The following is a 144,179-nucleotide window of genomic DNA, read 5'->3' as shown; positions in this document are numbered from 1 at the left end:
TCACTTCTCCCTTAGTAACTCAGATCATAATCTTGTGCAAGTTTTCTCTCCTACAGCACATTCTTCCTTCAGTTAGACTTATGCATGTCCTTTGGCACTATAACAACACCAAGTGGGATGACCTCTGCAACTTTACTCTTTTCTCTGGTTAGACTACTATTTCCATCTTCCAATCCAAACATATGCTCTGAGTTTATATACATATGTATATATATTTTTTTTTGACGTAGTTCCCACTCATGAAAATGTACTATAGGTTATTAGTAAACCTATAGTACATTTGTACCGTGAGTGAGCTAACGATTTAATTTTTTATCAATTTCATATATTTTTGATAATTTTTTAAAATTTATTTTTACAGTCTGGAAACCCTGCTCTAGAGAATAAACATGGAACTTTTTTCAAGCCACTTCAGGCTCCAATAAGCAAGGTGGTGGTCTCACACCAGGCGATGAAATTCATTTCCCACCTACACACAATCACCCATGCCTATTACTTGTTGGTTGGAAAGCAGGTACACTAAGCACTCTACCAACCAGGCTGGTGAATTACAAAAGTGAGAATGACTGGAATGAAAGTTTTCATTCTTCATCCTGTTTCAAATTTCTACCTATTGTCCAAGCCATAGTTTAACAGCAGGTGTATCAAGACAGTTCACAAGAGAGAGAAATTAGAATATCACAATGACTTGAAACAAGAATTCCTTCAATTCCTGCATGTATGACTAAGATGTATCATCTCCATATTAGATACAGTGCACTACATACCACTAAAGTCTTTTGCCACAGACATCAGAAAAATCTTAACCTAGATACCAAAAAGATATCAGGTGGATTAGCCTAAATTTTCAATGCCTGTGAATCATGCATGAGAGTTGTCTTCCAGTCAGTGGATCATTCAAGGACTAGATGCTGAGGGTTTAGTTATTTGAAGATCAGTTAACTGAAAGATCGTTGCATTTAATTTTCTAATATAATACACAGGTAGGCTAAAAAAGTAATGCTTGGTGAATTCGAATTTTGTAAATTCAGTATCCACTAGCCTCAATTTTTCTACTGTAAAATTTTTAATCATTTCATTTTTCAGCTAGTTTTTGCTTTTAGAGACAGCCTTCCAGCATTAAAATCTAATATTTATGCTAAAATCAAAGAGTGCAATTTATGGTGATGGCACATGAATGAATAAATGTATTTCAGGATGCTCAGAAGTGCAGCAGATAAACTGAGGAAAAAACACTTCAGACTTTTGTGTTTCAAAGGATTATTACTTCTTTTGCATCCATTGCTTAACTAGTCAGGGAAGTCCTTCAATTTCTAAAATTATTGTTGCAATAACAATTAAAAAATTAATAAGAAAATGTTATATGAATATGAACAAAATTTTTTTTAAATGCATTTATTATATTACATGTATTTCATTTTCAAATTCTTTCTCAACTATGCAGATTTTCTAAATATACCATATGACTTTTTAGCCTTCCAGGTCTAAAGAAACATTCTAAATCATACTTTATTTTTCTTAAGCAAACTTAACCTGTTTTTAAATGTGTTATAGTTTTCTGATTTATGTTTAAATATAATAGTAAATTTTACTCTGATTTCTCAGAAAAGTGGTCATACAATTAAAAGTCGAAAGAACTCTTTTATGTAGTCTAGGGAAAAAAATGCAACAAATTAAAAATACTTTATTTGAGCACATATAAGATTATTTACACAAAAATATATAAAAATTTTAAGATTCATTAATCAAATACAGATTTTCCTAAAAATTTCCAAAGTTATGATCTCTCAGTAGAATCTTTAGCTGTACTCTTCAATGATTTCATTTTTTCCATATGTTTTGCATTGGCTTCCTAAACACAGAAAAAGTGGAGAATGTTTATTCTGCAATGCAATACAGACAAATTTTCTTTGGCATGAAGATGATATAGGATTTTGGCTAGGACTTTCTAATAGTCTGCTATATTCAATAATTAATTATGAGATTTTTGCTATAGTAAGATTTGACTGCATATCAATCTAAATAATTTAAAGTAATACTGAAGGTTAAAGATTGATTTAAACTGCACTATAAACTTATAGTGCAGTTTAAATCAAACAGAACATACCAATCTTGGTTGGTATGTTCTGTTTGGGGAGAAGAAATTATCAAATTCTTATGTGGAGTACTCAGATTCAGGTTTTGCTGGTCAGATTACTTAGAGATTTTTTACTTCATTATATTTGTGTGTGTGTGTGTGTGTGTGTGTGTGTGTGTGTGTGTGTGTGTGTGTGTGTGTGTGTGTGTGTGTGTGTGTGTGTGTTTACTGTGTACTCAAAGGCCAGTTTGGGATGAAAAACAGAGCCACATTCATATAAGACTGGTTAACTAATTTTTTTCAATTAAATAAATCTTTTTATCTCAGAGAAATATTCCATTTGAACTTCAATGATCAAAATTAAATCCCAGTCTTTAACAATCAAAGTTCAAAAGAGTTACTTAAGATTATTTTAAAATAATTTTTATCACAATAATTTGGACTAAGTTTCTTAGTAAGTAAAACTTTTTGAAGTTGAAAACAATGCTAGAAAAGATGTTTTTTATGTGAATTTCACCCAAAAAATATTATTATTATTAAATAAGATCTCTATGGATACCAGGACTCATCTCAGGAGACTCCAAACTCCACGATCTGCTGTCTATGCTACATAGTTTCCACATCAGCACTACACCATCCACTACCTAATATAGATTCTTCTTCTCTTAACTGTATATTCTCTTATCAATTTGCATGTTGTGCAAGATGGAAAATCCAATTTTCTGAGAGAAAAATCCTACTAATTCAATATGAGACCAGCTAACTTACCTTCACTTGAAATAGCCCATATAAAGATTCTCTCATCATGACAAGAAGCAAACATAGGTGTGTTCAACTGAAGGGCACAAGTGCCATCCCTTTTTCAACTATGACAGAGAAGGACAAAAGATTGGAAACCCATAGTACATTAGTACTGTAGATTAGTCTAAGGATTAGATAATTCAGGAATGCTGTTATTACAGACGAGGCAAGGAACTTTTTACAAGTTGCTTAAGGCCTCTAATAAGAAAGGCAGTGGCTATCAGGTTATAAAATTCATTATCGCCTAAAGAAATTAAAAAACATCCACTTGCCAATGAAATCAAACCCATGGACTGTGTTGGAGACAGACATGCTATCCACTCAGCCACACTAAACATTTCATCACCTGTATCAATGATATCAGTATTTATAAACAATATAAACAACAATTAACTGGGAATGCTTTATACAGAGGTAAGCAAACTAATAAATGTTCCTAACTACACAGAGATTATGCTACACTGACACAGTATCCCCTAGTGTTCATGGAGAAGATATGTTAATTAACAATTATATAAGGGATCACCCATAAATCACATGATGTTCTTGTGAGAAGAGATAAAATCTAAGAATGTTATTAAACTGAAAGTTCTAATATTTCCAAAATATTTCTTATGTTTTTCCTAATACAACCTATGAATAATATGAATCAGCAAGAGCAATAACCAGTCTAGTTCACAAATGGATATACAAGTATATAAGTATTAAGAACCACTAGATGGCGGCAGTTGTCTGCAATACTCTCTTACTTCGATGCCATTTAAAATCACTGATAGTCATAAGTCAGCTATTTATGATTGGCTAAGGGTAGCAAATGGTTGCACCCCTTTCCCAAAAGCCAAACAGCCGTGCCTGCTGCCTTTGGAGAATAAAAGGCATTTAAATTTACATTTAACAAGAAATAACATTTTTGTTTCCATCCTTTACCTGAACATGAGTAAGCAAAAGTGCATGGCATGCAAAGCATCTTCACAAATACTGGTATACAGGAGCAGTTGACTTCACATCAAATTGCTCCAATATATCCATTATGAACAGCATACTTCCTTTTTGGACATTTTTTGTTTTGTATGTAGAAGGGGAAAATATCAAGGGGGGGATACATTGAAAATGAGTAAGAATGTGATCTTTGAAAAGTACATTTTAATTCAGTCTTTATTTAGCAAGGATTTACTTTTTTTTTTTTTTTTTGCTTGGTTTAGAGCACATAGTTTGTCTGAAGATGCACTGTCTATCACATCTCTCCTTATAGAGGATGTGTTAATAAGGAGAGGTGATAAGCGGTATGTGTTAGTGGGGGGGATGGAGGGGAGAAGCTCCCACGATGTGTCTTGGAATTCCATGGAAGTACAATGATTAATCGCATTAATCAAGGGATTAATGCGATTAATTAATCCTCAATGTTACTGCATATATCAAAATCACATTAATCAACAGAAAAAATTACAATTCATCCAAGATCGATTACTGTATTAATAATATTGAAAGTTTATTTTTCACTTGGTTAGAGTAGGGGAAGGGCCACTACCCAGAGGTCGAAACTAGTCTGGGTAGTGGCCCTTCCCTTAATGCATAACATTAGACATATCCGCAAGGAGATGTGTTTTGCATTATAGGAGATACTGAGATAGGAGTGTTGGTATCTTGCTCCACCTTTGCAACGAGTTGCCCTGGTGTGTACCACCTTAACCCAGTCCTGAAGATACTTTCAGGTGCAAACTTTGTTTGCTCACACTTGGATAAAGGATTAAATTAAATTTATAAATTTATTATGTATTAATAATAACTTTGCATTCATTTTTTATCTTTCCTAAGAGTACCATATAAAATGAATTATAAATATGTTTTATATGGTACTCTTTTAGGAAAGGTAAAAAATGAATGCAAAGTAAATGTTTAATAAATGTTTGTATCTACATTAGTTACTGCAATTTTTTATCAAAAAAAGTTATCAAGAGTCGTTTCAACAGATTTAGTTTTTTCTTATCAGCATAAATTCTAATAAAGCATTCTTCAATTAATATCTGGATCCATATCCATTACTTGCTGCTTTAGCAATTCTAAACTGAGAAATATTCCATCCAGTTCTTTGAATGTTATTTCCTTTGGAATCTCATCTTCACATTCCATTTGTTCGTTGTCTTCATATGCATACTGTTGTTCAATTTCAAGAAGATCATTGTCACTGAAGTCTTTTGAATTTGAATCCAATAATTCTTTAACATCTTCTGCATCAACACCATCTAAACCAAGGTCTTCACCAATTGCAACAACAATTTCTTCGACCATGTTGTTCACAGGATTTTGAAAACCACCTAAGTCATTAGTTCATTCTGGCAAAAGGTTTTTCCAAACAGCTCTCATGCAGCTAGAAGACACTTGCTCCCACAAGTCATGAATGTTTTCAATTGTGCGATTAGTGTTAAAAGTTTTCCAAAATTCTTGGAGAGTAATCGCATTTTCTCCCGTTGTTGTTTCTACTGCCTTTGAAAATGTCTTTTTAAGAAAATAGGCTTTGAAAGTTGCAATGATGCCCATGTCCACGGGTTGTAGCAATGATGTCATATTTGGTGGGAAAAATAAAACTTTCGCATTCTCACACAGATCATTAAGAGAATATGAATGACCAGATGCATTTAGGTGCGTTATCTAAAAGCAAAAGAGCTTTGAAAGATAAGTTATTTCTCTTGCAATAAGCTTCAACTGCCAGACAAAAATAAGACCTAAACCAATATTCGAATAGGCTTTGGGTAACCCAAGTTCTGATTCATCCACCAAATTACAGGTAAAGAGTTCTTGTTACATTCTTTTAAAGCCCTTGGGTTCTGAGTTCGATAGACAAGCAGCAGCTTCAATTTAAAATCTCCATTAGCATTCCCTCCAAGCATAACAGTTAAGCGATCTTTTGATACTTTATAGCCAGTCTGCGCTGCTTCTTTTTTTGATATAAGAGTTCTAGATGGCATTTTTTTTTCCCAATAGAGGCCAGTTTTATCTACACTGAAAATTTGGCAGTAATCATAATAATTTTCTTCGATGATTTTCTGCAGCTCAGCAGGAAATGTAGATATAGCATCTTCATTGGCAGTTGTAGCTTCACCTGTTATTTTCATATTCTTTAGTCCAGTCCTAGATTTAAAATTTTTAAGCCAACCTTTGCTGGCTGCGAATTTTGAATTGCCTTCTTTATATTTAGTCTCTTTAAGTCTTGAAAAGAGGCTTTAGCCATGATATTATAGGTGCCTATAATATCATGGCCAAAGCTCTTTAAAAAGAGCTTTGGCCATGATATTATAGGCACTAATTGGAATTCTCTTTTGATTGTAGTCTTCCAGCCAAATAATCAACAGATCTTCCATTTCATCCATTATAGCATTTCGGTAACATGTGCATTGCATACTTGCAGATGTAACTTTACCTTGCTCACAATACCTTTCGATAAAATAGTCGGTATTGTAGACTTGTTAAAACCAAATTCACTTGCAATCTTACTTTTACTTTCACCATGTTTAAATCTTTTAATTATATCAAGTTTTGTATCTAAGATAATTACTTTCCTCCTCTTTTTTTTCACTTAATGATCCAGTTGTGGGATTGCTTTTATTCTTTGACATGATTAATGGGCTGTAAAATTTATGAAGATGTAATTTGTAAATACAGCAGAACAATTGCAGCTTGTAATACACCCACTATTAATGCTTAATGGGTTGAAGGGCATCATCATGCTCATGACTTTCTTTCTCTCAGCCAGGAAACATTCCTTGAGGCTAGCATGTTTTTGCATGGTAAATTTAAAGGTACGTTAATTAAAACTCTTGATACATATATAAAGGGATTTTCGCAATTAATTTTGCTATGTTAATCAAAGCCTGCGTTAAGCAAAGGATACCTGTCCCTGAATAATAATGAACATAAAGTGTTTCCAAACAATGCCTGGTGCAATACTGCTATATAGGCATGCCCTGGTCATATGACACATTAGGTTCCAAGTCACCATTATATAGCAAATTGCTGCCTTTTCTCCTCCCACCACTTGTACATACATGTAATGGTTTAATAAACTGTTTTAAGCTGTCACATATATATATATATATATATATGTGACAGCTTAAAACAGTAGCTCCCACTGATGAGACATTTATTAAGGTCTCATCAGTGTGTAGTGGCCTTTCCCATAATACATAACATTATACATGTCTATATGTGCATTGCATTATATATATTACACACACATATATATATATATATATATGTGTGTGTGCGAAAAATAAAACTTTTTCGCAAATGAAAGTTATTCTGAATAGCTTGGATTGAGGAAGCATGCCAAACCTTAAGCACTGAAAATCATGAAAAGTTTTTTCATTTTAGCAATAAGATTATATTGTCGAGTTCACGGATAACTGTAGTATAACTATACTTCAGTTAGTGTTGTCACAATAAATTTAGCTGTGGCCTATCACAATGATCAATACATCATTGTCACTAAATTTAATAATTTTAACCTTTGCATGTAATGGAATAGTTTAATGCATCTTCTTTTCATTGGAAACAACAGCACCTTTACTTTGAATTTTACCTACATTATTAAGAATACAATAAAATAGTTATAAACCGCTTATAATTCACAGCAAAAACACAGAGATAAATTAAAGGTACCAAGAAGTTATATTCTTGGTTTCATCCTTTATCCAAGTGTAAGCAAACAAAGTTTGCACGTGAGTCACTTCATGAATGGGCTACTTGTATATAGAGGCTAATGACTTCACATCAATTGCCTTAGTATCCCATAATCAGTGCACATATCCTTACAGACATGTATAATGCTATGCATTATGTGAAGGGCCACCACCCAGACCAGTTTTGACCTTTATTGAAGTCTCATCCATCAGCAGGAGTCAGATCCAGAAGTGATACCAAGGTTGAAGTAATGCAGCAATTCTTGGCATCTTTATAGTATAACCAAGTGGGAAAACTTCAATATCTATCTCTAATTCAGAGTATTTTAGCAATAAGGTGTGACACCTTTTGACTACTTGTATATGGAAATATGACTTCTGCATTACTTCAACCTTGGTATCACTTCTGGGTCTAGCTCCCACTGATGAGACATTTATTAAGGTCTCATCAGTGTGTAGTGGCCTTTCCCATAATACATAACATTATACATGTCTATATGTGCATTGCATTGTGGGATACTAAAGCAAATGATGTGGAGTCACTAGTCTCTATATACAAGTAGCCCAGTCACGAAGTGATTTAACATGCAAATTTTTTTGCTTACACTTGGATAAAGGATGAAACCAAGAATATAACTTCTTTGCAGCTTTAATTTATAGTAACCAAATGAAAAAATTTTCATCAAAACACAGAGCAACGATTTTATAAACAACTTTTTAGCATGAAAACTGAACCGGTTGATTCATGGGAACATTATGTGGCTAAAAGCATCACATGAGTGAATGCAGCGTCATATGAATGGGCACTAGTCATAACTAAAGAGCATTGTGTGAGAGATTGTGATAAACTGAAGTGTCATAATGAGAAGTATTACTGTTTATTCAAATCAAACTCTTGAAACATGGTGCAAAGCATGTATAATCTCCATGAAACAAAACAATGGAAAATTGTTTCATAAGAATCTAGTTAAATTGATCATTCAGAACTGCATTTTGGCTCATTATCGAAATGTGTTTACAACACTGATAACAGATTTTACCACACAGAAATATTTTATTTCTAACATAGCCTGTCAGAAACACATGACAAATAATCTACCTTTTTTTTCAAATGGATAAAAAGTCAGTAAAACAGCACATAAATAGAGCAAATTAGTGAAATAAAAGAAAGAAAATCCAATTTTCTTTCTTTCTTTGATTTTGTGTTACCAATGATGATTTTACCAGTAGTTACACAAAGTTTCATCAGTTAGAAAAACAAAAAGTGTGCATATGCTTATATACTTACTTTATGAAGGATGTATGAAAGGAAGACATCATATATTAAAGTTAAAGTGCACACATAGAGAACCCTGTAATTTGGTGGAAGAAAGTAAAAATTCAGATATTGAAGAGGTATGTAGATAAACCAATCAACCTAAAATGAACAAAGATAATATTTTAGAAGTTATCAGAAAGTGTATTTCTACATGACAATCACAAATACCAAGTCATTCTTTATTTTATGAAAAGTAACATGAATTGCACTGTTTAAAAAATTAAAATTAATAAATAAAATTAAAACCAGAAGAAAAGAAATACACCAGTACAACTGCAGTGGCGAGAGCACTATACCAAACTGTAGTGGTGTATGTCAATGATTATTCTATGATTATTTTTAAATATAAACTTTTAGATATACTATAATGTATCTGGAGAAAAAAAAAAGTTTACTTAACAGAAAAAGAATATTTTATTGCTATATAAAAATCACTCAAACTACAAGTGTTCTCTAAAGTGTTAAACAACACTTTAAGCTACAAGTGTTCTTTACTGTTTGACTGAGATAAACAACAGTATTCCAACCTATTTGCATAATGTCTTACAAAACAGACTGTCATTAAAATAGAAACATTTTAATGACCAAAAACAGACGTGTGTTCATAGTTTTAAAATATCAGACTTGTGTTTTAAGCTACTTTTATGCAAGTATATTTACATTTGCCAGCCTAACTGCTAGCTGACTGAATGAATGAATGACATATTCAATCTTGTGGATCTTAATTTGTATCCTGCTATGGCAGGCATGAATGTCTGAAGTCTTTACACAATGGCAATTTTCATCACCTGGTGTGCAACTACCACTCTGTTCAGACTGTAAGGATATGTGAACACAAGCATTTAAGATGTGTTGAACTAAGATGATCCTCCAATACTAGACTGCATACCATATCAGTTCAAATGCAAGACAAAGAACTAAATGATGTCTTTCCATTATCCAACATGCATTTCAGACTTAGTGCCATCTAATTAATAGCATTCATTTCAAATGATTACTAACTTCTCTAGACACCACATTCCATGGTGAGGAAGCTAAGACTAGATATCGAAAGTTATTTACCTCCAAGAAGCATACCATGTTATCAGATAATAACCTTACAAAAAAAAAGATGAATCAGTTTTTGCAACGCATCCACTGCAAAAAATCCAAGGCAAAACCAGACTTTCGTACAGAAACCTTCCGTGCCATTGATGTACGTTTCTTTATGGACACCATCTTTAGAAGCTGAAGTAGTGGAACAAACAAGTAGCAAAACACAATATAAACAACAAAAAAATTTCAACAACATCTGAAGGACAATTGTATCCAAACTGAAAAGAATGCAGCACAATTTGCAATGAAAATCCCCATTATACACTAATTAAAATCACTACTTAAATTAGTTTTTTTTTATCACAGCTCAGAATTACTGCTACGCTCACTTGCACCACACAATTATGATACATTATTGTTTGAACACATTTTAAATGTTTATATACACTCATCCAGACACAGATGATATTGCTAGGGTCACCCAAAAGTTTTTGGCATTTCGGAATTTTGGCAGTTGAAAAATATTATTGAATAAAATAACATATTTTATTCAATAATATTAAATATTCAATATTAAATTCAATAATAAATTGAATAAAATTTTATTCAATAATATTTTTCAACTGTCAAAATTCCAAAAAGCCAAAAACTTTTGGGTAACCCCTAGCAATATCATGTGTGTCTGGATGTGTGTATATAAGCATTTAAAATGTGTTCAAACAATAATGCATCATAATTGTGTGGTGCTAGTGTCACAAGTGAGCGTAGCAGTAATTCTGAGCTGTGATAAAAAACGTGAATGTGAAAAAAATGTGAAAGATCTGTGGACTGTTTGGATAAATGAGAAGAAGGAAAGCATTAACGTATGTGAAAAGTGTCTGGATAGATTAGAGCGATTAGAAATGGGAGCAAACGTTGGGACTGTAGTAGAAGAGCTTCAGCAGGAGTTCTAGAAGAGGATATTAGACAGCTAAAGGAGAGATTGCTGATGATAAGGAGAAGGAGGAAGTTAACGTTATAAAGAAAGAATCAAAGGATAGTCATATATCAGTGTATGGGGACTCGATCATTAGAGGTGTGATTAGTAATAAAGTGCACAAAATATGCTTTCCTGGTGGAACAATAAAACAAATAACTGACATTGCAGAAAAGGAAATACTGGGCATCAGAATTAATGGTAGTTGTGGGCACAAATGACTTAGTTCGGGAGAAGAATGTTGATAGAAACTTGAGGAGGAAGTTGTTGCAGGAGGTAAAGAAGAATAGTGCTGTTGGGAAAGTCATAAGCATGTTGCCCAGATATGATAACAAAAAAATGATATTATAAATTGACAAGGAGAGCAGAGATAATGAATAGTAAGATGGCTAAATTGTGTGTAAAAGGGATTCAATTTGTAAATCTGTGGAGTGAATTTGAAGGGAAGGGAAGTTCAAATGGTATAAATCTGATGGATTACATTTGAATGGATTTGGTCTTGGGCATTTAGAAAGGCTATTGTTTTCTGAGAAGGCACAGAGTCAAGAAGTTAATGTAGCAAATGATCAGAGTCTACCTGTGAAAGAGGATAGCACAAATCGACAGATTGTACAGCAGGAGGAAGATGGATATGAGGTTGAAGATGTGGTTGCAGCAGCACAAGGTGATGGAATGCATAAAGGTGAGGATGAGACAGGTAAGAATGGAAATCACAGTCAGGATCAGGGAAACGGGAGTGGTCAAACAAAAGAGAGGTGTAGTATAGCAGCTAGAATAGAGAATGTTGGTGCTGGTAGGATGGCCTCAAACACACAGAGATTGTTATGTTTATACACATGTGTAAGGAGTATTCGAAACAAGAGAGCTGAGTTTGTGGCATTAATTGAGATGGTATGCCCAAAAGTAATTGGAATAAATGAAACTTGGTTGTCTGAGGAGGATGTGATATCAGGAATAGAATTAGAAGGATATATAATTTTCCGGAAGGATGGAGATGTGAAAAGAGGAGGGGGAGTGCTGTTAATGATTGCAGAGAAATTGTGTCTGCAAAGTGTGGAAGTTGATGGTGCATGCACAGATTTTGAATCTGTGTGGTGCGAAGTTGAAATAAACAGGTTAATATATCTGATAGGATGCTGTTATAGGCAAGGGAATGCAGAGAATATTGATTGTGAAATGTTTAGGCAAATTAGTTGGGCATGTAAAAAGAAGATGATCCTGATGGGAGACTTTAATTACAGGAATATAGACTGGAAGGAGGGGATAACGTATGGGAACAAAGAGAGTGAGTTTGTGGAATTTCTGTGAGATAAGTATCTTAAGCAGCATGTGATAAACAACTAGAGGCTTTAATATTTTGGATCTGGTGATAACTTCACAAGATGTAGTTGTTAATGAGGTGTTGACACTGCCACCAGTTGGTGACAGTGATCATGAGGTACTTGTTTGGGAAGCGATGAAACAAGAAAAGGTCACTGCCAAAAATGGATATGTGTTGAAGTATAAAGCAGGTGATTATAGAAAGCTCTGTAGTCAGCATCAGTACGTTAGGGTAGATGAGCTGAACAGAAACGATGTTGAAAATGCATGGAAACTCATAAGGCAGTATCTGACAAACCAATGTATGACTTCATACCAAGGGTTAAGAGCGAGTAAATAGAATGGGAGTGAAATGGATGAACGGCGAAATCAAGCAAGCTGTGCTGGAAAAGAAAATGTTATGGAGGAGGTACAAGATAGCTGTCTTGTACCTCCACCAGCTGTCTTATGGAGGAGGTACAAGACAGCTGGTGGTGATCAGATCAGTGAAGAGTATAAGTTGCAGGCTAGGAAGGTGATGAGCATGACAAAGAAAGAAAAGGTGCAGTATGAGAGGAGACTGGCTGGTCAGGCCAAGGTTAACTTGAGGGAATTTTTCAGCTACATAGCAAGCAAGAAGAATAATAATTATGGCAGACTAACAGTGAGTGGAGCAAGGGGAAGATAATTCCATTATACAATGGTGAAGCTAGGCCAGAAGCAACTGATTATAGACCGGTCAGTATTTCTAGAATGAAAATATCCATATTGAAAAGACTAATTAGGATCTGCATCCAGAAGTGAGTGGACACCATCTTAATTCTCTATAGAAAACAGAATGGCTTTATTAAAAGTATGTCTTGCTTTAACAATTTTCTCAAATTTAGTGACTGCATATTTTATAACAGAATGGATACACTGCAATAGTTTTAGATTTTACCAAGGCATTTGACAAAATTCCAGTGGGAGGTAGTTATATAAAATGAGTAAACAAATTATGCTTGTGGCATGGATAGGAGATTAAGCAATTGACAGTTTATTTTTCACTTGGTTAGAGTATAATAAATTTAGTTTAATCCTTTATCCAAGTGTGAGCAAACAAAGTTTGCGCCTGAAAGTATCTTCAGGACTGAGGTAAGGTGGTACATACCAGGGCAACTCGTTGCAAAGGTGGAGCAAGCTACCAATACTCCTGTCTCAGTATCTCCTATAATGCAAAACACATCTCCTTACGGATATGTCTAATGTTCTGCATTAAGGGAAGGGCCACTACCCAGACTAGTTTCGACCTTTATTGAGGTCTCTTCAGTGGGAGCCAGGCCCAAGCTGAGATACCAGGCAGAAGCATTCGCAGGTCTGCCTGGTATCTCAGCTTGGGCCTGGCTCCCACTGAAGAGACCTCAATAAAGGTCGAAACTAGTCTGGGTAGTGGCCCTTCCCTTAATGCAGAACATTAGACATATCCGTAAGGAGATGTGTTTTGCATTATAGGAGATACTGAGACAGGAGTATTGGTAGCTTGCTCCACCTTTGTAACGAGTTGCCCTGGTATGTACCACCTTACCTCAGTCCTGAAGATACTTTCAGGCGCAAACTTTGTTTGCTCACACTTGGATAAAGGATTAAACTAAATTTATTATAAGCAATTGACATGGTATCAGTGAGCAAGGTAAAGAGTTGCCATAATGGGGGGGGGGAGCAGTGGAGTACCACAGGGTTCTGTGCTTGAACCAATGTTGTTCAACATGTACATTACACGACACTGAGGTTGGTCTAGATATTAACATACAATTACTTGCTGATAATGCTAAGTAAGGAAGAGTGATAAGGGAACATTTCTGATACAGAATCTCACATGCTGATCTGAACAAACTGGTTCTATGGGAAAATGAAAATGAATATCAGTTTCAGTATCACCAAGCATGCAAAATTATACATTTGGGACTGAAGACATTACTATTATGTTAATGATAGTTTGCTACAAGTAGTCAATGGCAACTTGGAAGAAGAGATCTAGAGATGCAGAGGATATTGACAGAAGGTTAAAAGTCTAGGGGCTACATTGCTATAAGATTGCATTACAGTGGATAATTGCATTGTTGACAAGAACGCTAACACCACAGGAATAAGGGAGTTATTTTTCCCCTACACAAAGGTTTAATAACACCACATATTGACTACTACTATACTTATATACCATCACCTGGGTTCAGAGGAGATAAGAAGACAGACCGAAGGAAAAAGTTCATCAAAGTTTGAATAATCGATAGAAGACAGGAAATGTGACAGAAATATATAAGTTGGTGTGTGTGTGCGGGGGGGAATCTTATGCACACAAGCAAGATTTTATGGCTTGTGGTAGGTTAAAGAGAGATCTCAAGGTCATTTCTACAAACTAAGTCAAAATGTGGAAAGGAAGCATATGACCTACCAGTGGATGTTATGAGCATCCATCCTCATTAAATATATTTCAAGAAGGATATGAGAGGTATTTGGGTACTGTGCAACTTGAAAGAAGCCTCACTCACTAATAAAGCTAATAACAGAATGTAGCAGAACACCAAGGATTTATGGCAATCTATAAATTCTTGGAGATCTAATGTGAAAGTTATGGTGCTAAGCTACAAATTCCTTATCCCAAGAAATTATGCTATTTAATCTTTCTAAAAAATTACCTCTCTGTTTTTTTAAAATTAGAAACAGATGTCATTTGTAATGTTTTTGTTTTTTTATCTGTCATAAATTATAATTTAATAATTAATATGTCTGCACTTGTTAATTCATAACAGAACTAAAAATCAGTTCTGTTTTTGAACCATATGAACAGTTATACAACTAAAAAATTAATTATTTTAGAATTATTAATAAATTTAGAATTATTTAATAAATTATTAAAGTGTTGATACTTATTAGCTACATGTTTTCATATTTTATGAAAAAGAAATATAACAATGATAAAAGAAAAATTACATTTTTTTAAAGTATGCAGACATTATACTAATACAGTTCCATTTCTTATCAGATTATTAAGCTTAATTCTGAATAAGGATGTGAAATGGAAATATAAGAATATAATTAATGTTGGTACCTGGAATGTCCAAGGCACAGGCCATACAGATAAACAGGTAGAGGATGACTAAAAAAATTCTTAAAAAAACTTATTAATGAAGTCACTGGCCTCTACATACAAGTAACCAAGTCATGAGGATACTGCATGCACAAACTTTGTTTTCTTACACTTGGAAAAAGGATTAAACAAGAATATAATTTATTGGCACCTTTAATTTAATTTATAATCAAGTGAAAAAGCTTTCAACAACTTGTTATCCAATTGTATTTATGACATTCTGTGTGGAAAGAATGTGTTTGTAATGGACAGGTGATGCACAACATACAGCCTCTTTATATCAAGTCAATCCTATCTTCCAATGGTGTGACCTGTTTCCATAAAAGAGGCTTGAATTCAGTCAGAATTCCTACTGCAAAAGTATACCCCTCCTAGTTGGAGGAAATGCTGACTAGACCTACTTAGATGGTATAAAGCATCCATCACTTGGTGAAATACTACTATCACCACTACCTGGTTTATTGGAGACTTGAAGTGGCAAATGCATGTTTGGTTTCCAGATTAATGATTCTGGTTTCTCTACCCCCCCCTTCCATCCCTCTTCAAGGGCATGCCAAACATACTTAGGCTACATCAGTAAAAATGATGGTGCTGCAAGTCAGCTGTGAGATAGTGTACAGACCCAAATCAGTAATAAGGCTTCCCAGTCAACTGGTACATAAATCTGCTGACATATACTCTGCCAGGCAGTGCCTAGAGAAGCAATCTAAGTAGTGGGATGTGGAAGGCACTGTCAAGGCTGCATGCCCCAACTCTATCCTTTGTCTAACCATAAATGAACCTATAATGAAAACATACAAACATTAACAATGACACTGCAACAAAATGAAAAGTCATCCAGACCACTTACTCTGGACAGAAACCCAAATTACGTAGGCTGTTCAATAAGTAATAAGACTATATATATATATATATATATATATATATATATACAGAAAACAGATTACCTTTAATCGTCATCATTTACATGGTCTTTTTTGAAGTAACTACTGTGAGATGTGATGCATTTGTCCCAATTGCGACCATTTCTTAAACACATGTGAGAGTCTGTGTTTTTAAAGTTCTTTCAAAACCGCCTCCATAGCTTTTACACATGCTTTTGTGCTTTCGAAATGGCATGCTCTTAGTGTTTTTTTGAGCTGAGGAAACAGCCAGAAATTGCACGGTGCGAGATCATGATTGTATGGAGAATGTGGTAGGATATCTGTGTTGTTCTTCTGCAAAACGTCCACTACACACCAGCAATACGTGGCCTTGCATTATCGTGGTGCAATAAGAAGTGTGCATTTGATGTGCTTGATGATAATCACTGCTGTGTTGATCATTGTCTCTGTGATGGACGTTGAAGGTCTTCCCTCGCATTCAAGATATTCCACATTTTGCCTTCCTTCCTTAAAAGTTTTATGCCAGCGAAAAACACTTGCCCTCGACATTGCTTCATCGTGGAAAGCTTCGCATATCATGTTAAAAGTGTCCAATGCCGATTTTTGCAAATGCACACAAAATTTAATCGCATAACGCTGTTCCAAGGACGCTTTCATTTCGAAGACTGGTCGCACCTTGTAGGCACGCTGATGAGCACTTGCATTTAGTCACGTGACACTCTGGCACATCAGCCCATATACGCTGTCTATCAACCTCTTTTGTTAATACATACAGCAACATTTCTTTATTCCACAGAAATTAATATTGTGATGAGTGGTTTCGCCACAGTAAAATTAGTCTTATTACTTATTGAACAGCCCACGTACATCTACATCCTGGGGACAAAATTACATCCTTCACAATTCCTTTTGCCATGAGGATGACCTGTACCTATGTGAGATATGACACTTCTTATCAGAGAGTGGCTAATTTAGAATCTCCTGCTTTGGCCTCCACTGGCTCAAGGTTTCCTTGCTCTGTTTAGTAACATTCACCAGTCTCCAAAAAACCAAGCTGACCTTTTTGAATTCCTTTTCATGAAGCTTGACCATCTGCAATCCAGCTATCCAAATAGTGAGGTCATCTTCTTAGGTAACATCCACAATTCCAAATAGCTGCTGTTTTCTAACACCAATGACCAAGCTAGATGAGAAGCCAATGTCTTTGCAATAAGCAATGACCTACCACAAATTGTATATCTACCTACCCAAAATTCCTGATAACCCTTTTCGCCCTCCCAATACTCGATCTCTTTTTAACCTGTTCTTCATCCAGATACACTATAAAGGTCATCTTGCTTCTTGGTAACTCAGATCACAAAATGGTTCAAGTCTCCTCTCTCAGAACACTTTTCCTCCAGACACTACCAACTGCATGTCCTTTGGCAGTACAAAACACTATTTTGGGATGACCTCTGGAATTTCTGTTCATCCTTTCCATGGTCCAACTATTACTTTGCCTCTCTAATTCAAATGTCTGCTTTGAGGGAGTGACTGAAGTCATCCTTACTGGCATGAAGGCCTTCAATCCCCATCCTACCCAATATTCTCATCCACTTTTCAAGCCTTAATTCAATAGAAAGTGTACCAAGGCAATTCAAGGGACAAAAAACTCAGCTTACATCAAGAATCCCATCTTCACAATCAGCCTATAATGAAGCACACAATAAACGCAAAATAGTCAAGATCGAAATCCACTTCATAAAGATCAACAGCAGAAAACTTGCCTCCTGTCCAAATGAAAGCCACACCTTCTGGTGCCATGCAAAGGATATTGGGTGCAACTTCTGCTGGGCTACACTTCCACCTCTCTCTCTCTCTCTCTCTCATCCAGATGGCAGCCTGTTACACTCTTCCTCCAGCCCTTGTATTAGATGAAGGCAAATCTTCTTCTTCCATGCCAGTAACTGAGAACCATGTCTCCTGTGGTTATTTGGAAAAGACATAAGAAGAATACTAAATAACTCGGACACTAAAAAATCTAGTCTCATGGCATCTCTCCAGTTGAACTCAAACACTACACTCCAGGTTAATATATCCTCTATTATTTCTAAAATACTCAGCTTGCACTTATCCCAACACATGGAAGTAAGCATATATCCAACCTATTCCAAAAGAAAAAGGGAGACAGAAGCTTGCCATCCAACTACTGACCAATCACCATTTCCCTAAATCCACTCCAAAATAACAGGGAACATATCAACAGTAAACTCCTCCACTACTCAGAGAACCATCAGTTAATCAGTGACCACCAGTATGGATTCAGCCACTCCATGGCTGATCTCTTGGCCTATATCACCCACCACTAGACATGAGTCATGGAAAGAAACACATGCTGTTGCCTTAGCCTTCTCCAGGGCTTGGCACTGTATTTGGAATCATGGCCTGCTTAGCAAACTGCCTTCCTTTTGTCTACCTTCCACCCTCTGTAACTGGATAGCTAGTTTTCTATCTGATTGTTCACTGCATGTCATGAATGCCTATCACCTACCTTCTTTCATTCACGACCAATCCTATATCCATAGGTTTGCCAACAACAGCATACTCCACATTACTTTTTCAACAAATCATGTGGGTCTCAGACATCCCAAACATCAAGATCACTACAACCAGTGGCTTAAACACTGATTTCCATATCATCCTTTAGTGAGATAATGACAATCTGGTCACCTTCAATGCTACCAAAATGCAGACTTGCCTTTTTCTTGCAAGAAGGACCTTAGCACACCTACCCTTATCCTCAGCATCACTGGACAAGATCAAATGGCTCTTTCCTCGTACTGACATTAACCTCCAACCTCTCCTGACATAAACATATCGCATCAATAGCTTCCTAGACCTCTAAAATAAAAATAAAAAAGGCATTATTTTCAGATCATGATGCTATTTTACACCCACTCAGCTACTAACCCTATATAAATTCCAAATCCGGCCATCCTGGGGTGTTGCACCCAAAACTTCCTTAAAAATTCTTAATGCAGTCCAGTGAAGAATCAATTCAGTCATCCTTCCCTTACAATCATTTCAACCTCTATCTCACAAGTGCACTGTTTCAGCTCTGTGTCTTCTACAGGTACTTCCACAATGAATGCTCCAGTGAACTGGCAAACATTCTTATGTTTTCTGTTGGACCTTTAAAAGAGCACAGCATCTGCAGCCTAGGATCATTTATCAGGACAACTGCAAATACATCAAACTTGCTTCTATTCCTTATTTATCCCATCTACCTAAGTCTTTTGGAACAGCATTAAAATGCATTTCTCAACGACAACTGCTAACTCTTCAAGAAAAACATCAATGGATTTTTTCACCCCAATTCTAACCTGCACTCTCTGCACCACACACACACACACACACACACACATGGTCCTGATGTGCTATAGGTTCTTATACTGCTTGTGTGTTGATAAAAAAAAAAAATACAAATTAGAACTTGTTCTTGACACAACAGTTTTCAGAAGTTCTGGAATGGAAACTGACTGTTTCCTATTAGTCTCACCAATTCAATTCCCTTCACAATGGCTGAGAATGAAAGCAAAAAAACTAAAGAAAAGGATTTCTTTAAAGTCAGTCTCTTGAAAGACCTCAGTATAAAATGGCTTTCTCAGTAGAGAGCTAAAAAATAAAAATTGCAGACTGTTAAAACAGGCAGCATTTGAAGGCTTAGGCAAAAAAAGAAGATCTGCATTAAAGAAGGAAAAAAAACACTTTCAATAAGTATTTTATGACCAGATAAACTGAAGATAAGACTAAATAGAACAAAGTTTTAGCTAAAAGTGAAGTGAGAAAAAGAAAGAAAGCTGAATAATTACATATCTAATTTAGGAAAAGTAAAGTTAACAAAATCAATGTAATACTTTATAAAACTTTAAATAAATTAAGAATCAAGAAGCCCTAAAGAAAACACTGATTGATTCAGCAAGAGAGGCATGTGGTGAGGTTGTCTGTAAGGATAGAAAAATCAGAACTCCATGGTGGACACAGGAAGTTAAAGAGGCAGCGAAAGAAAAGAAGGAAGCATATCAAAAGTTCCTGGCAAATAAGTTAGCTTCTGCTCTTAGAGAATACACAGACAAATGTAAGAAAGCTAAACACTGTATAAAACTAGCTAAACAAAGGTCATAGGAAGACTTTGGCAAGAACATAGAAAATAAATATCAAGAAGGTGGCAAGATATTCTGAAGGTTACTGAAGAAGTTCTGAAATGGAGGAAAGAGTGCTGTAAAAGGAATTAGAGATGATAAAGGTGACATGAAAATGAGAGAAATAGATATTCTTGGAGTATGGAGTAATTACTTCGAGAAATTGCTAAATGAAACAAGCAGCAATGACAGCTCAGTGGTAAAAAACACTCAACAGGCATGCAGTCAGGAATACATATCCATACTTGAAGTAAAAGAAAAAGCCATCAAAAGCTTGAAATGTGGAAAGGCAGTAGGAGTAGATGATATTCGACCAGAAATGCTCAAGTATAGAGTTATAAAAGTCTTACAATGGTTGCACTGCATAGTTCAGAAGGCCTGGACAGAGGGACAAATTCTGGATGATTGGAGCAGAGCTCTCATAGTACCCATATATAAAAAGGGAAATAAAACTGAATGTGAGAATTACAGAGGTATTTCTCTACTGAGTGTTCCTGGTAAGATATAACTGCATGTATACTCAAGAAACGGTTGAGAAGGATTGTGGAAGAGAAGCTTGGTGAACAACAAGCTGGATTCAGACCAAATTGAGGCTGTCCGGATCAGATCTTCACTTTACGACAAATAGTGGAGAAATCATGGGAATATAACAAAGATCTGTATTTAAGTTTTGTAGATCATCTGGAAAAGCATATGACATGATGCCAAGAGAGAAGCTATTTAAAATGCTAAAGTTATATAGCATCAATGGGGCATTATATCAAGCAGTACTTAGTCTTTATTTGAGTTGTAAGTCAGCAGTTAGAATTGAAGGAAGTACAGGAAGATGGTTTAACCACGCTACATGCCAAGACATCTATAGACGTCAAGGTTATCATGGATGCGAAGTGCATATTAAAATTGTAATACCATTGATATTACATTGAAATATATGATGGATATGAAGCTTATGAGGAAGCGTATTTGATCCATAATGGCCGGTAAGGTGGTTAAAGTTAAATCTGGTGTCAGACAAGGATGTACATTGTTCCCTCTGTTATTCATTATCTATATGGATCACATTATGAAGGAAAGTGGTATTAAACTTGATATCAAAATTGGCGATATTATTCTCAGTTCTTTGCTTTATGCAGATGATGTTATACTTCTAAATAAATCCACTACAAGTCTGCAAGATTCCCTGACTAAATTGAATAACTGTTGTAATAGATATGGTATGAAGGTCAGCAGTAACAAGACAAAGACAATGAAAATAGGTAGAAGCATTGAAAATATCAACTGTATTGTGAATGGAGAACCTATAGAACAAGTAAAACATTTCAGCTACTTCGGCACGATTTTTAGTGAAGATGGTAAATTAAATATAGAAATAGACAACAGAATCAATAAAGCTGGCATGGTAGGAAGTCAACTGAATAAATTTATATGAAATAAGAGAGAAATTAGCCAAAGCACTAAATTAGCTGTATATAAGACAGTATTCAAACCCATTTTAACTTATTCATTTGAGAGCTGGGTTAGAAATAAAACACTTGATCAGAGACTGCAGATATGAGAGTCCTGAGAAAGATTAGAGGTGTGAACAGATGCCATCAATGGCAATATCATATCAAAAATGAGGATATTAGGAAAGAGCTTTGCATTGTCAGCATCCAGGAATGCATTAGCAGAGCTAATCTAAGGTGGCATGGTCACTGAAACAGAATGGAAGAGGAAAGATTAGCAGAGCAAATGTTCTCTGCCCAGTTGGCAGGAAAAAGACCCAGAGCTAGACCAAGATATAGGTGGATTGATACAGCAAAAAGTGCCTTAAAAGATAGAAATATAAGATCTGATAATGTTGGAGTTCATGTTGGAGGCTTAATGGATTGCATACAGCACTCAGAAAAGATTAAAACAGAATTTAATACTTCCTATATTCGTCTCAGTCGCTGAGACATCTTCAGGGGATTACAAAAAAACTAATGTAACATATACACAAATAACACACAATACTAAACCCGACCACATGGGTGACACTCAACTAGGGTTCATATATTTTTGAAAAAAAAATATGGACACTTTCGATTTGAATAAACCAACAAAAATTTTTTTTTTTTTTGCTTTTCTTACTTACGAACATCAGTAAAGGGAAAAGAATTTAATTAATTATAGCAATCTTAAAATTGAACTTTAAACAATACTAAATCATTAATCATTGACCAACTGCCATGTTGTATGCTGAGTATTGCATTACATCGTGTACATTTCACTTTCTCGTCGACTTTGCCATCACAATTACATGGTATAATAAAAAAGGTATTCAGTCCTTAGCTTTTCTGTGAGAACACACTTTTTCTTCGGCATTTTAAAGGCATATAAAATAATAAAACTAATTACGTTTCATAACAGATCTGTGTCATATCAAATAAGCCGTGCTTGGTTATTACAACGTCTGCTAGTTGCACTATTCTCGCAACATGTCAGTATTGTCAATTGATAAAACAATTTTATGATCAATAACTAATATTGATTTCTTCGCAATTACATGTTTTATGTTTAAGAATGGGAATGTTAAACACAAATCACGGGACAATTCTGCATCCCGAAGAGTTTCAACAGGACACCAAGACACAAACTCGTGATAAGGGACAATCCCGTAAAATACGGGATGTATACGAACCCTACACTAAACGGGTGTCACCCACGTGGTTGGGCTTAGTATTGTGTGTTATTTGTGTATATGTTACATTAGTTTTGTTGTAATCCCTGAAGATGTCTCAGTGACTGAGACGAATATAAGAAGTATTAAATTCTGTTTTAATCCTTTCTGAGTGCTGTATACAATCCATTAAGCCTCCAACATGATGTCCTCACAGCACTTAAGCCTCTACACATGGATAATGTTGGAGTCTTGACAGGTAACAGACTGATTTGGAGAAAAATGTAGATAGGAAGTTAGTAATGATGTAAATTTTTCATGTAATACTATCATATCAAGAATTTGATGATGATGAAGAATCAGTGTGTGATACATGGCAGCAGTATTTTCAGGATTTATGATCACATAGTATGAAAGAATTAGAAATACTACAATCCAAAAATAATCTAGTAGAACTCATTTTTATATAGGAATTGAATGATATATTGAATAACTTGCAAAACAGTAAATCACCCAAAGAATATGCTTATTAACATGAAGGTGTTCAAATATGCTGATTAAACTTCTTAAATCAAGACTAACATTTCCTGAATAGAATGCAGGGTGGGAAAAACCTGTGAGAATCCTGGCAGAAGGCCACAGTTATTCCAGTTTATAAAAAAGGCAACCATAAAAACTGCAAAAATTATCTAGTAAGTTCCTTAATAGTAGTTACAAAATATGTGAAAATTATAAAAAACAAACCAGCCATTACATTGTAAGATAAGTGAGGAAATCTTCAAAGGAAAATACTGTGAACATGGTTACTTTTCTTGGAAATTACTGAGAAGAATAAAGAATTCAATAAACCACAGTAAACAATATTCTGACACCCTTTAAAGTCTTTGATGTGCAAGCAAAAATTAACTTTTAAAAATATTCACTGACAATGAAACCCGAAACCAAATAATAGTAGCAATCTATAATCTTTATAGATATAACGTTATAGCAGTCATATTGGGAATTGATGTTTCAAATTAGAAATCAATAAATTGTAGCATATGACAAGGCTGCCCTTTATCACTACTATTCTTTAATGTATTAATGCATTTAATAATGTATTTTATATATCAATGTCATTGTCAGACAATCGAGGCACACAGTTCTTGGAAATATGCCATTACAAAGCGGACCACTGTAACATATTGTTACTTGCAGACAATCAAGTACTCCATGACAATAAAAATGAAATATTCTGACACCCTTTAAACCTCACCGCTGAAAAATTAACATGGCAATATCAACCATAAAAAACCAAAATTATGGCCTTTCGAGGAAAGGAATCAATATGAAATAAAATATGTTATGGAAATAAAATCACGAAGCAAGTAAATTGCTTTTACTATCTTGGTTCTAGTTTGACTTACAATGAAGAAAATGCATTTTATTATTAATGGCAATTAATTTTAGAACAATTAAGCTTTTAATCCAAAAGTACAGAGGCATAACTAGAATTAAAGCTTAAAAGAAACTGGCAACGCTATGGGAATGAAGCCTGGAACATTGGTCACATCAGTCGAAATGAAATTTATGAGAACTGCAGGATATACGTTACTGGATCAGATGCAAAACAAAAACATAACGAATAAACTAAATATGATACTTGTAATACACTACGTCTACCAATATAGACTAAGATGATTATAACACGTAAACAGAATGGGCTGAACCAGAATATCTTGAACAGTTCTTTGATACATCCCTAGAAGATGAACACTGACAGGAAGACCAACCAAGAGATGGCCTAAGACAGTAAGAGGCCACTATGCCTGCTAGTGAATAGGATGATGAAGCAGTGGCTGTTAGCAATGAATGTGTATTTAATGAAATTAATGTTTAGCAACTTTTAGCCTTGGCACTGTATTCCTGTATTTAATTGCGATGAAGGAAGTTTTTTTAAAATAGTTACGAACTCCCGAATATCATTAGGGTCACAGACTCCAAAATCTTACAGATGGCACAGATTAATGTATTAAACAAAACAAAAAAAAGGTGAGTTTAACATATGTATACCTGAAACTATGTAAATAAATCTCTTTGGATAAACATAGTCAAAGAGATTTTTTTTTTGTGAATAAACATCATTTTAATGTACTGCACAATATAATTAACTATAAACTACTGAAGCAAATATTATTAAATATACTTTACCATACATATAGTTAAAATATTTTCCTTGAAATCATTAAAATTCTCTTTTAGTGATCGACCTTGCATGCTTCCAACACCAAGAAACATTGCAAGTGCAAAAACAGGACCTGCAGCAGCTTCTGCCATTAGTTTCTTCCCAATAGTCAGATGTTTTCTCCCTGGAAACTTTGTATCCAGAAATTTATACCAATAATGAAAGGCAGGTCCAAATGTTAAACCTGCTGCTGCCATGCTTCCTATAGAAACAAATTTATTAAGACTATATAGAAACAGAAAAAATATTTTGACTGATTATTTCAGTACCTCCATAAAGTCATAGGACTCATCATGGAAGGCTATACAATGTTCATAACTATTTTTTCTTAATATCATTTACAGTAAAATACACTTACCACTTCAGACAAACCATTCCACTTGGTAGTCACTTTACAAGTGAAAAATCTAATCCTCATACCTTGCTAACCACAGTTTTATTCTATTTCCAGGGATAATCCCTTGAATCAGTTTAAAATCCCTTCATATCTCCCATTTTCTGCCTATTTCTTAATCTTGTAATTCCCTTTTTCTAAACAATTAATCTATCCTCATAATGAACAGTTTGCATGTTTGATATAAACTTTTCACTATAATGCTTGATCTCGGGGTTATTTACCTGCTTCTACCTCTCTACTACTTCCTCATCCCTAATGAAACACTTAGAAAGAGGGATAATAATTTTCTTATCCCTACTCAACAGTATCGTTCAATATCACAGTAATCCTATTTGACAATTCACATTACCACTTTGCCCGCATAGTTGGTCGAGTAGTTAGTCACTTTACAAGTGAATCCACTCTCCAACCAACAGGCTGCAGGTTCGAATCCTCTGTAGGCATGGATGTTCACAAATGTCTGTAGGTGGGTGATGAATTTCAATGACTAGTGTGAAACCACCACAAGTTTCATGTTTGATTTCTAGAGTAGATTTTCTGGACTATGTCAAAAATAAATAAAAACCACACTAATATGTTTAAAACATTTAATGACTTGAAGTTGTGAAAGATAACAATTGAAAAAAATACTATTTATTATTTGAGCACACAACTAGTTTCATCTTCTTAGAAGACTTCATTGAATGCATAACATGAAAAGAGAAATACAAAAATATACAAGAATAAAAGCTATAAATTAACTTGCAAATATATTGCTAACATTTGAAGAATTCTGGATGCTATGGTAATGTTGGGCACATTCGCGCAGGCATGACCGCCTACATGTAAAAGCTAGTAAGGGAAAATGATAAACAGCAATTTGTTGACTGCAGCACTTTTATTATTATTATTATTATTATTAACTAACTTTTTAATGTTCATGCAGCATAATGATAATTTCGATCTTAATATGAAGATCGAAATGTTGGGAAATTAAAATAGTTATTTATAACACGGTTGTAAAGTCCATAATTTCTAAAATGAATGCTGATCACCGTGCAACACTAAAAGAAAGGATACTGATAATGCTTCTTATATTAATGTGGTGGGGATTATTAATGAAAGATTTTTAATTTTCATGCTTAGTTCTGCTGATAAATATCAGTTCCAATATCAAAAACCAATATCAGTCATCATAAAGAAAAAGCAATAAATCAGCAGCCATTTTCATTAAATTAGAGATAATTTAAACACAGATAATTTTAAGTACTGCTTCATAACCCCCCCACCCACACACACACACACACATCCACCTATAGATGCACACTCCTGATCTTCTTAAGCAAACTAAACATTGGGAGGGGTCTATTCACAGAAAAAACTCAGATGCACAAAAACAAAAAAACTTATAAAATGACAGCTGAGTTGGAATGGATGCACAGTGATCCTGTTGAATTTTGCTAAGGCATTTGACTGGATACCTCTCATGGAATACTGTTACACAAATTGGAACAAATGGGGATGGATGTTAAATTGGTTATGTGTATACGAGAGTGGCTCATGGAGATACCAAAAAGTAGTGTATGGAAGAGCAGAGTCTAGGATGAAACAGGTGACTAGTGGTGTGTGCCGCAAGGCTCGTTGCTGGCCCATTATTGTTTAAATTTGTATATAAATGATATATGCAATTATTTGAAGGGAGATATTCAGTTGTTTGCTGATGATGCCAAGTTGGGTAGCATAACAATTAATCAAGCTGATGTACAGGACTTGCAGGATTACTTAAATAAGCTGGCAGTATGGGCAACGGATAATGAATATCTGTTTAATATTAATGTATGTTATGCATTTTGGGATTAAAAGATTACAAGCTGTGTACCACATTGATGGACTTGTACTCCAGGAAAATGATGATGCTAGGAACTTGAGGGTGTTGGTGGATAGAGAGCTGAAGTTCAGAGGACATATTGCTAAGGTGTTCAAGGATGTGCAGAGATAAAGAAGTCATTATTCCTCTTTATAATGTGTTGATTTTCTACATATGGATTACTGCGCTCAGAACTGGTCACATGGATTTCTTGAAGATAAGAAAGTGGAAGTAAAGATTAAAGTTACCAAAAGGGTTTTATAGGATTGATGCAGGGGAAATATTTCAGCAGTTGGCTAGTGGTGGAAGAACAAGAGGTCTTCCCTGGAAATCAAGTAAGAGTGTAATTACCTAGGGTGTGCAGACTAGATATTTCGGTTGCAGAGTGGCGAATGAATGGAATGCGGTGCCTGAGCGCTTCATCTGTCAATGAGCTCAAGGAGAAGTATGATAGATATTGTGTGGCTAGTTTGAGTCCTGTGATAAGTCTTCAGATTCATGGAGTTGCCTATATCATGATGATAATAATAATAGTAATAATAATGCACTAGTTCATGGGAATAAACGCCCCCCCCCAAGACTTTTGGTACTAGTCTATAACATTTGCAAACAGGCACCATTAACAGAGTTAGAAATCATGCAAATTTACATCATACTTCTGTCTACTAATGTTTTAGACTAGATCTGTCTGGGATATATCTAGGCTCCAAAAAAGGACATATGATGTAAATGCGAATAGCACTTAAAAACAGCTAATAAATGACATTAGAATTAAAAGAACAGAATTAAGAAAAAAGAAAGAAAGCAAATAACTTTGATCATTCTCGATTCAATTCTTTCGTTTGTGCATTACATATTGCACTATTGTACCATATTTACCTGTATAGAACTGAATTATCATTACCGCTTTACTTTAGGAGGAAAAATAAATTACTACGTACTGAATCTTTATAGATACACAAATTAGCTCACACTATTAACAAACAACATGTGGAAGACTTGACTGATTTCAGAATTTATTTTGCAGGAAGATATATTTTTATTCTAATTTTTGCCTATGTCTTGCCACTACCGATTTCTTGGTTGCCTAAACTAACTTAAATATTAATTTTTATGGCTATTTTGCCTATTTTTCTTGCCTATCTTTCTAACTTAAATATATCTGAGGAGCTTTGCATCAAGAGCAATCGATTAGTTCCAAGCGTAGAAAAATAACGAAAGTTACAGTTTCTTACCTGTTCTCGTCCAGCTGAAGGGTTTCTCGTATACCAGTACTTTTTCTACATTTTGCTGAATGGTATCGCCAAAGGCTGAAAACGAAAGGGCTATAAAAGTATTTGTAATCAATAAATGGCGTGAAAATGCCTTCTGAGCTAGTTTACTAACAACAGACATGAAGAGGGGAAGAAAATAAGTTACATCAAATTAAAATAAGTCTGATATTATTTCTCACATGGTCATTTAGTTATGGCGCTGTTTCAAACGTGTGGTGAACACAATTATGATGCAATGTTGATGTACTGTTATCCTTGTCATAGCATATTTATTTATTCATGGTAAATAGATAAATGTGCAGTTATTCTTTTAAGGAAATCATTACGCTTAGAAACTTAACAGCGAATTTCTTGGAAATCCCTGGATAAACCAAACCGACTTACAATCCGCGAATTGTTTTGATTCACCACTGATTTAGCAACCTGACGCAAGTATTATCAGGTCGCCAAATCTGCAAATATACAACTTTTCCCGATGCAAAGTAGTACAAGTTAACCAGTTTTAAAAAAGAAAGACAGTAAGAGACGAAAAAAAAAAAAAGTGTAAATGCTATATTGTAAAACAGGGCAACTACGATTTTCTCCTTAACAAATTTTCAGCGGGTCCCTTACATTTTTCTATCCTCATCTCCCAGCTTATTGCCCAAAAGAAATATTTCCTGTGTGTTTATTAAGTTTTGCTCATTAGCTCCCTAATCCTACATTACAATGTTTCACCACACGTGAGTTAATCTGGTTAGCTTTCGGGAAATGCATCTACGTTTATCATATGCGTTAGTTTATATTTCACGTTCTGTGATGACAGAGCAAATAATTAGCACATTTCACAATGAATCTTTTTTTTTTTTTTTTTTTGGATGTCTGCAAAATGCATTATACTGGATAAATAAGCTTAGGAGAAATTTGGTTGAGGCAACTAAGGCCATTTGATTAGCATATCGTCTGTTAAGTACATAAGTTCTCTGTCGGTCGGCTGAAGTAAAATCCAAGTTTGCAGAAGAAATGCTGTCTCTGTCTTATGAGAGCAAGAAACTTTCGATTCATAAAGTCATTATAAAGGTTTACTCCATCCTGGACAGGATTCAAACCTGGATTTTCCACCCGAAAAGCATATCCCGTCGCGTTCTCCTGACTTCGCTAACAATTGTTTTCATTTTTTTTTTTCTCCAGCCAAAAGGCTACGGGTTCGAATCCCGCCGTGTGCATGGATGTTTGTGATTGTCTGTGAATATAGTAGTAGTGGTGGTGGTGGTGGGAAGTAGATGGCGTTACTGTAGATGACGCGGTTCGCTGTAGTTGGTGGATTGAGTGGTAGAGACAGAGAGTTGTGGAGTAAGTGTCCTCCCTTGTGAGTCCTTAGACTTCTTGGCGGTGTCACATAATAATAATAATGATCAGCAGAATATATCACTTTCGGGTGGCGTTTCCGGTCATGCTTTCCTATGTTAATATGGTTGATTTTGATGTTCTCTACCTCCCCTCAGAGTTTGTACGTGGAATTTTGAACCACCCTGTATATATGCTCAATGATAGGGTGAGTCTGTCACTGAAAAGAACCACCGCTGAGAATCTTTGAGTGATCGAAAGTTATTGGTTCAAATGATCCTTCGGGTTACTGACTGAGGTTTGAGTGATCTGAGGAATCACCTAGTTTTTGAAGAAGACTTTACTTATACAGTGATCTTTCGAAACAGCTGTCGGACCATGGAAAGCTTTATCAAAAGCACAATAAAAAGCAAATATATGAACGCCTGGGCAGCGATTGCATATTTTATGTAATGCAAAGTAAGGCAACTCCTATGCTGAGGATTGTATTCTCACAAGCTCTGTGGTCAAAATTTCGAAGCTTTCAAAGTTTCTACATATATTCAGCTTTGAAATAAGGTTGGATCTTTAAGATCTACTGTATATTTATTGTAAATCCCTTTCCGTTCATCTAATTGCTTACTGATCAATATAATTTACATAGAAAGTTTTTTCCCAGTAATCTAACAGTTTATTTATGTATTTTTATTTTTATTTATTTATTTTTATTTTTATTTATTTATTTATTTTTTTGTTTGCTTACTTGCTATCAAGAACAAAAAAAGATGAAGACAATGAATGAACAGGAAGGGGGAAATGACGGCGAATTGTTCTGGGAGCCTTTAAAGCGCCCAACTTGTGTTGTGCTGCCATCTGTGATCATGTGTGAATGACTTTTATAGATCGATAGCAAATGTGATTATGTTTGTAATTTTTACGGAAAAATAAGAAGTTGCATTTTCTGAGATTGTGTTTCAATTACTAGTACATCTTGAATTCTCTATGAATAAGAGTTATATACAATACTCTCTGTTCCTCAATCACTGATTTCTAAAAAAATTTAATAAAATTTGCTGCGTTGTTTATACAATATAATGCAGTGGTTTGGTTTGAGTTTCGGCATCTGCGCGCTGCAGTTAATGCAGCTAACCTGTTATAGATCCAAATACATGTGCTTTCAGAGAATTTGTGTTAGCATTTCAAGTGTCTGCAGCAGCTATTAATTGAATATTTGTATTTACAATTTGGTTGCTACTCTCAGGTAGGTGATACTTTGAAATTAAATATCGGCTATAGTTAAATAGTACATAATTTTATATTTTAGGTACTAATACTTGAATATCCAGCAGGTTTCGTTTGTGTTTATAATACAGCAATAATCAGTTGAATTGCCGATCGGGTCAACGCTGCGTGCTCCAGGCCCAGTAAAAATTATAGCTTTTAACCCCCCCCCCCTCCTTCTGTCCCAGTTGTAATATCCGGCATTTCTATTTTGATATCTTTTAATTCTATATTCCAGTTCCCTCCCAAGTCATAATCATGGAAGGAAAGAAAGACTGCCCTTGAGTATACATATATTGTATACTCAAGGGCAGTTATAGATAATAATTTATTATTATCAAAAAATAATTAATTTTTTGCCAATCATCATGACAAAAAATAAATAAATAAATAGTTATTTTATCATTATTATCTCAGCAATAGTTCATTTTCATAATGATCCTGCTGTAAATAAATGTGCAATTAAATTTCTTATAGCCTTTTTCACTCATTCATCGAAATATTTTTTTGGTACTTTTATTCATTTTGCTGTTGCTTTTATGTAATTTGCATCAAAGTGGATACAGGTATACTTTATATTTTTAACAGTGACTTTTAAAATATCAATTTTTGCCGCTTTAAAAATTGTTGTGGTTATTTTGTATATTCTATAGCAATGTTTCTCAAACTTCAGATATCCACGTACCCCTTCTTAAATTTTCATTATTACCAAATATCTCCTAATTAATTAATTAAAAAAATAAATTCATTGATTAAAAAAATAAAATAAAATAAAAATTAATTAATTAAAATTAATAAATTAATTTAAAATATTAATTAAAATTAAATATCTATTTTATTTGAATTTATATGTTCATGTAAACAAAAAATATGATTTATTTTTAAATTTTGGTTCTCTAGAGATGTCAGACGACACACTCATCAATTTCATTTGATCCAGATGCAATATCAACGTTTTCTTGTTGCTTACTGCTACTTGTATTTGCCATATTGCTCTCTTTTGGGGGGTTTATGAATCCAATCTTTAACCAATGATCCATACGTAAGAATTTGAAAGCTAAAAAAAAAAAAAAACTCCTGTATTTACTCGAATATAACTCTAACTTTTTTCCCAAAATTAAAGCTAAAAAATCTTGCGAGATACGTGCGGAAATTTTCGGAAACTAAAGTTTTCAGAAAAAAACTGAAAATGGTGCGATTTACCAAGAAGCTCCTACTCGCGATCACTACTTTTGGCATCGAGAACAGTTTCTTTGTGTGCATCGTCAAAGTCATCTACCCAAATAGCGTCATCTTCTTTCCCATTATTTCAAGCAAAAATTACCAGTAATTTACAAGACTTGAGATGCATAGAGCAGCGAAGAACTGCATATGATTGGTGCGGTATTAACAAAAGATCGCGAGAAACAAAAACAAATTAGCATTTCAACAGTTGATTTGAAATGCTAATTCCCTTCAATCGAATTCCATAATATTTGAAACACATTCACTATATGTTTTTTAGTTTTAACACGTTAACGACGGGGGTGGTGTCAAGCAAAACCATATGTTCCACCGGCAACTTGGTTTTGCTTGGTCTATACAGCAGTTTCTGTTGGAGAGGGGATGTGATTCATTAGTTAGTGCCGTTTTATCCCGGTTGTCTCTAATTGCACTGTTTGCTGAAAAATATAATGACTCCTTTAATTATGCATAGCCGAAAATTTCCACGTACCCCCGGGCGGTACGCGTACCACACTTTGAGAAACACTGTTCTATGGCGTTATCTGTAATGATGTTTTACTTTTTTGAATGATGTAGTGACTCTGTACTCCTTATAGCGAATAAAGGCCTTAACGGATTTTTTTTTATGTTTTAACGTTCCATTGTGTTTGTTATCTATATTTTTATATAATCTTTATTCTGAATGAGTGAACCAAAGAAACTGCAAAACTCGTCGATATGGTAAATTAATTTTGCACTATACTTGTGTTAAACTCATACACCGTATATCCACAGTGCAAGTAATACCTCTGTTGTTATATGCAAGTATGTAAAAAAAAAAAAAAATCATATCATCAGGCTACGAAGGGTGCGCTGCCGCCGGGGCACGGGTCTTAAGTTCATTTTTAAGAAACAAAATTTTTATCATAAAAACAAAAAATTCTCAGAATGATCAATATTAAAATAAATAAGGCCAGATACACCGAATAAAATTTTAAAAAAATTGTTTATTGTCACCTCTGTGATTAGCCAGCTGTTTCCAATTTTGCAGTGAGAGCAGGTTAAATGCTTGCCTGCAGAATGTTGTGTCTACTGCAGTCTATCTAAAGTAAAACGGTGAACAGTTTTTATGCGCAGAAACGAATTTTCGTACAAAACATTTGTTGCTAGTTAACCGGTCATATGGTACGCATCTCAGTAGGCTACTGACAGTAGCGCAGTGTGGACTATTATTTCGTCTCTGTGTCGTGTTGTGTAATCATTTCTTGTGGGTATAAAATAGAAATGGAATCAAAAATTTAATAAACGTTATACGGTGCACAAAATCGTAAGCGTCATGCTGCGAAAGAAGCAGATATTAAGAAACAAACTCGGGCTCTTAATAAATTTGTTAAAATATTAAAATATTCTGGTGCAGATTGTAACCAACTCGATACATCAGAAATCAGAGTCGAAGAACCATGCACATCATCCAGTTTCATGAAAGTACTATTGCAACTATTGAACAAGATAACAAGACTCATGATTTAAATGAAAAACAGTTAGAAAAAGATTTAGTTGTAGTTGACCACGAAACTAACACATTGTTAGTCTCTGTAAATTTAGAAGATCCAGGTGAATGGGGAAATATTGTTGAAAAATTACGAGTTGTTTTGATGGAAATGGGGCCTGCTCAAAAGAAAAATGTAATATATCCCAGAGATACATATGGTCGTAAATTTGGCGACACGTATTATAATAGAAAAATGAAAACCTGGGAGCTCGTGCCAAGAACATGGCTCATTTATTCCGAAACTTTAAATTCTGTTTTTTTTTTGTTTTTTTTGCTTTTGTTGCAAACTTTTCGCACTTGCTGAATCAAGTAGTCTTGTAGAAGGTTATAACGATTGAAGAAATGTAAGTACAACTTTCCATAGACATGAGACTAGTTTAACTCACATGAAAAATTTCTTAAAATGGAAGGAACTTGATAAAAATATAAAAAAACAAAACTACTATTAATTGCCAGACTCAAAGCATGTATGAAATGGAAAAGAAACATTGGACGAGTGTTTTCGAATGCTTGATTGAAATTATAAAATTCCTTGGTAGCCAAAATTTAGCTTTTCGCGGATCATCTGATAAATTATATGAAAGGAATAACGACAATTTTTTTAAAATTAGTCGAACTATTTGATCCCGCCATGGAAAATCACATTGAAAGTTTCGTGCCGAATATATAGAAACTAAAAGTTTCGGCAGATGCAAGCATAAGCAACCTTATGGGCAGCTCGTATAAAGGTGGAGTAAGCTCCATATCTGTTTCCTTAGTATTTTCCATAATATAAAGCACATCTCCTAGAGGATATGATAAATAAGCCTTTGGCTCTCTATTTCAGTAATACATGATGGTTTATTTATTTTCAGTTAGAATCTAGAAATTATTTAACAAAGAATAAAAAAACAACAACAACAACTAAACCATAGTATACTGACATCGAAGGTCGCGGTATCTCTCAGATACAATTTACTGTGAAATATTTATTTGTGTAAGAATATTTATATGAAACATTTTGCATGTATCTGTCAGATGAGCTGCGAGCTCTGCAGGGTTAAAGGCGCGTTAATGAAAACTCTTGGCGCAAGATATACAGTATATATAGAAAAAAAAGAAAGTAAAAAAGCAGCAATAAAAAGATTTGACGCCAGCAGCACCCGGTGTTCCCAGGTGGTCACCCTCCCAAGTACTGACCGGGCCCAACGCTGCTTAACTTCGGTGATCGGACGAGAACCGGTGTATTCAGCCTAGTATGGCCGTTGGCACATTTATGAACGCATGTAAAAATGGTATATATGCTTTCATTCCCATTATGATCAATTGACGCTTTAATTTTTATATAATTGAATATAAAATTCATATAAAATAAATATCATTCACCAGATTTTAAGAATGGTTTTACGATATTACTAACAAGAAGTCCTTAAATACAAATTGTTGCCATCTAAAGAATTCCATTTATGTTCAATTACAGGATGCTTACTACATGGATCTCGCTGTGTAGGTGACTGTCAGGCAACTATGCGAGGAAGAGAAACACTCCCATTCTTTCAGAGAGTAAAGAAACATAAATTTTATGGTTTTAAAAATGTTAAGAGAATGAAAATCTGATACATATGCATGCAGACAAATGTATTACTTTTGTTTTCTTTTTTTTTTTTAAGAAAACGCCTAAGCTTTCTTTATGTATGTGTAGTTAGAGTTTCCCACCCTTCTCAATATACACTAAAAATACTACAAAAAGTCAAAACCACGTATAGGGAAATAAATTAAATTCCATGTTTATTATGGAAGTAAAACTTTAATTTCAACATTCTAAAATGTTATTTTATTTATTTATTTTTTTGCTTTTCTGTTAGCAAAATCGTCGATGACATTGGCGAAGTCTATTTCATAGTAATGTACAGGAACTCACATAAAAAATTTCTTAAAATGGAAGGAACTTGATAAAAATTTTGAAAACAAAACTACTATTGATTGCCAGACTCAAAGCATGTATGAAATGGAAAAGAAACATTGGACGAGTGTTTTAGAACGCTTGATTGAAATTATAAAATTCGTTTTTAGCCAAAATTTAGATTTTCGCGGATCATCTGATAAATTATATGAAAGGAATAACGGCAATTTTTTAAAATTAGTCGAACTGTTTGCGAAGTTTGATCCCGTTGTGGAAAATCATGTTGAAAAGGCCTTGCAATGAAACAATAGAGTACACTATTTAAGGAAAGACAGTCAAAATGAAATATTGGAAACTTTAAGTAACGCAATCAGGGATACAATTTTATTATCAATTCGAAAATCTAAATATTATTCCATAATTTTAGACTGCACACCTGATGCAAGTAAAACAGAACAAATGACAATTATTATTCGCTTTGTTTACGGTGATAATGGAATTGTCAAGATCAGGGAAAACTTTTTAGGTTTTGCAGATATATCAGATTCCACAGGACGTAGTTTATATGCAACAATAATGGAACAACTGGAAAAATGGAACATTCTCATTGAAGACATGCGAGGTCAATGGTATGACAATGGGGAAAATATGAAAGGGAAAAAATATGGGCTCCAAAATTTGCTTTTGAACAAACATCCTCGAGCTTTTTACGTGACATGTGCTGCTCATACTCTAAATTTAATCATTAACGATGCAGCTACAATTAATTTCTTTGCAATTATTCAAGATTTATGCAATTTCTTTTCATTCTCTTACAAACGTTGGGCAATCCTTTTAAAGTTCGTAAAAAATTTAACATTGAAACAGCCATCAGAAACGCGATGGGAAAGTAAAATCCGCCCTCTACGATATCAGTTAGGAGAAATTTAGGATGCACTTTTTGAAATTTTAAATAATGAAAATTTTAATAAAGAAACTCAGCGTGAAGCACGAACATTATGTGCTAAAATAAAGGACTGCAAATTTATTTGTTCTCTTATAACTTGGCATGATTTACATAACAGAATAAACCCTGTGAGTAAAATGCTTCAAGACAAAAATATGAACATTACACTTGCTTTAGAATCTATCGAAAACTTAAAAATATTCTTACAAGAGTATATCGATCAGATACAAATTTTAAAGAAGTTCAATGTGTCCAAAGTATTTTCACTTTCTTCTGTCAATGTCCTTAAGGAACCTCAAAGTTCTACTGATCCTTTCTAGCACCATTCCTTTGTATCCATTTCAGTATGTGATATCCCCAACAGCCATCTGTCTCACCAAATCACAAAAGCAGATATCCTTTTCTTATCTGACTTCTTTAGGTTCAAAGTCTCACATCCATAAGTAGCTGTTGGAAAAATAACTGCATCCCAAATCCTCAACTTTGTTCCCGTGAAGAAAGATCCATCCTTCCAGATTTTAGACAAGTCTGACTATTGTTTTAGCTATTTCTAATCTTCTGAAGTCTCTGAACAGCAGTTTCTGATTAGTGTGCCTGTCTGCTGGATGAAAAAGGTGGGGATGGTCACTTTTGAAAAGTAGTCCTTATAGAGGTTGGTGTGTTCTGTGCATTGGAGGAACTGGTAAAAGCCAATTCAGAACTATGTAGATAGTAATATGATAATTTATAAAGACAACATGGTTCGGTAGATGGTGTAGCGTGATTTGTTGCTCCATAACCCAGCTTTCCAAGCTTCCAATTCCCACTGTTCATGCTGTTTGAAGCCACTGAAGCCGAGAATGCATGTTGGTTCGGGTGATGGAGCTTACATATTGCGGCCCTCCCATTGAAACACATGTTGTGAGCCTCGATTCTGAATGTTTTTGTGCAGATTCGTATTCCAGTCGATGCTCGGAACTTCTCATTCAACGTGTAGGCCAACGAATGGCTGTTTTTACATATTTTCCTTCGTAGCACCCTACGGTCACATTCGGTGAGTGGCATGGGTCTCCCACTGTAGGTAACATTTGATCTCAGTATGGTATCACTGATTGTTGACGTGGGATGGCCTAATTTGTCAAAAATTTGTCGAACAGATGGGTCTGCAACATGGCATCCTGTCACAATGGCTCTTGCTCGTTCAAATTCCGTCAATTCCCTTTTCGCAGCCTTTTCATCCTGACCCAGTTGCACTGGCTTTTTTTTTTTTTTTTTTTATTGAATACCTTTATTCTCCACTCGTAAACTACAAATTTTCAATAATAATGTGTGTAACGACCAATAGCTGCTCCACATGTAGTTTCCAGACAGTTATGTAATGTATCATCAATATATATATATATATATATATATATATATACACACACACTGAGAGAAGAAGAGGTAACATGCTAATAATATATATGTATATATATACACACACTGAGACATGCTAATAATATATATATATATATACAGGGTGTTCGGGATAAATTTGACAGTTTCGTAAGGAAAAAGAAAATCTTTTTTGTATCTATTAAATTTAATGAATTGACAAAAAAACATTACAGGCAGAGTTAATTACAATACTATCAACAAGATTTACTCAAAATAACCACCATTAGCATCGATCACAGCTTCAATTCTGCTTCGGAACCTCGAACAAGCTGATGCTACAGTCTCCCTGGGAAGGGCCGCAAAAACTGTTTTAATTTTATCCATTAACTGGGCTTTTGTATTACTGGAAGTGCGATTGGTGTCTTTTTCAACTGCGCCCCATACAAAATAATCCATGGGGTTAAGGTCTGGGGAGTTTGGAGGCCAAACATTTGGACTGGTGAAGTCGTAGAAATTTTCAGACAACCATTTTTGACTTTTCCCAGAGGTGTGGCAAGGGGCCGAATCCTGCTGCCATACATACGGCCTACCATTGGCTACCCTTGTTATCCAGGGCTTGACTACAGTTAGCAACTCCACGAACAAAGCCCGAATTCCAATGCCAGGGTTCTTCAACACCTGTTCCTGCAGATTTGCGAGGAATTCTGCTGTACGAACGCAATCAGATCGTCTGCTAGGGATCTTTCTTCTTGCTACATCCTCGTAGTCACCATTGCAAGTCTCTAGTTCATGCCTGATTGTTTTTACTGTATTCAGGGAGCATTGGGCAGCAGTCGTAATATCCTTATTTTGATGGCGGGCACGAATCATCATGATACAAGTTATTCTCTTCCATGATTCAGGTGGGTTCCAGCTATCCATCCTTTCTGACATCTTGTATATGAATGAAGAAGGGTCCAAATTTTTAAATGAAGAGAAGTGTGTGTTAATACATGTAACTTAACGAAAAATATAATTAATTATAAATATGTCAAATTTATCCCGAACACCCTGTATATCGGACTGGATCTTTGAACATAGATATGATAGAAACTGATAATTTGTACAATTTATTTTGATCAGAGCTTCCTCATTTCTGTCGAAAAATAAATATCCTTTAATTAGAGTTTTGTATTTGTTTGGATTGATTTCATTTCTTATTGTTAAAAGTAATGTGTTGAATATTTTTAGCGCTAAATAAGTATAATGTCTATATATTGCTTGTTTATTTGATTTAGGAACTATATATTTTAGACCCTTATGTCTACTAAGGAAAGCACTTTGATATTTACATAATCAATATAGTTTTTATGAATAGCAGTAACCTATAAGCGTATGCATATCTAAGGAGTAGTGTGTTCGTATGGAATATTTATTGCATATTTCCACATCCTTGTATTTATTTCTAGTTGAAATTTGAATTCTCGGTCGAAACTAGAGTTTTCAGTGTAGTGCGATAGATTCTTCTCTAACTTAAAATACCGTATTCTAGTGTGATTTGAATCCATGCAAAATATAATATTTTTAACATATTGTAATTTTAGAATCTATTGAAGTAGTAAAGTCTGTTTAACATAATCCTTACTTTATTTACAACATCAGTGATGTATGGTTTCCAATTTAAATTGCAGTCAATTTTTAATCTCAAATAAGTTATTACATTGACACTTTCTATTTCCATATTACAGTTTGAATTTGTTCTGCAGTGCCAATCATGTGAGAATAATTGTGCCCTAAATTTCATTTTGTTTGTTGTATTTCGCAAGTTAAAATTTACATATTTAGTTTTTGAGACATTCGATTGAGTTTATTTGACTGGAACAAATTTGTTACTTTTAAAAGATCAGCATTCACTGTTTGTATTTGTTCGGTTGTGTCCGTAGAGTAAAATAGGACATCTATTCTACAAAAGCATTTATTTTACTGTTCGGTTTAAGATTGTAGAAGCCATTGATAAAAATACTAAATAAAATTGATCCTAAGACTGATCCTTGTGGTACACCAAAGTCTACCGTTTTGGAACTGCTATAGCTGTTGTTTATTTCGAAATTTGTGATCTCGTATTTAAGTAATTTTGAACTAATTTAGGATAATACTTCGTATTCCCATGACTTCTAATTTGTTTATTAAAATTTCATGTGATATTTTGTATTCAAAAGCCTTCTGTAGATCTAAAAATACTAGTTATGTTAGTTTATGTTTATCTAGGGAGGTATAACCTGCTGTAAAGTTCAGAAAAGTATGTTCTGTACTAATCGTTTGCCTAAATCCAAATGGATTATTTGAAAAGAAGTTGTTTTTGTACAAAAATTTCATGTGTCTAATTTTTAACAATTTCTCTAATATTTTGGAAAAGACCTATAGAAAGGAGATTGGTCTGTAATTTTTCAAGTCATTTTTGTTTTTTATAAATCAGTACTACTACTACTATGGTTGTAGTACTGATTTGTTCTTAAAATCCGATGGAGACGTGCCTGTCATCAGGGATTTCGGTAATGTACATTTGACATTCCTTCAGAATGTTAGTGTTAATGCCATTAAATAATTGATGTTTTGGTTGGTTCTAGGCTAGCTATAACACTTTTGAGTTCGTTTTCACAAGTGCGGAAAAGGTATATGGAATAATCAATTCTCTTCGGAGTGCAATTCAGAAGGATGGGTTTAACATTTCTCAGAATACTTCCTGACAAATGTTAAATGTTTCTGAGAATGGATGAGCAGCAAGGATCAAAATGGGACACCTGGGTCCGGAACTATGCAGTTGGCTACCAGGGAGGTCACTTATTTCAGTATGGATAGTGACAAGATTGCATGTCAGTCATATGAATCATCTCTACTAAAGCCCCTGTGGGAGGTGGAGAAGAACAAAAAGGAAAATATACATATGGAAAAGAGACTAAAGGTAAATTTCACATTGGATCTTGGAATGTGAATACCTTACTTCAAACTGGAAGATTGGAGATTGTAAAGATAGAGATGTTAAGATTGAAAATAGATGTTCTGGGAATGGTGTAGGTGAGATGGAAAGGAAAAGGAGATTTTAGAACAGAGGATGGAATGAGAGTAATTCACTCAGCAGGAGAGGGGAAGCATCAAGCAGGTGTAGGTATAATATTGAATAAAGAAGTGGCAGGATGTGTGGAAGGCTACTGGCAAATCTCAGACAGAGTTTTGGTGGTAAAGATGAAAGCAAGACCAAGAAATATTTTATTTATTCAGATATATTTACCTACTTGTGATTATGAGGTAGAGAGAGTTTAAGGTGATATAGAAAAGGGTTTGAAATGTAAAGACACAAAAGATATAATTATAATACAGGCGGTATGAATGCAAAAATCGGAAGAGGCAGGGAGGAAGATATTGTTGAGCTATATGAATTGGGAGAGAAATGAAAGAGGAGATATGTTGTTGGATTTCTGTAGAGAACACGATTTGACAATTATGAACACTTGTTTTAAAAAACATCCAAGATTGTATACGTGGAAAGCCCCAGGGGAGGATATAAATAATAGAAAAAATCAGATAGATTATGTTTTGATAAACAAAAGATATAGAAATAATATAAAAGATTTGACAACATATCCAGGAGCAGACTGTAATACAGATCATATATTGTTATCAACTAAGATGAAAATTAATTTTAGAAAAGTAATTACAAAGAAACAAAATAAATCATGGCATATAGTGTAGCTGAAAATACTAATACGGCGAATAAATTCACAAAGAAAGTAGAGGAAGAAATGGAGAGAAATATACAAGTAAGTGATAATGGAAGTGGAAAATGGAAGATTCTGAAGGAAAGCATAAGTATTGCTACAGAATTACATTTAGTTAAAAAAGAGGAGGAAAGAGAAAAAAGAAAAAAACAATGGATGACGGAAAATATTTTGAGAAAAATAATGAAAAGAAGAAATCTAGTTAATAGTAAAACAGAGGAGAGGAAAAAAGCAGTATAAAGACTTGAATAGGGAGCTACAAAGAGAGATGAAAAGGAATAGAGGTTAGATGAAATGAGTAAAGACTCAACTGCAAAGGCAGAAAGAAATGACATGAAATATGTTTATAAAAACATTAATATGATGACAGGAAGGAGAAAGGTACAAAAGACTGGAACAATCAAGAATGAAAAAGGTGACATTTTGATAGAAAAAGAGAAGATATTACAGAGATGGGAGGAATATATAGGTAAACTGGATGGAGAGAGAGAGAGGAGAGAATCGAACGAGAGTATAATGGACAGATGTTATGCATCATGAGGGAGAAATTGAATCTAGTAATTCAAAAGATGAAAGAAGGAAAATCCCCCGCAATAGATGGTATACAGATAGAACTTATAAGAAATATATGTGAAAAAGGTACGGAACTGTTATGGCAAATTATTAACAGAATTTATGATGGAAAAGAATTACCAGAGGAATTTAGATCAATTTTTATCCCCATTCCAAAAATTGATCTAAATTCCTCTGGTAATTATGTTTTAATTCCATCTGGTAATTATGGAGTTAGAATGATAAGTCTTATAATTCACACGGCAAAAATTCTGGCACAAATAATTTTGGAAAGAATTAAGAGTAAAATGGAAAAAGAAATGAATGAAGAACAGTTTGGTTTCCGAACCAACAGAGGAACTACAGAGGCTATAACTTGTCTAAGAATTATTGGGGAGAAAACACTAAACCATGATGAAAAAGTTTTTTTGGGGGTTTCTAGATTTTGAAAAGCCATTCGATACAGTGAAACATGAAAGGCTTTTTGATATTCTAGAAAATATTGATATTGACTTGTATGATTTGGAAATCTTATAAAGAATATATTGGGTACAAACAGCATCAGTATGTGTAAATGGAGAGGAAACAGGAGAATTCTCGGTGGTGAGAGGAGTTAGACAAGAATGCACGTTATCACCATTATTGTTTAACCTTTATAGTGAACAAATGCTTAGAGAGGTACTTGAGGATGTAGAAGAAGGAATAAAAATAAATGGATGAATCATCAATAACTTAAGGTTTCCGGATTTCTGCCAGTGGTGATGGCAGAAAGCGAAAATGGATTACAACAAATTGTTTAAAGAATTGAAAACTCCCGTAAAGAATTCGGACTAAGGATTAACATAAAGAAGAAATCCAAGATAATGATAATGGGCAGAAAAATAGGAGATAATGCAAAGATAAGATGTGGAGGAAAGATTTTAGAAGTGGAAATATTTCAATATTTAGCTAGTTGGATCTCAGAGAAAGGAACTTCAGAGTTGAATATTAGAAATAGAATAGGTAAAGCTAAATCGGCATTTATGGAAATGAAGAGAATTTTAGTAAATTAGAATATTAAAATAGGTGTAAGAATTGGAATAGTTAAAGCAACAGTCTGGAATATTGCAAGTTATGGAAGTGAGTCATGGACCGCACGGTTAGCCTAGTGGCTTTGCGCTTCGCAACCATATGCCTGGAGAAGGAGTGTCCCAGGTTCGATTCCCGTTGTAGACGTGAGGAATTTGAGGATCTTCCTCAGGCATAGCCAAGTTAGCCGGTCTTGGGCTCGGTCAGTAGGGTTTTTTCTGCCAGTTTATCTGGCGTTTTTCATTCCGTAAACAGGCAAACCGGCCCCGTGAACATACACCGCTACAGTCAAAAATATATCCCCCCCCAGCGGCAGACCAGGCGACGGGTCGGTTGGGAGTAGTACTAACAAGTAGTCGCATCTAAGTAACACGCGGACCCCGCAGAGGAAGCGGGAATAACGCGAAGAAGAAGAAGAAGATGGAAGTGAGCCATGGACACTCAGAAAGAGAGATAAGGAAAGAATTAATGCATTGAAAATGTGTTGTTGTAAAAGGATGGACAAGATTAGCTATACAGAAAGAGAGAGAATATCAAATCAAGAAATTTTAAGAAGAGTTGGGATGGAAAGAACACTGCTTAAGAACATTATGCAAAGAAAGACTAGATTTGCATTGAGAAGTTTCTCAGGACATCTAATAAGAACCAAAGAGTGGTTTAATGACATCGTGGAATGGACTGGTTTAACAATAACGGAGGCAACAGACCGAGAGAAATGGAAAAGAGTTGCTCATCTGCTGCAGTCCTCTTTTTAGAGGATGTTATCGGATGACGACGACGAGAATGCTTTCACTGACCATGACAAAGTGGTTATTGAATTCTTCATATATATATTTATTTATTTATTATTTTTTTTCAGTTATCATTTTTTGTTATGTGTTTGCTAGCCTATTGTTAATTTTTTCTTTTATGTTACAGTTTTCCCCAATCATCATGCCCCGTCGTAGAAGTCCACCTGAACTTCGATATTTGTGTTTGTGTCACGCTGCCGAAGTGCTAAGTCAAGTTCCTAAGCAAGTACGATATGAAGACAAAAAGTATCCGTTCACATCATATGCATCCTTCGTAAAATCTTTATGTCAATGCCCACGTACCATTCTTGAAGATCTCATTGATTTGCTGCATACACAACAGCCTTCAGGAATCGATTGTATTCAACTAGAAATACTTTTAGGTGGCAATGTTCGTCGCCTTTGTTTACACTATCAAGAATCCAAAAGTCTTAGAAATGTTCCGCTGGGTTTTCAGAGAATACTTCGAAGAATTGGTGAATGTGGAGTGCAGATAACTGATTTGTCTTTGAAAGGCTGTATTCTTTGGAACAGCGACGAACTGCTTCGCACCATTAGGACACTGGTCAATTTACGGAGATTAATATTGCACTCTAGTAAACTTGACGACAGCATACTGATAGCTGTTGGTGAAACGTGTCATTATATTGAAGAAGTAAGTTTTAGTGGATGGAGCATTACAGATGTTGGTCTCAAAGGGTTAACTGATAGTCGGGAAGTCCCTCCACCTCTTAGATCTGTTGTGATAGAGAGTGATAGATATTACGTCCCCAAAGTGTGCACTGAAACTGTCGTACATCTTATAAAAATGCTACCTCATCTTGAAAACCTCGAAGTTCCACATTTGACTGATGCACTTGTTTTGTTAAGTCAGGATCTCAGTGATAGAAAACAGTATGGTTTGCGTAGATATTATGACGATATGCAAGGACTACCTCACACATCTGATCTTCTTGCTTCAGTATGTGATCTTTGTCCATTCCTAACGGATATTCGTGTGACAGTAAATGACAAAGAATCGCTATTGCTATTATGCAAACTGAAATACCTCTCATCGTTGTCTGTTACTGATACTATTGGGATTTCATGGAATTCTGGTGAGCTGTTTCGTGATGCTCTCACTCCCGTCTTGACCAGTGCTGGAATCAATTTAAATCGACTGGAATTATCTATGGCGGAACTAGATCTAACAGTGATTGACAATTGCTGTCCATTGCTAACCGAGTTTGAATGTACCAAGGTAAGTAGGTTTAGAAAAACACAGAGAGCCAGAGAAAAACCTTTTTCATCTTTGGTGAATCTAAAACTCTTTGCAGAAGAGATCAGCGGTATTACTGAAAATGATTTGCTTTTCCTTCTTAAAGAATGCAAGGGCCTCATCACTCTGTTCCTTGGTTGGTGCGAAGCTTTGACCGATGACGTGATTGCGACTCTTCTCCAATTTAATCCTTTAAAGAAAATAAAAGAAATAGAAATTAGTGATGTCACCAGCATAACGGTTAATGGTTTACGAGATCTGTTGTTACAAGAAAATGATTTGCGAAAGTTAAACATCTTATCATGTGATTCCGTCTCATGGGATAATATTTTGATGTTAAGAAATATTGCCAAAGAATCCAATCTTGATATACAAATTATGTTTTATGAATAATGTTCACTGTTCATTTATTTTCCTATGGCTCTTGAAACGCTTTTATTACGATAGGACGCAGTATATTAAAAATATCTTTAAAAAACTCGAATTTGTTTGTTTCTTAAAGAATTGATGATTTGGTATGAAATTATTACAGTTCTTGAAAATTAGTTTTAGATGGATTGCTTGATGAACGCACGAACTCCCAAATAATAATCCATTACCTATTTACACAATATTATTAAGAAATATAATTGGAAAAAAAAATTTCTAACTTGATTCTGGATATGTTAATAACTTATTGAAACCTTATCTTATGTTATCGTAATCTTAATACTAATATAACACAATATGAAAGAAAATGGAAGCTTCTCTAGCAGAACTTAATCACCTTTTATTAACCAGCTCGAAATTTACAAAGATTATTTCAAAATTTTTTATTTTTCAAAAAAGATTATTTAAATTATATTAAAAACCTTTTAACTCATCGAAATGCTGATTACTCGTTATTTATTACTTAGTAAGTTAGGTATCTATTTAGAAATAATGTTGAAGAAGCTAGTGTCTGTCATTTGTATGTAAATTGGTTTGGTTAGCTAGACTAAGTTTGAAAATTCAATATCTTTTCAGATAGACTGACTCGGTTTAAGTTTGAAAATCTTCCTTTTATGTTTGACAAGATGCAAAATTGATTCATTTCAACCAAAGGGCTCGTGTCATTCTTTAGATTGTGTTAATCGGTTTTGTAATTTATCTCTAGTTAGACACCAATTCTATAGTATGTGGGCCTGCAAATAGGGACATACTACAAAATCATTTGAAACAATGCCAAACGCGCCACATGAATAGTATGCCATAAATATTTGATAAAACTAGGCTAAATATCATCGACATATCCAAGATCAAAACGATAAACAACAGAATACTTTAAATAAAATACTGTATATTTACCAAATAATGATTTTTAATAGAATTATCGAGATAGTAACGAATTTGGAAACAAACAAACAAAAAAAAGGGGGGGGGAAGAAACACTCATAAAGAAGATAAAATTTATATTAAGGCACAAATAACTGTGATGAACACTTAATCTTGAGATTTTTTTTTTTTTTTAGATCTAATCACAGTGCATATTGGTTTACCAGCGCTTCCCAAACTGTGGGCCGTGCCCCCCCTTGGGGCCGTTAGTGTTGTTGCGAGGGGCCGTGAAATAATGAAAACAAATTTAAAATGTTTTAAGACTAAGTGTGCCATGTCAAATGTGCATGTAAGATGCTAAAAATGTAATATTTGCATTTGATTTTTGCAATATTTGCTGTGTTATAACGGTACAATAAATATAATAATATATGTCTATATTACGATTTTTTTTCGATGGGGGTCATGAAATATTTTTATTTTTCCACGGGGAATCTTTACATCCATAAGTTTGGGAAGCACTGCCCTAAGGCTCTAATTAGAGCCTTAGGGCAGTGTAAGGCTCTAATTAGAGCCTTACACTGCCCTAGACAAACGTTGAGTAAAATTAAATGTTTTTTGTTTTTTTTTAATAAATTACTATTGCAATAATACTCCCTCACTCCACATTGTCATATATCTTTTACAATGTACCTAACGAAGCCTCATAAAGCCTCCATTTATAAATCTGTTGGGCAATATTTTAAAAAATATTGATCATAGTGCCAACAGTATTTACAAAATTACTGTAACCTGTATCAAATTATTTTTAATCGACGCTTTTTTGTCATTAAATTTATTTCCATATTGATTCACATAGATTCCTTCGATATTCATGATTATTATTTATATTCTTAATATTTCTTATACATTTATCGTCTCTCTTATTTTATGAGTACTTGCATTCTTCCCCCCGCATGGTAATTGAGCCTGTTGACATCTATTTTAGCCAGAAAAACTGATTTTCTTTGTAAACAGAAACTAACTGGCTAGCGAATGCACTGCACCAGACAACAACCAGAGCTGCATTGCAAGGTATCTGCGATCCTACAACTTTTTCCAATGAAGACCTCATGCCAAATACCCAATGAATATGGAAGTGACCGTACCGCGTGACTGAAATTAACAGAAATAACCTTTACAACATGTTAATGCACTATCGCATACGAGAACTATAAAGACAAGTAAATATGTGTATTAATGGGTGTAGGGATGAAATTCGACTTACTTGAAATTCCAGTAACCTAAAGTCTGCTGAAGGTAATTCTTACGTAAGTCGAGGACAGCCTGGTGTAGGAGCTGGCTGCAATTCAGAAGCGAGTATTTTTACGAACATTATTTTTTAACCATTTCATTATAACAGCTCTAATAATATTTCAGAGAGGTACATTTACTTATTTTATGTATTCATTTTACATTTAATTCTCGACTACTAAAATAATAACGACAGCAGTATTCCGCTTCTATTGCAACCAGTCACCTATTTTTAAACTCATTTGACACACACACACACACTCTCTCTCTCTCTCTCTGCATATGAAATGCTTTGTTCTTGTTTTCAGATGAAGTAAGTGAACCAGACGATCTGCACATGAGGTGGATGATTCACTGTTACTTCCAAAATTATTTTAACTCCTTCGTGCTGGAATTATGATCGTCATTTCCAGATAATTACTCTCAAGGGATGTGCGGATGAATTAATATTGATGAGTATAGGCATATGGTATCTTTTCACTGTTGGGTGAAGGCCTCTCCCTGTACTGGAGAGTTGGGTTGACTTCTCCCATGGCGACCCCAGTTCATCTTGGAGATAGATATCACACACACACACACACACACACACACACACACACACGCATTCTACATTTTTAACTGTATACGCTAACCTATATTACCTGCACACACTAACCACTTGGCCAGCCTGGCTGGCCAAGTGGTTAGTGTGTACAGGTAATATAGGTTAGCGTATTATAGGTGTAATATAGGTGAGCGGAGCTGGCTAAGTGGTTAGTGTGTACAGGTAATATAGGTTAGCGTATTATAGGTGTAATATAGGTGAGCGGAGCTGGCCAAGTGGTTAGTGTGTACAGGTAATATAGGTTAGCGTATTATAGGTGTAATATAGGTGAGCGGACACACTAACCACTTGGCCAGCCAGGCTGGCCAAGTGGTTAGTGTGTCAGCTCTCCAGTCGAGGCTGCAGGTTCGAATCCCGCCGTGGGCATGGATGTTTGTGATTGTCTGTGAAAATACAAATGGTGGTGTTTGGCAGTAGATTGCGTTAGTGTAGATGGTGGTTCGTTGTAGTTAGTGGAGACAGAAAGCTGTAGAGCAGGTGCCCTCCCTTGATGAGTTTATCAAGGGAGGGCAAGGGAGGAACTTTATCATAAATTATTACCTACAAATTAAATTGCAATACTTTTTTTGGCAAAAGTTACAAATTTCCTAAGGACATAGTTAAGGAATTAACGTACAGTGCTTACAGAAAACTATGCGCAGAGACATTTCAGTATAGAATATGTTCACCCCAAACTGCAATGCAGATCTGATAAAACCGTATCATGCTTAGCACCAAGTGATTCAGTAGTTCTTGATGCAAACTGGTCCATTTCTCCTATAAACAAGAATAAGGCCTTGTTTGTGTTCTGGAAGGGAATTTTGAGCAGCAATACGTTTCTTTATTACGTCCCAAACATTTTCTATGGGGTTGAGATATGGGAAGTGTGCTGGCTACTCGATTTGATTACTATCCTCAGTCTCCAGAAGTATCTCCACTTCTTGTGTACGATGTAGTGTGGCATTGTCATCCATAAAAATGAATTCTTTGCCTACGGTACAATTGCACATGACCTTGAGGATCTTCGTTGCAATATCGTTCACCAGTCATAGCCCTTTTTCCAGCAATTGTAGCTCGATGCGTCCATTAAGTACAATGCCTCCTCACACCATGACCACAGCGTCACCATTTCTGTCCCTTTCAAAAACATTCTCGCAGTGGTAAGCAGTACCACTTTCATGCCAGATCAAGTGTCATCAAGAAATGGAGGAAAGATTAAAACAACCATCATCTGTAAAGAGTACATTAGCCCATTGATGTCTTATCTAATTTTTATGGATACAACACCACTGAAAACGTGCTCTGCGATGAGCTTAGGTAAAGAAATGCATTCTACAGGTCATCGCTCGTATAGGTCTATTGGTCACACTCGTCATGTCACGGTTTGTTGAGATATCTGCATACATGTGCTTGAATGGAACCGATTTGCAAGCTGATCTGCAATGGTACATCGATTACGTTTTGCTGCCATAACCACAAATCTGTCTTCATGCTCCATGGTAGAACAAGGGCGACCTCCCGAAACGTCTGGAACACACTCCATTGATTTTTAACGCTGCTCAGAACCTGGATGCAATGTTATGTAAGATTCGAGGTTTTATCGAATTCCTTGCCCTCTGCGGTCTCATTTTATGGACAGACTGTCGATATGCTCATAAAAAGATTAAAAAGAAATTAGAGGAACAGTGGAAATTAGAACGCCTATTACAATGCATAATATTAATTGCATAAGAACAACTCCATCTATAAACTATTACAATTCATGGAAAGAAAGAGTAATTAAGAAAAAATAATCGCTTAACACAAAAATGAGAAATATTGTTTACGATAACTTAAGCAATGCTCCAACAGCAGTAATAAAATTCAAAAATCTTTAAACAGTTTTGTTTGTTAAAGTTGGGTCGATGAATATGGGCCTCAGCTTTCTTTATAACCTTTCTAATAAGAACCACCTGCTGTGTAAAACTTTAGTTTCCTCTCAATGAATACTATGCCCATTAGATATAAGGAAGTTCACCAGGCTCATATAGCAGAATATAATCTTCATGTTCTTCTAAAAGAATCTGAGAAGGCCAACCAGTCTGCCAATAATATGGCGGCAAGAGGACTGAATTTTTCAAACTCCAGGAGAGGAGAGTAGAGGATATTTATTTTTCGAAGAGTTCAGAAACGAATTTAATTTGCTAACTGGATGGAAAGAGACATGAAAGTTAATCTACCGAAGTTTCGCGAGTCTGTCTTCACATACAGAATGTAAATTTAGAAGCATCTTCTAGAGGAGGATTTTCATGAATAGCCTAATCATTGATTACTTTGTCGATTGGTTTCGTATTTTAGCGATTGGAGATAAATGAATTTAACTATGATAGAGGGTTCATTATTCAAAAGGGAATCAGTGAGATGTGTTTTAATATTGTCTAACATCTGGGACGGACGATAATGTGATGACCCAGCATTGATCTGTTTTCCAGTGTTGGTTACATTTCTGTATCCAGACAACTGTAGACTACCATAATATAGGAATATTCAGAAATGGGATGAATGTAGAAGGAAAATTAAAAACTTGCCACAGTACGAATCCTATAAATATCTAGGAATACTTGGGGAGGACGAAATTTTAAGTTCAGAAGTCAAAACGAAAACAGCTTGTGAATATCCGAAAAGAGAAAAGTTTTAAAGTCCAAGCTGAATGGAGGCAACACAGTAACAGCAAACAATACATGGGACATCTCTGTATTCAGAAGCACAGCGGGGATAATTGACTGGACACAAACCGATTTAGATACATTTGATTGTAAAACACGAAACTTAATATGAGTGAATCATGCCTTGCACCCACGCAGCGAAAGGTGACATTACCTTGGCAATGACTTCAGAAGGGAACAGGCTGACTATATTTCCTCGAGAAAAAAACGGGTCATTGGGATGGCAAAAACTGGACGGGGGTTATGCAAGATTCTATATTCATGAAAGAGACGATAAAAAGGTTTTATTATATAAACATATTGAGCATAACATTATTCTTCAGTGACAAAACCCATACAAAAAATTTAGGTAGACGTAGAGAGGGGGACTGTATTTCACCACGATCTTACTATGAATATTTCTCCGATGAAGTGATCCTAAGCAGCAAATTTCAGTCTTTCAACATCTTATCATAAAACTGCTCACACTCCATGATACAATTTTATCTTACAACTAACATAACCCTCATTGTCTCAACACAATCTAGATTTCTCCTTTGACCACATCTTGTTCATAGCAGAAAATATTCTCTGAAGAGGTGCTGTACCACCTTAAAGACAAATAATAAACTACAATGTTACAAAAGTCTTGAAAGTCTAGGCGTTTTTCGCTCATTTCAGAAAAAATTCTGCAACCATCTATCAGATACAGGAATGTTTTCTTTATTCCATCTATCCAACTGCCTCACAATTATGGATTTTATGAGGGTCCATCGAATACACGAGTTTCTTCTGTTTCTGTGCGTGTGATGACTTCCTCATTCAGGCTGTCCTTTATTTATTTCCATTCAGGTGTTTTCCTTAGTAGCACCCACTTGAACTGCTCTGTCTCCAAAACAGCACATCCACTTATTGGCATACTCTAAGCTGGTTTCATAGAAATTCTCAACTACCTCAAAAAACTTAGCCTCATTAATTTCTCCTGAATCTACTAACATTTTCAGTCGTTTTTTGACAGCAATAGTTATAAACACTTCACTTTTTCTGGACTCTAAATTGTTTATAAGATTTTCCATGTTCATGGCTACTTCTGAATCTGAAATACTATATTTTTCAATTAAGCTAATGTAGGTTTGGAATGTGGACACTTAATCTCTTGCAAATGACAACCACAGTTTCAAATAGGGATCTTCAAACAATCTTCATAACAGACATTTTTCTTGAGAAAGAAAATAAGAACGAAGCCCATCAAACATGCTTAAAATTCTGTCAATTGATAGACCCAAGGACAAAAATCTTGTATTTCCATGCTCTAACAATTTAGCGTCATTGTTTCCTGCAAAGTCAAAAAGTTTTTCAGTTCTTTAACTCTAACTTGTGCATATATTAAAGTATTTGTATACTTTCACAGCAAAAGATGCAATTTCAATTGGTAAACAGCCGGCAGCAGCGGCAGAACAGACGCCTCGTCTCAGACACGCAAGTGTTGCCAACATGTATTTTATGTATTTTCTCTGAATAAATCACTGCAGATTGATATTTAGTATCGAAAAATGCGACTCCATGGTTATACAAATTACTGATATTCATTATATTGATATACGATTATAGGTTATGAATAATAATAATTTATGATTGACCAATACCAAAGTATATATTTATAGTTTTTATTAAACACGGAACAAAACTGACATTTTTATTAAAACGATAGGCCGGCCGGGAAATATGTAAAGGACGGTACGAATGGTCAGCCTAGCAGGGAAGAATTAAGAAAGAGACAGAAGGCCTGATATATTGGTCAAGAACGAGCACCACAAACGAATGCAAAAATTTTAAAGATCTCTAGCGATAGCAAATGCCTACTGTGCAATGATATAGAAGAGACAATGGACCATAGAATTAGTTCTTACAGCCAGATTGCCCATACAGACAATAAGGGAAGGCATAATCGGGTAGCATAAGCTGTACACTAAAGCTTTTGCAAGAAATGTGGTTTCCCAAAATAAAAATCCCTTGGGAACACACAGCTAAAAAAATTATTTGAAATGAAAATGCCAAGATATCATGTGACATTAAATAGACATCTTGAACATAATATGTCAGAGATCACTGCAGTCGAACAACAATGTGCGGTTACTGCTGTGGCAATACCAGATAATAGTAGAATAGAAGAAAAAATGCATGAAAAACTGGCCAAGTATAGGGATCTGGAGATTGAAATTCAACGACTTTGTAGCAAGAAAGCAAGAATAATTCCAATTGTCATGGAGCAATACCAAGAATATTTATAAAACTTTGGAAAAGTTTACACCACAGATGTAATACCATCTCGATTCTAGAAAACTGCACTTTTAAGGACATCTCACATTTTACGACGATATCTAGTCGATTCATAGGCCTTTGGATAAGACCTGAATTGGACTTATTTGGCAGTCAAAGATTTCACTATTCTTTGACTGTGAACTCTGTTAATTGAATAATAATAATAACAATTCGACTCGTTATCGAATACGGTTCGTAATTTCAGTGAGGACATCAAAATGAAATTTGGTTGGGATAAATGAGTAATTTTAATAAACGAGAGAAAACTAATGACGCTAGCAATTTTAATTTTGGTCAGGATAGATATATAAAAGTAATTTCAGCTAATGAACACTATAAATTATTATTATTATTATTATTATTATTATTATTATTATTATTATTATTATTATTATTGAAGTTAGACCTAGGTTCTCCTCTAGTCGCTGACTGGAGGAACTTTTCTAACCTTTCGTCCACCGATTCCCGAGTTAGTCGATCTCTGGCAGGGGCAAGCGGGTTTTTCATCCCGGAAACTGGGATTTTTCGTCCCGTAAACTCAAGAAAATCGATCGTAGTACCCACATTATTTCAGACAGTAACATATCTTGTTACGGTTAAGTACCAAGAGATGGCAGCACTTGTTTTCCCGCCTCTTCATCGGTGGTTGCTGTAATTAGTGATAGACATGAGCCAGCTATCTCTGATTGGCTACCAGCGGAGATTGAACTGCCCACTCAGTCTCCAAAAGCTAGTTATGGTATAAAGGCCTCTCCTACTCCCTATTAGGGAATAAAAGGCGTTAGTTGATTTTTTAAAAAATATATATATTATATATATATATATATATATATATTTTTTTTTTTTTTTTTTTTCCCCAGAATTCATTTTTACTTGGTTGGAATATTATGAAAAAGCTTTAATGACTGATACCGAGAGATAAAAGGATGACATGATATATTTGAAAAGATACTACTAGTACACTAGTTTTGTTGAATTAATCAATACCTTCAGGTATCACAATCAAAGAAGTATATAAAGACTTATAGAGACTTAAAATTGTAATAACAGATCAAGTACAAAAGACAGTATCGTGTTTGAAAAACAAATGTGAGAATGAGTTCCAAACAAACGTATACTACGCGTTGTTGCGATTGCGCCAGTACTGAACAGAGGCAACGTGTGCCTCAGAGAGATTGAAACTTAGGCTGTTGTTGATATGACAGGAATTTAGAGAAATTTCTCTAGATTCGACAATCTTTCTCTCGAGTTCATCATAGCACACATGGATGTTAGAAGTTTGAGTCCAGTTCACAATGTGTTGCCACCCTTCGTCTGAGTTAGCTGAACAGAGAACATGGCGAGAGAGAGCGCTAGCTCCAGTCCTGTTATTGGAGATCTCTATGGTGTTCTTCCAAACGTAGAAGGATAGATTTAGCAGTCTGGCCATAGTATGGCTTTCCACAATAACATACAATCTTGTACACTCCTGGAAACTGAGTTGGAAGATGTTTCTCTTTAGCTTTGCTAAGTATTGAACGAAGTTTTGGAAGCGTAATTCAATTTATTTTTAGACCACCTAAACATGTGCCATGAAAAAATCTCTTTTGCCTTCGAACTGGAATCAGATGACTGCCTCCCCTTTTTAGACCTGACACTTACCAGATGCGTTGAGAATATTAAAATCTCAATTTTTAGAAAGCTTACTCATACTGATAGATACCTTCATGCTTCCTCCCATCACTATCCCCACAAAAATTTGGTATTATTTCCACCTTAGCTCACTGAGCCAAATCATTACTTACAGAAGAAACAGAAATTGAAAATGAACTCCTTTTTCTTAAAAAACTTTTATTAATAATGGTTTCTCTCCTAAGAAAATTGAGAAATTTCATTCCCCCAGTCACTCAACTACTTCTGAAGATCTCTCTTCCCAAGAGCCTTCATCTCTTTGCCTTACATCAGCTCTATTTCATCAAAACTGGCAAAGATTCTCAAGAAGTTTAACTTCAAAATTTGCTTCACTACGCTTCCAAACTTCGTTCAATACTTATCAAACCTAAAGCGAAACATCTTCCAACTCAGTTTCCAGGAGTGTACAAGATCGTATGTGATTGTGGAAAGCCATACTATGGCCAGACTGCTAAATCCATCCTTCTACGTTTGGAAGAACACCGTAGAGATATCTCCTATAACAGGACTAGAGCTAGCGCTCTTTCTAGCCAAGTTTCTTTTCAACTCAGACGAAGGCCGCCAACACATTGTGAACTGGACTCAAACTTATATCATCCATGTGTGCTATGATGAACTCGAGAGAAAGATTGTCGAATTTAGGGAAATTTCTCTAGACTCCTCTCATATCAACAACAGCCTGAGTTTCAATCTCTCTGACGCACACGTTGCCTCTGTTCAGGACTGGAGCACTCGCGAGAGCGCCTAGTATACGTTTATTTGGAACTCAAGCTCGCATTTTGTTTTCAAACACGCTGTCTTTTTTGTACTAGTTCTGTTATTGCAATTTTAAGTCTCTGAAATTCTTTATATACTTCTTTGATTGTGATAACTGAAGATGTTGATCAATTTAACAAAACTAGTGAACTAGTAGTATCTTTTCAAATATATCATGTCATCTTTTTATCAATCGGTATCAGTCATTAAAGCTTTTTCATATATATATATATATATATTAGAGTTACCAAGTAATTTTGTAACATGGTTATTTAACTCCTAATCCCAAGTAAGCAAACAGTTAAGTTTGCGCCTGAAGCATATAATAGCCTGAAAATAGTCCTAAGAACAAGAAACACGCATGCTAAATACAATACAAATTTAATGAAACACAATATATCAGTTCAGGCTTCCAGTTGAGCGACTCATCAAGACATTCCACGTTATCATGTGTATTTGTGTGCACGATAATTTCTCAATTAACGGGTGTAGTTGAAATCAAATATATTAAACATCAGCCTACTTCCTAACACAGCAAACAAACCAATAAATAATAACTGATTGGTGTCATCCTCAGATAAGCTTAACAAATAAGCTTCAAGGAGGAAAGCTGAGAAATTACATCTCATTCAAGATCAATAAAAAAGAAAAGGAAAAAAATTCCATACATCACATTTAACTGCTGTAGTTAAAGCGCTTAAATATATTAATATCAAAATCGTAAATATATAACTCATTGTGAATAATATATGCACGTAAACACAAGAAAGATATTTAATTAACCAAATATTTCGGTCTGGAAATAGCAGACCATCTTCAGTGGCACTACAAGAACAGTTTAAAAAAATACAAGGTGGAATACTAACAATAGATCATTTAAAAATAGAACAAGCCGCGTGATGTTATATCACTAAGTATTAAAGGGAATATTTTTAAGCAGAGACATGATTAAAATAAAGATATTAATTAATATTATTAAATAACATAAAATTAATATGAATTAATGAGTTATCCTGATTAGACTTTCCCAGATATTTGATATTGATATACAGTCATTCCGATTCAGGTTATGACAATGGAGTACGGCCTCTACACTTTCTTTGAATAAACGTTCAAATTTATAATGGGATCTATGTAAAAGGCGAGTTTTTGACCAAAGGATGTTGTGATTAGTTTCAGTCCCGTGCTGAGCCAATACAGATTTTTCAGTTTTGTTGTGATGAATGGAGGATTGATGTTCTTGGATTCGTTTTTCAAGAGAACGTCCAGTTTGTCCAAAATAGGAGATATCACAGTTGCAGCGAATTTGATAAACTCCAGGAAGAGATATGGTTGAGCATTTGTCTTTAGGAGATGTATTGGCCACACACCTCCCGAATATGGAACACCGTTCAAACACTCATAAAACACAAAGAACCCATTACAGAACACACATTATTCTGGTTAAACGAAGGTACCATTAACACAACTAAAGCACTCATCATCATAACCATGTACTCGATATGGACATACAGATGAAACAAAATTTTTGGAAGGGAAACAGGACCAGACATACTCAGGAAAAGAAACAACATATTAAAAGACACAATCACAGATACCATAAACAGAAACAAAATAACCAAACACCAATGGCGGCAAATGGGTCTCATCTCAGAATTCGAAGAACAACTGCAGATCATAGAAATAAACGACCCACCATAAATACAAAACTTAAAACAAAACCATACAAAACTTCTTGTAAAACGCGAAGAAATAAAATAAATATACATAAGCAAAAGAAACACATAGAATATACTTTTTCATTAAGCTGTATAACCACCTGTATATTAATTGCTTTATACTATAATTGGTTGTAGCCTTGTATATAATAATGGTCAATTATGGAGATTGCAGTTTCGTTTTATGTTTCAAAAATGTCAATGACAATATATATAATGGAAGAGCTTGACCACATTTTAATGATGTATAATATGTAAAGTAATTATATGTATTTGTTTAAATATGCTATATGCACTTAAAGTTCTACGATAAGTTCACAATGTATGAACCAAACCTTTATATTTTAAAAACAAACATTACACAGGTTTATTAGAGAAGAAGTTATTCAAGAAGTATTTCCTAACACGACAAAAAAAAAATATAGCACAAACCCAAGAAGGAAGACGTAATATACTACCAACAAACAGTTAAATGTAACTACATATAGAAACAAATAGGATTTATGAAATAGTAATCAAAATGTTAATATGAGTGCTTAAGATAAAATGACAACAATAATTTAGATAGAATGATAGAATGTATGACACACTAAATTTTTTTTTAAAAAAAATCAAAACCTCAGATGAAGCATAAGACTACAGGAAACAGAAAGCACTGAGCAGATTATCATGCAAAAAAAAAAAGAATGTATAAACACAGATAATATACACAATGTGAAATCATAAAGAAATGTCAAAGAAATATGCCAATTAGAATGAGAATACTATTGTAAGCTTGTATGTAATTGTAAATAGATGTGAAATAAGATGTATGAAATAGTGATTTAAATGTTAATATAAGTGCTTAAGATAGAATGATATCAATGTATGACACATTAAAAAAATTGCTGAGATGAGGTATAAGGACTTTAGGAAACATTAAGCACTGAGCAGATTATGATGTAAAACAAAGATTGTATGAACACAGATTAATATACACAATGTGAAACCATAAAGAAATGTCAAAGAAATATGCCAATTAGAATGAGCATACTATGTATAGCATGTATATAATTGTAAATAGATGAAAAATAGGATGTATGAAATAGTAATTTAAATGTTAATATGAGTGATTAAGATAGAATGATATCAATGCATGACACCTTGAAGAGAAAAAAAAAGTTCAGATGAAGTATAAGGACTTTAGGAAAAGCAAGGCACTGAGCAGATTACCATGTAAAAAAAGATTGTATGAACACAGATAATAGACACAATGTGAAAAAAAAAACTAAAAGAAATGTCAAAGAAAAAATGCCAATTAAAATGAGCATACTATGTACAAAATGTATATAATTGTAAATAGATGTATATATATTTATTCCTATTCAGATTGTACATAGATGCTTTGTTGTTAATAAAATATATGTAGCTCAGTGGATGTGGCGTTTGCACACCACAGCGCTTGACCTCACGAAGGAAGACCTGCTATCGAATCTAGTCGTCGACTACAGGAAATTTTTATAAACCTTTTTTCGACCGGTTCCCGAGTTAGTCGATCTGTGGCACGGGCAAGCGGGTTTTTTCTCCCGGCAACTCGGATTTTTCGTCGCGTTAACTCAAGAAAATCGACCGTAGAACCCACATTATTTCAGACATTAAATACGAGTGTTAGGGTTAGGGACCACGAGATGGCGGCACTTGTTGAGACGTATCTCTTCATTGCGTGCTGCTTAATTAGTGATTACCCTGGGCCAGCTGTCTCTGATTGGCCACCAGTGGAGATTGAACTGCCCACTCAGTCTCCAAAAAAGTTAGATAGGGCTAAACGGTCTTGCCTAATCCCTATATATGGGAATAAAAAGGCGTTAGCTGATTTTTTTTTTTATGTTTTGAGTTAATTCTATTAACTTATTTCTGTTGTGTTCTATATTATTTGGTTTTAATTCGTTGATAACATCTCTTTCAGTGATCATAGCACTGATATTGTGATCTTTCCAAAACGGAATCCAATTGTTTTTCCTGAGACCTCTGGGAATTGAATTTTTTGCAGCCTTCAGTATCTTGTTAGTTAGTTAGTTCTAGTAGTTGCTGATCAAGTTCTTTACTAGTGAGTGTGCCAGTGCAATTTTATTATTATTATTATTATTATTATTATTATTATTATTATTATTATTATTATTATTATTATTATTTCGGGCAACTCCAAGGAATCGACAGACTCATCGTGGAAGGCCCTATCATCCTGTCAAAAACAACTATTCGACATTCACACAGTATCTACCATACCTCGCCTTGAACTCATTCACAGTCTTGGCACCCACAACAGACTCTGGCAGCTTATTCCACTCATTCACCACTCTTCAAGTAAAAAACCTAGCTCTAACACCATTGCTAACCACACTCTTGCCCAGCTTCCATGTATGGCCCCTAGTCCTCCCCCCACCAGTCCTATTCTCAAAAATATCTTCTGGATTAATCTTATAGAAAACCTTCAGTAATTTGAATGTCTCAATCATATCGTATCGCCCCTTTTCCGACTATCAACCAATTTTTGCAACCCACAAATCTTCAACCTGTTCTCATAAGGTTCATTCCACAGACCTGCTATCATCTTGGTCACTTGTCTCTGGATTCTCTCCACCTCCACCCCATCAAGAAGAAACCCTGGTGCTCATATCTGGGCACGGTAGTCTAGATGGGGTCTTATCAAGGCTCGCAACAATAACTTGTTTGTCTCTGCTTGTTAAAGTATTTTTCAGAAACCAAGTGATTTGATGAGCTGATTTAGCCACATTTTCGATGTTCCCCCTAAACGTCAACTCCCTATCCACCAATACTCCCAAATCCCTGGCCTCATCAATCTCCTGGAGTAAGTTTCCACCAATGTGATATACTGCTGCTAATCTTTTCACCCCAAAATGCATAAACTTACACTTTGTCAATTTAATGTTCCTTTGCCCAGTCCTCCAAACTATCCAAATCATCTTGCAAAATTTTGACATCCTGTGCACTCACAATTGCTCTACCCAACTTTGCATCATCAGCAAACAAGTGAGCACTTCCTCTCAGATCATCTCCTATATCATTAATGAACAAACTGAAAAGTAGTGGTCCAAGAACAGAGCCCTGCTTCACACCACTAGTCACAAGCCGTCTTTTGTACTCAACTCCTGAATAAAACACTTTCTGGTATCTCTCCATCGACCACCCTCCTATCCATCTTACCAACCCTTGGTCAACTGGAGCACATGTTAAACATGTTAATTGTTAAACAGTAAACTGGAGCAGATGGGGATATCCATCCCCATCTGCTCCAGTTTACTCATTAGAGTTCTATGTGGTATCCTGTCAAAGGCCTTGGGAAGGTCCAGTAGAATCACTGTAAACCTATTACCCTTATCCAGTTCAGCAGTCACTGTGTTATAATACATGAGCAAGTTACTGAGGAATGATCTACCCTTCACAAAACCATGCTGTCCCCCATACAGTATCCGATTTTCATCTATCCAATCCTGTATTCTTTTCTTGACTAATTTCTCCAAGACCTTGACAACGATTCCTGATATGCTAATCGGTCGGTAATTTACAACAGCAGTCTTAAAACCTCCTTTATGCAGTGGAACTATTTTCCCCTCCTTCCACCCCCTCGGGACTAACCCAGACCCGAGACTCAAATTAAACAAAATGGTCAAGGGTACTGACAATTCTTTAGCCGCTTCACGTACGACACGAGCTGGTATACCATCCAATCCCACAGATGTATGTTTCTAATATTTCTGTGTATTTAAGCCAATTTGCTTTTCTGAAGTTCCAAGATCTCTTTGTCTGTCGTTTTTGGTTTAGCTGCAAATTAATGGTTGTGATAATAGGTCTTGATGTATTAGTTCTTTGCAAATTTTGAAGAGGTCGCTTTACTCAGCGCACATGTTATTTCAATGGAGGTGTTTATAATGTGTTCGGTCTAAACAGACGAATAGCAATTATTTGCTGTCTTAACTGTGCATAGATATTTATATTTGCTGTTTTCACACCGTATATCGAAGATGTTATATCTCATCGGTCTGGGGCTTGGGGATGTTAATGACATAACTGTAAAAGGTCTGGAAATAGTAAAAAGTGCCTCAAAGGTATATTTAGAATTTTATACGTCTATTCTGACAGTTGGGAAAGAAGCTTTGGTAAGTTTTTTAGAACTGTGTTTTTGAATATAACATTTTATATTTCACTCCTCATCACATCTGGCTTCTGGCTTAGGTCTAGAACTCCATAGAGAGTATAATGTAATAATAACATTTTCCAGCGTATATTTGGATACCAGTAAGTGATTAGGAAATATACAAACGTTGCCTGCCAAAATCGCTTATAATACTTCTTGATCATCACTGTCGGATAAAAGTGTCAGTTTACAAGCTGGGGTGATTGACCACCATCTTCTCCTAGAATGCTTCTTCTCCATTTTCAGATATTCACGAGATATCATATCTCCTGTTTGACTTTAGTCCGTGTTATCTGTAGTCCTTAATTTAAATTTAAATACCAGCTGGTTATTTTGCAAATTTGAAAGTTGAGTCATTGATATCTGTCAAATCCTATTCAGAATCAAGGCATTTTGCCGTAAACATTTTATATTAAATTTAGTACTCAATCTCAATCCGACATGCGACAAAAGATTTAAAAAAAAAAACTTCAAATTTTTAGTAAGGTCTTAAGTGCATTATCCCAAAAGTGAGAGCAGTACTTTGCTTCTGACCAGTTGCTTACTCTGTATAAATCCCAAATCCAGCCAACCTTGGAGTACTGTTCTCTCATGTTTTGGGTGGTGCATTTAAGGTCTCCCTAAAAATTCTCGATGCTGTTCAGAAAAGGGCAGTTCAGTTAATTAATGACACATCTCTTACAGACTTTCTTCAGCCACTTTATCAAAGGATCAGTTTTTCATTGTGTCTCTTCTACAGATATTTCCATGACCACTGGTCAAGAGAAGTAGCTTCCATTATATAAGTATGCAGTATGTTCAGTAAGTATGCAGTTTGATTGCATACTTACCAAACTTGCTACTCCCAGTCGTCTTTCATTTCATCCATCTTAATTCTGCAGAACAGCCTCCCTTGTGAAGCAGTTCCAAAAGATTAGTCTCCAGCAGTTTAAGAATAATATCAACAGATTACTCTGCTCTTAATCCCTGCCCACACACGGCATTTATTTGATATAGGCCCTGCTGCCTTTCATGTGTCGGAGTAATATATACATTTGAGCTCTTTGCAACCATATTTATGTGCCTGGGAAAGGAGTGTCCTGCATTCAATTCCTGTCGCTGATGTGAGGAGCTTAGGATCTTTCTCAGACATGGCCAAGTTAGCTGGTCTTAGGCTTGGACCGCGGGGTTTTTTTCTCCCACAAGCAGGCAAACCGACCCCGTGAACACACCCCCTCTACAGACATAGGATACCTCCAGGAATAAGGAGTAACCAACCTATTCTGTAGGATTCGGTTCCAAATGCCTACACAGTAAAAAAAGTGTAGGTCTCTGTGTGAGCATAAATCAGGATGATATATATCATCATCTTCTTTTCAGCCATTTTCAGTCCACAGCTGGACAAAGGCCTCTTCCAGCTCTTTCCATCTTTCTCTGTTCTTGGCTATGGTTGATCAATGCTTTCCACAAATTTTAACAGTTCGTCATCCCATCTTCTTTTAGGAGATCCTCAGCCTCATTTCTCTTCTTTTGGAATCCACTCCGCATTTGAAATAGCTGTTGAGTTTTTCCAATAGGTTTTATTGTTGCCCATACAATTGACAGCATGCTGTAGTATGTACTATGCAACTTTGTTGTACCATTTTATAACTGGCATATGAGAAATAAGATCAGTTAAGTTGAAGCCTGTCAGGGAAGTATTTCGTAGGAAATGGGCTCTGCATTACAAAATAGATTACCTGAAATGTTCTCATAATGGCATCTTTATATTGACTTTTTTTTTTTTTTTCAGCTGAAGGCAAGTTAGCTAATCTCGTGAAGATAGCAAGATGTCTTCCCTCGCTCTAGTTTTTTTTCCTCCACAAGCAAGCAGATTAGCTGGAGAACACAACAACAATAAAAATATATGTTTTGAGTAGTGCTATGGAATTGGGTGAATTGTAATCTAGAGCAGCCTCCCATGATGAGTCCTGGGACCTTGTAAATGTACCATATAATAATGATAAGCAGCTTGTCACAAAGATACTTATGCAGAACCCTTTATTGGCATTTGCTGGCCTGGGTAGTTGAGTGGTTAACTTATCTGCTTTTTGTTTAACAGGCAGCAGGTTCAAATCCCACAGTGGGTATGGATGTTCATGATTGTTTTTAAGTTGAAGATAATTTTATTGCCCAGTGTGAGTCCATTGTCTCACTTATTGGAGGGCTGAAGTGGACATGGATGTTTGAAAAAGCTTGAAAAAGTTTAGTCTTTAGAGCAGGGTTTCTGGACTATAAAAAAAAACAAATAAATAATAAATAACAAAAACTTATTAATTCCTTAGCCCATCCACAGTACAGATGTATATAAGTTTATAATCTTTCATGGGTCAGAAATACATTTAAATATAAACTCGTGGTGGGGGTGAGGGGTAAAAAAGAGAACCTTATAGCTCATTTGGTTTTTTAGGGAGCCCTTTGGTTGGAAAGATCTGGGCTCAGATCTTTCCATTTATCAGAGTTTTTCAGTTAAAGGTGAATTAGCCAGTCTCATATGGAGGTAAGGGCTTTGTCCTATATACTCAGTTTCTTGTTCCTCAAAACAAGCAAACCAGCCCTGTGAACATACCTACAGACACAAAAATACTTGCCCTTAGGGGATGCAGAGAAGTTGCACGTGATCTACATTAGATTGCCTAAAATATTAAATAGGAGACTTAACCCATCTTGGATGGATATAGTAAAAATATATATAATTTTTCAAGTAACATATTATAAAACCCACTGGAAAAGTTCACTGCATTATTTGAGATCGATTTTTCAGTAAAAAGTATAGTCATACGTCATTTTACTACTTCTGAGAAACATTGCTTTCACAGTCAATTTAGTTGTAGAATTGTCATCAGTTAACTGATGACACTTCAGTAAATATCAAAAAGACATTTTACTGTAATGTAGGACAAAGTGCACTTTATGAGAAGTGCAATACTGCAGATGCAATAAGCTTTTTAATGTAGAGTACACTTCCTCTGTGTTGCTACTGTAGGCAAGTTGTAGTGACATCAGTTGCTGTCAGTATACAAGTAGCTGGTTATGAAACTACTTACTTTATATACAAACTTTTGTTTGCTTGCATAAGATTAAAATAAGAATGAAAACAAGAATATAATTTGCTGTCAAACATGAATATATCTATACATTCTCACTGGGAAATGTTGCTTTCAATATTATTATTTTGATTGCATTTTACTTTTAATTTATCAATTTGTTACCTATAACATGCATTTAGAATTAAAATTGGCTTTGACTCAACATGTTTTACTATATTATTTTTATTAGATTATTTTTGTTAATATTGAGAGAAGCAGCATTTGAAGCTATCTAATATAAGATAAATGCCAACAGAACAAAATATGTATGCATTTGTTGTTATTAGGCTTGGAGAAGGAGGTTCAAAGGGATATGCTACATTTGTTGATAAGTTATCTCAATGAGCACAGGGTACAAGTAATCATTATGGGGATTCCAACTGTGGATAGATTGGAAGTGCAAAAAAAAAAAAGGACACATGGATGGAGAAGAAAATTGAATTTATGCAGTCACTGGCAGGTAATTACCTACAGTAATTACCTGCAGCAGAATGTGATGGAAAGAACTCAGAGTTTTAAAATGTTGGATATAATGAAAACATCAAAGGATTTGTTTATAACCAAGATAACCACTTTGCCTCTGATTGGGAAGAGTGATCATGTAGTCTTGACCTGGGAGGTGGCTGAGCATACCAAATTCTTCAGTTAAGAAGTGGCATATATGAAACTGCAAATTTCATTGATTATGATAAATTTAGGAGACTGTTTGGATCCAGTGCCTTAGAACTAGTGAAGGGTTGTTTTGAAAAAAGCAGTCCATTTGCATAGGTCGGGGATAAATCAGGCTTGAATGCATATCATCATCGAGTAGGAGCTGAAAAAAAATGGAGGGAATATAATCATCAAGTTTGTGAGTACAAAGTATATGCAAAAAGGTTAATCATTATGTTAAGGAAGAAATTAGTATATCAGGCCAGAAGCAGAAGAAATTTTGAATTTCTTCTGCTTCTGTCACTGTGTGAGGGTATATTATCCAAGTATAGTTCAATTACTGATGATGTGATTTAATTCTTGACACTGGGAAGGTCCCAAGAAAGTAGAAAGAGACATAATAGTTCCATTACATAAGAAGGCATAGATAGTAAATTATAGACCAGTCACTATCTCAGGAGCAGTGATGAATGTATTGGAAAAATTTGTTGAGGGCAGAATTTAAGAATTCGTAGATAGGGATATAATGCACAATCTGTGTGTATGGCAGCACAGCTTTTTTGAATGAGAGGTTTCATCTTAGTAATATACTTGCTTTTTACAATAAAGTAACATTTGAGTTATAAAGGTAATGGTTATGCTATGATGTTGCTGGACTTTGCAAAGGCATTTCACAGGATATTGCATGGAACTACCATGAAGCAAATGGGGATAGATGAGAAGCCAATGATAAGAATAAGAGGGTGACATAGATCTGATCATATCAGTCTTACAAAGAAGAATGAAAATACTATTGTCTCTACTTCAAGTGTTAAGAAATACATTAACTAGGGACAACAAAGCTATCATCCCTCTTTAGACTTTGATATGATCTGCATAGTGAGTAGTCAAATTCAGTTGCCTGATTTTTTAGGGAGTAATGGAGAGGATCCATTACTTCCACATCCTTCATTCTGATCACTTATCTCTAAGTGACCAGAATGGTTAGGTTGTTTTGATTTACAGCTGAAGCGACTAAGGCAATGAGGCTAGTGTGTTAAAGTGTGTGTTCTTCTGGCTGGTTTGCCTGTTTAGTGGGATAATAAACCTGAGTTTCCAGGAGGGGAAAATCCTGCCACCTCCATATGAGACTGGTTGACTCACCTTCAAAAAAAAAAAAAAAAACTTATAAAGATTCTTCACATCCTAGATGGGATTTAAACTTTGATCTTTTCAACTGAAGGACCTCATCGACACCAACTCAGTTGTGGAGGTTCTGACCAAAATGGTGACTGCTCTGTGTGAATTGACTAAGATTTGTATTGCAAAGTTTAGTAGATAGGTGGACAAATGGGATATGATAGAAATATATGTTGCTAAAGGAGTTTATAGAGCAAATTCAGAAGAAAATTTTCACTGTGTGACAGGACCGAAGAGAAGAAGGTGTCACTTCTAGAAGTTTTGCAAGATTTAATAAGGCCATAAGAACTCATTTTTCTTGGAGAGTGATTAATGTATTTAAGATGTTGTAGGATAAGCAGAGCCTCCATAGCTCAGTCAGTATAGATGAAGCCCGTTGGTTGAAAAGACCTGGGTTCGATTCCCATTCAGTGACATGAGGAACCTTTACCTGGTCTCTTTCGACTAAAGATAAGTTAGCTGGTTTCGTTGTCGTCCAGAACAGGCAAACTGGCCCCCGTGAACACACACACACGGATTACAGCCATGAATACATCCCAGCCATATGCCTGGATAAAATTGGGGGTTGGGAAAAGCAATGGTGAACTAAGCTGTAAAAATCTCACCAGGAATACTTTGTGGGCAATGCCTACAAAGTCACCTATGGTTGGAAACGACTGAAAAGGAAAACCAGTAGTACCAGGATAAGCATTGCGTGAATAATGGTTTCAGACTTATAGTTACTTGGAGTTGACCATGTAATGATCTTAAATAATACAGCTTTAATGCCTTGTAATAACTAATATCAGCATTGCATGTAGTCTATAAATGGAAAGTTAATTTCCTGTGTGATAAAAATTTTGGAAAATTTGATAATCTGATGGTCATCAAATCTTCTTTAACATTATATTAGCATCGTAATTAATGAGTATTAAAATAATGCCACCCATTAATTATGTAAGTCATCTCATTCCAATATTTTTTTTTTTTTTTTACATTAGGAAGAATTTTATGGAAGAGAGGTACACCTTGCAGATAGAGAAATGGTGGAGCAACATTCAGGTAGAGTTCTATTGGTTCTGTAAATATAAGGATTATGGAAAATAATTGGCTGATTAAGAGAGTAGCCAGATTATGAGAAGAGAAAGTTTTGTTACTGAGTTGTTTTATATGAAAGTGCTTTATTCAATGGAAACATATTATCAAGGTATGACACAGTTAACTGCTGAGTTATTTATTCAGCAGTAAGGACCTGTTTAGTTGCCCCCTCTGGACCTGTCTCTTATATAAGATTAGAGAAAGATAAAAAAATTATTTAACTGTATTTTTTATTGTAAACGTTAGTGTGTGCTGTTATACTTATCCTGAAGAAGTCAGACAAAATAACTGGTGAAACGTGTTGACAATTCATGCATATCATTTACACATATCTGGTCAATGAATAAAACCAAAAAAAAAGCTCAAATTTTAATGTTTAAGTGACCAAATACAAAACAAAAATTAGAGAAAGATTTTGATATCTTACTAGTTAACTAATGAAATTAATTATAGACCCATGTTTTTAAAATATAGTCGCATTTTAGATATTCTGAAGCTTAAACTGACCGGAAAAAAAAAAAGCATTCTATCAGCTAAAAATTTAGAAATCCTACCATGGTATTGTGGGGTGCTTAAGGGTAAAAGCTGTATAACTGAGAGAAGACCTCCACATAGCCTTTAAAGGAATGCAGAGAACCGACCAGGGCTTCTGACCTAATGTGCAATCCTCACCTTCTTGTGGGTTTACCATGTTAGGTATCTACCTAGATACTGAATGAACAAGGATGGGCTGGCAATTTGGGATTTAGCTGACCAAATTGTATTCTTATTGGCTTAAATCAAAATATGCAATGATAGTACAACATGACAGAATTTCATGATGGCTGGGACGTCGCTCGTTTAAACAAGGCCCCCCCATTCTTTTCGCCAGAAAACCAGGGCAAACAGCGAAAAGTCAGCTACTGGAACAGATCCTAAAACACAACCCCAACTCAAAATCACCAGAGTTTTGGAAGGTAATCTCACTAGACATTGTAATGCCATAGGATATAAGTCTGAGATTGGGTAGCAGCAGGATGATCTGTAGAAAAAGAAAGGTGGACAAGGTTGGAGGGCCAAAAGAAGAGCTCACATCAGCTGTGTATTTAGAGGAAGAGCTGGTTAAGAAAAAGCCCAGGGTATTTGGGAGAATGATGAGGATTATCTGGTATTCTCACATTGTGGACGATATCTTTGCAATCTGGTTCTTCTTTAAACTACTTTAATTTCTAAATAAAATTAACTCCTTATATACTTGCATCAAGTTCACTATTGGTAATATTGAACTTTCTGTTTACAGGATGTCATCCTTGACAGGCAGATATATCAACATAAGAAGCCTGAATAGCAAAGAAATGGAGCTAGCTGAAGAATTAGATAAGTACCAGATCAACATAATAGGGATGACTGAAACTAAAAAGACAAAAACTGGTGAGATCTTTCTGAGCAATAAATACAAAATGTTATATTCAGGCAATAACAATCAAGGAAAAGAAGTAGTAGCCATAGTATTCAACACTAAATACAAGGCTAATCTTCTTGAATGGCAAGCAGTCTCAAGTAGAACGATGTGGGCAAATATCAGAATGGAGCACTGGACAATGACATTTATTGTGCCTATGGTCCCACAGAAAGTTCTATTATGATAGAAGTGGAAGAATTTTTTGAGGCTTTAGAGAAAGCCACTGACACAATGAATCCATACCCATTTACTCCAATTTATGCAGCAGAGTTCTGTGTGGAATTCTGTCATTTGCTTTTGCAAAGTCCAGCAGTATCACTTTTTCTACTTGAAGTAGAAAAAGCTATCAAAAGCCTGAAATGTTAAAAGGCAGCAGGAGTAGATGATATTCAACTAGAAATACTCAAGTATGGAGGTATAAAAATCTTACAGTGGCTGCACTACATAGCGCAGAAGGCCTGGACAGAGGGACGAATTCCAGATTGGAGCAGAGCTCTCATAGTACCCATATATAAAAAAGGGAAATAAAACTGAATGTGAGAATTACAGAGGTATTTCTCTACTGAGTGTTCCTGGTAAGATATATGCAGGTATACAGAAAGGGTTGAGAAGGATTGTGGAAGAGAAGCTTTCTGAAGAACAAGCTGGATTCAGACCAAATAGAGGCTGTCAGGATCAGATTTTCACTTTACAACAAGTTTGAGAAATCATGGGAATATAATAAAAATCTGTATTTAAGTTTTGTAGATCTGGAAAAAGCATATGACAATGTGCCAAGAGAGAAGCTATTCAAAACGCTATAGTTATATTGTGTCAATGGGGCATTATATCAAGCAATACTTGGTCTTTATTTGAATTGTAAGCAGCAGTTAGTAGTTGTAAGTTGTAAGTCAGCAGTTAGAATTGAAAGAAATACAGGAAGATGGTTTAATGTTAATTCTAGTGTCAGACAAGGATGTACATTATCCCCTCTGTTATTCATTATATATATCTATATAGATCTATATGGATCACATTATGAAGGAAAGTGATATTAAACTTGATATCAAAATTGGAGATGTTAATGTCAGCTCTTTGCTTCATGCATATGATGTTATACTTCTAAATCAATCTGCTACAAGTCTGCAAGATTCCCTGACTAAATTGAATACCTGTTGTAATAGATATGGTATGAACGTCAGCATTAAAATGACAAAGACAATGAAAATAGGCAGAAACATTGAAAATATCAATTGCATTGTGAATGGAGAACCTATAGAACAAATAAAACATTTCAGCTAGGCACAATTTTTAGTGTAGATCAGTGGTCACCAAAGGGGTCGATATAACATTGTTAGGGGTCGATTGGGGGTCGACAGAAAAATATAAGACATCATTGTATGGGTAATATTTAATTCGGTTAACTTGGATTACCTCCATTACAAAAGACATGGAGGTAATGACAGCGCAATTAAGAGTGAATCGTGGGATCAGTACCTCCATCTTACAGGTCCATGAATAAGACCTGTAAGATGGAGTAAGGTCATGAAAATAGTTACTGAGGCCAATCAAGTAGGCCAAAATGATGTATTTACCAATAAACGGATGTTAGTGGTTCCTGCCAGCTGGTGCAGTGGGAGCGAGATTGCAACACGTGCGTGGTTATTATTTACTGATACTTACAAGTATTTTATCCCAGTCTCATTTTTGCGCATCAACATACAAGTGAGCGCTAATGTTCTAAAATTCATCAACATACATATTATAATTCAATCGTTATTCATTCACGAACTAAACTTCTTTATGTTGAAGAGTTGAGCAGCGCTGGTAGTAATACCAGTGATATTAATACCAGTAGTTGATTAATATCACTAGTAATATCAGTGATATTACTAGTGATAGTAGTAGTAATAATAACATATACTATATTATACATACAATAAACACTGTAATTATAAAATAAACAATCTAAAAACTCGCATAAGCGTCTTTTTTTTGCTTGTCCTATTATAATTATGTAATAGTAAAATAGAGGGGGTCAATAAAAAGTCAAGAAACTCTTCAAGGGGTCGATGGGCAAATAACTTTGGCGACCCCTGGTGTAGATGGTAAATTAAATATGCAAATAGACAACCGAATCAACAAAGATGGTTATGGTAGGAAGTCCAATGAATACATTTATATGGAATAAGAGAGAAATTAGTCAAAACATTAAATTACCATATACAAGGGTTTCAAACTGATTTTAACTTATGGATCTGAGAGCTGGGTCAGAAGTAAACCACTTGACCAAAGACTAGAGACCACAGTTATGAAAGTCCTGAGAAAGATTAGGGGCATGAACAGATGGCATCAATGGCAATATCACATTAAAAACAAGGATATCAGGAAAGAACTTGACATTGTCAGCATCCAGGAATGCATTAGCAGAGTTAATCTCAGTTGGTACTGTAAAATCTACTTCTTCTTTCACTCTCATTCCCATATCTTAAACAGAGTGGGAGAGAAAAGATTAGCAAAACAGGTTTTCTCTGCCAGTTTGGCAGGAAAAAGACCCAGAGGAAGATCAACATATAGGTGGATTGATTGAAAAGTACCTTAGAAGATAGAAGTATGAAATCAGATAATGTTGGAGTCTTGACAGGTTACAGACTGATTTGGAGGAAAATTGTAGATAGGAAGTTAGAAATGATGCAAATTTTTCATGTAGTACTATCATAACTTGTTAACCCCGTAAGTGTACATGTCAGGAATTTGATGATGACGAGAATGGTATTGTATAAGAGCTCAAAACTTGAATTTTTCTGATGTCTGAAAGATATTTGGTGTGATTTAAAATCCTTCATATAACATTATTGCTCCATGTTCTTCAATGATTATGATATTAGATTTTGTATTTACATATTATTTTCAAATACACACACACATAGGATACACAGGTTTCAAATACACACATAGACAACCAAAGGTTGGTCGATTGGTAGATCCTCTGCTACTAATGGCTCATGAAAAAAGTTAAGCAAGTTTGAGCGCAGTTAGTAGTCGGAAGGGGTTCAATCATTCGATGCTGTTGGTACACTCTCCCTTGATGAGTCTTTGAACTCACTGGAGAGGTCACATAATAATAATAATAGGTTTTCAGTTTTGTGTTAAGGCTTTAATGGAGTGAAACAGCACAAAGAAAAAATTAAACAATTTTAATGGTTCCAGTATTTAATTTCTATAAACTGAGACAACATCTATGATACAAAATGAGAGTTGTAATGACCTACATAAGTAATAGAAAAAAAATATATATATAAGATATTAATCTAAGTCTCAAGTCCTATGAGAGGTGACTTCTTTTGGCACTAATAGGCAGCCTTGCCTGCTGAGGAGAAAGTCAAAGAATTACTGTTTTCCTTATGGTAGTGTGAAATACTTCAAGATTTGGAAAATGGCAATTCTTAGATCTCCAAGCCAACAGTCATTGCTACCTACCAGTGTCCACAGAGGATGCTTCTGTTTGGACTTTAGAATTATAGTCTAATATCTTCCCTTTATTTATTTTATTTATTTTGTTTTGGATGTGTTATTTGTCTGCATCATTGCAATTCTCATATTTATTTCAGATGATGTTTCTGTGATGGAAATGAAATACTGAAACTATTAAGCCCATGTTTCTTTCTTTATTTATTCTGTTTTCACTCCATTAATCTTCACATGAGTTTCAACTACTACCTAAGCCTAAATACAAGGTTTTCAGTTTTTGGAGTAAGATATGGGAATGGTAGTGACAGAAGAAGCAAATTTTTCCATCATCCTCAAATCACTAACTAGGCTGATCTGTTGTGCTTGTTATTGGTTTTAATTAGATCAACTATTTAGATTTACATGCTGAGTTGAACTCATAGTAAACTTTGGTGTAATAAATACAGCACATTTAAATAATTAAACATGTTTAATCAGTCAGTCATATATTTTATCTGAGTCACTGAGATATTATCAGGAAAACAATATTAAAATTGCAAAAACATGCACAAAACTGCACAAAACAGTAAGTGGAAAAGAGGAGACTGAAATTAAATCAACTGCTGATTCTAAACAGTTCTTCAAATTTGTATTTGTTGCAGTGAAGCATAGTAGTTTTCTTCCATTTGATTCTCTGCAAGGTATCCAAGGCATGGCCAGCTCGACCTGACTGACCATACTTATGCAGCAAATGTATTTATGTTCTTCTAGGCAGATGTTAGCAGATCTTCCAATTTGACCATAATATGATAAGTTGTAGGGACAAAGAACTTTCTGAACACTTGGAAACAGAGGGGTGGTAGCAAATCCTTGGGAGAGCAGATGAGGGTAGCCAACTTCAGTGAAGTTCAAATGCGGTGCAGAGATTGTACTTTTTAGATTTCTGGCTATTTTTTCCAAGTTGCCCCATATATAAGGAACAGTGATAGCATTACTGGTGTCTACATGTTCAGAGGGATGTGAGAAACAATTAATTTGTTGATCTTTTTAGCATTGTAACCATTGAACAAGAAAATGGCAAATAAAGGAAGAGTTCAACTGTAAGTTCAGCCTGGGTAGAACAGAGATTGGGGGCTCTATTAACAAGGGTTTTGACAATACCATATTGTTGAGAGGGAAGATAATGGGAAAGTCTGTGTATCTGTCTACCTGTGTGGGTGGTTCTTCACAGTGGCAGCACCCTTTCTTTCTCAGTTTACTTGATGTGAAGTCAACTATTTCTGTCTACAAGCATCCTAGTTATGAACATAGTTCACATGTAAACGTTTGTTGCTCATGCATGGATAAAATAATAATGATAATAATAATATAATTTTTTTCTCTCCCTGTGTAGATGGGGGAACTTGCTACAGTGAATCATAGTATTATTTCTGCCTCCGTGTTGTTATTAGATTCATTCTGAGAGGTACTGTCATTCTGCACAGCAACAGCCTCTAATGTTTGTGGGGCTTAGGGCAAGCATACAAATGGAGCCCACGTTCCATATGTCTAAATATTTGAAAGTTATTAATCAAGTTAACAAACTTCAATAAATGTTTATCCTTCTACCTTGTAAAACATACCTTCATATCAACAAATTTGAAAAAATATCACTCGGTGATTTTTTTTAAAAAATTTTTTGGATTTTTTTTTTGGACAGGAGGGGCAGCATGCAGCCATGACCCTGTTTTTTTCAGTTTGGTTCTGTGATGGTTTGGGGAGCCTTCTCGTGTGATACATTAGGTCCCTTAGTGTGTCTGGAGAGGTCATTAAATGCTGTAAGCTACCAGAATGTGCTAGCTGATCACCTATACATGAAAGTGTGAGGTGATCAGCTTCAGCCAATGGTCTTTGGTTGGAAGTTTTTCCCCACTTGGTTAGACTATAAATTATATATTTAGTTTAATCCTTTATCCAAGTGTAAGCAAACAAAGTTTGCGCCTGAAGTATCTTCAGGACTGGGGCAACTCGTGGCAAAGGTGGACTAAGTTCTCATCACTTTCCTTAGTATCCCATAATGCAAAGCATATCTCCTTGCAGATATGTATAATACTATGCATTATGGGAAGGGTCATGATGAGGTCTCTTCAGTGGAAGCCAGACCCGGAGGTGATACCATGGTTGAAGCAATGCAGAACTCATATTTCCATATACCAGTTGCCAAAAGGTGTCACACCTTATTATTAAATTACTCTGGATTAGAGAAAGACGTTGGAAGTTTTTTTTCCACTTGGTTAGACCCTAAATTATATATTTAGTTTAATCCTTTATCTAGGTGTAAGCAAACAGAGTTTGTGCCTGAAGTATCTTCAAGACCGGGACAACTAGTGGCAAAGGTGGACTAAGTTTTCATCACTTTCCTTAGAAGAGACCTCAATAAAGGTCAAAACTGGTCTGGGTAGTGACTCTTCCTATAATGCATAGCATTATACATTTCTGCAAGGAGATGTGCTTTGCATTATGGGATACTAAGGAAAGTGATGGGAACTTAGTCCACCTTTGCCATGAATTTCCCCAGTCTCAGAAGCAAATTTTGTTTGCTTACACTTGGATAAAGGATTAAACTAAATATATAATTTTCAGCCAATGGTCTGTTTCAGCAGGACAATGCACTGCCAGGCTGCAATTACCCAGGCATGGCTTGAGGAACACTCATCTCAGTTTGGGACCATCCAGTAGCCCCCAAGGTTCACTGAATCCAATCTAATCTCTCTCTCTCTGGGATGCCATAGAGCCAGACAACAGATCCATGTATCTGGGACTGACATCTAAGGCACAGTTGTGGACAATGCTGCAACAGGCATGGCTAAAATTACTTCCAGCAACCCTTAGGTATCTGGTGGAGTCAGTGCCTCAGAGAGTACAGGCTATTATTCGCACTAAAGGAGGATTGACATGCTATTAGGTAGATATCTCTGTTTTGTCCATTGAGTGTATGTAAAGCTATGGTTTTTATGGTGAAATATTGAAGATGACTGAATTTTATTATTTCACATTTGAGTGTTCTGTTGATGGGATGATAATGCTTAGCTGAGTAATAAAATAAAGTCATACATAATTCATAAATTATTGTATATTTATTCCGTAAGATTTATTCTTTTTGTCTTCATTTCAGCAAAATCACTAATTACGTTATTATAGTTAGGAATGTGCTGAATATTTGGTTTTTCTTTGGTATTTAAAATGTTTTTCAGATATTCAGCTTTGACTGAAGCAGAAAAACTCTTGCTTTTCTGCTTTGCAAATGCAACAAATCAGGGGAAACCTTCCCTTGTCATGAGCTACCACATAAACAAAAGCTTGTTGAGGCACTTTTGCTGTAGGCACTTTCTTAGTGTTTTTATTTGTTTATATTATTCAATCTTAAAAGTTGTCTATATTATGGAGTATTAAAATTTGTCCTAAAATATTGTAAAAGAATACAGTTTTGGTTATGAAATGATAAAAAAGCAATATCTGAAAGTTTTATAATTTATGTGAGGATGCAAAATGTAAAATAAGCAAACAACTGTATTCAGAGGCTAGTATGCATATTTTGCAAGAGGAAAAAAATCCAGCTCTCTGTGAGACCAGCTGATTCACTCTGTGTTGAAAAAACCAGTATAAAAGTTTCTTGTGTCATGATTGAGTTATGAAAAGAGTAATATATCCATTTTACCATTTTGTTAGGCCCTAAGATGTAGATTTTATGTCGACTCTTCATCCTATTTGATCAGAAGTAAGTCAGCTTCATTTATGTGCACCTTACTTATGTTATAAGGAACTTTTATATTAGCATGTCCCTTAGTTAATGCTGCTTTTATTGAGCGAAGGATAGGATTCGACTTTTTGAGCAGAAATGATTTTCTCTTTATCCCACATTACACTTGGATGAATTTCATTGAGACTCGAAACCTCCTCTTCAGTTTGCTGTTGAATAATTCCATGCATTGTATCTTTGTTTACCTGGATCTTGTTGGTATGGATTTTGTTCTTAGTAGGAATCCTGAGGTCTTCCTTCCTTGTAAGTGAAAAATTTCCTTTTCTCTTATTCCAGCAGTCTCTTGCATATTGAGTTTGATAGCAGTTGTTGAATCTGCAAGTTAAGCTTTTGTATACCAAGCTGGTTTTGATGTTTGTAAATGGTACATATTTTTTTATTGTATGATCATGAATGTTGATGGAGTGGATGGGAAAGCTATTGTTGTGTGGATATCATCGATATCAACAGTTTGAGTAAGTGATAGTAGGTATATCCATTAGCTGGTGAAGAGCTTTCTGGTGCGTGATGCCATCTGGTTCATTCTCATGTACGGGGCCTCCAGTAAGCAAAGTGGTGATCTCTGGGTGAAAATATTCACCCTGCATCATAAAAACATTCGTAAACATGTATTTCAATGGTATTAGAAATCACAATCTATTGTGTTGGAGTGAAGAAATGCTATCCACTTTACTAACAAGTCTAGCAGCAATTACAGTTGAATCATCAATAATGTGATTGGATGACTTTATTCAGAGAAATTAAACACCAAATCAAAATTGTCTACAAGTTAGTACAGTATGCATCCCATTCATATACTTACTTGCAGACATAAAAATTCATGTTACAAAAGAATTTTATGTTGAATGCTGATGCATTTTTCTTTCCTTGATATGGTGAATAGCAGAAATAAAAGAGGTAGAAAGTTTTACCACTGGGTTATAAAGTATATTGTAATTGACAAAAAATGATATTCTTGTTTTAATCCTTTACCCCAGAGTAAACAAACAAGCTTTGTGCATGATGTATCATCACGTCTAGTCTACTTGTACATACAGGCTGTTAACTTCACGTCAGTTACCTTGGTATAATTTCTTGCGAATTATAATATAGACATGAAAGAGAAATGTTGCCACAATAGGAAGAGTGGCTTTACCTGTTAAGAGTGACTGCCTAAAATCAGTTGCTCTGAAAACAGTTCATTTGGACCAAGTTACTGTTCTTTGTATTTTTATAAGAAAATTAATGGTCATGATAGTTGCACCAGTGGTGATCCACTGTGGATTTGTGTTGTCCACTATTGAAATATAGCAGTATAAAACAAAAATTGATAAATAACACACACAATAAATAAATTAGATCAATCTTAGACTATGCTTTTCACATCTGGTATGGTACATCAGAAACCTCTGTCAGAATGCTAGTTACATACAGAAGAGAACTGTGTGCTTAATAGATAACTCCTCCTTCCCCTCACTTCCAGTTACTTTCCAAAAATGCTTTGTTTCTGCATTTTGTCTTTTCTGTAGGTATTTCCAAGGACACTGCTCCACTGAATCATTCCTTCACTTCTCATCATCCCTTCTCATCCTCTTCCATAAAGAATATGCCCCTTTCATCTGGAATAATCTTCCTCATACCATTTCCCTTACTAACTAATGCAACCTCCAAAGCTTCAAGAAACACATTAAGAATTTGGCTCTCTGATCACCTACACATGACATAAAAAAAAAAAAAAAACTGGATGATTTCGTAAAAACGATTGAAGGTAACTCATTTTTACTCTAATTATTAATTTTTCAAGATTTAAGAATAGTTTTGAAGCAGTCTCCTTATTTATTTCACTAAAACCAAAAATCAAATTTTATTTATCTAAATGATGAATGACATATCTATATGTTGTCATAAAATAAATAAATAAATAAAAAATAATAATAATAAAACTAATGTTGCACTTCAGTACAGTTGATATTGACTACTCTTTGCTAGAAAGGACTTTGGTTTGAATCCCATCTAGGAGGTGAAGAATCTTTATAGAGATTCAACTGAAAATGAATTAGCTGGTCTCTTATGGAGGTAGCAGGGTTTTCCCTCCAATGTTATGTTTTTCATCCCATAAAACATATGAACCAGCACCTGTGAAAGACAATATGGGTAGTTGCCCTATCATGATAATAAGGAGGCTTATATGAAATCAAGTTTCTTGACCGTGACAAGCCATTGATCTTAACATATTAGGAAGAAGCCCTGATTAAAGAGTTAAATTCCTTTAATTTAAAAAAAAAAGTATGTCTATTTGAAATATAATGGATTAAACTTTTTCTTAAGCCATCAAATCAGTTGATCAAGTAAAGCACCAGTGAAAACAGAAATGATAATCCACAAGAGATTGGAAACTGACTCTGTAAGCAGGGCTCGACAAATTATGCAAAGTCCTATTCCCAAGAAAACATGTTCTTGCCCAAGATCCCCCCCCCCCCTTTATAACAAAATGCCTCAATAAGTCAGTAGGAGTTCTGTGTGATTTGCAATGCTATATCGTTGTTTGGAGACTATTCCATTGTGTGAAAAACATTCAAAGAAGAAGTCAATATAAATAATAAGAAAAGGAAGAATGATAAAAACATTTTTGTGTGTGGGGGTATAATTTATTATGTTACTTTTTGTTACTAGAATTGCCCTTTATATGACACACATAAAGGTGTCACTTCTGTGTTTTCTTCAAGTTACAAAAATTTGTTTAGAATGTTATTTTATTATTCAATAAAAAAAAATATTCTGTTTTGTCTATAGTTCGTAGCATCTACTTGCTACGGGCGAGAGGGTGAGCATATTTGTTGAGACTTGTCTTCAGGCAGATAATCTCAAGAAGGAAAATCTCTTCTTGAGATTATCCTCCACCAAGCCACATCATATCCCCAATAAATGAGTTAAAATTGCACCCTGAAAAAGAATCATTCAGTATGAGGATATCTGTTTATTATTTACCTTCTCAATGACAACAGCTGTATTTTAGGGGATTACATCAGGACATTCATAAAAATGTTATTAATGTTAAGTGTTGTCTGTTGCATGTAAAATAACATTTTTGAGTATTTTGCTCATTTATGTATCAAACAGACTTTTAACATAAATAAGAATAAATATAACAAGTTTTGTTCTTAGGAAATTACATATCTATTTACTTATGTTTATTAGATGACATAATGGAAGAAGCACAAACAAAAGATATTGCATTCCTTGTTGTGGGAGATCCATTTGGGTTAGTAAATATGCAGAATAATAAATTTCCCAGCAATAATCACTGTAATAAATATAATTAAATAAATATAAACTGCAGTTTTATATTTTTTTTTCTGTACATAGTAATATATATTTAAATGTCAAAGTCACCAAAAGAATTTAAAATCTAGGCTTTTTATTGTTAGCTTAGTTGTTTATTTGTAAATTAAAGTGCCATAATTTAGCAGCACAATGTTTTTTTGGCATGTTACTTGGTTGAAAAGACGTGTAGTTCCATTGTATAATAGGTATAAAGATATAAATTTTAAGGGCTTTTCAACTAAAGCTGAGTAGATCTGTCTGATATTTAGTGGTTGCAACATGGAATTTTGCTTCCAAGCAAAGTAATTTAAAATAATTAAATATGGTAATAATTTATATATAATCGTGCAATACTTTTTAAGGTCAGTAACAAGTTACATCCTGACCTTTAAAAGTAAACAAAATACAAAGTATTGCATTATTAGATTTTAAAATAATTAAAAATCATCACTTAGTCAAAATCTATCAATTTGAACAACATTATGAAATTGAAGTTCATTAAAAAGGCTCTTCATTATTAGTTGTTTATTTTTATTTTATTTTTTTATTTTTTAAATCATGCAGCGCTGTTCCTCACAAGTACAACTCATTTTTATGATTGCTTTCATACTATAAACACATCGACTATAAGTTGTTAGAAATGCTTGACTCGTTTTATTTCTGACTCAAAATTATTTAGATTTGAGAACCTTGTGAACTATGGAGCTGAAATGTTTGGCTGGGAGATTATTTGGTTTCTCTTAGCTATAGAATATAACTTCTAATATTTTGACTAATTTTCACCAGGTGGAGATTAATCCAGTCCAATCAATTCAAAATCACCTCATTTGCTCAACAATATCTTGCTAGCAAACTTTACTGATATCAGACATTGTAGTTTTATAATATAGAGAGATGGGTAAAATAAAACAAAAATCAGTTATATTTATATACTCTGGAATACCAGAAATCATGGATTCCCACTAGTTGCTGAGAAATAGATGTGAATGGGTGAACTGTGCAAACATGCGAATTCTATGGCCAGGAAAGGAGACCAGAGGGACTCATGGAACTTATACATGCAAAACAATGAGTACAGTAAGAGTAAGTAGCATTTCAAAGGGAGAATGATTGTCAGGTGTAATTTGGAGAAAATGTTTGCATATACAGTGAGGCCTCAACTTAAACAGATTTGAGTTAGTCAGATCCATTGATAAACAATTTGCAGTACTTTGACTTACAACTAGCCATTGCTAGCTGTAAGTCAAATAAGCCATCTATCAATTGCCACTTTAAACATAATAGATGTCTTTCCTAATGTTACTAGCTGACACACAGTTGATAATGTCATTACCATTCTGTTTGTTTCTACCTTGAGCATAAGTTGTCTTTTTAGTGAACCTATGTTGTACTTCTTGTAAACAAAATATAATATATATCTGAGAAATATAAAATTGATGAAAATATATTTATTCACAGTGATGAGAGGTGCATTATAACTATGGAGACTAAATAGAAATTATTAAGCAATGTATAAAAGGTAATATCTTTGTAGACATTGGGCAAGTGAGTGGAGTTATCACTTGAATGTTGTAAAATCTTGAAATTTGGTAGGAAAGGATGGGATGCACAGTATACAATTAATGGGAAAATCATGAAGGAGGTCAGAGATCTTGGAGTGATGAACACAGACTAAGTGTAAGGATCACATTGCTAAACTTGTGAGAACATAACAACAGATTATGGCAATAATGAGGAGGAGGACCTTGATATGCAGAAGCAAAAAGGTTATGGTTCCCTTGTTTAAGGCCTTGATCAGATTGCATATGGACTACTGTGCACAGATTCAGACTCCTAGCTTTTATGTGGATGAGGATATCTTTAGGTTCTAGAGAAGATTCACTAGAACTTTCATTCTTGTATTAAGTCTGTGGAATGTGGGATACGAAGGCAGATTACTGGAATGCAATTTGAGAACCTTGTGAATAGAAGGGGAGGGACTGAGACATAAGTTGGTGAGGAGGTTGTTACCAGATCTGTGTAGAGGAGATTTATCATAGAGTCGAGAGAGATAAGAGTAGAGCAAAAGGCCATTTCTAAAAGGAAGTAAGGAGCAGGTTTTTTGCATGGAGAGTGGTTGATGAGTGGAATTCATTGTGTCAGTATGGAGAGTGCAGAACTGTGAATGGGTTTAAGGCATGTTCAGTGGTCTTTTTTGCATGAGAGTATGGACTTCCCTATGGCATGGTCTTTTGCTCCTTGGTAGTCTGATGTTAATAACAATAATAAAAGATAAAGTTTGGATTATGCAGCACATTGACACTGTCAATGCAATCCATGATTGTTTTCAAGAAAGAGCCATATTAATAGGGGAAGAAAAAGAGGAAAAATTATTGATATGATTTGAAGATATGCAACAGAGTTCTGATAAGTATTATGCTTATACACGAGAAAGCCTCAAGGCCTTTTGAAGAACTGAAGTATAAACGTAGTGAGAATGTTGTCACTGATACATTTATTGCAAGCCACAGATTTCACGGGCATGCTGAACTACATAAAGTGATTAGCGAGGCCGCTAGTGTAGACATCGTGTATTTACGGAGTTCCCAAAACTTGGGTAGAAATCATCAAAAATGAAAATTACCTACCACATGCTTTTAATGTGAATGAGACTTGTAATTTTTGGAGAAAATGCCAGATCATTCTTACATACAAGAAGAAAAGATATTTGAAATAACAGATTGATGGTTTTTGGTGGAAATGCTGCTGAAGGCTGCAAAATAAAGCCATTCTTGTTTATAAAAAAAGAAAGGTTTTTTCTGTAATGTAAAATTTAATATTTCAAAGATGTCACTACCTATTGTATGGAAATCCAATAAAAAAACATGGGTGCCCCAAGAAATTTTTCACCACTAGTTTCTCCATCATTATGTGCATGAGATTGAAAAATATTGCAAGGAAAATGGCCTACCACTACCTTTAGGATATTATTGTTGCTGATGGATGATGCATCTGATCATCCATTAGCTGTGTGTGACTGTGATGAAAGCATGAAAGTAATATTAAAGATGCCAAGAAATTCTTGTTTAATCCTTTTTATCTAAGGGTAAGCAAAGAAAGTTTGTAAGTGAAGTATCTTCATGACTAGGCTTCATGATATAGAGATTAATGATGTCACATTAATTGCCTTAGTTACCCATAGGTTTGGGTAGTGTCTCTTCCCATAATGAATAGTATTATACACACCCAAAAGGTGTATGCTTTTCATTACCGTATACTAAGGCAATTAATAATGTGAAGTTATTAGCTTCTATACAAGTAGCCTAGTTGTGAAGAAACTTCAGATGCAAACCATTTGTTTGTGATTGGATAAAGTATTAAACAAATATATTTTTTGTTGTCTTTAATTAAATTTATAACTAAGTGAAAAAATTTTCAACAACTTGCTCTAATCCATAGTTGGCGAACCTATGGTGCGCGTGCCAGAGGTGGCACGTCCGAGAATTTTGCTGGCACGTCAATGATTTACAGGTGATATCTTTTGTGCTTATAAATTATTCAACTTTTTTTAATTGTTACAATATGTACAAGTTAAATTTTGTTTTACACCAGAGAGCAACTATGAAGATGTGCATATGATTGGTGCAGTATTAACAAAAGGTCATGTGACGCAAAGATAAAGGCAACCTAGCTGATTCTCTTCAACCGAATTCCATAACATGTGAAACTGTCATAACACCATTCACTATATATTTCTTAGTTTTAACACATTCATGACGGGGTGTATTTTATTGTTCTGACGGCACTTCTCTTTATCGGTGGGCTCAACTCACACAAAGTTTCAACCTTTGGTTGAATTTTATTGCTGCTTGTTTGCGTTTGAGCTGGCACAGGAACTCATACATGCATTATATAGCATATTTCAATTCGTGGTAGAATTTTATTTGAAGTTAGCTTTTGTGATCTGTCATAATGACATCAAAAATTTCAAATGCAATCAAACAAACACTTATTTTATGTAATTAAAAAATTGGATAAGAGTTTTTAGTTAGATACTGTGTTTCCTCTGGTGCAACCTATGGTTTTGCTTGGGTCTATGCAGCATAGTTTCTGTGAGAGGGGGACACGTGATTCATTAGTTAGCACCATTTTTATTCCAACTGTCTCTAATTGCACTATTTATTGAGAAATATATTACACAGACTGCAAAAGCCTCTGTACCTTAATGGGATACAATAAAACTACTTGTTTTTCTTGTATCTGCAGTATAATGGCTGTTGGGGAGGGCGTATTAGTAACTGCAGGGAGCGAGTTACTATCGCCTCGACGTGAACATGTTTAAACATTTTTCGTGTGCGAGGCATATGCAACATTTTTTAATGTCTTTTTTTCGTAAAGTAAAATCAGGGGTGCCAGTTATTCGCGAGGGCAAGTTATTTTCAAGTAAATATGATAAGCGTTTCGCCGACAAGTTGACATCCTTCTGCTGCTTTCCTTGCTCAGCTAACTTCGATGGTGAGTTACAATACATAAATATTTTTCTCACTACTGTTTTTTTTTCAAACCAACATAATGAAAATCAATTGAATAATACAGTAATCAATTTTACACTGAATAACATTATAAATTTATATATAAATAAATATTATAAATAAAATAAAATATTATTTATAAAATATTATAAATATATTATAAATTTATAAATAAATAAATTAAGTTAGATTAATTTTCTATTAATTTTTCCCCTATTAAAATTGATTGGTAAATTTTTGGCATGCACACATAAAAAGGTTCTTCACCACTGCTCTAATCCATAGTATTTTAATAATAACATGTGACACCTTTTTCACTACTTTTATATCAGATATATACTGCTTGTAAAGAAGTCAACAGATACCATAGCATGAGAAGCAAACAGCCATTGCTCCTATCTTAATAAGATGTAGGACTTTCTTTCACTGTGATGGCTGCAGCAATCCTAAGGGTTGTAGCAATCCTACATTAATATATGATAACGATCAATAGGAATTTTGAACCATTTTTCTTGTAGGCATGTAAGGAGATGCTGGACTGTTGTGGGGAAGACATCCCTTCACCTCATCTGACACTCCAATTCTTTCCACAGATGTTCTTCAGTTGAAGAACTGTGGAAGCCGGTCAAGTGTGGTGACATTCATGTTCACAAACCATGCAGTTTCAGCAGCAGTCTTATGACACAGTTCGTTGTCTTGTTGAAAGAGACAACAATCAGTTCTGCAGAAATGCCACAAAATAGGAAACATTGCATTGTCCAGAATGTTCAGATACCTCTCAGAGTTCAATGTTTGTGGCACCACATAGGTCTGAGGACAAACCAGGAAAAACAGGACCATACTATCATACCACCACGACCACCTCCGAATTTCATGATTGGGGTTACACACTTTGATAGATATGTACTGGGAATCTACCCACCCGCAAATCTGCTCAGTAGAAGAGGGTGTAGCATAATTCGTTGCTCCTCCATAACACAGCTTTTCAGGCTTCTGTGCCTCACTGTACATTCTTTTTGCACCACTGAAGATGCTGCATGTTGGTTTGGGTAATGTGAGGCTTGCATATTGCAGTCCTACCGTGGAAATCCTTGTCAGTTTTCCTTTTGAAAAATTGTTGAAGTTAATAAATAGTTAATTATATGAGACAGTGCAGGGAAAGCATTTAAAAAAATACCTAATGATGCAATATCAGAATATGTCTCAAGAGTTCAGAGAATAAATAGGATAGGAGTGAAATGGATGTGTAATCTTATTAAGCAAGAGATTTATAAGAAAAGGCTGGAATGAAATATAAGGAATGGTATTCCTTCCACATTTTCTTATGTGCATAAGGATGATGTCTGCTATGAAAATTGTAAGCAGCAGACCAGAGAAGTGTTGTACAGAAAGTTGATTATATAAAAATAATAAATAAAAATTGTCTCTGAAAGCTAAAGACAACTCCAAAGAATTTTATTTTTATGTTGTGAGTAAAAGAAAGAATGAGTATGAAAGAAAGCTACTGAATGCAAATGGTGTTGAGGGTGATGGATGCAGAAGAGATTGTTCTGTAAGTGCCCATTTTGCTAAAAGGTATTAACATGGTGTATGCAATATCGTGCTTACTTCTACCTCTTCACTGGACAAAGAAACTGATGTATGAGGAGGAGGTATTAGAACTTTTGCACAAACCGAATAAGAATTTGGTAATAAGGAATATCAGCACAAATGCTAAAAGAGTGTTCAGGTGAGCTGGCCATTCCTTTGACCAGGATATATAATTTGAGTATCAAAACGGGGAAGATTCTGGAGGAGTGAAAAGAATGTATGGTAATCCCATTGCACAAGGGTAGTGCACAGACTGATATATCCAACTAACTATCAAACTATCAGTATTTCTAGAGTGGTGAAAATTTTGGAAAAGTTGGACTCACGTTGAGAAATGGGTTGACAGAGATTCTCTACTTTGCAATAAATAGCATGGGTTTACTAAGAAAAGTTGTTGTGTTTAAGCAACTTACTCGCATTCTATAATAATGTTACCATTGAATTAGACAAGGGGAATGGATACTCTATGATGCTTTTGAATTTTGCTAAGGCTTTTGAGAGAATACACCATGGAAGAATGCTGCATAAATTGGAGAATATGGATTTGGATTATAAAAATATTAGCATGGATTAGACAAAATGGCTGTCTGACAGATGTCAAAAAGTTGTATATGGGTGATGTGAGTCTGCAAGATTTAAGGTAACCAGTGGTATATCATAAGGATCAGTCCTTGGTCTGTTGTTATTCAATCTTACATTAATGATGCTGGGAAGGATTTGACAGGCAACATACAGCTGTTTACTGATGATACAAAGATAGGCAGGGATACAGCTGATATTGTAGTACTTGCAAAATGATTTGAATAAGCTGAAATGGTAGGCATATGAAAATGGCTGCCAGTTCAATGTTAGTAAGTGTAATGTAAGTGTCATGTACGTCAGTGTTATTTGATATCCAGTGTCATATTATGTTGGTTATATTATGGTAGTAAAAAAACTAATCAGGCTAGGAATCTTTAGAGTTTTAGTGGATAGGAAGTTGAAGCTCAAGGGCCATATAGCAAAAAATGCAATACTACTCAGAGGATATTTCAATACCAAAACAAACTTTGACATGTAAAAATAAGGAACACAGTTTGCCTCTTTACAAGATATTGATAAGACCTCACTTGGACTATTGTGCACAGGTCTGGTCTCCTTGTTTCTATGATAATTCTGATACTGTAGAGAGAGAAAGAGAGAGAGAGAGTGTGTGCAAAGGAGAGCATTAAAAATGATATCAGGATTGTGCAGTACTGATTATGAAGACAGATTGAGAATTTTTATACTGCATACACTAGCAAAAAGGAGAAAGAGGAGTGATATGATCAAGACTTACAAACTTCTGAAAGGATCATACAGGATTTCAGTAGATGGAATTCTTTGTTTTTTGGAGGGTGGGTAAGGACGAGGGCATCCTTGGAAGTTGAGAATGAATGCCATCAAGAAAGGGGGGGGAGCTAGATTTTTCTCTCAAAGAGTGGTGTGTGACTGGAATGGATTGCCATTGGATGTTGTGTGTGTGCATGTAGTGAATGAATTCAAGGACAAGTATGACAGCTAGTGTGGGTAGTATGTGGCCTCCAGTGATGAGTCCCTGGAGGTCTCTCTTAATAATAATAATATTATTATACTAAAGATGTTTCCTCTTCATAGAAATATATGTACAAATATTTATACTATTACGTTCAGACACTGTTTTTTGTCATGTTTACTATTTTTATTTTCATAAAAATATATTTTATAGTATTACATTTTGTTATTGTATGGTTTTGCTGCATTTTACAATTTTATTTTAATAAAGTCTTGTTTTTTTGCATGTTTATAGATCTTTATTACTATACATTAGGTTACCTGAAGTTTATAAGCTAAAACAAGATTTACTACTATATAACCCATATCATTAATAAAAATTCTGTAATTATTTCTTCATATATATATATATATATATATATATATGAAGAAATAATTACAGATATATTTCTTTTTACATATGAAAAAGAATAAAAATTCAGGAACTTTTTACCACATGAAGGTGTTTGACTTCTCATCTGATATATTTTAATTTGTTTTTATAGTTGCAGTTTAATAGTAAAGTATTACAGTAGTTAGTTTTACGTGATATTGTTTTGTAAAACTCAAAAATGTATAAGTTTCTTGGCTGACTGAGAAAATCTTCAGTTATTAGTTACAACTTTTACAAAAACTTTAGGAATTTCATTATTATTATGTAATATGTGTATGAATTCCATCTGTCGTTGTTATCAGTAACTTAATAAGTAAGGAAATATGTGGCCACTAGCTCAACTCATGGCCATTTTTGCATTTTTCTCCACTTCTTGAGGATTCAGAGATGTGAGCAGACCGCAAATTCCCATAAATGTTGCCATGAAACATGGAGCACCATATGCAATAGATTTTCACAGAAAAGCTGTAGTTTACAAGTTTTTATTAACAACAGTGAATATCACATTGTAGATAGACATTATCACTGCACAAAGAGCCTAGACCATGAAACGATGGAAATTAATCCTCTGAAGTGACATGTCTCACTATATGCTCTTTGTTCTATTAGATGAGCCTGGGTCCTGAACATGCCATTTTATCCAAGTTTTTTTTTCCTTCCATTGATAATGTTTGGAGGTGGTGTAATGATGTATGTTTGCTTCTTGTGCTATGAATTAGGTCTACTGATCATAAATAAAACTTCTGCACCCAACATTGACATTCTGGATACTTTTATATGTTCTGCATTGTGGTGATTTTATGATATCTTCCCTTAAACTTTCCAACACATTAAGGCCTCAGTTCACAAAGCAATGATTGTAACCATTCATTTTGAAGAGTATAATATTGTAAAATTGCAGTGGCCAGAACAGAGTCCAAGAAAATAGAGAAACCCAATAAAGATCTACAGAAAAGCAAAATTCAGCACAGTTAAGATGCCTCTCTTAATTAGTGGAATATAAAGGAAAGTAAGAGTGGACTATAGTTAGACTCTCATAACACATCAGTTATGACTGCCAAAAGTAGCACAACATGTTTTTGATTGAAAACTATCTTGTATTCTGCAAGTTTAATGTTTTGGGTAATTTCTCTTATCTCACAAAAATTCATTCAACTGGTTCCCCATCATACTAGTTCTGTTATTAGGTACTCTAAGGAGCCCAAGAACTCATTGAGAGAGGGCCATTTTAGTTACTCATACCTAAATGCCTGTCATTCCTCTCTTTTAACACATTCACCAAAGATGCATTCACAACATCTAACATTAGCACACCCTTAGCTAGTTTCGAGGGATATCTTCAAGTTCTGCCTGCACCAGCCATAAGCTACAACATCCTATGTATATTTATACTATAAGTATCCCTTACTACCTTGTCGATTTCTATCATATATCTCCTTTCATCTTTCTATTTCATTCTCTCAATCTATCCTCATTTATGCAGTTTCATGAGAAAGTTATTTTAGTCACCTACCTCTGGATCTTTTCACGATTCCATCTCAATATTTAATTTATTTCTTCAATAAAAATTATATCTAAAATGGCTGAAATATTTTACTTATTCTATAGATTCTCTATTAAGATTGCAGTTGATGTTTTTCATGTTTCTGCTCATTTTCATAGTTTTTAGTTATTTAGGCAGGCACATTTCTTAGTGAAGATGGCAGATAGATAATACAAGTATGAAGGGAAGCCATCTGAATTATTTATATGGAAAAAAAGAAAGCAGCCCAAACAAGTTGGCAGTATTTAGACCAGTGTCAAAGCCAGTTTTAACTTATGTATCTGAAAGTTGGCTTAGATATAAAACAGAGATGAAGGCCATAGATATGAGAGTCCTAAGGAAAATTAGGGAATGAACAGATCACACTTTTGACTAAATCATATTATAATGAAGATAGTTTATTATTATTATTTTCAGGACCTCCATGGAGACACAGCACAGTACTCATTGTGGGAAGTCGGCACTAGTCAACACAGAATCTTGTACCACTCCTTAAGCTCATCCACCATTTGTATTTTCACCATCCTCTCAGGCAATGTTTTTCATACTCCTACCAGTCTCCATGCAAAAAAAATACTTTCTTTTAGCCTGTTACTACTTCCCTTTGCAACTTCCAAGGATTGTCCTTGTTCCTTCCATTCATTCTACCATATGAAAAATCTCCCCCAGTGTCAATCTGATAATAACTCTTCAACAGCTTAAATGTCTTAATCATCTCTCCCCAGTGTCTTATATCCACAGAACTCTGCAGTCCACATGCCCTCAGTCTATCCTCATAACCAGCATTGCACAGTTCAGATATCATTTTTGCTATCCATCTCTGTACCCTGCCCAATGTTACTTGATCCTCCTCCAAAACTTGTGACCAGATCTGAGCACAGAAATCCAGATGTGATGTACTTAACATTATCAAGCAGGGTAAGAAGATGTAACCAGACAAAAACTGAGTTATAGGTAATTTATTATTATTTTCATTATCTGGTATCTCCAAAGAGTCTGGAGACTCATCATGCGACCCAAAACTATTATACACACAAAGCCTGTCATACCTCTCCTTAACTCATTCACTGTTAGGGAACTCACAACCAATTCTGGCAATCCACCATCCAAAAAATCTAGTCTCCTCACACCCTTAATAACTGCAATCTTACACAACTTCCACGGATGGTCCCTAGTTCTATTTTTGTCATATATTGAAAAATTTCCTTTGCATCAATTTTATAAATCCCCTTTAATATCTTAAAGTTTCTATCATGTCTCCTCTTTTCTGCCTATCAACCAAACTTTGTAATCCACAAACCTTCAATCATAAGGAGCATTCCACACACCAGCTTAGTCACTTGTCTCTGAATCTTCTCTACCACTTCCTGGTTCCCAAGAAACCTAGGTGACCACATCTGTGCACAGTAGTCAAATGCAGCCAAATCATGGCCTTATAAAGACTATTAAGTCTTTATAATTATTATAAAGTAAATTAACTTGTTAGCATGTTTTTTAACATCTAAGTAATCATTTGAGCTATTTTACAAACTTTTGCAATATGCCTCCAACTCCTTGTCCCATTATTCCCAAGTCTCTAGCCTCATTGGTTTCCTGCAATCCAGTACCATCAATATGATACATCATATTCAACTTTTTTGACCTGAAGTGCATAACCTTACATTCTGCAACATTAAATTGACAATCATTATCCTTTGCCTACAATGCCAATTTATTTAAATCATCCTGTAGGATATCTACATCATCTTTATCAACTATTGCCCTTCCCAGTTTTGCATCATCAGCAAATGACTGAATATCCTCTCAGAAATCTTTCCCTATATCATTCATATACAAATTCAAGAGTAGGGGCCCTAGTACAGATCCCTAAGGTGCTCCACTAGTCACCCTCATTCTCCTAGATTCCATTCCATCATGTGCTTCTCTCTGGTGTCTGGCTGTCAGCCACCCCACACTCCCTATCCATGTTAATAGATTCATATCTAGTCCCATTTGCTCCAACTTTTGTAATAGTTTTTCATGTGGTATTCTGCCAATTGCCTTTGCAAAGTTCACCAATATCATGATGAGCCATTTCCTTTATCCAATTCTGCTGTCACTTTATTATAAAATGTGAATAAATTACTAAGACAGGACCTATCCTTTACCAATTTAATGCAGTAAGGAGGAAGAGGGTTTTTAGAAAGTCAAAATGATAGCACTGATCATATCAGAGCTTGATAACTGCTGTAAAATCTTAAACAAAAGGAATTTTGTAATAAAATACCTTTAATACAGATTTTACAAGTATGCTAAGTCCCACTAAAAATACTTGTGTATTAATAGAAAAACTTGATGTTAATTAACTTGGAAATAATAATGTTTTGAAGTTATTGAATATTGTGAAATCAAAAAGCTTGTATAAGAACAAAGGAAATTACATATGAGGTAAATTGTGTCTAAGTATACCTCTAGTCAACTAAAATTCCAGACAGATTAAGGGATTAAGTCTTGACCTGAGGCCACTCCAAACGCGAAGGTCGATATTACACGGGGGTTTCCCGTCTGAGTGCACCAATCGATGAGGGTTACGGGTGCAGAACATCAAGGGTCCCAGGGGACTATGATGTAAGAAAAGCGAAGGTCATCGGAACCGTATAAATAGCAGTTTGCTGTGGCTTGTCTGGCCTTTTTCTTGGAGTTAGAGTTCAAGTCGATCTGGTGTGCAGTTCCAGTTCGTGGGTCAGCATGAAGTTAAGAGGTCACATGGAGTTCTGGCAGGAGAGTTCGAACTCATGACGCTATCAAAGTCACTGTAAGCCAAGGAGTTCTGCGGAAAGTCGATGTTCGGTAATGGCAACTGAGCTTCACTAGAATCATGGGTGATGAATCGTTATCTCAATTCGAGACCTTTATTCAAGAAGCAAAGGCCAGGAGAACTATGCAGCTAAAGCAAGTCATATTAGGAGGAACCAGATGCCGTACGTCCAAGCTGTAGGAATTAATTTGTCTGTTGATAACAAGGAAGAAGTCTCACAATTTTTGAAAGGGATGTCCTAGTGCAGTGACGAGATCTAAAGGGAATAAGAAGAGATAATCGCTCGAATCAACCTGAGAGGACCAGACTTCATGAAAAGTAAGAACTTTCCATTATTTAGTCAGAAACCAACTTAGATTGTGATAGTGGTTTGAATTGATGAAATTGATTTAAAGATAGTGTTGCAGGACTTTAGGCCTTGAGCTAATATCTGAATTAATTAATTCTATGTAAGAAAAAGCCTAGCTCAAATTATTGTGAAACTGTAGAAAGTATTTTTAACTTGGGTATAGTTATGTTAAAGATACCAAGCAATTTTAAACCTGGTTTTACTCCATTTTTTCCAAGTAAGCAAACAGACAAAATGTCAAGTTTGCAGCTGCAATTTATGCAAGACTAGCTGATCCCACAGGTAGTGCAAAACCAAGGCAACTCGTGGTAGAGGTGGAGCAAGCTCTGATCACTAATCTTAATATTTACCCTTGATGCCAAAACACATCTCCAAGAAGGGGGGGGGTGTATGATGTTTTGTATTAAAGGCAAGGGGCCACTACCCAGACTGGTTTTGACCTTTATTGAGGTCTCATCAGTGGGGAGCCAGGCTAGAAATACCAAGATTTAGTAATGCAGAGCTTGTAAGTATTTTACCAAAACGAGTTACCATAAGGTGTTATAACCTTATTAAATTGCTTGGTATCTTTAACATAACTATACCCAAGTTAAAAATACTTTCTACATCTATATCTCCTCCTGAGATTTTTATATAATAAGGTTATAACACCTTATGCTAACTCGTTTTGGTAAAATACTTACAAGCTCTGCATTACTAAATCTTGGTATTTCTAGCCTGGCTCCCCACTGATGAGACCTCAATAAAGGTCGAAACCAGTCTGGGTAGTGGCCCCTTGCCTTTAATACAAAACATCATACATCCCCTTCTTGGAGATGTGTTTTGGCATTAAGGGTAAATATTAAGATTAGTGATCAGAGCTTGCTCCACCTCTACCACGAGTTGCCTTGGTCTTGCACTACCTGTGGGATCAGCTAGTCTTGCATAAATTGCAGGCGCAAACTTGACATTTTGTCTGTTTGCTTCCTTGGAAAAAATGGAGTAAAACCAGGTTTAAAATTGCTTGGTATCTTTAACATATTGTGAAACTGCTTGAGTTTATTAATGTTGAAATTCCTTAAGCGTGTTTTTATTATATGTTGAAGATCAGAATGTATATACAGTTAAGAGGGGGGGGGGATTTTAGGCACGTGGTCCTGAAAAGAAATTCCGATGGTTGAAATCGAACCTATGTATCTTGAAGTAGATATTGCCATGACTGCAGAGTAAGAATTATATACAGGTAATTTGGTATACAGATTAGTTGGAGAGAGAGGAGCTGTGTGTCATTCTACAGAGGGAGATATTTCTCTTATCCTACAATTTTGGTGGTGCAGCTGACTTACAAATTTTCCAAAATTTAAAATTAGAATATAATACCAGTAAATCAGATAAGGAATTTGGCTCCAGCCCAAAGCACTTTCTTTGTTCTTGACATCTTGCACATGCGATCATTACTAATTGTGGCCATAAGATTCAGAAGTAACTTAGTTCACGATAAAGCAACAAGGAAGTTCAATTGCTAATCATACAAAACAAATTAAGGTATAGATGTTAAACAAAATTGAAGTAAGAGAACAAACACACACACACATATTTTACACTGCCACCTGTCAGAAATAATAACATAAGGATGCTTCAAAATATCATTCTTAGCCTTTTTTGCAATTTATATGAAATTTTTTTGATTATTTGCATTTATGTTTTTTTTTCCCCTTTGATGAATTTCTTGAATTTTTTTATTTGCTTTTTTAATACTTCATGTTTATATATTGCCAACGTTTTTCTTAATTTAGTGCAACGACACATACAGACTTTGTACTTCGTGCTCAACAAAAGAATATTCCATACAAAGTTATTCATAATGCTTCTATTATGAATGCTGTAGGATGCTGTGGTCTGCAGGTTTGTTATTTAAATGATCTTTTTTAACATCTTATTTTACGTACTGTTGCAAATTTAAGCTGTTTGAAATTTTGGTAATTTATTTAATTAATAAATTAGTCTTTGAGAAAATTTGGGAAGTAGACTCATGAAACATTGGCATGAAATCAAACAGGCTGATTCATGCCATTTTGATTTTTCCAACAGTCGCACATTGCTAAAAAGAATGGGTCTCAGTAGTGAAACCATGTGCTCTGCAGAATTTTCCTCTAACACAACAACTGCACTACATAGTTGTCAAGCAATTCCCTGTGTTTGAATTCTATTTGGAAACAATTTCACATCTTCACAAATAGTCATATCCATTGATGATTCCATTAAGTCCAGCTATTTTTGAAAACATATTATAGACTAATAAGTATCAGAATGAGCGGGCCCTATGGAATGTTACATATGATGACATCTGTCATCATCACATGGTAATGAAAGATGAGTAGATAGAGTCATCAAAGTTTCACGAATAGATAGAGATATAAGAAGATATTGCAGCTTATGCCTGGTATAGACAGAATTTGGGAAAACTGGCTAAGGTTGTGGCTATAATAAATTTAGTTTAATCCTTTATCAAAATGTAAGCAAACAGAGTTTGCACCTGAATTATCTTCAGGACTGAGGCAACTCGTAGTAAAGGTGGACCAAGCTCTCATCACTCCTTGCTCAATATCTCCCATGATGCAAAGCACATCTCCTTCCGGACATGTATAATGCTATGCATTAAGGGAAGGCCCACTACCCAGACTGGTTTCGACCTTTATTGAGGTCTCATCAGTGGGAGCCAGACCCAGAATTGGTGATACTAAGGCAGAAGCAATGAAGAGGTTATATTTACCTATATGAGTTGGCAGCAGGAGTAGATGATATTCGACCAGAAATGCCTGGACAGAGGGACGAATTCCGATGATTGGAGTAGAGCTCTCATAGTACCCATATATAAAAAGGGAAATAACACTGAATATAAGAATTACAGAGACATTTCATTACTGAGTGTTCCTGGTAAGATATATGGCTTATATATCTTACCATATAAACATATACTGGTGAAAAACAAGCTGGATTCAGGCCAAATAGAGGCTGTCAGGATCAGATCTTCACTTTACGACAAATAGTTGAGAACGCATTGGAATATAACAAAGATCTACATTTAAGTTTTGTTGATCTGGAAAAGGCATATGACAAGGTGCCAAGAGAGAGAAGCTATTCAATACGCTACAGTTATATGGTGTCAATGGGGCATTATATCAAGCAATACTTAGTCTTTATTTGAGTTGTAAGTCAGCAGATAGAATTTGAGGAAGTACAGGAAGATGGTTTAATGTTAAATCTGGTGTCAGACAAGAATGTACATTATTCCCTCTGTTATTCATTATCTATATGGATCACATTATGAAGGAAAGTGGTATTAAACCTGATATCAAAATTGGAGATGTTAATGTCAGCTCTTTGCTTTATGCAGACGATGTTATACTTCTAAATAAATCCGCTAGAAATCTGCAAGTTTCCCCACTAAATTGAATAATTGTTGTAATAGATATGGTATGAAGGTCAGCAATAACAAGACAAAGACAATGAAAATAGGGAGAAGCATAAAAATATCGACTCCATTGTGAATGGAGAACCTATAGAACAAGTAAAACATTTAAGCTACTTAGGTACGATTTTTAGTGAAGATGGTAAATTAAATATGGAAATAGACAACAGAATTAACAAAGCTGGTATGGTAGGAAGTCAATTGAATAAATTCGTATGGAATAAGAGAAAAATTGTTGGAACACTAAATTAGTATACAAGACAGTGTTCAAACCAGTTTTAACTTATGGATCTGAGAGCTGGGTCAGAAGTAAAACACTTGACCAAAGACTAGAGACCGCAGATATGAGAGTCCTGAGAAAGATTAGAGGCGTGAACAGATGGCATCAATCGCAATATCATATTAAAAACGAGGATATTAGGAAAGAACGTGACATTGTCAGCATCCAGGAATGCGTTAGCAGAGCTAATCTCAGGTGGTATGGTCATTTAAATAGAATGGGCGAGGAAAGATTGGCAAAACAAGTGTTTTCTGCCAGGTTTGCAGGAAAATGACCCAGAGGAAGACCAAGATATAGGTGGATTGATACTGTACTAAGTGCGTTAGACGATAGAAATATAAGATCTGATAATTTTGGAGTCTTGACAAGTAACAGACTGATTTAGAGGAAAATTGTATATAGGAAGTTAGTAATGATGTAAATTTTTCATGTAGTACTATCATATCCTGTACCCCTTGAGAGTACATGGCAGGAATTTGATGATGATGATGATGACGAGTTGCCAAAAGGTGTACCACCTTATTATTAAATTACTCTTGATTTAGAGAAAGATGTTGGAAGTTTATTTTTCACTTGGTTAGACTATAATAAATTTAGTTTAATCCTTTATCCAAGTACAAGCAAACAAAGTTTGCGCCTGAAGTATCTTCAGTACTGAGGCAACTTGTAACGAAGGTGGATGTGATATCCAAATTCTTTTCGCAGCAGGTAGTATATGTGTGGAATGGGCCACTGTTAGATATTGTGTCTTTGGTGATTGTGTTTAAAGAGGAAGTATGATAGGTATTTAGGTATGAATGACTAAAATGGTCATGCTGTCAAATTTTTCCAGGTCTATGCATACCAGTGACAGCTGACCACAGTTTCCTTCTTTTCTAGTGTCCCTTCACACTCTGAATTAAATCATGCATTGCAGATGGTTGGAGCTTTCTTGTACTTGTATTTCACTTCCAAGCATGCAGACACAGTTTTGTTCTGTATACTTATTGATTTCATGATATTGCTGCTAGTGTGTTTCACTCCTGGGAAAACTAGAAGTGGTGACACTTCTAGTTTTCCTGGGAGCGAAAATTAAAAATATGATAAACGTAATTAAAAAGCAAACAAGAAAAGTAAAAGAGATGGTAGTTCTGGTAGGTACAAATAATTTAAGTAGTGACAAATATAGTATGAAAGAAGATATGAAAAGTCTGTTGGAAGAAGCAAGAAAGAAATGAGAAAGAGTAAAAATTGTAGGATTACTACTTAGATATGACAGTACTTAGTTAAGAAGGAGGGCGATGATAGCAAATGATTTCACACGCAGGCAGGGTAGAAGATATGGATGCGAGTTTTTAGATGTGTGGGATGTGTTTGATGGCAGAAAAGAGTTGTATAAGAAAGATGGCCTGCACTTGGCTTCATTTGGCATCAGAAGCCTGTAGAAATTACTGGTATGTGACCTAATGCAGAGAGGCAAGGAAACTAGATCATCAAGGGAGGAATGGGGAAAATGTGTGTGAAAGTTCAGCTGTGGTATGCAAATGTGAAACAGATATGAATGTCTTCAAACATGATTTTGTATGTGGTGAAGGGATGGAAAAATATGCTTTAGGTTCAGACCTTTTAAGTATGTCTGGGGAGGAAAAAGAGAAAATTCTAGAACAAGACCAAATAGATTGCATATCTAATTATAAGAATGGGCTAGGTGGTAATTTATTATGTTTATATGCAAATGCCAGGAGCATTAAAAACAAAGGAGTTTGAGTTTGTTGCTTTATCGAATAGGACATAGCCTAAAATTGTTGGCATTAGTGAAACCTGGCTATTGGAATCAGATATCGTAAGTGGGATCAAGTGTAATGGGTATACTACTTTTAAAAATCATAAAAGAGGAGGAGGAATGCTACTAATGATATTAGATGACTTAAGTCTAGTTAGGGTAGAAACACAAGAAAACAATAAAAGTGACAATGTCCCATGTAGCTGTGAGTTTGTGTGTATCTGTTATGAAGTGGAGGTTAACAGAATGAAATATATTGTGGGTTGTTGTTACAGACCTGGCGGCTCAGTTGCAGGGAACGAAGAAATGCATCACCAATTTAGTTTTATGGGTACCAAACGAATGATCATTATGGGTGACTTTAATTTTCCAATCGTTGATTGGGTAGAAGAGAAATCTCATGATAAGAAAGAAGAGGAATTTATTGAATTGTTGCGAGACAACTTTCTCAAGCAGCATGTGAAAGAAGGAACTCGAGGTCAAAGAATGTTGGATTTGCTCATAGCATCAGAAGGGAGTCTCTGTCAAGAATATGGCTATTTTGTCACCAATTGGTGACAGTGATCATACCGTGCTTTCTTGGGAAGTATCTAATTGTACTGATGCTCCGATTAAAACAGGTTACATGCTGAACTACAAAGCTGGAAATTATGTTCAACTTAGGGGAATACTATCTTTGGTCTCATGGTATCAGTTATTGAATGGGAAAAATGTCAGCAATGCATGGGAAACTTTGAAAAAGTGCTTAAATGAGGCAGTATTTGAATGTGTTCCTAGTGTTCGAAGAATAAATAGGTTTGGAGTGAAATGGATGTCCAACCTTATTAAGCAAGAAATCCAGAAGAAGAAGATGATGTGGAAAGAATATCGTGAGAATAAGAGTGTTCAGAGTTATGAAATATATAAAGCTCAAGCCAGAAAAGTAGCTAATATTGTGAGGAAAGCTAAATCGGACTTTGAAGAGAATTTGATAATGCAAGCTAAAGGCAATCCAAAAGAATTTTATCGTTATGCCGCAAGTAAAAGAAAGAATGCATGTGGAGGAATAACTTTATTGAATGCAGATGGTACTCAAGTGTCGGAAGCTAATGAGATTGTTCAGTTAATGAGCGCTCACTTTGCTAAGATATATCAACCAGGTGTATGTAACATGGTGCACAGTTCTACTGCTACATTGGATGAAGAGTTAGAGGTTCATGAAAATGAGGTTGAAGAGCTGTTGCATAACCTGGATAAGAATTTGTCTTAGGGACAGATAGAATATCAGTCCGTTTGCTAAAGGAATGTTCAGCCGAATTGGCTATGCCTTTTACATGTTTGTATAGCTTGAGTCTCAGCTCAGGAATGATACCACAGGAATTGAAGGAATGTATGATAATTCCATTGTACAAGGGTGGTGCAAAAACTGATGTGTCTTAACTACCAACCTATCAGTATTTCTGGTGTGGTAATGAAGATTTAGAGAAGTTGGTAAGAACTCACATACAGAAATGGGCAGACAAACATGCTATACTCTGCAAGGAACAGCATAGATTTACTAAAGGAAAATCATGTTTTAGCAATTTGCTCATATTTTATAAGAATGTTATGGCTGAGTTGGATAAAGGGAATAGATACACTATGATAATGTTAGATTTTTCCAAGGCATTTGATAGGATACCACATGAAAGGCTGTTGCATAAACTGGAGAATATGGATTGGAATATAAACTCTTGACTTGGATCAGGGGATGGTTGACAGACAGATATCAAGAAATGGTATACAGTGGCTGTGAATCTTTCAGATTTAAGGTGACCAGTGGTGTACCTCAAGGTTCAGTTCTTGGGCCATTATTGTTCAATCTATACATTAATGACATCAGGAAGGATCTAACATCAGATGTGCAATTGTTTGCTGATGATGCAAAGATAGACAGGGCAATCAGGGATGTTACTGATGTTACTGACTACAGGAAATTGACAAGGCTGGGTATCTTGGCGTAATGGTGAATAGGAATTTGAAGTTCAAAAGTCACAGCAAAAATTGCAAATATAACTCGGAGGATAATTGTGATGTTGAAGTGAACCCTGAAATGTAAGAATGAGGAAGTCATTTTGTCTCTTTATAAAGCCTTGATAAGACTGCACCTTGATTATCGTGCAAAATTTAGTCTCCAAGGTTCCAAGTGGATAAAGAAACAGTGGAAAGGGTGCAAACAAAGATTATACCAGGATTATGGAATTTAGATTATGAGGACTGATTGCAAGTATGTGGATTACACTCTAAACAGGTAAGAGTAGGTTAAAAATTAAGGGATATTACATCCCCCTATTGTTTCTTAGCCGAATAAGAAACTTAAAAAGAGTTTCATGCCGAATATAGAAACTATATAAAGTTCGGCGATTCCAAGCGTAAGCAAATACTTGGATAGTGTTACAACTGACCCTACAGGGAGTGCAACACCGAGGCAACTCATGGTAAAGGTGGACAAGCTCCGATCACTATTCTTGATATTAACTCATAATGTGAACTTAGCTCCTAGGAGCTGTATTTCTGTTCTACATTATGAGAGAAGGTCACTACCCAGACCGGTTTCAACCTTTATTGTATGGCTGTCAGCAACCAGGTAACCCTGTGAACTAGTTATGTCGCCGAATCGAAGCCTTTGGCTCTTCATATAATGAATAATTTATTAGGACACCTCTTGGCAATACTCATAGAAGGGATGCAAGTTCTGTTCGCTACAAACATGGTCTTATTAACTAGGTCTACCTACTCACTGATGAGACCTCAATAAAGGTTGAAACTGGTCTGGGTAGTGACTTTCTCTCATAATGTAGAACAGAAATACAGCTCCTAGGAGCTAAGTTCACATTATGAGTTAATATCAAGAATAGTGATCAGAACTTGCTCCACCTTTACCACGAGTTGCCTCGGTGTTGCACTCCCTATAGGGTCAGTTGTAACACTATCCAGGTATGCGTGTGGATAGGCTTATGTGTTCGTCAGACATGTTGTAATAGGTTTCACGATATAATAAGACACAGATGGTTAAGAAAATAACTATTTATTAACTTAAAGCTAATATTTCGCTGGTATTATATCCAGCATCTTCAGAGCACACAACACAAAGTTTGTTACAAATGTAAGACAACTACAATCCAGTGTAACAGTGGGGGCTAGTATAAGTGATTGCAGCGTGCAACACAAGACTAAAGTCCTAATATGGCGCCATCTAGGTTAAAAAAAAAAAAAAAATTCAAATTGAAAAAATATAAATTAAAAAATATTAATTTGGTCTTAGGATGATTGTCTCCCAAATCTTTGGTAGATTTATACAGCCATACTTGTTAAGGTTTGGAGTATGTTTTAAGGCTTCTGTTGATTCCAGGAACAACCTCTCTGACTTGTAGAAGCTTATGTTCATTACTTTTGTTTCTTTCCAATTGATCCTGTGTGTAGGGGTATCCAAAGCATGGTCTGCCACACCCGACTTACCATAGCGAAAGTGTGAGATATATTTTTTGTGTTCACTGAGGCGGATGTCCACATTTCTTCCTGTCTGTCTGTAGTAGGCTTGATGGCAAGAACAGGGCACTTCATAGACACCTGGATGTGATAAAGGAGTGCATTTGTCCTTAGGTGAACGGATGAGAGTTGCTAATTTTACATAAGGTTTAAATACTGTGCGTAGTTGGTGTTTGTTAAACACCCTAGATATCTTTTCAGATGTGCCTTTAATGTATGGGATGGTGATGGTTTTGTTGTAGTCTTCTGTGGTAGATAGAGGGGATTTATGGGTAGCATTTAGCATGTTATCTATTTTGTGGGGATTATAACCATTGATTAAGAAGGTTTGACATAGGTGAGAAAGTTCAGCAGTGAGAGCAATGTCATTGGAACAGATTGCTCTAGCTCAATGGGTTAGTGTTTTTAAGTTACCATATTGTTGAGAAGGGTGATGGTGTGATTGTTTGTGTAAGTATCTCCCTGTATGTGTGGTTTTCTATAAACCGAAAATGATAAGGAACCTTCTGGAAGACATGTGATCAGTGCGTCCAACACGGGCAGGCAGTCATTGGCTTCTAGTTCCATTGTAAAGTGGATTTTAGGGTGCTGGCTATTTAGATGCACTAAAAATGTATTCAATGTGTCTGGGCCATGTGGCCAAATAGCAAACACATCGTCAACATAGCGTAGCCAGAGACTAGGTTTGAGAGTGGCTGTGTTGATAGCTAATTTTTCCAGATGTTCAATGTAGAAGTTGGCTAAGGGGGGAGAAAGGGGTGAACCCATAGCTGTCCCATCTAATTGTTTGTATATTTTCCCTTTCCATGTAAAATAACCTGCCTGTACTGTGAATTTAAATAGCTGAAATATATCTGGGGGAAATTTGTGTTGTGCGCTCTGAAGATGCTGGATATAATACCAGCGAAATATTAGCTTTAAGTTAATAAATAGTTATTTTCTTAACCATCTGTGGTCTTATTATACCGTGAAACCTATTACAACACTATCCAGGTATTTTCTTACGCTTGGGATCGCCGAACTTTATATAGTTTCTATATTCGGCATGAAACTCTTTTGAGTTTCTTATTCGGCTAAGAAACAATAGGGGATGTAATATCCCTTAATTTTTAAACTAGTTATGTCGTCGAATCGAAGTCTTTGGTTCTTCTTATAATGGATAAGAGGTAAGAGTAGGTTTTCTCTCACAGTAGCGAGTGAGTGGAATAATTTGCTGTTAGAGGTAGTGAGTGCATCTAGTGCAAATGAGTTTAAGGGAAGATATGACAGCTGGTTTGGGTGATGTATAGCCTGTATCAATGAGTCCTTGACTACCTGGAGGTATCAGATTTATAAAGAGGAATGATAACTTCCTTATCTCTGCCTCTTAGTGTGTTCTTCAGCAACCAGGTAATCCTGTGAACTATAGTTAACAGTGGGGTTATGCTAAAGGAATGTTGGCTGCTTTAGCAATATGCTCAACTCTCTACTACTACCCAAATATCCTATATCACTACTTTCTCCTGATAGTCTAACGCCATAATCCTGATATCATCTTAGTTACTCTTCTTTGTACTTTCCCACAGCTTCTTTATCTTCCCCAAACTTAGTATGCCAAATCTGTGCCCATTATTCTAGGTGTGGTCTAATTAAGTCCTTGTAAAGATGCAAAATGACTTATCCACTTACATGTCAAGGTTCATTTCAACATTGCAATTTTTGCTCTGTGACCTCTGAACTTCAAATTCCTATCCACTATCCACCATAATGCCAAGATCCCCAGTCTCATCAGTTTCTTGTAGCATAACCCTACTAATATAATATGCTGTTGGAAATCTCATCATGCCAAAGTGCATTACTTTATGTTTAGTGATATTGACCTGATAGTCATTATCATTTGCCCAAATTTCCAGCCTATTCATATCATTCTGTAAGTGCTAGATATCAGTAGTATCCCTTAATTTGCCCCGCCTATCTTTGCATCATCAGGAAACAATTGAACATCTTCTGTTAGATCTTTTCTGATGTCATTAATGTATAGATTGAATAATAGTGGTCCATGATCCCTGGATTGCACCACTGGTTAACTTAAATCTGTCAGATTCATACTCACAATATACCACTTTTTGATACCCATCAACCATCCATTTATTCAAGTTAGGTTTATATTTCAAACCTATATCCTACAATTTATGCAACAGTCTGTCATGTGGTATCCTATCAAATGCCTTATCAAAATCCAGTAATATCATAGTGTGTCCATTCCCTTTATCCAACTCAGCCTGTTATACATATGAGCAGATTGCTAAAACATTACCTCCCTTTGGTAAGCCCACTTAATGTATCTTGTCTGTCAACTCATTTCTGTATGCAAGTTGTTACGATTTTTCTTTAAAATTGCGTTTGATAATAATTATATTTGGTTTAATTTCTTTTTATATTCTTGCAGTTCTTAGGTATTTTATTTACATTTAGAAATAAAGATCATGACATTCTGTTTGAGGACTATTGGATTTGATTTTCATATTTTTCAAGAAGCTTTGCAGAGTGCCACTGTTCCATTGAATAGTAGATGTGTAATTCATCCTGTTGCTTTAGGATTAGTTTGTTTATAAGGTTTAAGAATTAAGGCCTAATGAACTGGTACGTCAGAAAAAACAGTCTTAGATAAATGCAGTGTAAGGAACAGATCAAATTTGTAACCTGACAAATAGAAACCTGACTAATTAGAAAGTTTCTTTTAGGGAAAACTAATACTGGAATTTTTGTTGGACTCTCCTAGTGTCCCGGTTTAATCATTTTCCTGATTAGACATACTCATTGCATTGATATTTTGCAACCAGAATAATCAGTAATTATTTATAGTCAGCAAATGGATATGATGGATCTTGCATTTGTAAGTTGTGAATTTCACCCATGTGTTCATTATATATGGTAATACAAAACATTCCATACATACAACCGAACAAAAATTTGGAAATGTTAAGAAGTTAAAGACAGTCTTAATATTTATTTTTATCTAATAAGATTGCTTTCATTGTGGTTTATCTTTTTTAGTTTTTTCAGTTATTGATTGCTTTCATTGAAAGTGATTAAAGTGATGTAAATCAATTTTCATTTGCCAAGTTATAATAATGTGTTCTTTGAATTTCAAATGGCTAATGATGTGATCAATTTTAGGAGTACATTAGTGTAACTTGCTTAGATTTAATATCTTACAAAAGGCATGATTGTGCTCTTTCAAGCTAATAAAGTAATGTTTTCTTCTTGTAAAATTGTTTAATATTTTTGACTAATTACATGATGTTATTCCTACATCTGTACTTGTTTAATACTCCATTTTCTTGTTTACAGCTTTATAATTTTGGAGAGACAATATCCATAGTTTTCTGGACTGATGATTGGAAACCAGACAGTTTTTATGATCGAATTGCTGCTAATAGAGCTAGAGGTCTTCATACATTATGCCTCTTGGGTAAATTGATTTGTATTATAAGGTAGTTTATTACAACTTTTTGGAATAAAATGTCAGTATGTATAATTGTTTTGATACACATGAAATTCTTGTTAATTATTTTGCATTTAGTCAAACTATCCATTTTCTAATTTATAAATTACAGGGCTAGTGATTTGCGTTTTGTGTATATCTATATCCCACTAATCAAAGCCCTGCATGGACAGGTTGAGGGTTAGATAATCTGGGATGCCTTTCTAGAGGCCAAAAACAGAACTTTCCTGCTTCCAATAAGCAGGATAGTGGTCTCACACTGAACAACCATTCATGCCCACTTTTGAGATAAAACCCACACCCTGGTTGGTTGAGTGGTTAGTGTAGCTACTCTCCAACAGGCTGTGGAGGTTTGTGAATTGTTGTTTGTCAGTTTGTGAGGAACCCACTTGCCAAACTTAGACACTATTCCAGATTCTTGCAAATGGTGATGGATAGTCTATGACAATGAATTAATATCTTTTGCTAAATCTTCAACAGTTGCATTGGCATTTCTTGCAATAGCAGCTTTCAGCATATCGTTATCGAGCGAGAGAGACAGGGTACCCAGGGCAAGGGGAGTCTTTCAAGCTAAAGTCTCCTTGTCAAAATTTTTGGAACCATCGCTGGCATTTTCACACATTCAAAACATGATTGCTATACACTTATAGCAATCATGTTTTGAATGTGTGAAAGTTGGAATTGTTGGAATTCCTTAGAATGAGGCCATCTCAACTTAGCAGATTTATAAAGCTTTAAAAATGCATGTTTAGACAAGTTGAGACATGTTTGAACAAGTACTGTATAAAAAACAATATCACTTTTGGGATGACCTGATAATTGAAATTAAACTTGCCAAGAAATTATAGTCTTGTTTAATCCTTTATGAAGTATGAAGTTGCATGAAGTATCTTCACAGGCAAACTTTGTTTGCTTACACTTGAATAAAGGATTAAACAAGACTATAATTTCTGGCCATTTTAATTTCATTAAAAAAAATTAATAGAAGCGGAGGCACCACATAAAATGTATAAAGTTAAATTATGTATTGAGACCAAATAACTTGGCTTATTATAAGTCTAATAAGATGTTGCCTGTTCTCTGACTGGTTTGATACTAGGAAAAAACTTGAGTAATCTTCCATTTATGACTTAGACCCAAATAACCTTTTCTAAAAATAAACTCATTTCTATAATGTAACACAATAGGAATGTCTCATATCAGTTTTGACAAGTCTTGTATTTTTAAAAATAAGACTTACAATAGTACAGCATGATGGAATTTCATGCTGGTGGGGCATCACCCAGTTAAACAAGGCCTCCTGTTGTTTTTGTCTGGAAACCAGGGCAAATAGGGAAAAGTCAGTTCTAGAACAAACCCCAGCTCAACATCAGCAGAGTTCAAGATTGGTACCATCAACAAAAGCATCAAGGAAAAGAAATAAACTAGCAGAAGAATTAGATAAGTACCAGATCAACATAAAAGATTGGATAATATTGAAATGTTGACAGATAATAGGCTAATCTGGAGGGAAATTGTTGATAAGAAGATTGTAATGATGTGACTTTTCATGTAGTATTATCATCATATCCTGTACATCCTCTGAGGGTATACGTCAGGAATTTGATGATGGGACTTGTAAATTCCTTGTGAAATTTAATTTATGTATAGAATCACCATAAATTCTTTATGTCCATAAATGAATAGTTAGCATGCTTAATTAAAGATATTTGACAATTCAGTTGTATCTGTGTTGCTGAAGACAATTATTAATGTAATGAAACTTAATTAATAGTAATAAGACTTCTTTCCTTATTTTTATTTTTCAGATATCAAAGTAAAAGAACAGACTATTGAAAACCTGATGAGGTTGGTATAAGAAAGTTATCATTTAGAATAATGGTCTCAGTGGAATGTTTAATTTGTTATGCTGATTGGAGAAGTATTTAAGTTCTGTCATTTTAAGAATATTTCATACCCACCCAGCTCTATCTATACAAGAATCAATGATTAGGGTTAATAATGCCATGTGAAAATTCTTGTAACAGTATTTTAAAACTTCCCTTATAAAATATATTCTTCTTTTATAATATTCTTGTTACTTTTTTTTTGTAGTTATAACAATAATTTAAACTTTTTTTTTATATTCATCCCATACATAAGATGTCGAAGGACCTAAAAGAACATTACTGAGGTAGGTGTTTTTTTGAATAGTTGCAGGTGTTTGAGAATACTTTATGAAGAAGGCTGTTCCAGAAGACAGGTGGACAGAATAAAAGAGGAAGAACAAAAGCAGGTTCAGTGCTTTGCATTTGCACAGTTAAGGGATCCTGGGAAGCTGCTGCTCTTGTATTAACAGGTGCAAAAGAAAATAGAGGAATGATAGTTGCCAATTCACAGGAGCAGTAACCATGGAAGTACCTGTAGAATAGGTAGTGCTGAAGCACTGCACCTGTGAGATAGAGGTTGAAGTGAATCTATAAGAGAGAGAGAAGTATTGGCAATGGGCCTAATTCTTGCCTCTTGGATAGCATCAAGAATTTTAAGGGAAGTTTTATGTGTATTATTATATTATATACAGATAATGCCAATTGATGTGATGTGTTTATACCAGGAAAGACTGGAGATAGATGTTAGTCTAAGCAGAGATCTGATGATCTGATCTTGTCTGGTGATTTGTGTATTATTGAGGGTAAGGATAGGCGAGCTGGGATCTCTTTGGTGCAAGAAAAGGCATGACTGTGTTTTAGTGACATTGAACTTGACAAGATTGTCCTCATCCCATTGAAAGATTGTACGTAGATCAATGTTTAAAGCACTCATTATAGATGATTTTGTAGCCTGAGATGTCACAGTACTGCATGATTTGTCAAATGAGTAGGATGAATGGAGAGTACTGTCATTTGCAAAGCTGTGGATGAAATTAGTGGTTATTGTGAGTAGCTCATTTATGTGCAGGAAAAAAGAGAGTAGGTCATAGGATAGAGCGTTGAGGCACTCCAGTATTGGTGGTGAAGCTCGAAAAAGGGAGTCATCTACCATGACTTGCAAAGAACGACCAGACCAGAAAGAAAGCTGGCTACACAATCACAGTGGGTGGCAGTGGTACCAAAGGATAGCGGTTTGTTTAGTAGGCTTTAATGTCACACATGGTCGAAAGCTTTCGGGATGCCAAGGGCAACAATACAAGTTCCTCTGAACCTTTCCATGGTATGTGTCCAGTGGTTAGTGATGTAAGCTATGAGGTCAGCTGTGGATCTTGAATGGTAGAATCCATACTGGTGGTCGTTGATTAATTGGTGGGCCTCTAAGTAGTGGAGAAGTTAGCTATTGATGATTTTCTCCATTATTTTCGAGAGGACAGAGTTGATGGCAGTTGATCAGCAGTTTGATGGTAGACTTCTATTGCCCTTTTTTTTTTTTGGAATAGGATGTATGTGAGATTGCTTCCATGCATTGGGATAAGTACTAGATATGTATAATAAATTATAGAGATGATGCAGGATGGGTGTTAGCTCTGGAGCACAATGTATGAGAACAATTAAAGAAAGACCAGACCAGAAGACTTTTTAGTATCCAAGTTATTTAGTAGTTTTCTGATGTCTTTTTGTTGAAAAACTATAGGAGGCATATGATACTTCTATTCTGGTATGGTAGGAGGTGATTTTTCTTGGTCAGCTATGCAGGAGATCAAGGAAAAGAATGATGCCAGGAGGTCAGCTTTATTTTTGGGTGAAACAATAGTTGTGCCATCAGGATGAGAGAGAGAGAGAGAGAAGTGGAAGTTTAGGAGAACAGAAGCCTTAGACAGGAGCCAAGTTTTCTGCTACTGGCTTTTAGGAAATCAGATTTGGATCTTCTGATGACTGATTTGCATATATTGTGTGCTTTGGTATAAGCAGAATATGAAGCTGGAGTTCTCGATGCAAGCCACATGCAGTAAGCTGAATTTTTTTCTTCGACTATTTTGATACATTTTTGATTGAACCAGAGCTTGGAATGTCATCATCATCATCAAATTCCTGCCATGTACCCTCAAGGGGTTTACAGGATATGATAGCACTTCATGAAAAATATACATCATTACTAACTTCCTATCTACAATTTTTCTCCAGACCAGTCTGTTACTTGTCAAGACTCCAATATTATCAGATCTTATATTTCTGTCTTCTAAGGCACTTTGTACCGTATCAATCCACCTATATCTTGGTCTTCCTCTGGGTCATTTTCCTGCCAACCTGGCAGAGAACACTTGTTTTGCTAATCTTTCCTTGCCCATTCTATTTAAGTGACTATACCATCTGATATTAGCTCTGCTAACGCATTCCTGGATGCTGACAATGTCAAGTTCTTTCCTAATATCTTCATTTTTAATGATATTGCCATTGATGCCATCTGTTCACACCCCTAATCTTCCTCAGGACTCTCATATCTGCAGTCTTTGGTCAAGTGTTTTACTTCTAACCCAGCTCTCAAATCCATAAGTTAAAATTGGTTTGACACTGTCTTGTATAATTTAGTCTTCCGACTAATTTCTCTCTTATTCCATATGAATTTATTCAGTTGACTTCCTACTATACCAGCTTTATTGATTCTGTTGTCTGTTTCCATATTTAATTTACCATCTTCACTAAAAATCGTGCCTAAGTAGGTGAAATGTTTTACTTGTTCTATAGGTTTTCCATTCACAATGGAGTTGATATTTTTATGCTTCTCCGTATTTTCATTGTCTTTGTCTTCTTATTGCTGATCTTCATACCATATCTATTACAACAGTTATTCAATTTAGTCGGGGAATCATGCAGACTTCTAGCGGATTTATTTAGAAGTATAACATCGTCCGCATAAAGCATAGAGCTGACATTAACATCTCCAATTTTGATATCAAATTTAATACCACTTTCCTTCATAATGTGATCCATATAGATGATGAATAACAGAGGGGATAATGTACATCCTTGTTTCACACCAGATTTAACATTAACCATCTTCCTGTACTTCCTTCAATTCTAACTGCTGACTTACAACTCAAATAAAGACTAAGTATTGCTTGATATAATGCCCCATTGACACCATATAACTGTAGTGTATTGAAGAACTTCTCTCTTGGCACCTTGTCATATGCCTTTTCCAGATCGACAAAACTTAAATATAGATCTTTATTATATTTCCATGCTTTCTCAACTATATGTTGTAAAGTGAAGAACTTATCCTGACAGCCTATATTTGGCTTGAATCCAGCTTGTTTTTCACCAAGCTTTTCTTCCATAATTTTTCTCAACCGTTTCTCAAGTATACTTGCATATATCTTACCAGGAACAGAACACTCAGTAGGGAAATACCTCTGTAATTCTCATATTCAGTTTTATTTCCCTTTTTATATATGGGTACTATGAGAGTGCTACTCCAATCATCAGGAATTCATCCCCTCTGTCCAGGCCTTCTGAACTATGCAGTGCAACCACTGCAAGACTTATATACCACCATACTTCAGCATTTCTGGTCGAATATCATCAACTCCTGCTGCCTTTCCACATTTTAAGCCTTTGATGGCTTTTTCTACTTCAAGTATGGATATGTATTCCTGACTGTATGCCTGTTGGGTGTTTTTTACCAGTGTGCTATCACTGCTTGTTTCATTTAGTAATTTCTCAAAGTAATTACTCCATACTTCAAGGATATCTTTTTCTCCTGTTTTCATGTCACCTTTATCATCTGTAACTTCTTTTACACTACTCTTTCCTCCATTTCTAAGCTTCTTCAACAGCCTCCAAAATATTTTGCTACCTTCTTGATATTTATTTTCTATGTTCTTGTCAAAGTCCTTCCATGACTTTTGTTTGGCTAGTTTTACACACTGTTTAGCTTTCTTACATTTGTCTCTGTATTCTCTAAGAGAACATGCGGACTTATTTGCCAGGAACTTTTGACATGCTTTCTGCTTTTTCTTCACTTCCTCTTTAACTTCCTGTGTCCACCATATAGTTCTGATTTTTCTATCCTTGCAGACGACCTCACCACATGCCTCTCTGACTGACTGAATCAATCATGTTTTTCTTCAACGCGTGCCACTGAATCTCTAAAGTTTGGTTCCTGTTCTCAAACTCTTTCATTTTTTCTTCAATAATCTTTGTGTATTTTAGTCTACGGTTCACATCTGAGAGCTGCTCAACTTTTATTCGCTTTGAAACTTTCTTACATGTTATTCTTTTCAATATGAAATTCAATTTTATCCTGCTCAAGACTAAATAGTGATCACTTCCTATTTCAAATCCTCTGTACACTCTGGTGTCCTGCACAAGGGAGAAAACATCTCTATCAACAATAACATAGCCAATGAGACTTTTCTTATTCCTAGCCTCTTCTCTCCATGTGAATTTGTGCACATTTTTATGTTGGAACATGGTGTTAGTAATAACCAGTCCATGTCCTGAGCAGAAATCCAACAGATATTTGTCATTATTATTAGCTTTGCTCTTTGCTCCAAATTTTCCCAAAATATTTTTGTATGTCTGACAATCATTTCCTACTCTGCTGTTTAGATCCCCAACAAGGACCAACTTTTCCTTTTTCATTGTGTCAGTTGCTTTTTCTAAAGCCTCAAAAAATTCCTCCACTTCTACCTTAGTAGAACCTTCTCTGGGACCATAGGCACAAATAAATCTCATTGTCCAGTTCCCCCATTCTGATATTTGCCCACATCACTCTACTTGAGACTGCCTGCCATTCACGAAGAATAGCTTCGTATCTAGTGTTGAATACAATGGCTACTCCTCCTTTTCCTTGATTGTCATTGTCTGAATATAACATTTTGTATTTAGTGCTCAGAAAGATCTCACCAGTTTTTGTCTTTTTTTGTTTCAGTCACCCCTGTTATGTCGATTTGGTACTTATCTAATTCCTCAGCTAGCTCCATTTCTTTGCCATTCAGGCTTCTTACGTTGATAGTACCGATCTTTAACTCTGGTGATGTTGAGTTGGGGTTTATTTTCAGATTTGTTCCAGTAGCTGACTTTTCGCTGTTCGCCCTGGTTCCCTGGTGAAAACAATGGGGGCATTGTTTAACCGACGACGCCCCAGCCAGCATGAAACTTTGTAATGTTGTACCATCATTTTGTATTTTGGTTTAAACCAATAAGAATTACAATTTGGTCGGCTAAATCCCAAATTGCCAGCCCATCCTCGTTCGTTCAGTATCCAGGTAGATACCCAACAAGGTGCACCACGAGAAGGTGAGGATTGGACATTAGGTCAGAAGCCCTGGTTCGTTCTCCGCATTCCTTTAAAGGCATTGTGGAGATCTCCTCTCAGTTATACAGCTTTGACCCTTATGCACCCCTTTAAGCTTGGAATGTGGATGAGGATTATGGGTTGAATGGAGGATGAAGGCTTTCATACCAGTGAGAATAATTTCTGTGACTTTTGCTGCAGGTGTTGGGGTCTAGTGAGTGAAAGCAATAGTCAGACCAAGGAAAGGAGTAGAAATTCTGTAGGTTATCTCAGTTGGCTCCTTTGTAGTGCTAGAGGATATGAAGTAAGGTGTAGTTGGTGAAGGGGGCATTCTGTGAGATTGGAGACTTGTACAAGATTGAGGTCTGAGTTGCTGAGAGTAGAAGTGATCTCTGCAGTGTATCTAGAAGGAGAACTGGTCGAAAAAGAAATCAGAGTATTTGGAGAGTGAAGAGGGTTATCAGGAATTCAAGTGGGTAGATGTACTCTGTTAAGTCATTACTTATAGCAAAGACTTCTGCTTGGTTGGTGGTATTGGAGGGAGAAGCCAGTTGGAATTGTTGAGGTTGCCCAAGAGGATGACCTCACTATTTGGATAGCTGCATTACAGCTGGCCAAGTTTCATGGAAAGGAATGTGAAGAGATCAGAGTTCATCTCTTCACATTCCTTAAAGGAATGTTACTAAATGGTGTAAGGAAACCTTGAGCCAGAGAAGGTCAAAAGCAGGGGATTCTAAATTAGCCATTGTCTGTTAGATTTCAAAGGAATAGGTAGACAGTAGTTGTATCTGGGTTTCTGTCAGGATTAAGACATTTGGAAGACTGCAAGTGATGCTGAATGTCATTTATGTTTGTATTCATGCCGTGGATGTTAGTGAAGAGATTCTGTCATAGTTTGTTATATATTAGTTTTTCAAAACCCCTTTTTTAAGGGAACGGGATGTTAGATTAGAAAATGTTTGTGAAAAGGGAACCTTGAGGCCAATAGGGTTCAACACTAATTTAGAAGATGAATATCTAAATGTGAAAGGAACAGGCAGCTGGTTGAGATATAAGTGGTTGTAGCATATACAAACAACATTTTGATGTAATCTGGGTTTCTCTTGTTTTTAGAATCTGCATGATTAACTTAAATATGCTAATTGTTCAGAATGTTTAGTACAAGTTTTGTTTCATTTGCTTGCAGTTGAATGTGAAAAGCAGGACTCTTAAAAAAAAATTAAGAAGAGAAATAGTTTAAAAATAACATCATACAGTTACACATGCTTAAAAAAAAAAATTATGTCTCCCACCCACAAAAGATTGTAAACCTGTGGTCTCATGCTAGGTGATGAAATTCATCTCTGCTCTAACCTAAAGATAATCAGAAATATCTATACCCTGATGGCATTTGAATCCATAGCATGGTGGTTAGAGAATGGATGTGTTAATCACTCAGCCAGCTAGGCCTGCAGCATATAATCATTGTTAAATTACTTACAATGCTAAATCTTTATAAAGGCTTTTCAACTGAAGGCAAGTTATCTACTCTTTTACAGAAGTGAGAGTAGATGTATGTGAGATGCCAGGAATATGCAGTTTGAGAGACTGTGCTGTTAGGATTAATCATCCTACTATAGTATTAATTTAGGTTTGTATAACTTGTAGCCAAGTTATCAGTCATCAGAGGGGATAGCTTTCCTGTGTAGTTTGCATATTTATCTTTCTGTACAGTGAATTTGAATATTTCAAGTATGTCTTGGTGTGAAAGGGTAGTTTGTTAAATAAAGGCCTCCTCTTTAACAATTTCCTATAAAGAACACTTAGAAGAAAGTACTTTAGTGCTCAAACTCATTGTCCAGCTATGCTGTGTGCTGGCTAGCTGGCCCATGATCCTAATACAGACTTATTTTTAATGTATTGAAATAGCCAATATCTTAATTACATTTCACACTAGAAAATCACACTAGAAAAATAACTGACCACTGTTGCACTTATTGGAAGCCTGAAATGGCTTGAAACAGTTCCATGTTTGGTCTTGAGAGTAAGATTTTACTAATGCACAACCTCTGCTCTAGGTAGGAGTTTGCATAAAAAAAAAAGTATTCTTTTCCTTGACACATCCTTCATTTCATTATCTTCTCTTCTTCTAGAAAATTGATACACACATTGGAAGATATTTACATAAACAAAAAACATCCATCCTAACAATGCAAAACAAAACATTGCTGTATACGGCTAGGGATATCCGTTCCAATGGTTACAACCCCTGTAAACTGCTATATATATTTATTCTTTCCTCAGTGCACAAGATTAGTGCAAAACTATTCTTCCCTATATCTGTTGCACAACTGAAAAGATAGTCAAAGTGTTAAATAAATATAACCTCCACAACAATGTTCAAAACATACATGAGATTTTATACTCTGGGATGTGGGTTGTTAAAGTACTGTGTGCCTCTGTTTTGACCTACTGTGGATGAACAGGGAAGATCTTTAATATCCACCTCAGAACATAAATATATTTGCTATTATCATTATGGTCAGAACTGGCTGACTTCACTTCAGACACTATAACAATGAGATTAGATGGAAGAAAACTAACTACACTGTTACAGACACATTACCACAAGTCAGCAAAGCTGTTTTTGAAATCAACAGCAACAATGAAGCATTTTTCTCATACCTCAACAAGTATGGCCACATTAATTTACCAAAACTTGGAAAACAGTAGATTGACTCCATTTTAACAGCTGTAAACTTTCTATATCCGACGTTAGAGGTTGCCAAAATAGGTCGTTAATTCTTTTGTCCTTAATAATTTTGATTTGTTTCCACTGCTGCTTATTTATGCCTGTATGCTGACAAATTGTTTATGAAGATGCTTGTTTGAAATTTAGCAAATTATTAACAACTTAATTAATATCCTTTGTTCTTCTGGTATTTAATACTGCTAAACTTAAGAAAAAAATTCATAATCAATACTTTTCATTTTACATCCTTTAATTTGAATGGGAGAAAGTTTAGTGAATTTAATGATATTTGGGTTCTGATACAAAAATTAATCTAGTTTGAAGCTACAGAAAAATACCGCAATAATCGAATCTGTGATAATCGTGATAAATAATGTGTGTAAAATGAGTGATCATTGCCAAGGATTTTTCAAATCTATTAATTAAATTTTATATATGAAGTAAAAAAGGAATGTGTTAAACGTGTTAAGTAAAAAATGAAGGTTCATTTAGAAAAACAAGATTATTCTTTAATCTTTATTTATATATAAGGAGTACATACAGTACATACAATTATTCTTTCTTGGATAAAAATTGTGTACAGTTGTCTGGTGGAATTTTTTCTTTCTTTTTTCTTCGTATAAAACTCGGTAGCAATGGAGGGAATTTTCAATTTCCTGACGAACTTTCATTGATTGCTCGAGATTAGGATCGGCGTTCAAGATTTTTTTTTCTTTAAAATTTTCAGCAATTCTAAACATTTCGTCCATTTCTTTGGGGGTAAATTCCTTCGGTGGCACGTCAATTTGTTCATCATTATCATCGATTTGAGCATCGTAAGCACGTTCTCTCTCTCGAGGTTAATTAGGTCTTCATCATCCAGCTCCTTATCATGTGACTGAAGCAGGTCCTGAACATCCCCTTTTTCAATTTCTTTTAGTCCTAGATCGAAGCCAAGCTTAGTTATGTCATTGATAACATCGGTTACTTCATTTTCAAATCCTTTAAAATCATTTGCACAATGAGGAATAATCTTTTGCCATGCCGCTCTCAGGTTGCTAGACTTATTTCACTCCATGCTTCCTTGACATTCCCAAACCAATTTTTGATATTGAATGCCTTCAAAATTCTGTCAAAGTCATAGCTTTTTTGTGAAAAAGTTCTTCGTAGGTAATGTGCCTTAAAGGATGCATTACACCTTGATCCATTGGCTGGATGATGGAAGTGGTATTAGGTGGTAAATAAATAACTTTTACATTTTCGCACAAATCATTCAGTGCTGTTGGATGACTAGGTGCATTATCTAAGATCAACAAATTTTAAAATCAAGATTTAATGACTTGCAGTACCTTTCAGCTTCAGGACAAAAACAGTTTTTAAACCAATCTTCAAAAATAGTTTTCATCATTCAAGCTTTTCTATTGAATCTCCAATGAACAGGGAGAAAATTTTTATCTAAACTTCTAAGCGGGTGCAATTTTGTGAATGATAAATAAAGAGAGGCTTCATCTTGTAATCTCCAGAAGCATTGCCACATAGTAAAAGTGTTACATGCCCCTTCGAAACCTTGTAACCAGGCTGTGATTTTTCATTTTTTTGCTAAAAATGTTTTAGTGGGCATTTTTTTCCATAATAAGCCTGTTTCATCAGCATTTATCTGATCATCAGTATAATTTCCTTCTTCAATGATCTGTTGCAATTCACCAGGAAAACTAGCTGCTGCTTTTTCATCGGCACTTGCAATTTCACCTTGTACACGAACACTATGAATGCTCGATCACTTTTTTGAACCTTCAAACCACCCTAAACTTGCAGAGAAAGTTTTTTCCACTACTGATGCCAAATCATTTTCGCTTTTTAATTGTTTTCTTTTTAAAGTTTCAAACAAATTCAATGCTTTTGTTTTTATAGTCATTTGACTAAGAGGAATTCTCTTTTGGTTACAATCTTCTATCCACACTGACAATAGAGTTTCCATTTCAATCATAAGATGGCTTCTGTTTCTCGTAGTTTGGGACCCAGATGAGGTCAATGCACTTTGTCCTAGTTGCTTATCGTTTGCAGCGTGGTCTAAAATATGGTGAACAGTTGATTCATTTAGACCGTACTCTCTTGCAATTTTGGCTTTGGTTATGCCTGCTTCATACTTATTTATCATATGCAACTTATCTTCTAAGCTGATCACTCTACGTTTCTTCTTGATAGCTGTAGACTTGATATCATCCTTGTTTCTTTTAGCATTCATTGTAGGGGTAAATAAGAAGAGAAATAAATATCACATGTACTTCAGGCAAAGGCGGACAGTTATTGGTGAGTGGTGGGCAGGCGCTGTCAGATAAAAACGAAGCACTACAAGAGAGCAATACCTGGAGAGTGGTGACTCGAACTGGTTACATATGTAGTGGGCTACATATGCAATGTGAATTATCATAGGTGCGATAATTTGAATTTGGAGCACAATAATTGGAATTTTGGTATCAAATTACAAACCTCAATAAATCAAGAATTATGATAATCGAAACCGCGATAATCTAGGTATTCATGTAGTTTAAAATACTTTCTGCATTTAAAATCAATATAAACATGAATGCAAATTAATCTTTGAATTTGTACTTAGCCAAGAAATTACGCTGCTTTTCAAGGAATCAGAGTAATTTTTACATGCCTAGGTATTCATTAGCTTGAAATATGTATACCACATTTACTTGAATATAACTCACACCCATAATTTTACTTTACAAAAAGAAAAAATGAAAGTTTCGCATATACCTTGCACACACAAAAAAAAGTTTAATTATGTTCACGTCGAAGAGATAGTAACTTGCTTCCAGCAGTAAACAGCATGCCCTCTCCAATAGCCACTATACTGCAGATGCAAGTAAAATGGAAGTATTTTTATCGTATCACTAAATAAGGTACAGAGACATTTGCAGTCTGTGTAATATATTTCTCAACAAATAGTGCAATTAGAGACAACTGGGATAAAAACAGCCTGAATCACATGTGCCTTCCCACAGAAACTAGGTTGCATAGACTGAAGCAAAATCATATGTTGCACCAGCAAAAACAGTAACTAACTAAAAACTATTATCCAATTTTTTAATTACATGAAATAAATGTTTGATTGCATTTGAAATTTTCAATGTCATTACAACAGATCACAAAAGCTAACTTCAAATAAAATTTTATTGCGAATTGAAACATGCCATATAATGTGTGTGTGAGCCTGTCTGCCAGCTCGATGTGGAAGCAGCATGCAAATAAGCAGCAATAAAATTTAACTGAAGGGCTGAAACTTTGTGTGAGTTGAGCCCACCCATGTGATGCAGTACACAACTGGTAATGAGAAGTCCTGTCGGAACAATAAACGGGCAAAACGCCCCGTCGTGAATGTGTTAAAACTAAGAAATATATAATGAATATTGTTATGGTAGTTTCAGATATTATGGAATTTGGTTGAAGAGAATTAGCATTTCAACTCGACAATTTTCGGCTTGTCTTTGTTGTTGGATCGCATGATCTTTTGTTAATACCACACCAATCATATGCATGTCTTCATAGCTGCTCTATCTTTACTAGCCTACTGTTGCTGTCTGTTTCACGCTCTGCTTTCACTTCTCATTAGTCATTCGTAAAAGATTGTTCATTACGTATCTCAAGTCTTGTAAATTGCTGGTAATTTTTGCTTGAAATAATGGGAAAGATGACACTATTTGAGTAGATGACTGATGATGTACACAAGGAAACTGCTCTCGAGGCTGGAAGTAGTGATAGCAAATAGGAGATTCTTGGTAAGTCATACCCATTTTCAGTTTTTTCATGAAAACTTTAGTTTCCGAAAATCCCTGCATATATTTCGCACCGTGATTTTTTTGCTTTAATTTTGGGAAAAAAAAGTGAGAGATATGTTCGAGTAAATGCGGTATATACACACAATAGGTTCATATCTGTCTTGACAGGAATGTTTTTTGCCAGACAGCATTGATGTGCTAGGTTTTACAGTTTTTCATATGTTAATTATTAATTTTATTAGTCTAGTTAGAGGATAGTTTCTGGAATTGTAAAAAAATAGGTTTGACCTTTCAGGGGTGGAAGTTACAAAAGTGTTATTAATCTCTCTCTTTCCCTCTCAAGCTGCTTTATGGATTTTAAGGAAAGTTAGTATAGAAATCCTTTTTGGGCCAAATTCAGTGTATCCACACTGGAAGTCAAAGTTATTAAAGTTCACTTCTAAGGCTTTGATTAGATCACATATGGATTACTGTGCACAGATTTGGTGAACTTGTTTTCAAAAGTATGACAAGATGCTGGAAAGATGTATTATTATTATTATTATTCCTGACACCTCCAAGGAGTCCGAAGACTCATTGCAGGAGGATACCTACAACTGTCTCAACCACTACACTGAACCTCTACTACGAATCATCTCCATCAACGCCATCTACCACCCACCACAACTCGCATTCTATGTCTGTAAATTGCGTGTGTTCTGAAGGGCCGATATATCTGTATGCATGATGAAAAACTCGAGATTCCAGGAGAAAAAACCCTGCTACCTCCGTATCAGATCGGCTAACTCACCTTTGATTGAAAATCATCCAGATAAAGAAGATTCCTCCCGTTGCAACGAGATTCGAACTTAGGTCTATTCCAATCGAAGGGCACAATGTTCCCTCGTTCTTCCAATTGTGCTACAGAGGCGCTATGTACAGAGATGATTGACTAAGATGGTTTTGGGAATGTTGAGTATCAGGACAGATTGAGGGATTGCAAAGTCTAGTGAATAGAAAGGGGGGGGATACGTGATCGAGACATGTTCTTGCCAAAGTCCTCCCATGAGTTTTGTTTAGCTAGTTTTACTCAGTGTTTCGCTTTCTTACAGTGTCTCTGTATTTCTCTGAGAGCAAAAGCTGACTTATTTGCCAGGAACTTTTGATATGCTTTCTTCTTTTCCTTCACTGCCTCTTTAACTTCCTGTGTCCACCATGGAGTTCTGATTTTTCTATCCTTGCAGACAACCTCACCACATGCCTCTCTGGCTGAATCAATCAGGGTTTTCTTCAAGGCTTGCCACTGAATCTCCAAGGTTTGGTTCCTGTTCTCAAACTCATTCATTTTTTTTTCAATAATCTTTGTGTATTTTAGTCTACACTTCACATCTCAGACCTGCTCAACTTTTATTCGGTTTAAAACTTTCTTACATGTTATTCTTTTTAATATGAAATTCAATTTTATCCTGCTCAAGACTAAATACTGATCACTTCCAATTTCAAATCCTCTGTAACCTCTGGTGTCCTGCACCAGGGAGAAAACATCACTATCAACAATAACATAGTCGACGAGAGTTTTCTTATTCCTTGCTTCTTCTCTGTATGTGAATTTGTGCACATTTTTATGTTGGAACATGGTGTTAGTAATAACCAGTCCATGTCCTGAGCAGAAATCCAACAGGTATTTGCCATTATTATTAGCTTTGCTGTTTTCATCAAATTTTCCCAAAATATTTTTGTATGTCTGAGAGTCATTTCCTACTCTGATATTTAGATCACCAACAAGGACCAACTTTTCCATTTTCATTGTGTCAGCTGCTTTTTCTAAAGCATCAAAAAATTCCTCCACTTCTACCTTAGTAGAACTTTCTGTGGGACCATAGGCACAAATAAGTCTCATTGTCCAGTTTCCCCATTCTGATATTTGCCCACATCACTCTACTTGAGACTGCATGCCATTCACGAAGAATAGCTTCGTATCTAGTGTTGAATACAATGGCTACTCCTCCTTTTCCTTGATTGTCATTGTCTGAATATAACATTTTGTATTTAGTGCTCAGAAAGATCTCACCAGTTTTTGTCTTTTTTTGTTTCAGTCACCCCTATTATGTCGATTTGGTACTTATCTAATTCCTCAGCTAGCTCCATTTCTTTGCCATTCAGGCTTCTTATGTTGATAGTACCGATCTTTAACTCTGATGATGTTGAGTTGGGGTGTGCTTTCAGATTTGTTCCAGTAGCTGACTTTTCGCTGTTCACCCTGGTTCCCTGGCGAAAACAATGGGGGGCCTTGTTTAACCGGGGACGCCCCAGCCAGCATGAAATTTTGTCATGTTGTACCATCATTTTGTGTATTGGTTTAAGCCAATAAGAAAACAATTTGGTCAGCTAAATCCCAAATTGTCAGCCCAGCCTCTTTCGTTCAGTATCTAGGTAGATACCCAACAGGGTGCACCACGAGAAGGTGAGGATTGGACATTAGGTCAGAAGCCCTGGTCGGTTCTCCACACTCCTTTAAAGGCTATGTGGAGGTCTCCTCTCAGTTATACAGCTTTGACTCTAAAGCACCCCCCCTTCTAATAACTAAGGTTCTTTATATCTTCAACAGAATTTAAAACTTATGACTTTGCAGCTGAAAAGCAAATGTTACATCTCCCCTCCCCTCTGCAACTTCAATATGAAGGCTCATCATTGTAGTAGCAAAAATTCTCAAATAAATTTTGGAGAAAGTATATAAAACTTAATTGTAATTTATTTTGTTCAAAATGTAGCCAGCATGTTGAAAAAATACAAATAAAAATTTGATTTTCATTTTAGAAAAAGAAAAATATATGAACCACCCAAATTCATGAGTGTTAGCCAGGCAGCACAGCAGTTATTAGAGATTATAAAGAACAAAAGGGAGGATTGTGGTGATTCTGAACTAGGTAAGACTTAGAATAATAATAGGACCTGTGATCTGTTGCATTTGAAATGTACATTAATGAAACAATAGTTTTATTAATCTCTTTGCAAAACTTAAAATGAATTTTAATTTAAACAATTTCCTGATATGTACCTTCAAGGAATGTTCAGGCTACTATGATAACACTACACATGAATAAGTTTACATTATACTGGACAACACAATTTTAAAAAGTCGTGCCCCCCCTTCCCAGATTAATTTATTAATTTCTTATAGATTTCAAGGTGCTGAACACAAATATGAAATTGCAAAATTGGCTATGATTTTTGAGAGATCCACAATAGTTTATATAACAGAATAATACATACATATCACATACACTGGTAAATGTCGATTTCTATGTCTCCGATGCTTGTTGCTTCTATAACTGCTCAGGATCATCTCAAATGAGCATCCAACAGTAGTCAGCCAACATGGAAATGCATCACTTTCCCTCGTATCGTTTTTCCTGCTAGAAAATTTCACTGCGCTCATCACCAACCATGCTGCAGTTGTCAGAGAAGAAACCCAGTCAGAATGGAGCAAGCATATTTTTAAGGACATATTGCAGCCAAGTTTGTGATACAGAGACAAGTCCTCAACGTTCCTTGTAGTTTTCTGCCTTGACATTTCCAAGGAAGTTAGTTGACATCAAACAAAATGCCTCCCAAGCTTTTTTTTTCTCATCGTCCTGTAGCAAGTTGTCGAACATCTAATCAATGAAGAGGTCTCGGATCTGAGGACCCACAAAACTCCCCTCTTTAATTTTTACTTTGCTGAGTCGAGTGAATTTGTCAGCCAGGTACTTGAAAGCTGATCCAGTCCACTCCATGGCTTTTATGAAGTTTTTTTTTTTATCAGACCAAGTTTCATGTGTAGGAGTGGGTGGTAGTAAAATTTTGTGCATTTCTGCCAATACTGGGTGTTGCACATTCTTCTCTCCAACCTTCACATTTCTTCAGGCCAGTCTCGCTTCACATAGTGCAAAGTCTTTGCTTCACTGTCCCATTCACACAAAAAAAAAAATAGTAGTACTTCATATATCTCACCTGCAGACCCATCAACACATTTTTCCCATTTGTACTTGCTGTATCGAAGACATTCCAACAGCTATTTTAATTTGTCATAGGTTTCTTTCATGTAGCAGCATGTCTGACTGGAATAGATGGAAGCTGGTTTCCACTGTGCAGCAATGCTGCCTTAAGACTCAATTTCAACAAGTCTATAAATAGTTGCCATTCATATGCTACTGTCCATTTCTTTTTCCTTGTGATAACTCCTGAAACAGGCAGTATACCTGCCGAAGTAGCAGTCATTTGCATGATTGCTTGTCTTCCTCCAAACTATAGGAACAGCAAACTGCATAGACACTTTAGGACACTTTACCACATTTCAGCCACTTCAGAAGATTTCTAGCACATGTACTGCAGCATATGTGTGGGGCCCAAGCCTTGTCCCTGATCTTATATTCGAAATAAAGCTAATACTCCTTTTTCACTAATGGAGTTATGACCTTTTTCTGGCTTGCAAATGTCACTTCCCCTTAAATGTAACAAAAGTTATTTGCACTATTAACACAAGTACAAGGTTTTCACTACTGCTGAATTTATACTGCAGGGATCACTTGTGTAGTACTTATGACACAGGAATAAATGGGAGTGTAGCCCAAGAAGTCACACAAACACTTGCTCACCCTATGAGACTTCATTTTATACAATGATTGCATCATCTTACAAAAACAATGCCATGGCTTAACTGCATTGCTTCAGCCAATGATGCAATATTTCTGGGGGCATTGTGTATGATTGATCGATGCAATATGTTGAAATCAGGAGATTGAAATATACAGCAGTGCCAAATGATACCTATGTATGCAGTGCTAATTGAGTCTCTCCTAAATAAGAGCCAATCGACAGATTTTGTCATTTTCGTGTTCAGTACATCGAAATTAGTAAAGAATTGCTATTTTTATCATCATCAAATTCCTGACATGTACCCCTCAAGGGGTGTACAGGATATGATAGTACTACATGAAAAATTTACATCATCACTAACTTCCTATCTACAATTTTCTTCCAAATCAGCCTGTTACTTGTCAAGGCTCCAACATTATCAGATCTTATATTTCTATCATCTAAGGCACTTTGCACTGTATCAATCCACCTATATCTTGGTCTTCCTCTGGGTCGTTTTCCTGCCAACCTGGCAGAGAACATTTGTTTTGCTAATCTTTCCTCGCCCATTCTGTTTAAGTGACCATATCACCTGAGATTAGCTCTGCTAGCACATTTCTGGATGCTGACAATGTCAAGTTCTTTCCTAATATCCTCATTTTTAATATGATATTGCCATTGATGCCATCTGTTCACGCCCCTAATCTTTCTCAGGACTCTCATATCTGCAGTCTTTGGTCAAGTGTTTTACTTCTAACCCAGCTCTCAGATCCATAAGTTAAAACTGGTTTGAACACTATCTTGTATACAATATTTGAACACTATCTTGTATAAGCTAATTTAGTGTTCTGACTAATTTCTCTCTTATTCCATATGAATTTATTCAATTGACTTCCTACCATACCAGCTTTGTTGATTCTGCTATTTTTATTTCAGAGGCAAATTGGGTGTTGTCCAGTGTTATTAATCTCTTATCACCGATTTTTCTCCAAATTAGTTAGCACTCCAATATTGTCATATCTAACATTTCATTCATATAAGGTACAGCTGACTGAATCAACCTAGCCCTTGGTCTTCCTCTGGGTCTTTTTACTGCCATCTTGGAATCAAACAAGTTTTGCTAACCTTTCTTCTCTCATTCTGTTTTAAGTGATCATACCATCTTAGATTAGCCCTGCTCACACTTTCTTGAATGCAAACAATGTTAAATTCGTTCCTAATCTCTTCATTTGTGATATGATTCTGCCATATGTTCAGACTACTAATTTTTCTCAGAACTCTCGTATCTGTGGTCTCTAATCTTTGATCGAGTGCTTTATTTCTACTCCAAATTTCAGGTCCATAACTTAAAACTGGTTTGAACACTATTTTGTATACTGCCAGTTTGGTGTTTTGGCTAATTTCCCTCTTATTCCACACAAGTTTATTCAACTAGTTCCCACCACAGCTCTGCTTATTCTGTTGCCTATTTCCAAATTTAATTTGCACTAAAAACTATTCCTAAATAGCTGAAATATTTTTCTATAGGTTTTCCATTGAGAAAGCAGCTGAAGTTTTCTATTTTCATAGCTTTAATTTTCTATTTTCTTCATCATCAAATTCCTGACATGTACCCTCAAGGGGTGTACAGGATATGATAGTAGTACATGAAAAATTTACATCAATACTAACTTCCTGTCTACAATTTTCCTCCAAATCAGTCTGTTACTTGTCAAGACTCCAACATTATCAGATCTTATATTTCGATCGTCTAAGGCATGTAGTACAGTATCAATCCACCTATATCTTGGTCTTCCTCTGGGTCGTTTTTCTACCAGCCTGTCAGCGAACACTTGTTTTACTAATCTTTCCTCTCCCATTCTGTTCAAGTGACCATATCACCTGAGATTAGCTTTGCTATTGCTATTTTCTTTGCTAATGCATTCCTGAATACTGACAATGTCAAGTTCTTTCCTAATATCCTCATTTTTAATATGATATTGCCATTGATGCCATTTGTTTACATCCCTAATCTTTCTCAAGACTCTCATATCTGCAGTCTCTAGTCTTTGGTCAAGTGTTTTATTTCTAACTCAGATCCATAAGTTAATATTGGTTTAAGCACTGTCTTATATACAGCTAATTTAGTGTTTTGACTAATTTCTCTCTTATTCCATATAAATTTAATCAGTTTATTCTGACCTTACCAGCTTTGTTGATTCTGTTGTGTATTTCCATATTTAATTTACCATCTTCACTAAAATCATGCCTACATAGCTGAAATGTTCTATAGATATTCCTTATAGATATTCCATTCACAATGCAGTTGATATTTTTCATGCTTCTGCCTATTTTCTTTGTCTTGTTATTGCTGACCTTCATACCATATCTATTACAATAGTTATTCAATTAAGTCAGGTAATCTTATACTTGTAGCAGATTTATTTAGAACTATAACATCATCCTCATAAAGCAAAGAGCTGAATCTTCAATTTTAATATCAGATTTAATACCACTTTCCTTTATAATATGATCCATATAGATAATGAATAACAGATAGGATAATGTACATCCTTGTCTGACACCAGATTTAACATGAAACGATCTTCCTCTACTTTGATTCTAACTGCTGACTTAACTCAAATAAACACTAAGTACTACTTCATATAATGGCACATTGTCATATGCCTTTTCCAGAGTTCTTTATTATATTCCCAATGGTTTCTCATCTATTTGTTGTGAAGTGAAAATCTGATCCTGACAGCCTCTACTTGGCCTGAATCCAGCTTGTTCTTCACCATGCTATCCTTCCACAATCCTTCTCAACCGTTTCTCAAGGTATACTTGCATAAATCTTACCAGGAACACTGAGTGGAGAAATACCTCTGTAATTTTCACTTTCAGTTTTATTTCCCTTTTTATATATGGATGCTATGAGAGCTCTACTCCAATCATCAGGAATTTGTCCTGTCCAGGCCTTCTGAACTATGCAGATGCTGCACTGCATAGTTCGAATATCAGCTGCCTTTCAAGCTTTTTCTACTTCAAGTATGGATATATGTATTTGTGATTACATACCTGGTCAGTGTTTTTTACCACTGTGCTGTCACCAATTGTTTCATTTAGCAATTTTCAAAGTAATTACTCAATACGTCAAGGATATCTTTTTCTCTAGTTTTCATGTCACTTTTATCATCTCTAATTCTTTTCACAGCACTCTTTCCTCCATTTCTGAGCTTCTTCAACAACCTCCAGAATATCTTGCCACCTTCTTGATATTTATTTTCTATGTTCTTACCAAAGTCTTTCCATGACTTGTTTAGCTAGTTTTACACAGCGTTTAACTTTCTTGCATTTGTCTAAGTATTTTCTAAGAGCACACGCTGATTTATTTGCCAGGAACTTTTGATATGCTTTCTTCTTTTCCTTCACTGTCTCTTTAACTTCCTGTGTCCACCATGGAGTTCTGCTGTTTTCTGTCCTTGCAGACAGCCTCACCACATGTTTCTCTGGCTGAATCCATGTTTTCTTCAGGGCTTGTCACTGAATCTCCAAGGTTTGGTTACTGTTTTCAAACTCTTCCATTTTTCTTGAATAATGTTTGTGTATTTTAGTGTACAGTTCACATCTGAGAGCTGTTCTACTTTTATTTGCTTTAAAATTTTTTTACGTTTTGTTCTTTTCAATATGAAATTCAGTTTTATCCTGCTCAAGACTAAATGGTGATCACTTCTAACTTCAAATTCTCTGTAACCTCTGGTGTCCTGCACCAGGGAGAAAACATCACTATCAACAATAACATAGTCGACGAGAGTTTTCTTATTCCTTGCTTCTTCTCTGTATGTGAATTTGTGCACATTTTTATGTTGTAACAGTGTGTTAGTAGTAACCAGTTAATGTCCTTAGCAGAAATCCAATAAGTATTTGCCATTATTATTAGCTTTGCTATTTTCTCCAAATTTTCCCAAAATATTTTTATATGTCTGACAATCATTTCCTGCTTTGCTATTTAGATCTCCAACAAGTACCAACTTTTCCTTTTTCATTGTGTCAGTTGCTTTCTCTAAAGCTTCAAAAAAATTCCTCCACTTCTACTTTAGTAGTACCTTCTGTGGGACCATAGGCACAAATAAGTCTCATTGTCCAGTTCCCCCATTCTGATATTTGCCCACATCACTGTACTTGATATTGACTGCCATTCAAGAAGATTAGCCTCATATTTAGTGTTGAGTACTATGGCTACTCCTTTTCCATAATTGTCATTGCCTGAATATAACATTTTGTATTTATTGCTCAGAAAGATCTCACCAGTTTTTGTCTTTTTTGGTTCAGTTCACCCCTGTTATGTCGATCTGGTACTTATCCAAATTCCTCAGCTGGCTGGCTTTCTTTGCCATTAATGCTTCTTATGTTGATAGTACTGATGTTGAGTTGGGGTATGTTTCAGGATTTGTTCCAATAGCTGACTTTTTGCTGTTTGCCGGTTCCCTGGCAAAAACAATGGTAGGCCTTGTTTATCCAGGTGACCCCAGCTGGAATGAAATTCTGTAATGTTGTACCATCATTTTGTGGTTTAAGCGAATAAGAATACAATTTAGTATGCTAAATCCCAGATTGCCAGCTGATTCTCATTCGTTCATTATCTAGGTAGATACCTAACGGTGCACCACGAGAAGGTGAGGATTGGTCATTAGGTCATAAACTCTGGTTAGTTCTCCACATTCCTTTATAAAGGCTATGTGTAGGTCTCCTCTCAGTTATACAGCTTCGACCCTTAAGCACTCTGCCATTTTCTTTCATAATGAAATGCATATAGATGATGAATAAGAGTGGAGTTAATGTGCATCTTTGTCTTACCTCTGATTTTACACCAAAACATTTTCCTCTATTTCCTTCAGTTCAAACTTAAATATACACAATTTGTTTAATGCTCTATTTACCATATATAATTGTAGTGTTTTGAAAAGCTTTTCTCTGGACACTTTGTCATAGGCCTTTTTTAGATATACAAAACTTAAGTACAGGTGCTTGTCATAGTCTCACAAACAGTGAGAGAACAGTAGTTGAAATTTCCATGTAGTTGAACAGTAGTTGAAATTTCAAGAGGAATGCATATCAATAGCTATGATAGAAAAATCCATCAAAAACTTGAAATATGCAGCTGGAGTAGATGATACCAGAAATGGTTAACTATGGAGATATAAAAGTATGCAGATGTATTCTTGACTAGCTATTTGTTCTGAACCCAGCTTGTTCTTCTCCAAGTGTCTCTTCCACAATTTTTCTCAACTTCTTTTCCAGTATGCACTTAGAGTTATTCTCATTCAGCTTTATTTCCTTTTTTATAGATGGAAACTATGAGAGCTCTACTTTGATCTTCCATCCAGGCACTCTGAATTATGCAGTGGTATCCACTCCATAACTTTTATATATCCATAGTTGAGCATTTCTGGCTGAATATCATGTACACCAGCTGCATAGTTCAAGTTTTTGATGGCTTTTTCTATCTCGGGTATTGATATGCATTCTTCTTGAAATTCTACCACTATTCTGGCACTGCTTGTCTCATTTCAGACTTTCAAAGTAATTTCTCCAGACATCTAGTGTCTATATGACTAAATGACTATATAAAGATTAGTTCGTAAGCAAGAAATCACCTTGAACTAAAGTGACACGCAGATCATTGCATACCTGTCACAATACGTCCTCCATTTCTAAGGTTTTTCAATAACCTCCAGAACATTTTGCTACTTTCCTGATGTTTATTTTATATATACTTACTGACTTACCATGACTTTTGTTCAGCTACTTTTACATATAGCTTAGCTCTTACATTTTTCTGTGTTTTTGGAGTTGTCTAGGACTGCTTCTTTAACATCTCATGTCCATCCTAGCATTGAAGAAACTTGAAAAATGAAGGTGACTTAGCCAGTTGTACACAGAGGTGGTAGCATTCCCTCCAGTACACCCCAAACATGCAATTTGCAAGAAGATTAACTAACTTATCACAAACAGTAATAATATTCCTAAAAAGTAAAGTTACCGATTCTAACATGAAAGGGATAGGAAACAGAATGAACAAAAATTGATATAGAGGAAAGCCTCTTGAATAAATTTATGTAGAAGAGAAATTAGCCAAAACACTCAACTAGCAGTATAGAAGACTGTTCAAACTATATTTTACTCACATCTGAAAGAATAGTGTTCGAACTGTATTTTACTCACATCTGAAAGCTAGGGTTGGAAATGAAATAGTTGATCATGTACTAAGTACCAGAGAGGTTCTGAGAATGGTATCAATAGAAATATAATTTTTAGTATGTTAGATTAGGAAAAAAAAAAAAAAAAAACATTACTGTGACCACAGCTAAGATGGTAATAACACGTTCATCAGCATACCTAGATTGTCTTGACATAAGATTAATTGAAAGTAATGTTTGAGAAACTAGTAATAATGTGAACTTAGTGCACAGCATACCATGGTATATATTTCAAGATGTTCGAAATCACTAATCAATCCATGCAGATTTAATTTTTAACATTAACAGGAGCCAGTCCATTGATTTTATATCCTTCAATCTCACAGGTAAACCATTATGTTAATTTACTCCTGTAATTAACATACTAAATGTATTTTTGAATTAACAGTAAATATACAAAAAAGACTTGAAGTATTTTAGTAATCCTGCTTGCACTTAAGGATGTGTTCAGTTATTCTAGCTTCTGTATTTTCTTCTCTAGAAAATACAGAAGCTAAACTTTTTTTTTTTTTTCATTAACAGGTTAGTTGGAATATTAAGAAACTTCAGGCTTTTGACTGTACAATATAAAATTTGCTTTTATTCTGTTAACTCACTTCCTGTTGCAAATGTCTATTGATCCTAGCCACGTTTGAAAATAAATATGTAATCAATAAGACTACAATGATTCATTGTTTGAGATTCTAGAAATATATACTGTACTTTTCTAAGTTTTAAAATGGTTTAGAAAAAATAAATGAAATTAGTCTCGCTTATGTTTTTTTTTCTCCTTATAGAAACATTTTCTTAACAACACTTAAGGTAAAGAGAATTTTGACATTGATATAAGGCCACTTCTTAAAATTTCAGGCTTCGAGTTTAGTTCACATTTGTTTTTGCTCTGTGTTAAGTTTGTTACACCAATAGCTGGGTGCCACATCCTATTAAAAGTTTCCTTTCTTTAGTTTCTAAGTTGAAAGTATTGGTACAATGAGTGACTAACAAAGTGAATAATTCCCCCAAGGCCATTATAACAATATACTAAGAGAAAATGGAGAGATGCTGTCATTTCCTTCACCAATACAACTATGTTTAGTAGAATATAAAGCACTTAACTCTTAAAGGGTGTTAATTTTTTTTAATCGTGAATATTTAAAGTCATTTAAATAGATTATAAATCTTAAAATTTTTTAGTTCATTCTTAACCTGGCTTAGGTGGCATATTTGTAACAGAGTCCTGACACTTCTGGAATAAATGAGTCATTTTTAAATATCATGCCCTAATCTACAGAGAATAATATCTGTTTTGATTCTATTTTAAAACTAAGTTCTAAAGTGAATTTGCTACTTTTTCAAGCTATGGCAGCTTTTCACTGAGTAGATGGCAGGTCTTCCACCTTATAAAAGTTACCTGCCTACCTAAACATGAATTCAGCCACGTAATTCTGTTAGGATTACCAGCAGTGTGTGTTATATATAATTTTTTATTTTTTTATTTTTGTTAATCAAACCCTAGCTATTGCAAATGGATATGTAAGATCCAAAGAATAGTATTAATGGAAAGTTTGCTATAAGGAAGTTATGAGTTCATTATATAGAGCAAATTCAGTATCGGTGCTTTCTGAATTCATATAGTTCTCACTATAATTGTCTCCACTGTTAATTATTATTTAATATAAGGATTAATATACATTGTACTCTATTTTTCAGCCTATTCTGAGGATACAATTTGTGTGGGACTTGCTCGAGTAGGATCAGATACACAGAAGATTGTTACAGCATCTTTACAACAAATGTCAACCATTGAATTAGGTGATCCTCTTCATTCTCTCATTATTGTGGGACATTTGCATCCACTTGAAATTGATATGCTAAAGTTATTTGTTACAGATCAAACATTATTTGAATCCATTTCCTAATGTACGTTGTATTATGTAATATAAATGCTCAATATAGATACCGTTTTCAAAGGATAAATCAATGACCTTTTTTTTTTATTTGATTCAAAGTAGTAAATGTGCAGTGTTAACATTTTTCACCTGCGAGACTCAAAAATTGCTTCAAAACTTTAATCATCATCCATGTACAACCTTCACAAGTCTGTTCAAACCTCATACTCAAACACGGAAGTACTTTCTAGTGTTCAGATATTTAATTATCACCAGGGGTGTCGTCCTAAAAGAAATAGTGCCAGGGCTCTACCTCAGAAAGAAAAATCCAGAGCACGAAGTGCGCCATTATTATTATTGCGACGGCCATATGGCAGAGAGATTGCCTTGTTTTCTGAAAAAAAATGACAAGAGCAGCAAGCTGCTATTTTTTGACCGAAAGTTGGAAATGAATTATAAGTCTCATTATTATAATTCTTATAATTTATTATAATGAATTTAAAAATTTTGATAATTTTAAAAAAGTGGCCCGACTACACCCCTGATTATCACCCTAATTTTTACTGAATATTCTTGCAAGTTAAATCAGTATCACATGCAGACAGAGTAACCAGTAAGTTAAAGCACCACTAAGTGATTTTCCATTGGTTGCATTCAGAGCATGAAAGCAAATTTCAGTTTGAGTTAAGATTAAGTGAAAGTTTACTATTTAAAAAAAAAGCATGCTATAGTGAATACATGGACATTAAGTTTCACATAGTGACTTGTTCATGAAGTAACAGATCTCACCTGATATTTTCAGGTGATACAAGATATTGTCCATCATAGCCAATTTCTTCCATAAGTTGTAAACCATTAAGGAATAATTACTGCATCAAATGACCTTAATTGTCCATTGATGTGACACTTGGAATTTGTGCACAGATAACAAAATGCTAGTATCTCCTGAGGTTAATTCTCTCAACTGCTTCATTTCAGTTCACTTGAGCATGTGAAGAATCCCATTGATCACTACTATGCTTAATCTAAGTAGTTCAGTAATCCTGAGAATGATTGCAGTGGCTGAAGGAATGGCTAAACTTGGAATCTGTAGGTGGATTCTTTGCTTTGGAGCAAGCTAAGGATTTAAAGAAAAACCAGGACTTTACTATTATCAAGGATTAACAGCTTCTCAGTTCTAATTTCAGCAACATAGTTCTTTTCTTGTAAATTAAGCCAGTTCATGATAAGGACCAAGCAAGACATTATTTGAATGGATCCATAGATGTGAAATAAAAATCAAAACTTGTAGAAATATCCTAAGACTTCAGCTAACTTGTCTATATCTGGATTTTGTTTATACACACCCCAGACAGTTCAGGTCCACTTCAATATATCATGTTCTACAGCAGTTGCTAAGGGAGAGCTATATTTTAATGGAATAATCTTACCTATTGTAGATCACCTATGTAGCTTTTTTTTTTTTTCTCAAGTATACTGGAGGAAATTATACACCATATAGTTCTGGACAATGGTTTAACATGAGTTACGCAAAGCAAAGCTACAAAACTTGATGCACAATATTGGGACAAATACCCATGTTTTGTCAAGCTTAAATACCAGAGCTGATTCTAGTCCTTGAACTTCAGGTGTTAATCTCATGTTTTGTCAGTTGTTCATTGCTATAGCTTCTTTATTATAATAAACTAGTAATAAAGATTACAAAAAAAAAAAAAAGCTTTACAATTCCCTTGACATTTGCAATATAAGATAGGACAGTTATTTTAAATCTAAGTAGCTTCAAATGATAAACTGGAAATTTGATTCTAAACGTCAGGAGGCATGCATTAAAAATATTTAATCTGATCTAATGTAATTTCTAAGAAATTTGCTCATATTTTAGTATAGCATATATCTTATTAGATATCTAAACATTTTGTACTGTTTTTAAAACACCCCATTTGCAATCTTTATCTTAAAGAAAGAGGTCAAAGCTGTATAACTGAGAGGAGATCCCCCCCCCTGCATAGTGTTTAAAGGAATGTGGAGAACTGACCAGGGATTCTGACCTAATGTCCAGTCCTCACCTTAGCTTGTAGTGCACCCTGTTAGGTATCTACCTGGATACTGAATGAACGAGGATCGGGTGGAATTTGGGATTTAGCCGACCAAATTGTATTCTTATGAGGTGAACCCATAAACCAATAAGAATACACTGTTCATGTGGTTTCACTGTTCACCCAGGGTGAACAGTGAAAAGTCAGCTAGTGAAACAAATCCTGAAACACCAACTCAACATCACCAGAGTTCAAGATCTGTACTATCAACATAAGAAGCCTGAATGGCAAAGAAATGGAACTAGCTAGGGGAATTGGATAAGTACAAGATCAACGTAATAGTGGTGACTGAAACAAAAAAAAAAGAAAATCTTATGAGGTTTTTCTGAGCAATAAATACAAAAAGTTATATTCGGATATTGACAATCAGGGAAAAGATTGTGTAGCTATAGTATTGAACACAAAATACAACGCTAATCGTGAATGGCAAGCAATATCAAGTAGAGTGACGATATCAGAATTGGGAACTGGACGAAGACTTATTTTTGCCACAGAAGGTTATAATAAGGTAGAAGTGGAATTTTTTTGAGGCTTTAGAGAAAGCAACCGACACAATGAAAAAGGTGGTCTTTGTTGGGGATCTAAATAGCAGAGTAGGAAATGATAGTCAGACATACAAAAATATTTTGGAAAAATTTGGAGAAAAGAGCAAAGCTAATAATAATGGCAAAATACCTGTTGTTGGATTTCTGCTCAGGACATTGACTGGTTACTATACACAAACATTATTCAAGAAAAATGAAAGTTTGAGAACAGTAACCAAATCTTGAAGATTCAGTGGCAAGCCCTGAATTAAACTGATTCAGCCAGAGAGACGTGGTGAGGTTGTCTGCAAGGATAGAAAACATCAGAACTCCTTGGTGGACACATGAAATTAAAGAGGTAGTGAAGGAAAAGAAAAAAGTATATCAAAAAGTTCCTGGCAAATAAGTCAGCTTGTGCTCTTAGAGAATACAGAGACAAATGTAAGAAACTAAACACTGTAAAACTAGCTAAACAAAAGTCACCGGAAGACTCATAAGAACATAGTAAATACATATTAAGAAGATGGCAAAATATTCTGGAGGCTGTTAAAAAAGCTCAGAAATGGGGGAAAGAGTGCTGTAAAAGGAATTAGAGATGATAAAGGCAACATGAAAACTGGTGAAAAAGATATCACTAATGTATGGAGTAATTTCTTTGAAAAAATGCTAAACGAAACAATCAGTGATATCATAATGGTAAAAAACAAGAGGAATCAGGAATACATATCCATACTTGAAGTAGAAAAAGACATACGTAATTATGACTTACGCAGCACATATGCAAAATACTTGGTCGGGTGCATCACGACATGTTCTAGGCAACTATGCTTGTGGTCAGTAATCGTGAATAGTGTTGATCCCAATGGAAAAAAAAACAAAGATCTTTCGAAGTTCGATAAAGAGATTATTTTAGGTGCCCATGCCAGGCTGTAGTCATGATTTTGATAATCTGGTTTCTCAAAAAGGTGATCTCGAGTGTTTGATCATTGAAAAAATAATCTACATTGCTTGTCTGAGTGGCCTCTGTTTGTCAGGAATAACAGAGCCGTCGTCTGAGAAGGCTTGTATGAACAGTTGTGTGTGTTAAGCAATTGACAGAAGATTGTGTCCCACCCATATCTCACTGAACTATGCACAGTTCCCTGTGCATAGTTCAGTGAGATATGACAGTTGCATGCCTATATAGAAACAACTGATTTTCGCAAACTGGAAAGTTTGTCTTTTCAGGAACACCATGACTGGACAGTGGAAAAAGTCATATGGTTCAACGAGTCACAGTACACCTTCTGTACGGATGATAGGCAGAGAGTTTGGCAGGAGCCCCACAAAGCAATGACTCCAGGTTGTATTGCATAACTCTGGAGGTGGCGTCATGGTGTTGGGCATGTTCTGTTATGGAATGAGTCTCCTGATATTGTTGAAAAGTCTGTCCCAAGGAATACCTGAACATTGTTGCTAATCAAGTTCGTCCTGCAATGTTGACTTTTTATTCAGCATGTGACAGTTGTTTCATGGCTGACAATGTTATTGTCCATCGTGCAAGAATTGTTCAAGCACGACAGCGACTTCAACCATCTTTCTTGGTCACAACAAAGCAGATTTGAACCCCATTGAAAATATATATGGGACGTTAGAAATATAGATCCTGAAACAAAGTCCTCTTCCGTCAAATCTGAGCCAGTTAAAGGACTATCTGGTGATATGTTGCAGACGTAGATACAATCCAACAGCTCGTGGAATCTATGCCAAACTGCATATTTACTGTAATTCGTACTAAAGGAGTTCCATCATGGAATTAAAGTTTCTAATTCAGTGGCCGGTATGCATACGTTGATTGACTTAGTACTTTCCTCTACATTCAATAATAATTTAAACTAATTAGCAGCAACGTGTTACCCTTTGAGATTTATTCATGGATGAAGCCTAAACTTTTTACCAACACTTTTTTTTTATTGTACTGCGAGTGATAAATCAACTTTCCCCACATGTTCAGTGAAACAGTGATCTAAGATGGTAAACATTTATTGATGCATGAATGGGATTGTAGCAAATTCATGCCATTTTGTGTAAATTTTAATGTACACAAATTACCCTGTTTAAATTTGTGATACAAATGTAAGCATGAATAGGTGGCACCTTTGAATAAGTTACTTTAAACTTGTGCTCCTGCATTTCATCGTAATTACAAGTGTTTTTTGTGCAAAATAAGCAGTAAATGGGAAAACTAACAGAAGGTACCAAGGAGCCGATTATTTCAGTACAACTTGTAAGTACCCTTAGTCCATTAAATCAGCTATTTTTTCAATTAAAAAAGCCATGTGAAAGCACTATGCCTACCGTGCAAAGTAAAAATGGCTGCAACAAAGGCCAACAACAGAAGATTATCTCTATTCCGTCAGCGTAGCATCGCCGATTGCCAACAAACCAAATGACAGCACGAAGTGCCACAGCTGGGAAACCGAAGTTAAAGAAAGAAAAAAAAAAAAGGGTATTGTGTGATTTCTGTTGCAGCTGGCTGCATGCTTCCTGCGCAAAAATAGATGAATCGGCGAAAAAGCTTTTCATCGCTCTCAACCAGCCCTACTTCTGTACGATGTGCTTCCTTTCCGTAAAACAGCTACTAAACCTAGGCAAGATAGTTGAAAACCTCAAACAACAGCTTAATACTATGATACATACTTTCTCCTCCAAAATCAAAAAGTTGGAAACTAAGCTCAAGATACTCGACGACCAGCGCCTGAACGCAAATGCATCCACACCAGCTAATGAACTTCATGAAATAATCGCATCTATGGTACACAAGTCGCCCGAGGCCGAAAATAGGAGACTCAACCCATTATCCTGAACTTTCCGACGCAAAACAATGAACCCTTAAAAGAAGACGTCGGAAAACTAGCAGAAGAATGCAATTTCGATCCCAAAAGTATCGTTAAATGCCATCGTTTTGGACCCATAAAAGAAAGGACGGAATGAAGTTTCCACATCTCGTGAAAGTGAACCTGCGACACACCAATAAACACATCTAAATTTATAATGGTGATAAACAAGCCAAAGGTCATTTTTCCCCAGTCGCGTATACGTGCTCGACCTTATTTAACCTTTGCCCAGAGAGAACAAAGATGCCAACTTCAAAGACAACTAGAAGAAAAACGCCAAAATGGAGACAACAGTTGGATGATAGACTACAAACAAACCAAACAAGTGCAAAAACCACGTGTCCTATGCAGGCACTGCATAGGAAACGTGCAACACCCTTGCGGTCAAATCCATGCCTCACAGAACCATGCATATCCACTTCACCAACGTTCGTGGCCTCAATTTCAACCTTCATAGCATCCACTACCAACAGCAGTCTGCCAAGCCCCACCTACTCTTTTTAACAGAAACTCGAATCTCGCCTTCCCCCAACACTATCCATCTCAACCTCCCTACTATTTAACTTCTTTCGACCCAAGGGCAGTGTCTGTGCATATATCCACTCTGACATACCCTGCCAGAGAGCAACTAACCTAGAATCGCCCAACTTCGACATTCTTTGGCTAAAGCTATCCCTCCCCCACTCAGTCAAATTCATCTGCTGTCTCTATTGCTCTCCTAATACCACCAATCATTCTGCTGGCTTTCCTCTTCCAGTTGTACAGATCCTGCAGGCAGAGATGCGGAAACATTTGCCATCACTAATGACCTTACACAAATTGTTCAAAAGCGGACCAGAATACCAGATAACCCGAACCACTTCTCAAATATCCTAGGTCTCTTCCTTACTAATGACCGCTCCAAACCTTCCATACTAATGACCCATCACAATGTAGTGAGGGGGAGGGGGCTCACTACATCACAATGTAGTTAGCCCCCAGGGTAATTCTGACCACAACCTAGTGCTCATTTCCTGTCCGATGCAACAATGCTTACACAGTCACTCCCACACAAAAGTAGCTTACCATTATAAAGTGCCAAATGGGACAATCTCCAAGACTATTATGCTATGTTCCCATGGTTGGATTATTGTTTCCGGTCTTCCAATCCAAACATATGCACTGAACGTATCACCAAAGTAATCTTCACTGGCATGTAAACACACATTCCCCACACTACTCTGAACTGCCGTCCCCTAACTAAACCTGGTTCTCCAAAAGATGTGCCAAGACGGTATAAATGAAAAATCAGGCATACCATAACTGGCTCAAATCAAGAACCCCATCCTCCTTCAATGCCTATACTGAAGCCCGAAACATGCAAGAAAATTATCAATGCTTCTAAAACAGAATTTGAACAGGCAAAAAGAAAGCTTTCAGTCTTTCCAAATGGCAGCCATGCCTTTTGGTCTCTTGTCAAGGCAATTGGTCGTAATTTTTGCCCTACACTACTCCCACCGCTATCATACCCAGATGGCTCAATTGCAACATCACCCACAGAAAAAGTTATGCACACATAACTGACAACGGCAAATGCCCTCCAGTCATTTCAACTGCCCAACATGCAATATCCCCTTTATCCTCTGCCAAAAAGAAATAAACCCGTTGTCTAAATTAGACACAAAAAAGTCTCCTGGTTCTGATGGCATTCCTCCAATTGTCCTGAATGTCTGTGCAACAGAACTGATTCCTATCCTATGTCATCTGTACACACACTCTTACTCCACTGGTATATATATCTCAAAGCCTGGAAACGCCCACATTTAACCCATTTCTAAAAAGGGTGACAAATCACTGTCATCAAACTACCGCCCTATCTCACTCACTCACTCCAGTCTTATCTAAAGTGATGGAGAAAACCCTCAACTCCTACTCTATCTTGAAGGTGCCCAACTATTAAGCGACCACCAGTACGGACTTTGTTGAAGCCGATCAACAAGAGATCTACTCTCAGACATCACCCAACGCTTGACAAATGCCATGGAGAAATTCGGCGAATCTCAAGTAGTTGCACTTGATATCTCTAAAGCCTTTGACCAGGTCTTGCACAAAGGCTTACTAAGCAAACTCCCATCATTTGGACTGTCTCAGGACTTCTGCAGATGGAATGCCAGCTTCCTGTCTGGACGAACACTATATGTGATGGTAGATGGCTCCCTATCCTCTCACCATCCAACTAATGCTGGGGTCCCACAAGGTTCAGTTCTCTCACCTGACCAATCCTCTTCCTTCTATATATCAATGACCTACTTCAGTTGACCTCTAACCCAATACACAGTTTTGCAGATGACAGCACATTACACTCCTCCCTCTCATTTGACAAACCCTACTTTACACAACTCAGAGAACATCAATCACCACTGCCCTTAATTCTGATCTCATCTCCAAGCCATCCTCCAATGGGGCTCAGATAACCTCATCAACTTCAACGCTAGTAAGACCCAATTCTGTCTTATTTTTCACAAAAAAGAACCATTTCACCTCAACAATGTATAGGGGCACCTAAATTTTCTTTGCCTAGGGGCATCAGATACTCTCGGATCGGCCCTGGACTAAACGGAAGTTTTTCAAGCCACTTGATATTTCCAATGTCCAATGTTTCGCATGAGATGATTTTAATCGTCCGATGTGAAACTGCTGCGCTGATTGGAAATATCAAGTGGCTTGAAAAACTTCCGTTTAGTCCAGGGCCGATCCTAGAGTATCTGATTCCCCTAGGCAAAGAAACTTTAGCCGCCTTATACATTCTCTATATATTTTTGTCTCTATATATGAAGGGGATTCAAACCCGCAGCCTATATCATGAGGCAGGTGCGTTTATCACTCGGCCAGCAATTACATTTTCTTATTTAACTGAGTAAACTTCGTAGATTTATGGATAGTTATGCTATTAAAAAAAATTATAACTAGTTTCCAGATACATAATGCTTAGGAAACGTTTAACCAAAATTAATTTCTTAATTTGAGAAAATGAGTTAAAAGACTAGACAGGTTCCAGTTATCACTGTCCCTAGTTTCCGCAGTCAAGAAAATAAGCGATGTCAACAATTAACAGAAAAATATTGGATCATAACCTAATTTTGCTCGTATATCAGTCTAGAAAAGTAGAAATTGGTGCGAACCTCTGGCAGTTACGCTTCTATATTCTTTGCAGAGCTTCATGTTTGATTCGCATAAAAAATGCTGACTGGGACGCAAAAATGGAAACGTTTCACATGAATTCTACAGCTGTTTCCACCATGATTTTCAGAAGTGCTACAGGTCATACTTTTCAGACCAGATATACAAACGTGATCAACCTCTGAGGAAAATGGAATGTGAATCCTAATTTCACAGGAAAAGGTGCGATGTGACTTCGGTTTGAGAATTACTGTTTGATAAATATATAAAAACAGACTTGATGTTTTTATAAAAACAGACTTGATGCTCTGAAAACTGCAGATCACATTTTACCTCTTAGCACTTTGCATGTTGGTAGTGGACTGTATAAAATACATTACGAAACTCAAATCAGGAAAGGAAGTTATTCACTATTTGGACTTCAGCCTTTATCCATGGGTAATGAAATACCGAAGTGTTTCTTATGAGTCATCCCAAAGTTATCGATAACATCGACTATAGCCCTTGGCATACATACTATGGCATTTGCCTTGCCAAAATGGAAGCACATGACGAACTTCACCGGTTTTGCCATTAACAATCAAAGAAAAATAAATCTTCACTAGTATCTGTGATTTTGAAGTAGCACTCCGCTGTTCACACGTAGACAGGCCCTTTTCAGGCGTTTGATGCTCTGCTCGCGGACCGTTATTTGTTCACAATATCAATACATTTTCGAAGTTGATAGATATCAACAAGCCTGAGTTTTTGCTAAGGAAATGTACATTAGGTGGTGAAAATTATTAATAACTCCCACAATGCATTCACACTTTAAGCTTTAACATTTTAACAAGAATAAAACTGATTTTGTGCGTCGATTTATTACTAGAATTCAAACAGCAGTCAAAACAGTGGACAGAAGCCGGTTGTTTATTCAGCGCCAAAGAAGACAAAGTCGTTTCTATCAGCAGGAAGGTCATGTCAGCGGTGTTCTGGGATGCTAAAGGCATTTCGTTTATTAATTATCTTGAAAAGGGTAAAACAACAACAGGAGAATATTATTCCAATTTTTAACCAGACTAGACGAAAAAATTCGTGAGAAAAGATCAGATTTGCAGAAGAAAAAAATCATCTTTCATCAGGACAATGCACCTGGCCAACAAAGGTGTTTTGGCAATGGGAAAATTAAGGGATTTGCACTATGAATTGTTCGAACATTCACCCTATTCCCCAGATTTGGCTCCCTCTGACTTCTATCATTTCTCAAAACTAAAACACTTTCTCGCTGGTCAGCGTTTTTCTTCGAATCATTAGACTCCCTGGAGGTGTCACATAATAATAATATCCTGTTGAGGGGTCCGGTTTCGAAAACCATGGAGGTTCTACCATATTTTATAATCGCCTCGAAATTACGTAGAAGTACTTTTAATTTCAGAGTCCGCCTTAAATTTGTTTAATAAACTTTGATCTTAATGACAGCATATGTTTGTTGTAGAAATTATGGCAAATTGATGTTTTAAATTATGCTATATAGTGTTTTTTAGTTAAAAATCAAGTGTATTCATTATAGCATACTGTAATGGTCTCTGTAAAATTTAATAAAATAATAATCATAATTTATTTTTTTTTACATTCTATTCCATAGAAATTAACTTTACATTCCATAAAACGTTGTATAGGAAAGCATATTAGAGACATCATATATACGAGAGATACAGAGCCTCAGTCCAGTCATGTACTAAATTCTGCAGATCCTAAAGACAATCAATTAATCTATCAGACACCTAGTAAAACTGAACACATCAGATGAGCAGAGGATACAGCAATCCACAGAAGGAATACTTGACTTTGTCTATCTGAATATAAATTTCAGTGACTATGTTGTTCAACTATGGCAAAGTTGATACCTGCCCCACTCCCAAACACAAACTCATGTTTCAAACAACAGTAATCGTTTTCTACTGTAATGCATGACAGTTACTATATTTTTTATTGTTTATTGCGTAACTATCATATGTTCTACGTTTTGTGCTCCAGATGAAGTACTCAAGAAAAAAAATCAGCTACCGCCGTTTATTCAATACAGGGAGTAGGCGAGGCTGTTTTCAATCTTCATTGATGGTATAGCTAGCCCAAAAGTATCACTGATTATAAGCGGCATCTGATGAAGAGATGAATGACAGGTGTTGGCATCTTTTTCCCCCTAATCTCCTAACACAGTATGTTATTGTCTGAATTAGTGTGGGTTCAACGGTCGATTTTTATGAGTTTACGGGACGAAAAACTCGACCGGGAGAAAAAGGCTGATTTCCTCTAGCGACTAGAATCGAATCTAGATCATTCAACGGGCGGCCTAGGACAGAGGATGCATACATCCCTTCCATTGAACTACATAGGCCTGATGTTCTGAGGAGTAAAACGAAACTACTTGCGATCTTATTTATTAATAAAGAGAATGGTTCACTTAATTTTTCGTGTTCCTTCGACTTTATTAGTCATAAAAGTTTATCATATATATGCAATCCCTGGATATCCCTTGAGTATTAGGTTTTCAAATTTGGTTTGTTTGGAACTTCATTATTTATCTAATCGTGTGGTTAATCCTGTCTGCATAATCTGGGTTCTGGATAGACTGAGTGTGTTAGTTTGGTCGATTTTCTCGTTTTTCGGAAGGAAAACCCGAGTTTCTTGAGAAGACACTTTCCGGAAAATTGGAGAGTGGAAGGTCAACTAATATCATGATCGTGACAGGATTTGTCCTTCCAGGTAACTTGGGTTTTTCGTATACCAATTAGAATCGCTAAAATATATTTTTCGGCATAAGAATAACAGCTTTACCCTATACGGAAACCAATAATGTAAGTTGATAGGTTTTAAAGGCCTGTAAAGTACTGTGGGTTATAAATTTTTATTATTTCAAATAAAATAAACGAAAAAAATTAGGACGATTTCTACTTTTGTCTGTGTGTGACAAATAACGAATATTGTAGTTTGACAAAAACAAGAATTGGGAGTAATGGTGAAGAATCAGTTTGTAATCTCTACCCTTTCAAACAGCTTTTTAATGTGTATGTAAACGATAACTGGTCAGACATGGCGATTTCTCATGGTGTTATTTACTCCTTTGCAGAATATACGAATGTATTTGATAGGATTTCCATCAAAGGGTTATGCTGGTCAAGAAATATGTTAGAACTCACCATTGTACTCTCTGAAATATTCTAAAGACTTTAGCATGGATAGATGAATGCTACTATCCTGAATATTCTATCCCCTGTGGTCTAGAATGTTTTCAATATGTGCTTACTGGGTCACATCATCTTCAATTGCCTCTGCAATACTTTCCCAACAAAAAGCTCCAGAATACTTTATGCTGCATGGTTACAATTGTTAAATACTGCAAAAACACATTTCACATACTTTCAAAACACTGGTGACATTCAGTCTTACTATAACTACAAGAATGTTTATTTGTCATTACATCAATACATAATTAATTTTGAAATTTAAATACAAATATTACTTTTTATCTATAAGTTCATAACCTATACTTCGATCACTTTTGTTGTTATTCAACAAGGAGTAATGTTTCTTCCAGAAAACATTTCTTTTTTTTTACAACCCATTTTTGCTAGCGCATCTATAAACGCCGGGCGACGAATTCTACCTTGTCGCTCCAAAATCGCGTCTGCGTTGGAATTAAT

General features: G+C 35.4%; 2 protein-coding genes and 1 non-coding gene across 3 annotated transcripts; 1 reads left to right on the top strand and 2 right to left on the bottom strand.

The window, feature by feature from the left end:
- Positions 1–1,664: 1,664 nt before the first annotated feature.
- On the bottom strand, positions 1,665–29,210 carry LOC150096735 (mpv17-like protein 2). Its single transcript, XM_090408480.1, has 4 exons — positions 28,718–29,210; positions 25,206–25,441; positions 8,843–8,971; positions 1,665–1,852 (listed from the first exon to the last, which is right to left on the bottom strand). Exons 1-4 carry the CDS (start codon positions 28,875–28,877, stop codon positions 1,778–1,780), a joined length of 600 nt encoding a protein of 199 aa, XP_090264606.1. The 5' UTR covers positions 28,878–29,210; the 3' UTR covers positions 1,665–1,777.
- Positions 29,211–35,227: 6,017 nt separating this feature from the next.
- LOC150096734 (5S ribosomal RNA) lies at positions 35,228–35,346 on the bottom strand. Its single transcript, XR_016549881.1, has one exon. It is a non-coding gene; the product is annotated as a 5S ribosomal RNA (ribosomal RNA).
- A 26,632-nt stretch (positions 35,347–61,978) lies between these two features.
- Positions 61,979–131,929, top strand: Dph5 (diphthine methyl ester synthase). The gene is made up of 8 exons (XM_090408425.1): positions 61,979–62,182; positions 68,138–68,198; positions 80,081–80,144; positions 94,717–94,825; positions 105,275–105,395; positions 107,237–107,276; positions 121,935–122,044; positions 131,663–131,929. Exons 1-8 carry the CDS (start codon positions 62,048–62,050, stop codon positions 131,869–131,871), a joined length of 849 nt encoding a protein of 282 aa, XP_090264551.1. The 5' UTR covers positions 61,979–62,047; the 3' UTR covers positions 131,872–131,929.
- The last annotated feature ends 12,250 nt before the right edge of the window (positions 131,930–144,179 follow it).

The sequence above is a fragment of the Typopeltis vanoorti genome, chromosome 18 (genome assembly GCF_054136105.1).
Source record: "Typopeltis vanoorti isolate ZY-2024b chromosome 18, IOZ_Tvanoo_1.0, whole genome shotgun sequence".
NCBI lineage: Eukaryota > Metazoa > Arthropoda > Arachnida > Uropygi > Thelyphonidae > Typopeltis > Typopeltis vanoorti.
This window is presented reverse-complemented; position numbering and strand designations above follow the sequence as displayed.

Coding starts and splice junctions, on each gene's coding strand:
- LOC150096735 (XM_090408480.1), bottom strand. CDS start 28,877: ATGTCTGTTGTTAGTAAACTAGCTCAGAAGGCATTTTCACGCCATTTA. Junction 8,972..25,205: donor ATATTTTAACTATATGTATG/GTAAAGTATATT, acceptor TGTTCATTTTAG/GTTGATTGGTTTATCTACAT. Junction 1,853..8,842: donor TTTCATACATCCTTCATAAA/GTAAGTATATAA, acceptor TTCTGTGTTTAG/GAAGCCAATGCAAAACATAT.
- Dph5 (XM_090408425.1), top strand. CDS start 62,048: ATGTTATATCTCATCGGTCTGGGGCTTGGGGATGTTAATGACATAACT. Junction 80,145..94,716: donor GTTGTGGGAGATCCATTTGG/GTTAGTAAATAT, acceptor TTCTTAATTTAG/TGCAACGACACATACAGACT. Junction 107,277..121,934: donor ACTATTGAAAACCTGATGAG/GTTGGTATAAGA, acceptor TTTTCATTTTAG/AAAAAGAAAAATATATGAAC.